The 138,718-nt window shown below is 59.5% G+C and overlaps 2 protein-coding genes and 1 long non-coding RNA gene across 4 annotated transcripts; 2 read left to right on the top strand and 1 right to left on the bottom strand.

The window, feature by feature from the left end:
• Positions 1-2,791: 2,791 nt before the first annotated feature.
• Positions 2,792-3,708, bottom strand: LOC118602881. Its single transcript, XR_004950944.1, has 2 exons — positions 3,300-3,708; positions 2,792-3,138 (listed from the first exon to the last, which is right to left on the bottom strand). It is a non-coding gene; the product is annotated as an uncharacterized LOC118602881 (long non-coding RNA).
• Positions 3,709-3,910: 202 nt separating this feature from the next.
• Positions 3,911-8,697, top strand: RAN (RAN, member RAS oncogene family). Its single transcript, XM_016145990.2, has 7 exons — positions 3,911-4,024; positions 4,576-4,621; positions 5,040-5,124; positions 5,204-5,329; positions 6,420-6,607; positions 6,795-6,965; positions 7,054-8,697. The coding sequence occupies exons 2-7, from the start codon at positions 4,586-4,588 to the stop codon at positions 7,096-7,098; spliced, it is 651 nt and encodes a 216-aa protein (XP_016001476.2). The 5' UTR covers positions 3,911-4,024; positions 4,576-4,585; the 3' UTR covers positions 7,099-8,697.
• A 33,541-nt stretch (positions 8,698-42,238) lies between these two features.
• ADGRD1 (adhesion G protein-coupled receptor D1) lies at positions 42,239-114,642 on the top strand. 2 transcript variants are annotated; one of them, XM_036221172.1, is made up of 27 exons: positions 42,239-42,579; positions 43,109-43,967; positions 44,053-44,089; positions 48,884-48,967; positions 50,716-50,811; positions 52,383-52,505; positions 56,507-56,686; positions 57,645-57,899; positions 59,401-59,465; positions 59,994-60,149; positions 61,439-61,498; positions 63,799-63,916; positions 64,794-64,901; positions 65,249-65,324; positions 69,282-69,423; positions 81,435-81,508; positions 86,797-86,920; positions 94,845-94,948; positions 96,032-96,143; positions 96,815-96,968; positions 101,796-101,862; positions 103,472-103,538; positions 108,132-108,223; positions 109,880-110,006; positions 111,118-111,159; positions 112,044-112,136; positions 113,320-114,642. In XM_036221172.1, the coding sequence occupies exons 2-27, from the start codon at positions 43,902-43,904 to the stop codon at positions 113,413-113,415; spliced, it is 2,718 nt and encodes a 905-aa protein (XP_036077065.1). In that variant the 5' UTR covers positions 42,239-42,579; positions 43,109-43,901; the 3' UTR covers positions 113,416-114,642. The 2 variants fall into 2 exon arrangements, with proteins under 2 accessions (XP_036077065.1, XP_036077066.1); XM_036221173.1 differs by lacking the exon at positions 42,239-42,579 and having other exon boundaries at positions 43,104-43,967.
• Positions 114,643-138,718: the final 24,076 nt, after the last annotated feature.

Below are 138,718 nucleotides of genomic sequence, written 5' to 3'. Positions count from 1 at the left end.
AGTCACACTATCCTCACATACTCCCTCCATTAGGCGTAAGTCACCAAGTCCGGCTCGCACTCCAGGACAGGAAAATTAGGCCCAAATTTAAAGCAGGAAATACCAAAGAATTTGCGGATTTATTTAAAAACCATCACGTTTTACAATGCTGGCAACTAGTTCAGACAGAAAGTACCTTGTGACCTACTGCAGCACACGACAGCAACACACCCAAAGGTGGGATCACCTGCCCCCAGCGTGTCCCGTGCCCTGTTCCGATCTTTTTGTGGGAGAGATCAGATGGCTGTGTGGTGTGGATATACAAGTCTCTGTTTTTCTTGTGAGGAAAATAATTTCCGTGCTAATGCTAAAACGCAGCATGTAATCTGTGCATGAGGTACGCTCCACGCAGGAAACCGACTGTCAGATAAAGAAAATATCTCATTTGATAAGTTTCTGATAGTCACCCACCCCCCCATGAATGAATCGGATGACAAAATCTTTGCGAATAGCTTCCCTGTTATTTTTGGAAACTCAGAAAAGTGGAGGGAAACAGCACGAATAGAAAAGCTTGGAAGCTTGGCTGTATGTTTGGCAAATGTTTGCTATTTTGCTTAATGTTAGTCTTGAACACGAGATCATATTCTTAAAATTCTAATAAGCTTGCACGTTTAAATCACTATTAGTAGTAGTAGAATATAATGCTGCCGTTTCTGGCTCCTCTTTCCGCATTCAGATGGGGGTAAGAATAATTCACTCAAGAATTCGACAGACATTGACTGAGCGCCCATCGCGTGCCAGGCACTGTGCTAGACTCCTTCAACGCCCTGCCAAATGAGGTGCTTAGTTTATTCCTGTGAGGAAAAGAAAGACGCAAAAGCAAGCTGCTGAGTAATTAAGCGAGCAGTAAGCGCTTCGGAGATAATGAAACGGGCGCTGAAATGGGGACTGGCTGGTGTGACAATGCCATGTTATAAAGGGTGGTCAGGCAGGCCTACCTGAGGAGGTGACGGCAGAGCTGCGACCTGAGGGAAAGAAAGCACCTGTCAGGCACAGACATGCAGGGAGTGCATTTTAGGCAGAGGAACCAGTAAGTGCAAAGGCCCTGAGGCAGGAACAACCTTGGCCAAGGGAACGTCCAGAGAGGCTTGTGTAGCTGTGGTAGAATTATGGGGAGAGCAGCCCGAGATGGGGCACAAGCAAATTCACGTAACGTGTGGACTTCATGTACCTAAGTGAGACAGATAGGAAGCCATCGCAGGGTTTAGGAGAGGAGGACAGTCTGAGGTGTTTTAAGATCGTTCTGTGCCTCCCGACGAGACGCTGAGAGGGAAACAGCAGCTCCATGGTGTCCCGACCCAAACTTCATAACCTGACTCCACCTGAGAAAGTACCAGACCAAGCCACACAGAAGAACAGGCTACAAAATAACTGGCCCGCAAAACACTCAGCCCAAGTGTCGAGGTCAGGAGAGACGATGACAGTAGCTGTCCCTGACTGGAAAGGACAGAAAGGCAGGACAGGTAAACGTGGTGCATGAAGCCAGGTGGATCCTGCACCAGACGACGGACAGGAAGAAGATTACTGGCAGTTAAGGTCTGAAGATTAGATACAGACAATGAGGACGCTAACTTCCCGAATTCTGATGACCACACACTGGTCACGGAACAGAACGTGCTTAGTGTTAGGGGTATAACACACATGGAGGGGCGACCTCTGGGCTACTTACTTGCAAACATCTCGGAAGGGGAGATCATATATATGGACACCGTATTAAAAAATCATAACTACACACTGAGAGAGGAGGGAGTGATAAGGATCAAGGACAGAGTAAGCAATGTTAATTTGGGGGCAATCAGCAGAATGGATGCTGAAATTCCTTATGCTCTTTTTTTTTGGTAACTTTTTTGTAATTCTGTATACATCTCTTTTGTGTATTTGGCTGAAGTTTTTTAAACTACAGGTGAAGCATGGGTTTGCAGTCCACATCAGATGGCAAAGACAAGCAAGTACGTCTGTGCACTGCAAAGCTATTGACAATTGGAATAGCTTGGGCGGTTTTCTTGGGGGTTTTCACAGTGGTCCTTAAGATGATGATCCTTAGAAGTTGTGGGGTTGAGCCAGCTAAAGACTCGCAGCTAATGAACAAACCACCCAGAAGACTGGGCATGAGAGCAACTGATACGCTTGGTTTGACATTTTCCCTTGGTTTTTCGGTGGAAATTCTTTTTTTAAATGCCACAGGTATAAACCTGTACAAAAGTTAATATGTTGTCATATTTGCTTTCATGACCTTTTTTTAAAAAAATAATTAGAACATTGGAGATAAAGTCTTTGACCCCTCTGCCCAATTCCATCATACTCCTGTCTCTCAAAGCAACAGCCATCAGAATCATAGGACATTAGCCTATGTCCTTGCAGTGAACTTAAAAATTTTAGACATACATCCAAGAACAGTTTTACGTGTTTGTAAAAAATATACGTAAGTGGCGTTATATGAACTCTATGTAAAATTATATCTGCTGTAGTCAGACTGTGTAACGCTATTATCACATTTCCCTTGCTCTCGTTTTTTTTCTCAACGTTATCCTTTTGAGTCTAACTCTGCTGATATAAATTTCATTCCTTTTCAATGCTTACAGTGATCCACAATATAAATGACGTATCTATATATTCCTCTACTGATGGACATTTGTGTCATTTTTTTTTTTTTACAATAAATTACGTCGCAGTGAATGCTGTGCTACGTGTCTCCTTGCGCATGTGTGAGTTTAACTTGAGAGCGTCTCCCTAGAAATGGAAATGTAGGGACATGAGCTCTGAACATTTATGTTTTATTAGTCTCTGCTCTCCCAAGAGGCTGAACCAATTTACACTCCCACCTGCAGCATGGAGCTCTCCTTGGTGTTTTCCTGAGGGTCCTTTAGGACTCGGACTGGAGTTCCCAGCAGGCAGGTTCTCAGGTGTTGTGCCCAATTTGCGTCACTTGGGTTCCCAACAGACTTGCTTGCAAGTGCGCTCAGGACTATGAGGCTAACTGCTTGGTCATTGGCCTCTCTCCGCTCCGGAAGAGTCCCCGTGGTGGAATCTTTTCTGAGGAACTTGACTACCGGTGAGGCTATGGGCTGCCTGCTCTTGCTGCCAGTTGTGGCTGCTTGCCTGGGGAGGGGGACCAAGATATGAATTAAAGAATTGGGGCTGTGTCTAAAATGCCCAAAACCTTAGACTTAGGACATGAGGTTGGAGGACTCCATTCGGCCCACAACTTCGCTAAAAGTGACTGGGTAGTTGCTGAACTGGTGATTAATCTCTTCTCCTACCCGTGCCGACCCCGAGGTGGGCAACCGCAGGAGCAAGCGACTTCTGACTGCATGGCCCTTGTCTGGAATTGACGTCTTCATCTCAAGAGTCTGGAACCTAAACACTCACGGATTGCACCCATGTTTGTAACTAGGATGAGCTGCCAAGGCTGAAAATGCAGTTTCATCACCCTGTCTGCAGGAAACCGCCACAAAGCCCGCTGACCAATAGACATATTTTACCCCCCAAAAGGTCCCGATTGAGACCAAGGGGCGGGGACGGGGGCCCGCAAGCCTAACATGGCGGCGGCGGGGGGCCGCTGTGCCGGTGTTGGTGCCAGGCGACCACAGGCTTTGTGTGGGCCGCCTCCCCTGGTTTCCCGCCCAAGGGGCCCGGGCTCCTAGCTCCATGACCGCGACTGCAGCAGGGCGCGCCGCCTCGCCGTCAGCGCATGCGCGCACGGGAACCCGCCCTCCGGGTTGGCGCACGTGTCTCCGCGGGCCGGCGTGCGTGCGCGCGCCCGCCACACCGCCGGCCTCTTCCTGCGCTCGGGTCCGACGGGTGAGGCCGCCCAGGCCGGCGGCGTACGTGCGCGTGCGCGCAAGGCCACGTGGGAGCGGCGCGGCGCCGTTGCCCCGCCCCTGTTCGGCGCGCGCCGGCGTCGGCTGCGTCTCCGGGCATTTGAATTGCGCTTCCGCCATCTTTCCAGCTCTCAGTCAGACGGGCCCGGAGACGCTTCTGGAAGGTAGAGGCGGCGGCGCGGCCGGGCCGGGGACCAGGGCGGGGGACCGAGGGCGGAGGCCCGAGGCCCGGGAGGGGGTGGCAGGCGGGCGGCGGCCGTGAGGCGGCGGTTACTCCGGGTTCTGGGCGGCGGGCGCGGGCTCTGCTTCCTCCCGGTCGCGGAGGCCGCGGGCCGCGCCGGGGTCTGAGGACCGTGGGCCCTGAGGGGAGGCCCGGGCGGCGGGGAGGCCGGCGCGGAGGCCGGAGGGAAGAGGGCCCGGCCGCCGCGCGTGAGCAGGCGCTTTCGGCGGCCCGCGCCGACCTCCGGCCGAGCGAGCCTCCCCTCGGGCGGGCGCGCAGCCAGACCCCGGCGCTGAATGGGCTGGGCGGGGACAGCCGCCGCCCGCCGCCATTGCGCGCCCTCGCGGCCCGGCCCGCGTGCGTCCGCGGGCGGCGGGCGCGGGGCGGCGGGGTCCGGCCGGGCTGGGCCGGTCGCGGGCCTTTGTGGGCCGGCACGTGGGCTGGGCCGCCATGTGCTCCGCGCCCGCGGCCGGCCTGACCGCTCTTTCTCCGCAGTAACATCACGATGGCTGCCCAAGGAGAACCCCAAGTGCAGTTCAAAGTAGGTGACGCTCGGGAGTGGGGTGCCGTGGCGGGCGCGAGTGGCTGGAGGGCAGCGCCCTCGGGGACGCGGGGCGGCTCTCGTCCGGGCGGCTCTGGCGGACGTTTCTTTCATGAGCACAGGCGGGCGTGCTTTGTCAGCGGCCAGCGTGCTCGCGCCGCGGTGGCCCTCCAGCGCCCCCGAAGCGGGCTGGCAGCGTCAGCCCCGTCCTCCAGGACGGGGGACAGAAAGTTCGATGGCCTCCAGTCACTAGGCGGGACAGGGCCGCTTACTTGGGCCCTCGAAGTGTGCTTAAGGGGTTATGCAAAGTGGTTCCCCGCGGTGCAGTTGGGTCCAGAAAGTGTCAACGGCTATGTCATTCGGGGATCCTGAAGTGTAACATGTTCGGGGCTTATTTCAGAAATTTGTTTTCTAACAGCTTGTGTTGGTTGGTGATGGTGGGACTGGAAAAACAACATTTGTGAAACGTCATCTGACTGGTGAATTTGAGAAGAAATATGTAGGTATGTGGGGAAAGACGGTGTGGAAATTTGTCATGAGATGCACGAGTTTGTCGACTAACTTGAAACGCTTGTGTTTCAGCTACCTTGGGTGTGGAGGTCCATCCCCTTGTGTTCCACACCAACAGAGGACCTATCAAGTTCAATGTGTGGGACACAGCTGGTCAGGAGAAGTTTGGTGGCCTAAGAGATGGCTATTACATCCAAGGTGAGTATTTGATTTGTAACGAACATCTGAGAGGATTTGTAGTTTAGTTTTCCAGTCGTTCACTGATGATCAGATCTATTCAAGTAAACGCAAGCTGGACACTGACTGTACTGGGAATTGTGTGATTCATATAGAGGAGAAAGAGATGCTGCCTCCGGGGAGTTGGCCTTCATTTGAAGGGGAGATCGTATGAGAGTTGTCTGTGTCGTTTCATAGCATGGTGTGTCATGATAGGCACTTTTGAAAACTATGGTTTGTGCTGAGGCTCTTGATGTAAAAAGAACAGACATGCTGTTGCTGCGGTTCTGTATTTGAAAACTTAGGGTATGTGTTTTGGTGGTTATTTCTTGTCCGCTTCATTAAAAAGATAGTAAACAGTTTGACCAGCTGGTTTCTTTTTAATTTTACAAAAAATTTTGTACATTTTTTCAGTGCTTTATTTAAACACTGTTGTCATACCAAACAAAAAGATGAGTAAAGAATAACTCATTTTCTGGAGTCTCAATAAAAAAAAATGTTGGAAATCCTTCAGTGCCTTTAGCTTTGAGGGTATAAATACAAGGATTCTGCTCCCTTCTCCCCTTCAAAACATTCTTTAGTTAAACTTTTATACCATGCGAATTCTGGCTTGTTCTTTTATTCATTTTGTCGTGGCGGTTTATACAAGTCATATATAGACTCACCTAATTTTTCAAAAAATAACATTCAACCATGTAAGAGCCTTTTAAAAAATAAATTCGTCAACCCCCATAACGCGGGAGATGAATTCTGAAATGCTGCTCTATCATTCATGTACTTTGGATACTTTGGGGGATGAGGCAGAAACAATGATGAAGTAACGGCAGGGAGAGGTTTGATATGGTAAGCTGGTCTTTTACACGCCATGTAAAATAAACAGGGATTTTAAACAGTATTGTTTATGAGCTAACAAGAGACTTGGAATTGGAAGAGATCTTGAAATTGAGTGGAGATATCTAGATGGCCTAGAGTTTGGCCTGAGAGTATGAGTTAGAATTCGTAGTTCTTAGCGTTTCTCATCCCTATAGTGAATTCCTAGGTGTGCACTAATCACTGTAACTCCATCTTTCAGCCCAGTGTGCCATTATAATGTTTGACGTAACTTCGAGAGTCACTTACAAGAATGTGCCTAACTGGCATAGAGATCTGGTACGAGTATGTGAAAACATCCCCATCGTGTTGTGTGGCAACAAAGTGGATATTAAGGACAGGAAAGTTAAGGCAAAATCAATTGTCTTCCACCGAAAGAAGAATCTTCAGGTTTGTTCCTTAAAACTTTTTGACCGAAATACGACCCTTAGGTGAAATTGCAATGTAGGTCCATGAAAGTGACTCATAGATATCTTTGATGTATGAATTGAAAGAGATTTCATTTTTTGTTTAGAAACATTCCCTAGAATAATCATTCAAGTAATGGATTGTTTAAAATTAATTGTCTTTTAAACAGTACTATGACATTTCCGCCAAAAGCAACTACAACTTTGAAAAGCCCTTCCTCTGGCTTGCTAGAAAACTAATCGGAGACCCTAACTTGGAGTTCGTTGCCATGCCTGCTCTCGCCCCACCGGAGGTTGTCATGGACCCAGCGTTGGCAGCACAGTATGAGCACGATCTAGAGGTATGACGTTTTCGCCTGATGGCGTTAGATTTGGCACGTTCGTCACAGCTTGCAGCTGGAGCATTACGGTCTTTTCGTGTCTCTCTAGGTTGCTCAGACAACTGCTCTGCCGGATGAGGATGACGACCTGTGAGAAAGTGAAGCTGGAGCCCAGCGTCAGACGTCTAGTTTTATAGGCAGCTGTCCTGTGATGTCAGTGGTGCAGCGTGTTTGCCACTTTGTTATGTAGCTAAGCAGAACATGTGCTTAATCTGGGATGCTGAAGGAGATGAATGGGCTTCGGAGTGAATGTGGCAGTTAAAAAAACCTTCATTTTTTTGGACCTGCATATTTAGCTGTTTTGGAACGCAGTTGTTTCCTTATTGAGTTTCAAATATAAGATCGCTACGGTCACATCACAATACTCAGTGGTGAAACCTTGTTTGTTATTGTCATTCCCGTTCTTTTCCGTTTAGAATCAGAATAAAGTTGTATTTCAAATATCTAAGCAAGCGAGCTCATCCCTTGTTCAGTAAGCATTTAAAAACCACTAATAGGAAAACTGCTGTTAATTATTTAGATTGTCTTTACTGTTATTTAGTTTGGAGTTAGGTTAAATTCTTGTGTCTTTATTTTTTGTACATTTGAACCATTTCACACAAATGACAGCTCAACAGTATTTTATTTAGTAAGTGGTTAAGTGTAAATATTGTCAATGAAGTTAGTTTGAAATAATACCTCCACTAGCCTTCGGGCTTGGGGTGTCAGGGCAGAGCTTGTCCAGGTTTATGTGGCCCAGGTCTTAGACATTTGAAATAGGCATTTTAAGAATCACAGTTGCTTTTATCCTGTGGCAGAAGTAACTGCTAATGTGGAGCTTTTTAAAGTCTCATGGGCAAAACCATACAGATGATAGCAAGACTGAGAGAAGTCTTACCCATTAAAAATGAATATAAATGATGCATTTATTTGCTTTTGTTTTAGTGTTAACATGTTTAATGTAAAGTTGATGCTACTTTAAAGATGCCAAAAATTAAGGGTTTAAGTTAGATGCAGCACAGCTTTAATGGTTTTTTTCCTGAATGGTGTTTGAGCTGTGCACGTGCACACACAGGAACCGGAATGCTGCAGCAGGAGAGTAGACGTCAGTTGCCTCTCAGCAGTGAGACGGACTGCAGAACTTGATGAGCATTTATCTTTTGTGTGGTTTCCACATTTAAACATGAATTGGGTCTGGCCTGAATTTGACCCAGTGACACTACTGTAGTAATTAGTCTTAAAAATGAGAGCTATTTTGCTCATGTAAGTACTGCTATAGTTTAGTTTACCAAAGTTCTTTAGGTCCAATTTTCCTTAAATGACTTTCTTATCTAAAAAAGGTAGGAAAGGATAACTTCAAGGACAAATAAGACACCAAGGGTAGGATTGAATAAATTTGATGTTAAAATTGGTATGAGTAGATTCACTTACAGATTTAAATTGCTGTATATGCTATGCTATATTCAATTCTGAACCAGATTTTTAAGTCAGATTTGAGACATTTCTTCCCATAATCAAAACCGTTCATTTCAGAGAATTGGGTATAAGGAATATGTTGTCTGTAACATGTAGAATGCAAGTGTGGCAGATATCCTGAATCTTAAATGTAACAGTTGAATTTTGGAAGCTGCTTGTTTAATATGGGGTGGGAGAGAATTTACAAGTCATTGGAAGAATATATTGCTGCAAAATACACTGCTTTACTTTGCTTGGATTTTCTGAATCTGGTATTTGCTCTGTGAAATACTGAATAGCATAGATTATCATCTTGGGGATAGATTTTTATCCAGTTCAGACAAATGGGGAAATTTCCCCCGCGATTTTTCAAATTCGGTATTGGGGAGGCCTTGAATTGAAAGCCATGTAATCTCCGTTGGTTATGCAAACTAGTTAGTAACTGTTAGAGCAAATTAGTTAAGAGTAAGCCTAGCAAATCTGATTTACAGACAGCCTGGAGCCTTGGTTTATTTGGATGGTAGGAGTGTTCCATTTGCTGAAGTATATGGCAAAATTTAAAAACAGTACTGGTAAGGTTTAGTGAGGGTAACATGTTTTTTAAAAGCAGGTTCCTGGCATCCTCTGGCCAGTTTTTTAAAATCCCCTATTCATCTCAAAATAAGGGCAGAGATTTTCAAAAATAACATCAAACTTCCATAAAGGACCAGTTTTGTGGCTGGTCATGGCCACCTGAAGTGAATAGTGAGTTTTTTGGTGAAACGTCACTACTTCCTGGGTTAAATTGGTTAGACTTGCTAGTCGGGCACGCGGGACAAGCCGACCCTGTGTTTTGGTGGCACCTTCAGCCACGTCGGGGCTGCAGGCATCCTGGCTTCCAAGATTACGAGACTTGTTCGAAAGCCGAACGTAGCAGGGGCTGTGCTGGCATCGTTCATCTTCAGTCCTCCCCGGCTCGAAGCCAGATTGGGGAGGTCGAAGGTGCACCACGGCGACCTTGCCGTTGGGGACTTAAGATTACATTTAGAAATGGGTATGCTCACACCCAGGTCCTGCTGCAGGATGCCCACCAGGCTGCGGTGTGGCCCGTCCTTCGCCTGCAGCCTCACGCCTCACGCACTTTGGCCGGAATGCTCCATCTGCAAACCCCGGTTACCTGCTCGGCGCAGGCAGCCCCCACACTGGCTTTTTGATCTGAGTAGAATGCCCCCCACTTTGGACAAGCTGTCGTGGCCCTGGTCAGGCCGCAGTTAAGTCTGGTAACTGTGAGGGCAGGGGCAGAGCCTGCGCCCCGGGTGCCCGGTGTTCTCTCTGGGAGCTCTGAGGAGGAAGGGAACGGGGGTTGGGGAGGATTGGGGTGGGCAGAGTTGACTGCCGCGGCGGCCTGCTCACTTGACGGCGTGTTCTGCTCATGGAGTTTGCAGCTGGCACTGACTGGTCCATCGATTCCAGCCTGTTCCCTGCGTTAAGTAGGGCAAATGCCAGCCGAAGTAGGGCAAGTGCCAGCCAGGAAAGCCGGCAGCTGGGTTAGAGCCGGCCCGCTCCCTGTGCGCCCCGAGAGGGCTTGCCCACAGCGCTCGCGGCTGCAGCCTTCACGCCGAGGTAACTCGGGTCACAGTCCAAACCTCACCCCCAGGTCTGCCACGAAATAGTCGCATGGCTCTGTGTGGATAGTGGAAACAAACGACATCAGTCTGTTTACAGCATTCAGGCTTCAGTAGTGGTGTGCCCATTTACGGAATACAGTAATTTTCAATAGCCGAAAATGTCAAATCCTAGAAAACGTAGTGTCTCTAAGTGATGTTAACATCGTCTCGAACAGTCGTTAGCCAAAGATTCATTTGATGAACCCAATTTGTGTGTACATTTCTGTTACGTTAGGATTAGAGTCGAGTTCTGTTTAAAAATAACTCCGACAGTTTTTATATTTTATTTTCACATTGAAAACCACTCAGATTTGCTTCAGCCTCAAAAGAGCATGTTTATGTAAAAATAACACTGGCTGGGAGCTGCTCTTCTTGTTTCTAAACAGGGAATGGGTTAAAACGATGCCTTGTTTAGCCATCAGCAATGGAAGAGGAACCTTGAACTTAATTGGTTTTCAGTTCCCTCCCTTTACGAAGCAAAATAAAAGCCACTCCAGTGCACACCACGGACAGGTCACTGCATGGACTCTGCGCTGTGCGCTCGCCCGGGGAGACAGGCAGGCAGGCAGAGAGAGCGGTGACAGAGTGAGTGCTACTGTGGAAGCCAGGGGAAGCTCAGAGCAGGCGGCAGCGATCTGAAGGTGTGCGGGGAGGGTTCGGGGCAAGCAGACAACCGGCCGGCAGAGACCCTGCGGGACAACGGCTGAAGCGCAGGCAGGGGAGGCTCGGACAGGGCCGTGTAGTCCGTCCACGGGTTCGGTGCACTGAGCACAGCGGGAGGCCACGGGAGAGGCAGAGGGTGCCCGGGACCGTGACCGTTGACCCTCGCCCCGCTCAAGTCCCTCCTCCACCGCAGGGGACAGACGATGACACAGGGTTATGTCAGAGCCTCTGCTCGTCCAGCAAACGCCTCGGCAGAATCGCAGACGGATGAACGCCTCCGCGAGTGCCAGGTGCCACCAAGCTCTTGGCCCCCGTGACGCGGGCAGCACGCACGTCACCTCCTTTGCTGCTCTGTGTGTGGGGAACGCGTAAGACCACTCTGAGCAAATCCGAGTATAAAAATACACAGCGGTCCCACCTGCGTGAGGTTTCGGCTACCTGCAGTCAATCGTCATGGCTCAGCGGTCCTCCTGACGCCACGTCTCAAAGCCTACGTCGTCCACCTCCTCACGTAGGCATAGTGTCACCCCGCCCCCAGAAGGGTACAGTAAGGTGTCCTGACAGACCGCATCCACAGCTGTTCCGACAGCGAGTTATAGCTGTTGTGTGTTGTTAGCGTTCACCTCTTACTGTGCCCGGTCTATAAATTCAACATCATAGGTCTGATTTCTAGGAAAAATGCACATGTAGGATCTTCTGCTGCCCAGGGTTTCAGGCACTCACCGGGGGGCTCGGAAAGTCCCCCCTGCAGTTAAGGGGAATAACCGAACGCCAACTCCCGTCCCATGCTGCGTCAGCGCCCCAGAAGCCATTTGTCCTGCATGACTGAGACTCTGCGCCCTGGCCCGTCTTCTCCCTCCCCCCACCCACCCCTGACCCCAGCAACTTCCAGTCTCCTTTCTGCTCCTGCAAGTTCAAGTTCTTTAGATCCCACAGGCGCTGTGTCTGGCTTAGCTCACATAATGTCCTTGAGTTTCATTCATGTCGGGAGTCACAGGCTTCCGTTTTTGAGGCTGAATAATATTCCCTTGTGTACATGACACCATCCTACCCGTCCTCCCCTCCGTTGGTGGACACAGGTCATTCTCTATTTTGGCTATTGTAAGTAAGTATGCTGCCTCGACAAGGGGGTGAAATCTCAAGGGGCTTCCCCAAGAAGCAGAGACGAGCCGAACGACCCATACAAAGTCACTGCCACCCGGAGGCAGTGCCACTGCGTCCACAGAACTGTCAGGCACCACGCGGGTGACCCCCTGGGTGTGAAATGCAGGAAACCAGATTGTTCGGGAGAACACCGTTTACTGCAGACACTCAGGCCAGCCCGGCAGAGGGACCCGATGGGCAGTTTGGGGTGAGTAACATTTGCTTTTCGCTTTTTCCGGCATGACGTCCGACGCACTCCCTGGCCTTGTAGGGCCGTCCCTGTGCTCTGCTCCATGTAGCACGTGGCGGCTGGCTGGGGGAGGGGGGGGCACCCCCAAAGGGCACAGCTTCCCGGTGCACAGACCGGCCGCCCGCTCCACCCCCCACGCCGTCATGGTCTGAAATTCCAGCCTCTGGAGATGTGCCCTGGTTTGTCAGATCCTGATAGGAAACCAGCACGACTTCTTAAGCATGTCGTGTGCACGCGTGTGCCGTCTTCACCTCCACGCCCGGCGTCCGACAGGGTGCCGGTCGCAAAGGCACTAATACGTGCTGAACTGAGCACATTTGAATAATTAGTCCCCTTGCCGCCACGTAGCCCGTAAGTTCAAGCCTCTGTGCTGTGTTCCGCTCCAGCGTGGGGCCCAGGAACATGGGCGTCGGCGAGGGGTTTATGGGGAGAAATCTGGGGGAGAAGTAAGGCTGACCAAAGAAAGCTCCGAAGAGAGGAAAGTGAAAGCTTAAATCGCAGACGAGAGCGCGTGAGGGCCCGGACGCCCGCAGGTCTGCACGCCCCAGAGGCTCCTTCGCACCGGGAGTGACGGTCCCCGTGGCCGGCGATCTTGCCTTCTGTTCTCTGAGTCGCTGCCAGCGGCCGAGTCAGCAGTGGCTCTAGGGTTGCCTGGCCCTTCCGAGATGAGTCAGGCTCAGTGTGGGTCCTGCTGCCCGAGCTGCCATCGCGGGGACCCTGTCCTCACTGGGCAGGGTCAGTTCCCGGGGCACCTCTTCCAGGCCTGCTGTGGGCCCTTTGTCCTCACGTACGTGGCCTTTCCTCTGAGCCCACTCCTCCAGGGGGACAGCCCTCTTAGAAGGTCACCAGATCTCCATGATTGAGGCCCCACCCTCACCACCTCATTTAACCCCAATCGCCACCTAAATGCTCCCTGTGCCACAACAGCCACCCTGGGGCGTAGGGCCCCGCATGCTGAGGGGCAGGACACCTAGTCGCACAGCTTAGTAGCCTTGGGTCACTGAGGTGCTGACGCTCGGGCCCCTGCAGGACACTCCCACGCTCCACTGCGTCCCCAGACCGGTGGCTTCAGGTCCCCGGCGAAGGGCGTGCTGGCAGGCTCGAGATTCTGCTCTCGGGTCCGGCCGGTCGCCCCTTCTCTCTCCTTTCCCCACAAAGGTGCTGCCACTCCACGGGCCTGTTAGGTCTCGTGGTTTGTTCCCGTGTTTCTTTCTTTTTTTTTTTTTTTAGATGTTGTCCTTTTATGTTTTCGCTACCCTAGTTCCCTTGTCTGTCTTTACAGCTGGAGGCGGAGTTAAATTTATGCCACCACGGCTGCCACCATCACCCAGAGTCCCACCTATAAAATACTATTGCCACAAAGCTGTACCTGAATCAAAGCAAGCCTTCAAGCTCAACCACTGATTGTAGACATGTGAGATCAGAAGTTACACTGTTCAGATAAAGTCAGCAAAATCCAGAATGTGGGAAACCCAACCCAACGACTTCCTTTTAGGAGAAACAAGCCACACACACACACACACACACACACAGGAAATTGTAGCTGCAAAGAGACTTAACTGGAATGAGAAGCAACCTGTGGACCTTGCTGGGACCTTGATTTTGACAAAGTCTGAGGAAACATTTATTTGCTAGACAATCCAAGAAATTTAGCACCAATTATATATTTGATGACACTAAAAACATATTGTTCATTGTTTTGCTGTGATATAAGTTTTTTAAGTCTGCTTTGGTATACGTATGAACGTTTCTGTAGTGACAAACTGATTTGTGAGGGTGCCGCCTTGATTCCTCCTCCGATGGCTTTGCCGTTGTCCGTGCGTGTCGGAGCCGTCATTTCCTTAGGGACTGCAGCGACAACTTCCTAATTCCGTCACTCCTGCATGTGCCAGTGGTGACTCTTTCATGAAGAATTTCTTCATCCACCATTTGTTTGCCTAAAATACGGCCCACGTGGGACGGGCAGGATAAATACTTGATTCTTTTCCTTTATCAGCTTTATGAGTAATGATCCGATGACCTCGTAACCTCCGGAAGTGACCGGTGAGCTCCTCATGTACACCCGTGGTTTTATGTGTGTGCGGGGCTTCGGTGGCTTACACTCATTTTCTTTGTTTTCCCTGTAGTCAAATTGTGCCATCTTTGGCCAGTGGGGACACCATCAAGTTTGTTCTGTGTCATTTTGATAGGACCCTTTTCTCTTTTCATAACACTTTTGCTCTCAGGGGTGACAAAATATCTCCTAGGGTCACCTGTCCCTATCCTGCTCCGGACCTAGCATCGAAGATTTCTGGAGAAATGCTATTTAGAGACCTGATCCTGAAGTCTGTTACTTATTTGGCGTTGCTTCTAGTCTTTTGGTTGACAGAGATAGGAAATGTTTTTTTCTCAAAGGAAAAAATAATTATCAATCCATACTGTTGTTTTCAATGAAAAATTAAGAATACAGTTTTTACTTCTTTAATTTTATATTTACATCTTTTTATGCTAAAATCTTGGTTTTTAACAGTGACTATAATGACTTAATTGCTTTGTCATGCAATATAACAACTCTAGAATAACGGTATCAATATTACCAATTATAACAGTAATGCTGAATGTAATTCAAGATTTCTCTCTCTCTCTTTCTCTCTCTCTCTCCCCTTTCCCACTAACGGTCAACATGTAGTGTTTTAAAATCACTCGACATAATTCTTCTCTGTGTAGTTATACCGTCCATTTGGCATATATAGTTAGGTTAATTTTCTTTTTTAAGGATGTTGGATCTTTAACTTTTTTAAAAAGGGGGAGAAACATGAATGTTCAAAAGCCGAAACCAGAAAACAAGTTATATTAGCGACCTCAAGATTTTATTTCTGTTGCTTCTGCTTCCTGATAGTTTTATTAGTTTTGGGTTCACCTTCCACTGTTCCTTTTGGAAAATAAGGCAAAATTTTATGTATTTTGAAAACATAAGCACGTGTGTGCGGGTGTGGTTGACTTTGTGTGTGACATATATACATATTGTTCCTCACACAACAAAAGTTATATATACTGTTCTGAACTTGAAATAATATGCCCCGGACACACTCCAGAGCCATATAAGAAGTTTGCATTTATTTTTACAGCTGCATAGTATGTGTCACGTGACACTCTAGAACTATTCAACCAGCTGGACACCAGGGTTATTCCCGGTCTTCTGAAATGAAAGTCTGCTGCAGACGCGACCCCACAGTGTCCTGTTCAGGGCCCTTGCAGTCGATAACCTGGGGTCAAAGGGTAAAGGCACATTCAATTTCACTAGATAGTGCCAGATTCTTCCCGGTAGGGGTCATGTCGATTTTCATTCCCAATAGCGACGTATTCTGTTTTGGCCGCGTTTTTTTTGTTTTTTTTTTTTTAATTATTCATCTTAAAAATGCTCACATAAAACTCTAGATCTCCATTTGGTCTTGTGACAGACGACGCTTCCGTTCTGATAGTACTTCCCTTTGGGAGTGTGTAGACGCGTGTGTGTGTGTGATACGCGTGTGCGTAATCCTTTCTCCTGTTTTTGTTTTTGTTTTTTTAATGTTATTTTCACTGCATAGAAAGTGGGTGGGGCCCGGGCCCAGCCTTGACGGCTGAGATCGGGGTCTTTATGTCGAGCACTGTCCTCGGAGACTGGAGAGGGCTGTGCGTCTTCAGTGGCAATGTTGTTGCCGAGACGTCGAGATGCAGATTCCGCTGGTCAGTGACCTTTTAAGATTCAATCACCAATTATTTAGTAATATTAAATTCTTACAACACTCTAGTTTAATAAAACTCTTTGATATATATCCTTGTTATCTGAGAGTAATTGGTATGAAAAGTAGTCACTTGAAATAAGTCTGTTTGAACAAGGATTGAAATTTGAGCGTGAAGAGGGAAAAGTGATTAGGACTTTGCTTTGAAAAATGAGACTAAAAATGGAAAATGACATGTTTAGAGTGAATGCCATTGAACTAATAATTGGAATTATATGCTAATTCTTACAGCAAACCAAAAATGAATTGCATTAATTTGGGAAAAAGATCATTTGTGCGGTAGAATCATAGTATATTCTTCAATTCGCACTTGATTTTCACGGTGTAATCATAATATTTTTTTTCCTGGAAATATATGAAGCTTTCTTTAGTTTCCTGGAGAGCTGCTTTAGTTTTTAGTATTTAAATCATTCCTTTTTGAATGCTCATCATTCTTCTTCAATTTAACCTCTCTAATTCTGTCAGATTCAGGGAGAGATTCGAGGAGTGATTTCACAGAGGGTCGTTAGTGATGGCCCTGCTGGCAGCCTCATTTAGGAATGCTGGGTGCCGAGAGCACCCCACATTTCATTCAATACTCCCGCCAACCCCGTCACCCAGCCAAGGCCTCCCACTCGGGACGCGGTCGCACCGCTGATCCTGGCAGCGTGGGAACTCTGGGAGGACGGGTGTTTATAGGTCCATCAACAGCGTTGACACATGCACACCTTGAAAGAGCCTTAAATGTGAGTTTTATTTCCAGGAGCTCCTTGGGGTCTGAGAGCCTATTGCCTTACGGGAGGGTTTTCTTTTTCCTTTGTTTCTCCAAACCCAAGCAAATACGGGGGGGGGGGGGGGGAAGTACCTCACAGAGGACCTGAGTGTGCAGTGCGTTTGAACATGTCAAATATAGCAAAGTGATCCTCTTTGTCACTAGGTGGACTTGTCTTTTAAAAGATCGTAACTGTGATACACCAGTGTTAATATTAAGCTCGACTTCTTCAGGGAAGGTGTTCCTTATCCTTAGGCATTGGCGGTGACACTAATAACGTCATGTGTACACACACACACACACACACACACACGAATATGTAGTAAAAACAAGTTTCTACCAGAAGCAAGCTTCCAACGTGAAGTATCTTACTGACAAGTCGTTTCACCCGTTCAGCGTTCCTGTTGGATGTGCTCTCATTTTCCTTCTTGGAGAGATGGAACGGGTGTTGGGAAGGCGGATGGTTTCGGCTCAGGCCTCTGCTGGGTTTTAAGCCACGATCCGCGGCGAGCGTTGCCGATTCGCGTTTACCGGTTCCGTGCGCGTTCACACACTGCACATCCTTTTGTGCAGAAGGCGATGTGGGGACGCAGAAAAAAGTAAGTGCTTGGATCGGGAAAGACGTGGGTTCAAGCCACGTGGAATGTACGAGCAGCAATTCTTCTCTGCATCGCGTGGCTGTCTGCCTGGGTCTCCACGCGGCGGCCGGGTTGCCGTGGTCACTGTGCGCGTGGGTGTGGCCGGCTTGACCGAGGGGTCCCGATTCCCCGATTATTCTTAGAGAAGATAACGGAAGTGCTGCGTGTCTTTTAGGTGTCGGGGGACCCGCCAGAAGCGCTGTGGGAGAGAACACGGGGCGACGAGGGGGCGACGAGGGGGCAACGAGGGGGTGATGAGGGGGCGCTCGGCCGCGCGCCGCACCCCGCGATCCTGGCGCCGTTTACACCCGCTCACCCACGCTCTGCTGTGAGTTTACACCCGAGAACAACCCCCTCGGCTGCTGAGTGCGGTCCGCACCCGGGTCTGCAGTGGCGCCCCAGGCGCGGGGTGCCACCCCGGCTCCCCGGGCTCCGCGGCCCTGTCCTGGGGCTCGCCTGAGGCACCACGCCTCGGGTATCCTTCGTTTCTAGGTGGAGACAGCCTGGCCTTGGCCCCTGTGCTCTGCCCTGCGAGGGCGCCACCAGGGTTGACCGCCTGCCGGGATAGGGGATGTCCCCAGTGGCCCCGCCACACCTGGACCCGCCTCACCTGGACCACCCTGGACCATGCCTCACCTGGTCGCCTCACCTGGACCGCTCCTGGGCGGTGGGAGGGCCACCCTTCCCTCGTCTTAGAGATAGGTCCCAGCTTCTGTTAGATGGCTGAGCAGTTCATAAGGGTCCCTGGGCCACACCCAAATTCTCCCCAGGATGCAATTTCTCGTTTCTTTCTTTTATTTATTTTTATTTATTCTTTTTTTTTTTTTTTTTTTTTTTTTTTTTTTTTTTTTTTAAGAGAGACAACCTTTGGTTGGCCTCACAGATTGCAAGGACCTTTTGGCTTACAATCCCTTATTTTTTAATTTTTTACGCCCACAGCACCTGGTCTTCCTAGGCCGTCTCCCATCCAAGTGCTCACCAGGCCCGAGCCTGCTTAGCTTTCGAGGTCAGACGGGACTGGCGAGTTCAGGGTGGCATGGCCGTGGACTTCTTGTTTCTTTCAATGTGGGTCGGGGGCGAATTTTCCAGATGTCAAAGTTCTGCGACCCTTTTGGGGAGCCGTGCCCCTCTACACGGCCTCCTGGCGCTGTGCTGCGAGTACCCTGTGGCCGCCCCTTCCACGTTTTCCTGGGACGTCCCCGTGGCCCGCTACCCCACTTGGGGCCCCGAGATCCACCTTCCTTCCGCAAAGGCGGTATGGCGACAGGCCTGCACTCCGGGGCTCCGGTCTCCCCCGGATCGGCCTCGGGGACGCTCAGCAACAGGCCCAGCGGCGGGGCGGGCGAACCTGGCCGGCTGGGCGAGGGGCTGCGGCTCAGGCATCCTATGGCAGCCCCTCTGCCAAGGCCGTGCAGCGAGATGGGGGGCCAGCGGGTGTCGCCTTGTGGGAAAGCGCCCTGCCGTCCTCAGAAGAGGCCGCGCCACTCTGCACCCCCACCTGCAAGCGGCCAGGGTTCCTATGAAACCATGTTCACCTGAGCATTTTTAGGGGGCTTTTCCTATTATTTCTTTGTATGTTGAATTACATTTTCTTTTTTGATTACAGTTGGCACTCAATATTATATTCGCTTCAGGTGTGCGGCATCCTGGCTAGACATTTGTGTAACTTACTGAGCCATCCAGGGATAAGTCTAGCACCCACCTGGCACCTCGCTCGGCTCTTACACTATCGTCCACCGTAGTCCCTCTGCTGTACTTCGCATCCCCGGGACTATGATTTTCTAAGCCAATATATCAACTTTTATGAAAGCAGTTTTGTTAAGTTATAACTTCCTTGAAAAATAAATATTTTATTTCTAATTTATAGACTGGGGAAAATTGTTCCCTCCAGTTTTCTCTAATTTTCTTTTTCTGAAATTAATTCTCCTTTATCATTTCTTGTTTTCCATTAGAATAGTGTCTTATTTTTCTCATGTTATCTAAAACATAAGTTCTTGGATTTGCATGCTAGGTTTTACATTTTTATGTTTCTTGAATAATTAATTTCCTTTTTAGTAATTCCTTTCTTTCTTGGAATTTTTCTGGTCTTTTCTAATTAATTTCAACCTTTAAAAAATTGATTCTTATTTGTTAACAATTATGTTAAACTAAATATTTTAATCTAATTCATGCTTTAGTTGATTTCTCTTGCTTCTTATGTTTCAAAGTTGTCATTTTCTATATAATGTGCAAATTTAGTTTGTATTAACTTTTTAACTAAATATATATGACATATTTTTAAACAGTTCCCAAATGGGAGCATTTTATTTTTTATTTTTATTTTTTTCAGCTTGGAGATATAGCTGATAAAACATGGTAACTTAAAGGTATACAGTGTGGTGGTTTGGGACACACATAAATTGTGAAACATTTAACACGGCAAGGTCAGTTAGTGCATTCTTCACCTCACGTAATTACTGTTTTTGTTGTTGTTATGGTGACCAATGTGTCTCCATTACCCCTTCCTCACCCCCTGGCAGCCACCAGTCTACTCTGTTTCTCTGAGTTTCACAGAGTATTTTTCTATTTGCAAAGATGTTATTAACAAGATACTGCATTTTAAAGTACATCTTATCTCAACCTTATTTTTTAATTTGTGTCACTTTAGACAAATGGAATATTTTTCTCCAGTTTTTAAGTTTTAGCTAGCTACTGTTCATATACAGAAAAAAATTTTAATTGTATTTATCTTCAATTCAACTGCCTTGACACACTCCTTTATTTAATTTATTTTGCAAGTCTGGCTTTTTCTGGGTATTCAATTATATTTAGCAAGATGAGACTTATGATGTTTCTAATATTTATCATGGTTTTTTACTCTGCTGAAACCAATGATTAATTTGAATAATAATGGCAATTATGGGTATCAATGTCTTATTTCTGAGTTTAAGGGGAAAAGCATTAGTATTGACTGATTTACATGATTTTTATTCTTGTTCTCTGGCAAATAATTTTTAACATATTTAAGAATTCCATTTGTAGAGATTTTATTAGAAGTGATTACTAAATTTTATCAATTGCCTCTTCAGCATCTAATTTATTTTGTTTTTTTTCTCCTTTACTTGTCCGATGTAACTTCCTGGCATTGATAGAAGTCATAATATCGATAATTCTTGAGTTTCTGGACTATACCTTCCTTGGCCATAATATTTATCGGATGCATTTTTACTTCCTCTTTGTTAATTTTTTGTGTCTAGATTCACAAGAGAGATCAAATGATGGTTTTCTAGTTTCATTTTATTTTTTTGTATATACGTTTTTTGGTTTTCTAGTTTTATATGCCATTTTCAGTTTTTGTGGCAGACTTTGGGATGAATGCCTGCGTTCTAAGTGACATCAGATGTTGTCCCCATGTCCGGGCTGTGGCCCACGGACAACTTCCTCACTTCCTTTGAGTCACTCCTTCCGTGCGAGGAGAATCTGGGTGCCCCTCGTGGGCTTGCTGGAGGGTTCGTGGGGTTCACGCATGGAAGCGCTGAGGGCGGCTGACGGCCAGGGCACGCCGAGCTGTCAGAAGAAGTCGCACCGTCTTCTTAAGATGAGGACCTTTCTAGGTTTTCCGTAGCCCCGGCTTACACAAGGCATCTGTCCACAGCCTGTGACCTTGGACCCGAGGCACAGAATGTGTGCATTCTGCAGTCGCAAGAGGATGAGGCACCTGAGGACAAACCCCACAGTCGAGGGCGTGGGCACGGCAGCGAGGTCCACGTGCGTGTAGCACAGCCGCCCGCCCTTCTCCAAAACGCTCACGTGTGCAAAGGCGTTTGACACGTTCTCCCACCTTGTGAGAATCCACTGGTCGGGACGGGCCTCTTTCTGGCGGGTTGTTAAATAGCACATTTCAAGATGACAGAGGTGACCCTTCTGCCACTTAAACCCAGAGACTTACACCTCTCCCTGGGGCAGCTGTGGTTTCTGGAAGGCGGTGTCCTGCCCAGAGGGCTTTAAACATAAGGGCGTGTGTGGCAAGTGGGCCTGAGAAGGTCTTGTAATGAGGGAGACCACGCCAGGGCCCTTGACCACTCCAAGGACGTCTGACGTCACTTAGAATAAGATACTTCAGTTCGCTCTTGTCCGAAATGACTGTCCAGTGGCTCCTGCTGCTTGCTGGTCAGGCCTGTCCCGCGGGGAGGCCACCTCTTACCCTCCCGGCCCCGCCCCTTTTGCATCCCGTTTGCAGGTGAGGGATTTTGAAAGGCGGCTCCCCCTCTGTTCGTCCGGCACTAAGGTTCCTCCTGGACAATCTCTGTCACCATCGCCTCGTGCTCCGTGACCACGCCTCTGTCTTCTCCTTGTCCCCAGTGTCAGGACGGTGGTGAGTCGCCGAGAAACCGCCCACCCGGGAGCGAGGCGTCCTCGCGGACGGTTTGCATCCGACCCGCGGGCTGGCAGCCCCCGGCAGCCCCCGCCCCTGGAGCCTGCTCCCTGCGCCCCCTGCCCTTTAAACACGGACCGACATCCTCACCCAGAACAAAGCTCCTTCCTCTCCCCACCAGGCCAGGCCAAAGCGAAGTGGGCTCCATCTCCTCTCCGAACTTCGACCTTTCCTTCTCTTCCCCCACCTAACTTTCCATTGTCAGTCAGGATGGGACTCGACGGGCATCAACATGTGAAAGTGGCTATCCCCCCCCTCCCCCCGCGGAAGGGCTGGCCTTTGAAAAGGGCTCCCGGTGACCAGAGAATCTGCACTCGACGTAATTTAAGACACTTCAGTGAAATTGAAATGGAACAGTTCATTGTTGCTGGCTGTTTCTGTCAGGGTTGTTTTTTTTTTTTTTTTTTTCTGTTCACAATGACAAACTCTCCATTAAAGTGGCTTTGACTCCGACCCCCTCATGAGGACCCTGGGATGACGCTGGGTCGTTGGGTGACCCGATCCTGTCCCGTCCCAAGCCCTCCCCTCAGTCCCACCCGTACAGCCCGCCCGCCCCCCACCTGAGAACCAGCCCTCCCTCAGCATCTGCACAGCCTTGGGGGCCGGGGTTTGGCTGGCCACAGCAGGGCACCGCCACCGACATCCTTTTGTGCCTGGCTAGTGCCGTCCCCACCCCCGAGACCCTCCCCGGCCCCTCCTCCCCGTGGCCAGCTCCTCCTGACCCAGGCCTCACATCACACTGTGCCGGGGCAGCCGTGGACGACGGTTTGGCCTTCCCTCCCACCCTTCCGGTCTCCGTTTATCCCTTTAACGCAGGGTACCGAGCCCCGCTCCAGGGGCTCAGCGACCGTCGGCAAGTGAAGACGGTCCCTATCTGGGGGACTTGTCCGCCAAGCGTGCGTTCTGTTCATCACACATACGTACTACGCACCAGGATGTACGCTTGGTGGCCGCAGGGACCCGACCTGTCCACTCTACCAGTGACTGGTGAGCAGAGAGGGGCCGCCGGGGGCCTCCCACCTGCTGGGTGAATCCCGCCACCGGCCACATGGGGGCACTCGTGCTCCATGCTGTGGCCACACGTGCTGGTGAGACTGAGAACAGCAGCCTGCGGTCGTCACCCCTCCGGTGTGGCCTCTGGAGAAGGGAGCACGGTGGGCCCCGGTCCCTTACCGCTGAGGACCACAGGACGGATCCGTACATCGCAGAGGAAGAAGAGCCGCTCCAGGCATGTGTCAGGCAGGGCGAGCGAGGCTCGGTGGCCCTGCCTGCTCCACGGGCCGCCGTTCCTCTCTGTGTCCGACCGCAGTCCCCACAGGGTGGCTCCATGGTCCTCGCCATGGAGATGCCCGGGCACTCAGATTGTGACAGCTTGGGGACAGAGACAGGTGTGACCGAAATGCCACGGGCTGCACGCGGGCTACACGTGTCCATGCTTGGCCTCAGGCTGCCAGTCTTTAGGAGGGACATATGTGGCCCCAGCTGGCAAAGCCATCGAGGGAGTGGCCGGGGCCTGGAGGCCACAGCGCGGCCGCAGCACGGCGCGGCCTCTGGGTGCGGAGGGTTTGAGACGGCCACGCACGCCTGGCCTGTGCCCTGAGGTGACGTCGCGTTCCAGGCCCGAATGAGGCTACGTCTCAGGCAGACCAGTGGCTGGACACACAAACTCAGGAGAGCCAGCCAGGCTCGGTGCTGGCTCTCAGAGCGATGGCCCCTGACCGGGCGATGGTGGCCCATCGTCTGCCTGAGCGCCGGGTAAGTCCCGGGAGCCGGAAGTGCTTTGTGGTACCGAGGAGGTTCGTGGGACAGCCCCGCCGCGTCCTGTGCTGCGGCCTGGGGGCCGCTGGGTCCCAGGAGGGCGTAGGGCACGCCCTCGGCGGAAGGCCGCAGACGCGGGCCAGGGCGGGGGGCGGTGGGGGGGGACTGGCCGTGGCAGCTGTCCTCCGGCGTGGCGGGCAGCGCCGCCCGGGCCGGCCACGCAGGGCGGCTGAGGCGAGGCCCAAGACTCTGCCCTGGCTAGTTCTGCGGCTGCTGGTCCTCGGACCGCACTCGACGCCGAGGCCTGGCCTTGTGCAGTTCGCCAGGTGCCACTGTGGGCGGGAGGCCCGGCCGTGCCGCTGGCTGGAGAGCGACAGTGAGTAAGACAGCTCGGGCCCTGTCCTCGCGAGGCTGCAGTCTCGCTCTGGAGAGCCACGCCGCGGGGACCGCTGGCTCCTGCCCGCGGCGGCAACACACTCTGCGGAGGGCTGGGAACACGGGCCGGGCATGGGCGGCTTCGGGGCCGCGAGGATGTGGGGCCCAGGGTTGCTGGGTGCACGGGGCCGGCTGGCCGAGGGGGTGCGGGGACAGGGATTCCGGGGAGGTCCACGGCGGGGACACGGCGAGGGTGGGGGTGGTCTGGAGCCGAGGCTGGAGAGAGGGCACATGGAACTGGCCAGGCGTTGGGGTCCCCTGGAACACCGGGTCATCCTGCCCCGTGGGAAATCGCAAGGACACTGCGCACTGAGGGGCCGTGGGGACGGGGGGCCCCTCTCTGCTCAGGAGGCGGAGCTCGGCCACATTTGACAGACTTACCCCTGCCCAGGGCGAGCCCAGGTCAGTGGCCAGGCCCTGGCCCCAAAACCAGACGGCACCGGAACCCCCACCAGGGGGCAGCAGACTGGAGGCCGCGGGGCTCAGGGACTGAACCGGTGTGTGTGTGTGTGAGTGTGTGAGAATGCGCGTGTGTGTGAGTGTGTGTGAGTGTGAGTGTGTGAGTGTGAGTGGGCGAGGGGGGGCCACCGCCACAGAGTTCCGGGGCCGGTGCCCCAGGCGCCCGCGGAGCCCCCGCCTGCCCGCCGGTTCCGGTTCCCGTCCCCCGTTTGCCTCCTTCGGCCGCGCTGTGTCCCTGCTTAGCTGCTCTTCCGTTTGTTGGTTCAGGTGGCGACATCAAAGGCCCAGACGTCCCCCTAATCTGAGAGCTTTGGGGGTCAGCCCTCTCCCCATTGCACCCCGTTGTTCTTTCTCGTCCGTTTCCTGTGCTGAAGCAGGGGCGGCCGGTCCCTCCTCCGTCATCTGCCCCGGGAGTGGACAGGTGGCCGCCGAGAAGCCAGTGCCGCCGGATCCCGTGTTCGCGGGCCACAGACGCGTGTGGACGGGATCCTCGCGGGGCGCGGCACCCCAGCCGGGGTCTCCGTGGGGCCACAGCCGCTGCCGGCCACAGCGCTCCTTCCTGGGGACACCGCGTCTCGTGCCCCGGCCGCCGCGAGCCGTCGGTGCGGCCGACGGGACGTGAGCGGAGGCGACGTGGGGCATGTGGGACACATCGTGCCCTGACCGGTCCGGGTCCCCACGCGGGCCGGCCGTCTCCTGGCCAGCGGCCGGGGCTGCGGGGCCCTGGACCGCCTGCCGAGGGGCCCATGAATGAGAAACAGACCCGGGGCGGGCGTGAGAGCCGGGGCCCCAGACACGCCTGTCGCAGCAGCCGGCGTCACGTGCCACGCGGGGAACGTTTCGTTTCTTAAGTTCATGTTTCAGTGCGGGTGACGTGCAGCGCTGTGTCAGCCTCCTGAGTCCAGCATGGTGCGGAGACATTTGCACACTTACGAAGCCGCCCTCCCGGTGCCGCCCACGCGTACGACAGAGCGACCGGCTGAGTTTCCCGCGCGGGACTTGCACCCCGCGCTGCCCCTCCTCCTGGCGGTTTGTGGAGTGAGTTTTCTGTTCGGATTAGGGGAGAGCAGGGGGAGCAGCGTCCACCCGCGGGGACTTGTCCGGGGTGCTTGGCGGCCTGGCAGAGGCGACGCCAGGCCAGGGCCGTCCCCTGAGGTCCCCTCTGCTGAGGCGCCATGTCCGGGCTGGAGGCCTGTGCTGCGTGCAGCCCCCGCCCGAGGCCTGGCCCTGGCTTTGCCGCCGAGGAGTCAGCTTGTGCTCAGAAGGCCAGCTCGCCCCCGGCACTCGGCCCCCCTTCCCGGGTCCGTCTCTGCCCGCATGTGCTTTACGGCCAAGCGATGGCCAGGCCCGGCCGTTTGGACTGTTGTGAGTTCACGAGCCACATCGTGGAGGCCCTGCCAAGGGCGTGCCGCCCAGCGGTGCGGGCGGAGCGGCCGGCCGGGGACAGAGTGTACGCAAACACTCCCCGCGGATGGCGAGAGTGCGAGGCAGGGGCCCGGGTGCGGGCCGCAGACCAGCTCGGCCGTGCTTGTGCAAGAAGGAGATTTCTGGAAGGGTGTTGGCGGTTCACAGAACCACCCGGGGGCCAGAGGGTCAGACTTGGAAAAGAGAACAGGCCGCGGGGGCCGGGAACCCCAGCCCTGGCTGGGGCGTGACGTGGGTCGTCTGTCACGCGCTCAGTGCCAAAGCCAGGTGAGGCCCGTGTCACAAGGGCACGTCCCGGCTCCCCCAGACCATGCTGGGGTGGGAGGGGGGTCTCGTCCCCTTCAGCTTCCAGACCAGGTAGCAATGTGGCCATCTGCTGCCGGGCCCATGTGCGATGACAAACCCCTCCCAAAAAATGAAAAACGAAAGCTTCTTTCTTTCGGCGTCAGAGTCCAGGGCAGGGGTCCCGTGCAGGTGACGCCCGCCATGTTCCCGAGAGACAGGCCCTTCCAGCTGAGGCTCCAGCGTGCCTCAGGGTCCCCTGCATCCTGGAGGTGCCCCCAGTGCATCTTAAAGGCCTGGCCCGAGGGGAGCAGGAGGGGACGGTGACCAGTGTCACATGGGCTCACGGTCCCAGAACTAGTGACGAGGCTAACGGAACCTCGGGGGATCCAGGTCGTGGGCACAGAGGCTGCAGGGAGCCTGCCAGGCCTGCCGGGCGCTCCCGGGCGCAGCGGGTGGTCGGCTGTGCACTGACAGTGGCCCCTGTGAGCTCCGGGGCTGGACCTGTGTGTGGGGTCCTGGGAACAGGGTCCTTCCTTAAGCTTCGGGGAGACGAGGTGGGTGCCGGTGCCTGAGGAGCAGCCACGAGCCTCAGGCGCTTTGCCAGCGTGAGCTGACTCGATCATTAGCACGGCCCTTTGGAGTAGATAACAACGCTTTCTGTTTCAAAGCCATTGGTCACGGGGGGCTTATTTAGTGGGCTCTATTCCAGCAAGTGCCCCACGGAGGGTCCCTGGGCCCCACCCTGACCCAAAACAGATTCCCCTTCTCCCCAGGAGGGTTTGGCCATCTCCAGTTTGGATCAAGATAACCCGCATGCAGTACGAGTCAGCGGCGGGGGTCAGGAGTTTGAGTTTCCCCACGGGGAGGGGATTTTTGGGAAAAGCTGGAAGCCCGGGAGGGAGGGGGAATAACCCGGCTCAGATGTGAGCAGCTGCCCTCGCCAAATATTTCCCTAATTGCAGAAAAGAACAGAACCGGGCCTGAGGGAATGCCAAGAGAACACGCATGATTATACTAGGCGTCGGCCCTTTTGGCAAAGCGAATTTGTCTGTAATCACTTTCTAAAAGATAAGAACGGAGCCGCCTTGCACAGCGAGCCTCGCGATCCTCACGGCTGGCTTCCTCTCCGTTTCTTCAGACGCTGCCTTTTAAAGGGAGCCACCGTAGCCGAAGGTGCTGGATGTGCCCGCTAATTGCCTTCCATCATGAGTCCAGGCAGCACGTAACACCTCGAGGAGATGCTAAGCCGTGGAGGAGGCTGAAAGTAGAAATCGTCTCCCCCCCACCCCCTTCCCCCGAGCTTGGGAATGAACCGTTTGGGGTTCACAGAGCACCATTTGGATCCCAGTGACTAGAGCGCGCCAAGGACCCTGCTGGTTCGTGGGTCCAGCGAGATGCCCCTGAGGCACATTGCTCTAGTCCAAGCGGTCAGGTCAGGAGCTGGGATGGGGACAGGGTGGTGTCCTGTGCCGGCCGCCCCTTCAGGCATGTGAACACCTGCGACCTTCTTCGCTCCAGGTGCCATTAGTATTTACTTGGGAAACCGAGTCCCCGTTTCTGCCAGCAGAAGGGACTGTACCCCTAGATGCGCACGCAAACCCGCTCGGCCTCCAGGGCAGGTGGCGACGACTTCCTGGACTTCCTGGCTGCCAGCGGCTGCCCCCCGTCTCCCTCGTCACTCTGCGGAAGCCAGTCAGCCCGGTCGGCGCTCAGGCTGGGCCTCACGGCAGCCTTTTGCTCACGGTCCCACGCGAGTGAGCATTCACTCTGCCGGCATCTGGGGTCGTCGGGCTTGGTCATTCCAGCTGCACCGGGGTGTGCATCCAGGAAAATCGTTGTAGCTTTGATTTGCATCTTCCTAATGACTAATGATGCTGAGCCATCGGTCATGTGCTTATTGGCCATTTACAAGGCTTCTATTTGAAACGTCGGTGTCCCAAAAAATGGCTTTGAGCCCTGGCCGGGCCAGCTTCCTCCTGCCTCCCAGACCCAGCCTCCTCCCTGCCCTCTGGGACACCAGCCTCAGAGGACACAGGGTACCCTGTGGGCGCCGTCTCCTCAGGGGGGCTTCCTTTTGCACAGAGCGCAGGGAAAAACACAACGTCGTCGAGTGTTTGAGCCTTCTTTTGGTTTTCCATCAGGTGACTTGAAGCTTTGTGCCTGTCCTGGGACAGAGTAAGGTAGAGACCTCAGGTGCACAAACAGATGGGGGAAGATGAGGGGGGCCTGGGAACGACATAGCAACGCACCCCGCAGCTGTCAGCCCACCGGGCACTGGGCTTGTTAGTGACCGAGCCCGTCCACGAACCGCACGCCCACCGCCCACCCACGCATCGCGGGCCCCTTCCTCCCGCGGACAGTTTACGATGGCGCTGGGACCCCCTGGGGCTCACGCCGTTTGCCGGTCCACGCGCCTTCTGGGGTCCGCGCTCCTGGCGCCCATGGGTCCATCCTCTTTCCAGCGAGACCATGGCCGGCAGCTCGGGCGTCACCGACGTATCACTCTGTGTTTTTTCCAGGTCCCAGCTTTGTACCATTCGCGAGTGACAACGAGCTCCAGCCAGTGCCCACCCCCCGCAGCCGGAGGGAGGGGCTTGAGCATTACCAAACTCAGACTCGTTTCTCACTAAGGGCGGCCGCCCCAGCGGGGCTGCTGACGTCCCCCAAACAAGCAGTTATTCATCCGAAGGCGCTCGGGCTAAATATAGAAGTAAGTAGGGGTCAGGAGCCTGTGAAGGCACAGCCGCCTCCCATCGGCGACTTGGAAGGCCTCAGGCTGGCAAAGAATAGTCTTTGTTTTCCACTTCTGAGTGAAAGTAGTGGGTTCAGCTGGTTTGTGTGGTTTGGGAGGAGAAAATGGGTCTTTGCCATTGACCTGACTCAGATTCTTGAACGCCATGAGGGTAGATTCTGTATATTTGGAAAAACAAAAGAGAGTAAAGAACTGAACACACAGCGGTGAACTGTGCGACAAGCCGCCTTCTCCGAAGCCCTGACGTGCGCCCCAAACATTTGGGAAACAGGGTTTTAACGAAGCTGCGTGGGGTCAGGCCGCGTGGAGGGCCGCGTGGAGGGCCCGCCGTGATTCCGGCCTGTCCCTCCGTCCTCCAGAGGTCCCTTATCTTCTCACCTCCTCCTCTCCTTTCGGGGTTTTCCCTTGGCCTCTGCGCACGTTTACAGGTCCCCGGAGGAAGCACGTGTGCGCGCATCACTTCCGCCGGTGGCTCTGCGCCGCGTCTCGGGGACCCGCCTCCCCGCTGAGTGCCCGTCGGTCCCGGTCGGGTCTTTAGCTGCCGCCTGGCCCAGCAAAGCGGGCACACACGTCTCCTGCCACTTCCAAAGCACCTGGGGGCCTCCGGCGTCCTCATGGCCTGGCCACTTGCTTCCAAGGCCAGGAATGAGTAATCTCGGATTTCTACCTTAAGCCTCCTAAAACCCCTATCATTTTGAGGATTTTCACATAAGTATCTGTAGCAAGTCTGCGTCCCTTTTGGGAAGAAATGGCGGTATCGCCGCAGCCCCGCTCCGGGAGGCCCCTTGTTCTCCTGTGTGCTCATTTCCCTAATTTAATTCGTTGCTATTCTGTCTCCCATTCTTTGATGACTGAAATTAAAACAATCACCATTTCTCTGTGATGCTGATCAGAGATGGGTCTGAAGACTCGTCACCCTGGGTCAGAGGGGCCGGGGGCCTGGAGCTGCTGGCTCCCACGGCTCCCCACGGGGAAGGTCTCGGTGCAGACGACGCTAGGGGAGGCGGCGGGGCCGTGAGACCCCGGATCTGGCTGTGCCTGTGACCGGAACTCACTGTGCGCCTTCTCCCTGGGGGCCCAGAGCATTGTCCGTCTGTCTCCGTCACACGGGGCGGCAGGGGTGGCCGTGGGGATGGCCCTCACCTGTGAGCGTCGGCGTCGGATCTGCCCCCTCTCGACACGTTCCTTTCTGACCTCGGCATCTTCCGCCAGCCTGCCTTCCTCCTCGCTGCCACGCCTGTCTCCCTACTTATTTTAACCTCGCCAAAGACCACAGAAGTGACAGCCTGGACACAGCTGGAGTCAGTAGTGGCCTGACCGCGTGTCGGCCGCTACGTGCATTAGTGCGGATTTGACTTTGGTGACATGGCTCCCTCCCCCCCGCCCCCCAAATCTAGAGTAAATTATCTTCCATGCAGCTCTAGTATAACCTGTTTGGCGAGAAACTTCAGCCACCTCAACTCCAGCATTCTGGGACAGCAAAGTCTGGAGAAGCTTCGCCGGCTTCTCGGTGCACGTACGTGTCCCTGCGTCCGTCACTCTGGCGTCCCTGTCAAAAGTTTACATCTAACTGACTCTACGTCATATGTTTCCCCTTCAATAAATTTTTGAAAATGCCCGCCATAAATGGTTATGAACAATTTCGCCAGGCATCAATTTTGTTTTCTTGTTCTACATGGACCCGCAAATGTAAAATTCTTCGTTAAGGCGCCTCAGACGTTCTTTGGGGCGAAGCGAAGCGTGAGTGGCATGGCCCCTCTCGACGAGCGTGCCGCCAGGCGCACCGGCTGGCTGTTCGTTTCCACGCTCTACTCTTGTGGCGAACGAGAGCGGTCTGCTGCTGAAAGGCTCATGCAGAGATGGAGCAGGAGGGTTGTTTTTAGATAGGTTAAAGAAAGAAACGTTCTGAAACATTCTCTTGAGAGGAAGACGCTGCGAGACCGGGAAGGCTTCCAAAGCCTTTGGATTGTCGCACGGGAGATCACAACGACCCTTAATCCCTTCAGTGGTGCGTGTGACTACGAGGCAGTGTGTGTGCGTGTCCGAGATTATTGGATGAAAAAGAATGAGGTAAAGGTGACCACGAGTTTGCGATGACTCCGTATTTTTGTGCACGAGTGGAATATAATATTGAGGTAGTGGTCACCTTGAAAAATGTACATTTCTTATTCATAAAATATCTTTCTTTTGGGATATTTAGGGCATGGAGGGGTCGCACAGTGGTTGAGGACATGATGCTGGAGTAGGTTCGAATCTTTACTCCCCTGCTCAGAAAATGTTTGGGGAACTTATGTTAACTCCTTGGGCTTCCGTTTGCTTGTCTGCAGAGCAGGGGTTCGAAATAGCATAGATCTCACCAGGGGTACGTAAAGGTTCAGTGAAACACTGCAGGTGGGCAGTTAGCACAGGATCTACACACGGGTACTGTCCTGCAAGTGTCTGCTTCGAGGATGATGGCGAAGGTGATGGTGATGATGGTGATAATGATGGTGATGATGATCATGATGGTGGTGATGATGATGGTGGTGATGATGATGGTGGTGATGGTGGTGATGGTGGTGATGATGGTGGTGATGATGGTGATGGTGATGATGGTGATGATGCTGATGATGGTGATGATGGTGATGGTGGTGATGATGGTGATGGTGGTGATGGTGATGATGGCAACAAAGGGTAACAATCTACCCCGCCAAGACTTCGCACTGTCTGGTAGAGCTGGCTGATCAAGGAGGTCCTTGTTACGAGTACAGAGACAAAAAGTCTAAGAGCAAATAAAAAATACGCTTATTCTTAGAAGTCGCACAGTTGTCATTTTCCAGAGCGAGTGACGACTTCACCACTCCGCCGCCTCTTCTGTGGCACCAGAGGTCTTGGATTCCCGTCGCCTCTGCCGTTCACTCTGGCAGCGCTGCGGCCTCAAGGTTATTCTCCTCCTCAAGGAAGACAGGCGCGCTGCAGACACAGTGATGTTTCTGGAGCAGGGCTCCCCGCGAGGTACCCCTCCCCGCGTAAGTCATGGCCATTCTCGTCGGTCTGAATGAGATGTGTGACAGTCAGTAAATGTCATTTTGCTTTACTTGTTTAGAATCAGTGGTTTCTTTTTCCCACACAATATCCTTCCCAGTGCTTTGTCCTCAGAAGTACTTTATTGTGATCTTGATTTTGGAAATTTTTTTCTGAAATTGTCAGTGTATAGACTGGGAGACGTTTGCCCTGGGACATACCCCAGACTTTGGCCAGTCTGCTGTCCCTCAGTACAGGATATGGTTTGGAACCTAAACCCAATGCCCTCAGAAGAATATACTGCTCAGTAATTTAATACCATGAATTTAAATAGATTAGAAATGGTATTATTTTCTACACTTATAATTATTACTTGGCATCCTCTTTTCTGATAACCTCTGAATACATGTGCAAGGGACATTTTTAAATGAGGATCGTTCCTGCCGTTCTAGGGATCATTTGCCCAAGGACTAGAAAACAGCGAGGCAAACGCTGACACCCACGCAGCCGACAACTCGCAATCGTTACGCGTGAGACAAAAAGATGAGTTCAGGGCACGAAAACTGTCCTTGCAGACATTCTTAAGTGGGTTTCATGTACATCCGAAATGCAGGGTCGAGGAAATAAAGTAATCCAGATCGAGACAGCAACTCCGGGCGTCTGACTCCTGCGACACAGATTATCCAACTCCGGGGCAACCGAACAGATCCCATAACCAGCCTCGTTCGTCACTTGTCTTGTGTCCTACTGTGCCTTTTGCGCCCGGGCACTATTTCAGATGTACGATCTGAGCATCTGCCTCACACGCCCCACCTCCCTGACACCCCAACCCCCCCCCCACACACACACAAGGTGGGGCCTTCGGTCCTCTAAGCCACCTCCCCAAACCCTCGTCAGCGAAACCGTGCCAGTTACACCATCGTTTCGTGCCCCTGACGGTGAGGGGCGCGTCAGACCCTCCGAGGAGCCGACGGCGGCGTTCACCGCTTCCTTTCAGAAACAGCGTGAGGGGACCCGCCTCGCGCTCTCTGGAATTTTCAGTGGCTCTAACTCTTTACGGGAAACGAGGCCACCAGGAGTGAAGTGTGACAGCCGGTTCGGTAATACTTCCTCCCAGGATCTCCCAAGGGTTTCCAGGCCGGTGAGACACGGGGATCCCTTAGCTCTATTATCAAGTCGATTCCAGGAGAAATGGTCTTTTCTGCTGTTTTAAAAATGAAAGGGTTATCTGTAGGATAAAGTGAGAGAGAAGAGCCGCCCTGATGAAACTTCCAGCAGCCGGAGAGGGCGTCCCTGCCCCTCCCCCTCGTCACACCTCCTGGCTGAAGCAGTGTCTAATGTGCCGAATTCTGGGTGAGGTCACTGAAAAGCAGAGTCTGGTTGGGATTCGAAGACTCTAAGATCCGTATCGGGACTCAGAAGAAAAGATAAAAGAAAGGCACCTTGTCATCCTGGCCGGATTCCCGGTAGCGGGAGCGGGAGACACAGGGGGCGCTTCCTCCTGCTCGTTGTCGTTGAAGTTTCTTCCGAGGAGTCGGCCGCGGGGTCAGCCGCCTCCTCTCCTCTCCTGCTGCAGCTCAGCTGGCAAGAGGGGCGCATTCCATGGACACTTAGCAAAAACAGCACGTGGAAAACAAACAAGCACGGTGAGCCCCGCGGGAGGACGCCGGGGCCGCGGAGGGCGGTCAACGGTCCTTCTGTGGCGACTCCCGCCGGGGCCCGGGCAGCATGCGGGGGGCCACCCGGGCTCGCTCAGGGAGGCGGCGGAGACGCGGGCCCTTCCGTCCCCTTCCACCGCAGACCAGAAAGACAAGGCCGTTCCGAGTTGTGCGAACGGTTTCCGAAGTGGTCCTTGTGGGCGAGGCGTGACTTCCCAGCACATGTTGGCGGCCCATGAGGTGGGGTCGCCCAGGGAGGGGGCCGCGATGGGATCCGAGCGGAGACGGGGGCGCTCCGGGGGGTCCCCGCTCCGCCTCGGAGCTGCTCCCGGATCCCGGGGTCCCGTCCACGCCCTTCTGATGTCCTCGTGGGGTGCAGCGGGCCTCCCCGGTGCCATGAGGGCGCCCGCCGTGGCGGCGGGGGTGGGACGCGGGTGTACGCGGTCCCCGTTGGGGCCCACGCGGGCCCTGGGATCGCGGACTCACCGTGGGACGCAGGCGTCTACCAGCTCTGCCGCCAGCCCGGCCGCCGTCGGCCCTCTTCCTTCCCGCTTCGTTCCTCCCATTAAACCGCGCCGTCTAATATACTTGGGCGGTGCGACCGGGCGCCGGGCCATCGCGCTGGCTTCCGTGGGTCTCCGCGCCCAGGGCCGTCCGCCGCCAAGGGCCAGCGTTCCGGCCAAAAGTGTCTCTCGACTCTGACCTACTTCTCTCCACTCCCACGGCCACCGCCCCGTCGAAGCCACCGTGACCTCTCGGTTGGGTATCCCCAAATGCTTCCAAACTAGATTTCCTGCCTCCCGGGGCCGCGCCCTCCAATCATCTGTTATCTCGTAGGGCAACTGGAGCAACTTTTAACGACTTAGGATGGCTCACGGACTCGCCCCTTCGAAGCCCTGTCGCGGCCCCCAGTGCCCCCGGTGCCCAGAGCACTCGGGGTCCCACCTGGAACGCCCCTGTCCCCGGCGCGTTCGGGCCTCGCCGGTTCCTCTGCCCCTCACCTTAGGGAACCTGACGCCCTCCTCCGCGGGCTCGGTCTCCCCCAGAGCCTCGCACGGCCACTTCCATTGAACCACGTGGGCTCAGCTCACATGTCACCGGCGCAGCAGGAGACCTTCCCTCCCCCAGACCCAGACGCAGCGTTTCGTGTTAATGGCTCACCACACTTATCCATCTCCTGAGTGTTGTGTACTTATGTCGAGTGCGCCTCCTCCCCCTCGTTGAGGGAAGAGCACCTGGGTGCAGGGGACCCCCGGGGAAGGTGGGGGGGGGGCACTGCAGCCGACGCAGTGTTGGGCGCCGGCTCTGCTAAGTTGATGGATTTATGGGGTGTGGGTAGGTTGTCCACGGGTCACTGTTGCCACCCAACTCTCTCTCTCTCTTCCTCTCTCTCTCTCTCATCCATCTATCATCTACCTACCTGCCATCTATCGGTCGATCAGCTTCTGGTTCCCTGGGGGACACTAACTAATACACTTTCCCTCCCTCCCTCTATCCCGCAAATATATATTAAGCCAGAACTTGAGTCCATCAGAAGTTGGTATAAGCTGCCCTTTCTACTCTGGGAGCTAGAAATCTAGTAAGAATGTTAAGATAAAGACGCAGAACTCAAACTTCAAGGCATAGCTTAGAGAGAGAGGCGCAGGCGTGATCCTGGTCATTCGGAGGCAGGAGGCAGGCTGTCTGGGTTCGACGAGCTCTTCTCCTTTTTACTACTCTTGTCATCATCGGTGAGTTATTGAATGGTCTGCGCCTGTTTCCTGTTTTGAAATATGGACATGCTTAGTGTCCACCCCACAGAATAGTCAGAAATATTAGACAAAATAACGCACACAAGACGCTTAACACGGCGTCTTAATGTTGATATGTAGGGTTGAGGTGGAGGCATCTTATCCTGACGTCGGGTAGAATTTGCTTTGGGATGAAGACGGGCAAGGAAATTGCAAGCGGAGGCGTGAAGACGGGGAGCAGGCAGGGGCAAGGGCGAGCAGCTGGCAGTAGCTGGAACACTCAGTTTGGGAAAACAGCAAGATGATAATGTTGAGAAGCTATGTGGGGCCGTAACGGGGAGGGAGGTGTTAGTAACCCAATTTTCTTGGGTGAGTCATCCTATGGCGCTGAAGATGTCTAAGCCGAGAAGTTGCTGACACACCTTAATTTCTGCCACAGTTTACTTGCTCAGAAATCTTTAGTGACACATAATGGCTTAGTAAAATGCATTTATTTCTTTCTGCTTGATTTGGGTTTATTTTGCTCTTTCTTTTACATGGATGTTCAGGTTATTGATTTGAGACCATTTCTTCTTTTGCTCTAAACATTCAATGCTATAAATTCCCCTCTAAGCACTGCGTTAGCTGCATCTCACACATTTCGATACGTTGTAGTTTCGTTTTCACTCTTGTTCCAAATATTTCCTCATTTACCTTGATTGTTCCTCTTTTACCTATGGATCAGGTTGAATTATGTTGTTTAATTTCCAAGTGATTGGAAATTCACTCGACATTTTTCTGTTATTGATTTCTAGTTTAATCTTGCGATTTTCAGAGAGCATGCTTTGTGTGCTTTGACTTATCTAAGTTTCTAGGATTTGTTTTAGGGATGGGGACGCGATCTGTCTTGGTGAGTGTTTCATGTGCACTTGTGTATTCTGCTGCCGTTGGGCGGAGTGCTCCATAAATGCCAATTAGATCCAGATGTTCGATCATGTTGTTCATTTCTTCTAAATCCCTTGCTGATTTTCTGTCTCCTAAATCTATCTGGTGCTGAGAAAGGAGTGTTGAAGTCTCCATTTCTGTGGATTTGTCTATTTCTCCTTCTAATTCTGTCAGCATTTTCTCCGTGTGTTTTGAAGCTCTGTAGTTAGGTGCAGATACATTGAATGTTGTTACGTTTTCTTGACTCTTTTATATATGTATTATCCCTCTTTATCTTTGGAAGTTTTCTTTATTCTGAGGTCTATCTTGTCTGACATTACTGTAAAACCAATCCAGATTTTTTTTGATTAGTGTTTGCCTGGTATATCTTTTTCCATTCTCTGACTTATACCTATATTGTTATGTTTGAAGTCAGTTTCATGTAGACAGCATATACTTACGTCATTATATAAAATCTAATCTGACAATTTCTGTCTTCTAATCGGGGTGTTGTATCTAACTTAATTATTGCTAAGTTTGGATTTAGGTCTATCATATTATTTTTTTGTCTGTGTGTTTCATTTTTTGTTCCTCCGTTTCCTCTTTCCTGACTTTTTTGGTTTACTGGAGTGGACTTTAGCATTTCATTTTGTTTATTACTCTGGTTTTGACTATATCTCTGCATACTTTTTTAGCGATTGCCATAGGGATGACCAAATACATTCTCAGCTTTTCAGTCTGTTTAGAATGGATGCTTTACTGCTTCGGTTTGAATGTAGAAATCTTGTCCCCCTGTAGGTCCCTTTATCCTCCTCTCTTATGCGTAGTCATCCGACACATCAAGTTAAAGACTCCATCGGTCAGTGTTATCTATTTTTTTATTTCAACCGTCAAACATGTTTAAAAAATCTTCAAAGGGGAAGAGTGGCATATTTGCCCTTCTGCCTACACTTTCTGTGCTCTTTCTCTAATCTTCAGGATTGGAGCCGACAGAAAGTACGTGGAGACTGAGAGATGAAAACCTAACTGTCGATGACTTCGAGTGTTGGATACGGCCATACTGTCCTCTGCACTGTTCGCACCTTGAGTGAATACCTTTTGTTTAAGCCTGTTTTGAGTTGGACTTTGTTTTTGTTTTTGTTTTTTGTTAGAAAGCACCTTGATTGACACAGTCTTAAAGGAGGTAGTTCTGGGGAAAGGTATTGTGATAACTTCGTAGCTATGGTTTAACCTATAATAGGCTAATACATGACAAAACCGTGGTGACATTCAATTGAAGTTCAAATCCAAATATCTTTATTTTTTCAATTTCTAGTTCAATCACATTTGCAGTGTCTTTAGGAAATTTGGGACTAGAATACGCATTGGTATAGACTCTCCCAAGGGTAAACGCCTTGAAGGGCAACTCCAGTTTGAAGGTTTTCATGGAGCTTGGCGTTGTTATTCCCAGAAACGATGGGTACAGCGTGAATTAACTGCTGGTTTTGCTGCAGTCGTCAGCACGATTCTCTAAAAGGTGTGAGATAATTGATTGTCTTTTTTTCTGCAGCTGATTTTACTTCTAAACGACAAAGCACACTGTTTGCTGGATGGCACGTTAATTGCAGCATGATAATGGTGGCGGTAATGACTGATGGTAGTCACTTAGTGCCTCGCCATCTGTAAGATCCCAGCTGCTAATGGCTAGCGTTGTTCATTCTTCAGCAGCAGGTAGATGACAGTAAAAGCAGACTTCTAGGTAGGTACCCGCGGACTCTTTATGTGGCTGAGTTCAGAGACAACATGGGAGACCCTGGATTGAGACATTGTCTAAGACAGCGGTCCCCAGCCTTTGTGGCACCAGGGACCATTGCTCCTCTGAGCATCTGATGCCTGATGATCCGAGGTGGAGCTGAGGCGGCGATGCTGGCGCTGGGAGCCGCTGCGAATACAGATGAAGCTTCGCTCACCCGCCGCTCACCTCTTGCTGTGCGGCCCAGTTCTCAGCAGGCCAGGGACTGGTACTGGTCTGTGTCCTGGAGGTTGGGGACCTCTGTGCTAGACAATAATCTCCAACAAACGCTGTATGACATGCTGACTCGGGCCTCACCTTAATACACATCTTAGATCAGGGGCACATGTAACTGAAACTAGACTCCAGTGGCTTAGCCAAATCAAGGGACAGATTTGGCAGCTCCACGATGTCGCTGGGGGACCAAGCTCCTTCTGACCTTTGGCCCAGTCATTCTTAGCCTACAGGGCTCTGGGGGCAGGCTTATTTAGATGTAACTCAGAGGTAGAAAAGCAATCACCCTCTCAGAGTACGATTCTATGAATTTTGACAAACACATGGAGTCACCACCACCACAGGAAGATAGAGAGGAGGCTCACCGCCCCCCGAAATTTCCCTGGGCCCCTCTGGATGTGACGTCTCGCTTCGCTTGCGCCCCGATGTCCTCCGATCCATCCTCGCCTCTGCCGTCTGGTCTCTCCGAGAACACCCTGCGAATGACCGGCGAGCCGGCTTCTGCGCTTGGCTTCTTTCGCTCGGGGTGACACATTTGACGTTTATGCTATTGCGTGGGCCAATATTTTTTCCTGTTTGGAAAAACCGCGTAGCACTCTATTTTATGGATATGCCGAGTGTGTTGATGCATTTACCAGTTGAAGGGCAGGCGGGGTGCTTCTGGTCCTAGGAGATCATGACTCGAGCTGCTCCACGGTCTTTCATGGGAACTCGTTTCGTGTCTCCTGGGTAAGGACCTGGGAGCGGAGTTGCCAGGTCATGTGCGAGTATGGGTTTAGATTGATAAGAAACTGCAAAATTGTATTTCAAGCGGCCGAACTGTTCTTTTTGGTAAGGTTCACATGAGGTCAGGGCGTTTTCTGTCCTCACCATAGGGACCCTGACCTAACAGGGCTGAGATGATGTTGATGGAGTCCCTCCGTGTTGCCTCTGGTCTGAATTTGCATTTCCATAACGGCTAAAGTGGGGCATCTTTTCAGGTGTTGATTTTCAGTGAGGTGTCTTTTTTGGTGAAATTTCTCCTGGAGATCCTTTGCCTGGTTTGTTACTGGGTTGATTCCTTTGATTGTAGTCTTAGAGTCGTCTCAAGATCCACGTTTTGCGAAAATTTTCTTTCAGTCTTTTGTCTTGTCATTTTTTTAACACTGTCCTTTGAAGAGCTTAAGTTTTAAATTTTGGTGAAATCCAATTTCTCATTTTTTTTCTTCTTTTATGGTTTGTACCTTTTGTGTCTTTTTAAATGAGCCTTTGCCTTACTCAAGGTTACAAAGATTTTCCCCTGTGTTTTCTTCTAGGAGTTTTATAGTTTTAGGTTTTATGTCTTGGACTATGATTTCATTTGAGTTAGTTTTTGTGATGGTGTGAGGTACGGGTCAAGAGTGTTTTGTTTTGTTTTTTCTGCATGTGGATGTCTAACTGTTCATATATGGACAAGATGACCACTTCTATGGGTCTATTTCTGCATTTTCTCTTCTGTTTTTTCTGTATATGTGTATAACTTTTTGCCAATAACACACTCTGTAGATAACTTTAGCTTTATAGTAAGTCTTGAAATCAATTATTATTATGCTCTAACTTTGTACGTAATTTTCAAAATAGTTTTGGCTGTTCCAGTTTTTTGCCTTTCCATGTACATTTTAAAATCACCAAGTAAATACCTACCAAAAGTCCTGGTGGGAGTTTGATTGGATTGCACAGCCGGGATTTGAGTGGTGTTGTTTGGGGGCAAATGGACATCTTAACAACATTCCGTCATTCACCCAAAGAACACGGCGCGCCTTTCCATCTGAGTGCTCTTCACACATTTCATTAGATTGGTGCTTATTTTATTTTTTGGTGCTATTGTAAATGATGCTTTATATGTATTTTAATTTCTGATGTTCATTGCAAACACATCAAAATGCAATAATTTTTTATGTTGACCTTGTTTCTTGTGATCTTACAAACTCACTTATTAGTTCTAGTAATTTCCTGTGCTATAAAGTTCGTCCATTTAAAGTGCTCAACTCAGTGTGTTTGAGTGTACTCACAGAGTTATGTAAGCATAAACCGCAGTCTCATTCTAGGACATTTTCATTATCTCAAGTCCAGATAGCTTTCTTTCATTTGGATTTCCGGTGTAATTCCATTGTGATGAGAGAACATCTTTCACATGATTTCGGTAGTTCTTATTTGTTGAGTTTTTTTCATGGGTCTATTTCGGTGAATGGTTTTTGTGCTCTTAAGAAGGTGGCATTTTTCTGTATCTGAGCGAAACGCTTTATAACTGTCATCACTGCAGGTAGGTCCACTGTGTCGGTCAGGTCTTCCATATCCTTGGTGATTCTACTTGTTCTCTAGGGAGCCATGTCCAGACCCGGCTGTGCTCTGCCTACTTCTCCTTTCGGTTACGGTGCCTGGAAACCATGCATATCGTGGTCCTTTTGTTGGAGATGCAAACATTTGGGGTTGTCCTGTGTCACGGAATTCATCCCATGATCTGTATGCAATGACCCTTTCTATGTGACCACATGCCTGTTCTGAGGTCTGCTTTGTCGTACCGCGAAGCCCCTGCAGGTTTCTGTTGTGTGGTGTGGACACGATCAGTCTTTTCTGACTAGTTACCCTTTTAATCTAGCTGCGTATGTACATTTAAAATGTGTTTCTCGTGGACCGTGGATGGTTGTGTCTTCCTATTTTGTCTAAGTCTGGGAAACTCTGTGTTTTATTTGGCCTGTTCAGGTTGTCTGAATTCAGTGCAATGACTGACGTGGTTGGAATTAAATCAACATTCTTGCCAATTATTTCCTATTTGTTCCCTGGTTCCTTTGTTCTTCTTTATCCTTCTCTTCGCCGCTTCTGGATTAATTCGGGATTTGCCATGATTCGGTCTCACGTCTTGTTATTAGCTTGTCGCTTATACCTCTGTGCCGTTTTTCCCCACCAGTTCTCCTAAGGTTTACTACACGCTTTTCCCCTGGCAGTTATAAGAAGGCGCATCTCTTCAATTAATCGCGAACTGCCTTCCAATCACACGATACCACTTCGGGTGCAGACACACCCACGGCACCCTCCCGCCCTCCCTCCCCGCCAGCTTCCTGATGTTTTTCGTACACTTCGCTTTCACAAACATACGCTATCGACCCACGGCGCCGTCTCCTCTGCTGATTAGATGGTGTTATTTTTACAGCGAGTACAAATAGGAGAAAACATCTTTCCTACTTACTTCGTCCGTAGCCGTTTCCGGATTTCTTCGTTTCTTCGTGCAGACTCGTTTCCCTCGTGCCTCACAGGCGGTGCTGGTCACGGACTCTTCCCATGAGCGTTTGTCTGAAATAGTGTCTGTCTCTCAATTTGTATTGCAAGAGAGTTCATATGCCGTAAAATTCACTTTTTGGAAGTGTAAAGCCCAGTGATTTTTAAACCATCACCACCTAACACCGCCGTCACCCCGCGGGCCGGCCCCCCCACTCCACTGCCGGCTAGCCCGGCCTCCGTGAGAGAGTGCCAGCGGACGTGGAGCCCTGGGGTGCCAGCCAGCCCGCTGCCCCCGGAGCGTGTCCGCCACCGGGTCTGCCACCGGGTGTCCTCCGGCCTGCCCGGCTCCTCGCCCCTGTGGCGTGCGCCTTTGCTGCTCCGTGTGCGGCGTGCATTTTCCTCCCGCTGCCTCGTGATTTCTCCGTCTGCTCTTTAGCAGTTTGGGGATCATCGGTCCCGGCGTGTGCGTACGTGTGTGTGTGCGTGTGGGGTGCGCGTGGTCTGTGATGCGTGTTGGTGCGTGTGCTGCGTCCGGTATGCACCTCGCTCGGGGTTGTCTGAGCCTTTTGGGCCTGAGGTTGAACTTACTCCACTGTTTTTGAACATTCTTGGCTGTTATCTCTCCGCACATTCTTTCTGCCTCGTTTTCTCACTTCTATCTCTGGAATTCCAATCCCACCCGTGTCAGAGGGCTTGACATCGTGACATGGCTTCCTCCTGCTGTCCCGGGGCCGGCCCAGGTAATCTGCAGCTCCTTCTCCGCCCTCCACCTCCCCCCCAGGTAAAAGTCCACAGAGCTGTAGCCCGGTGGGAGGTTGCGGTCTGGGTCCTGGTGGGTCCCAGGCTGCAGGCGTATTAAAAGAAGGCCTCGCCCTGCAACACCCTTGTATCCTCCCTGCGGAGGAGCCAGAGCCCAGAGGTCGTTTTTCAATCCCCTTTAAGAAGGAACCTTGGATTCGGGACTTGATTCCACTTTTATTTAAAGTCGGGACAAGGAGATCGGTCAGCTTGCGGGGTGTTGTTACCTTCTGCTTTATAAGGAGCCCGGAGCCAACACCACAGAGCGACGCCCCGAGCACAGCCAGCCTGTACGGGGTGCTGCGTTTTCCCCTGAGGGGCCTTGCGTCACCCCGTGCCACTGCGACCCTGTGGCGGAGAGACTTCATTCCACAGACACGTTTTGGAACAGAGACACGGTGACTTGCCTAAGTGCGCACAGCCGGTTAGTGTGGCAGGCGGTTCAGAGAAGGGCATTTGCTTAAATCACAGAGCAAATGACGGCTGTGACTATAACGGTGTGTGCATGCATGTGCGTACGTGCGCGTATGTGCATGTGCGTGCGTGTGCATGTGTGTCCATACGTGTGTGCGTGTGTGCGTGCATGTGTGTTCGTGTGTGCATGCATGTGTGTGTGCGTGTGTGCCCGCACGTGTGTGTGTGCGTGTGCACATGTGTGCGTGTGTGTACTTGCATTTGGAATGGATCGCATAAGCTTTCCGCCTTGGGTACACTGAGGCGCAGGCTGGCTAAGGATCTGACTGTCGTCGCCTCAAGGGACTGTCCCGCGTGCCGTGGGGTGACCGTGGGTCGGGTGCCATTCCACAGTGTACCTCATAAACAGTTTTGCAGCTGCCACCCACCCCGAAAGGGTTAAAGAGGAGGGCGTGGGCCGCATACGGGAGGGGAGCCCGTGGGTGGGGTCCGCCTCCCTCCGGGCCACACAGCACCTTCTCTCTGTGTCCCGCGAGCAGGGCTCTGCTGCCACCGAGTTCACCGTCTGTCGTGCTTGTCATTCGTCAACGTTTGCGCTGCCTTGGGGGGTGCTGACCAGCAGGCACCCCCATGTCCATTTGCTCTGCTCTGAGCCCGGGATCCTGCAAACGTCCCCCACTGCTCAGACAGACTGCATTAGGACCCAGGAACGTCGCGGCCATGGGATGCGGGATATAAATAGCGGACAGGACAGCACAGAGAAGTTCGAGGAGAGGAGGGAGCCCCATCCTCTCTCTCTCCTCCCAGGGAGCGGACTGAGGCGTGAGCCCCAGTCAGGCCAGCAGCACTCGGCCGGCCACCCGCCCAGGAGCGAGCAGGGGCTCGGGGACAAAGTTCCTTTGGAAGTCCTCCTCTCTGCCAACTGCCGGGAAAAGGAGCCGTCCAGGTCGGGACTGGGCTGGAGGCGAGCGGAGGGGGCTCTCCGATAAGGAGAGGCAAGGATAGCCGGCGGCCGGCCGGTCTCTGTCCCTTCCCCCGCCCTGGCCTGGCTGCCTTAGCCCTGCGGCTGCTTCTCCCGCATCCACCACTCGCTGGCTGTCACTGATCGCCGAGGACTCCCGAGTCTGGGGACGAGGAAGGAGCACGCACTGACTCTCCGAGACGCTGCCTCTCACAAACTTCAGAAAAACAGATTTTTTCTTTCTGGAACTGTGAGAATGTCCGTCTCCCGAGGAAGTGAAAGTTAAGGAGAGCGCGCTGCGGCCGACCCCGGGAGCTTCCCGAGGCTCGCCCCCGACCTCCGGCCCCGGCCCCGGCCCCGGCCCCGACGCCATGAGGAAGCCGCCGCCGCCCTGCCGCTGGCACCCCTGGCTGCTGCTGCTTTACTGCAGTTTTCAGGTAACGTCCCCAGCGGCGGCCACCGCGGCCGGCGGGTCCTGCAGGGAGGCCGCCCGTGTCTGACCCTGTGGTGTTTTGTGTGCAGGTGCATCGAGCCCGCTCCCGGTCGCAGGCCCACCCAGGTAAGGGGCTCCCTCCCCGTGAGGTGTGTGGCGGGGGTCCTGCCTCGCGGGCGGCGGACGCGGTTCGCTGGCGTCGGAGGCGGCCGGGCCGGCCCGCGGTGGCCTCCTCGGGCCCCGCCAGCCGCCTGCAGCGCTTCGCCCCCCATCCCCGCCCCGGCCGCCCTGCCCGGCTGCGGCGCCTGACCGCGGCGTCCCCGAGCTGTGGCTGCAGGCGCAGCTGTCTGCGCCCAGAGCCCCTTCCTGCGGGTCGCTGGAAACCCCGCGCCGAAGGGAAGGGTCTGTCCTCAGGCTCACGGTGTCCGTCCGCTTGTCCGTCCGTGCGTCCGTCACATGTGCTCAGCGCGGGCCCACCGGGCCGACTTAGAGTTTCAGTCCTTCGGCCTCACAGCACGGTCACCCTCTGTCACTGTCCTGTGTAGGGACCATCGACTCTCGCGGCCACACTGAGGTCACAGGCCCCCTTTCCTTCGCGGTGCGAGTCCTTGGTCTAGAAGCATTGCGGCCAGGCCTTCCCGGGGCGGACAGAGGGTCATACAAGCAGTCACTGGGAGCGCGGGGACCGCCGTGCGGGGGGGCACAGGCGTGTGGAAGGGATGGGGCGCCTGCGAGCGGCGGGGCTGTGCCTGGCTGGCGGCTGCACCCCGTTTTCTTCCTGGCCGGCGTGTGTGTGATGAACAAGAGCCCACACGAGTGTCCCCACACCCTTGCTCGGAAGCTATAAGAGCAACCCCGAGCCCTTGGTGACCCAGAGCTGTGGGGCACTGGGGAATGCCCCCAGTTACCCCGAGAGCAGCCCCGCCCCCTCCAGGGACTAGCCTCTAACGACCCAGCAAAAACCACGGGCATGGCAGGTAGGACGCAGGTCCTGGGACAGAGCCCGTGTGAGGGACGGCCCCACAGGACCGAGGACGGCGAGGCCAGGCCTGGGTGGGCCCTCCGCTGTGACGGGCACGGAGCCGGGGCGCATGCCCGCCAGGCTGCCGCGTCATGGTGGAGTGCTGTGTGGTGGGGTGCCGTGGCGTGGTGGGGTGCCGTGGTGGGGTGCAGCGTGGTGGGGTGTCACTGGCTGCCTTCCACCCTCACGCGCTGGTTCAGTCTTTCACTGACCCATGAGGGTGGAAATGTCCACACGCTCCCCGGTCCTCAGCCCTCACACCAGCGGGTCTCTGTGCGTGGAGCCGAGCACGTCGCCAGGCACCGCGTGAGCGAGGGCGTGCGTGCGGGACGAGCCCTTCACGAATGCCAGCCTCACGCGGGGTGACATGTCGGGGGGCGTCTCTGCCACCAGCTGCACCAGGCCGAGCGCAGGGGGTGAAGCCGGGAGGCAGTTCCCACGTGTGACCAGGCCGCGGCGTGTCCACACGCATCCACGGGGGCAGCACACGTGCTGGACCCTCAGCCCAGCGAGCGGCCTGGGCCCTGTCTTCGTTCCACATGGGAACTTGGCTCCTGCACAGACTTTGGGCGGGAAGAGCCGTTTCTGGGTCCACAGCTCCCCTAGGGAAATCACCGCAGTACTGGGGTTAACAGAACTGTTACCGAAAGGAGCCGTGAGCGGGGCCCCTCGGAAACCTCAGCGCAGGCGGCCTGCGTCTCAACCTCCGTGTCCCCGCTGTGGGGTCCCCCGCCGGCCCGGCTCCCTCATCCGCTCCCCATTCCTGGCACCCTCTCTCCCTCCTTAGTCTCTCTCTCCCCCCACTTTTCAAACCTTTTATTTCCTCCTTCCCTCCCTCCCTCCCTCCCTCCCTCCTCCTTCCTTCCTTCCTTCCTTCCTTCCTTCCTCCCTCCCTCCCTTCCCGGTCCGCTGGGCTCACTTGTGTGGCCAGTCACAGATGCCCGGGGTCCTCAGGGGGTGTGTTACCCGGGTCTAAGGTGCAGCGACCTGGTGAGCAGGCGCTCGGGCGATCTCAGCCACCCTCTCAGCCACCCTCCGATGGGCACTGGCCAGCTCGGGCCCGAGCCTTCCTGTGTGGACGAGGTCCCCTCCCTTTGCTCTCTCGGCCCTGCAGATGAAACCCTGACACTTAGACGGGGTGGACATCACCTGTGGGTTTTTCTAATCGCGAACGAGTCCCCCAATACTTTTAAAGTCAGCACAGGTGCAGGCGATCAAAGGCACAGACGCAATGACGTGACGGCTCCTTCTGACCTCGCACGCCCAGCTCCTCCTCCTCCTCAGCCCCCAACGCTGCCGCCCGTCTGGGGCGTCCACGCGAACACCCCTCTCTCTCTTCCTTTCTTTTCTTTGCCCCCACCCCTCAAACGGCTGTATTTTCCACAAAGAGCTCATGGGGCCTTTTTCCTCACCTTGGCTTTTTTAAGCGTCACAGTCTCGCCCGAAGCCCGCTGTGTGCCGGCCGCGTGCGTGGGCCGCGCTGTGCGTGCTGCAGGTGCCCGGACGTGCCCACCCAGCCTCCTGCCAGCGGGCGTTCACGCTGTCGGCAGGCTCTCCATGCTACAGATAAAAACAGCCTTCCTCGTCCGAAGGTCTTGACCATGTGCGCGCGCGTATCTCTAGAACAAATTCCTGGGACTGGAGTTACGCCATCGCAGGGAATGCACGCCTAAAGTTTGGGTAGAAGTTGCCGTACTGCTCCCCAGAAAGGCTGTCCCGATCTAACTGCCACCAAAAAACGTGGAGAATTTGCCAGCTTGTGTATCTAACGTTTCGTTCGCGGGTCTGACAGGCAGACCGCGATAGGCTAGCTTGTTGTAGTTTTAACACACTTTTTAAAATGACGAGGAAAGTCAAACATCTTTCAGGTGTTTAGAAAGTAATTCGCATTTCTTTTTCTCTGAACTGTCTGTTGACGCCTTTTGCCCTGGTGTTCTGTTGGTTTAAATTTCCTTAATAGTAGTTTTATTAGTCTAATAAATGTAACATCTCTAAAGAGGGATCAGTACATTTCCATCCTACATGTTACATAAACATCATTCCCCAGTTCGATTTAGCTTGCTTTGTTTTTCTGCACAGACGTTTAAAAAATTCATATAGTCAGATTTACAGCCTGTTTTCCTCAGAAGCTTTTCCGCCTTGTTGCGTTTAATTTTCTCTCCATGAGAGGTTGTTCTCGATTAAAGGGGTAGGGGTCTTATTATTTTTTGAGGTCGCTAACTGCTTCAAATAACTTTTGCTGAGTAATATTTTCTCTCTGGTTTGAAATGCCAGCTTTTTCGTAGCCCACGTTTTCCGGCGTGCTCAGGGGTGTTTGTGGGTATTGTCGCACTGACCTGTCCGTCTGCGAGGGTCGCCAACCCTTCCTCATCGTTGCGACTTTCCGCCTGCCTGCCGGTCGGACCCCTCCTCGTCCTCTGCTGTCCTCGCCAGATTTCCCTCACTCCTTATTCTTCCTTATTTACTTTTCTATAGATGCTCCACAGTCAGCTTGCGCCCTCACAATAAACTCGGCATTTTTACAACAAATTTCCTAATATTTACGTATAAATTAAAGGATAGTTAATATTTCACGTTTTTGAGTTTCTTTTCCAAGAATAGGTTAAGTCCTTCATTTCCTCAAGGGTTCTTTTATATTTCTCAGTATTATCTTATTGTTTTCTTCTTAAGAATTTTGTACAGTTCTTATTCTTTTGTTCTCGAGTGTTCTTTCTTTATTAGATAAATTTATAAAAGAGAAATTTTATTGGGTTTTTTTGAGCATTACCATTTGAATGCAGTGAAGCAGTTGACATTTGCATATTCAATCCGTATAAGCCTCCTTACTAAATTCTTTCATCGTCTGTAACAGTTTTTTCACTTACCAAATTCTTTTCTTATTTGTAATGGTTTTTTATTTTCATTACCAAGCACACATCATTTGAAAATAATGATCATATTATCTTCTCTTTAAAAATTTTTATTACGATGAATAGCACAAAGATTTCTTTATCAGTGCTTAGTGTTCTGTGATCTGGCAGACATTTAGGGTAGTTGATTATTGTTTAGTCATCTGGACCTTCATGTGTGTTCTGGGAGCTCGTCACAGAGAACTAACTCGGAGGAGGTAGAGGGGGGCTGAGCAGGGGACGCTGCGGCCCCTCAGGGGACCATTACCCAAACCCGTGAGGAAGGCTGGATGGCAGTAAACAAATGAGGTAACACACACGGCATCCGGTGAGAAGAATGCACTGGAAAGAAACGTATCTGCACAAAATTATGTCTGCTCAAGGCGCAAGGATCCTGAAGGAGATTGCGAAAGGATTACTGTTTAGCGTGCAGGAAACGGAGCGGGAACAGGCCACGCTGAGAGAAGCTGGGTGGGAACGTCGCTTCTGAAACGAGCCGCCGGTGATCCCTGAGGAAGCTGCCGATTCCTCGTCCCTCCAAGGCGGCGAGGGACAGCTGTCCTACAGGCCGCGTTCGGGCGACCCGCGGTCTGCCCCGCACAGGACCGGTGCTGGCTGCCTGCTCTGTCTTTCAACCTTCTTCCTTTCCCTCGTCTGATGGCATCAGGCATTTCTTCCAAACGATATTAAAGTGATGTGACGATGGACATTCATGTCCCTTTCCCGACGCTAATGGGTACAATTCCAGCGTTGCTCCATTAAGCGTGGTGGCTTTATTTTCTTTGGTTAAGAGGTATCTGTCTGTCCCTATTTATCACGTTTTGTTCTATTAAGGAAATAGTCATTGATTTTTAATTTATTAAGATGTAAAAAAAAAAAAAAAAAAAAAAAACCCGGGAGAGTGCACTGAAGTGATTTAGATGCTCTTCTGGCATGTTCTGTGGTCAGCTCGCGAGGCGGGCGGTGCGCGTCCGCTGTGCCTGGTGACTTAACGGCCTTACTCTCCCCCAGGCTTTGAGGTCTTGGCCTCTGCTTCCCATTACTGGCCGCTGGAGCACGTGGACGGGATCCATGAACTACAGGAAACAGCTGGAGGTGAGCGCCCCCGAAGCCACAGGGGTGGGGGGCTCGGGGGTCAGGGCCACCGGGAGAGACAGCAAACAGCATCTGCCTTGAAGGCAGGACGGTGGAGGTTAACACACGGCTCCCGACCATTGCCATGCCAAGGTATCTTGCTAGAACTTCTACACGTTTTTATGATTGAAGGACAGAACTCAAGGTTCAAAACATTATTGAAACGTGCGCTTCCCCCAACAACCTTAAAACGGAAGCTGCTGTCTTAAGCACCGTGCTCTAGATGAGGGACCCGTCCACGCGTGGGCCCGGAGGTGGGCGAGTTCCCTGGGGAGGCAGCTCTGGCACAGGCTGCGTGCCTGTCCCGCACGGCGGCCCGTCTGACCCCGGCGCCGAAGGTCGGGCCAACTCAGACGAACCCGCCTGTGTGTGGGTCATGGTCTCACCGAACAAAGGTGCCCCAATTGTGTCTACACTGGCCTTTTATTTTTGTAAACCCCATACACCGCTAATTACGAGGCTTTCCACCCCAGCACGTTGGTATTCGACGTACTCCTGTGACTTCAGGTGCTGCCATAAATTGCTGCTGGAAGTTCTAAAACATTTCCCTTAAAAATCTGCAAATCGAAAAGTGTCACAGAGGAGGGCCACACTCCCGGCGTCCTTGGAGCAGAGGCGGGGAAGGCACGAGGCAGTGAGGGCGGCAGGGGCAGCGGCAGCGAGACGCCGACCCGCGGCTCCCCCCAGGCCGTAGGCCTGCGCTTCGTCCCCATGACATTTACTGCGTGACTCGCTTGGGTTAAGAGACGCTGCTCCCCTTGCCACAATCTCACTTTCTCTTCCCCGGGCCTTTATTTCAAAGCCTTCGAAAGGAGAGCCTTCTCCAAGCGGAAATCCGTCACCGAAGCGGCTTACTGTTTAGGACGCAGAAACTGACACGTTAGGGGTCATTTCACAGAGGAGCTCGAACAGCCACCGGTCTGTTTCTCTACCCACCTCCCCAGCGCGGCTCCTTGCCGTGGTCCAGTCGGTAACTCGTGGTGTTTGGAAAGCGCTTCCCTGTGAAAGATCCTTCCAACAACGTGATGCGATTACTCAGACACAGTTACACTGTGCTTAAATTTCGTCAAATTTATGGGAAATTAATCTTCCCTAAAAGTCTTAAGTGTACCGGTGCCCGCCCCGAAGCCCTCACACGGTCGGGGGTCCGCGCTATGCGGCCGATTCCGATTCGATTACGGGCTCGAAAAAAAAAAAAAAACCCACAATAAAAAACAGGGTGCGTGAGCACGCTTCGCTTCTGGGGACGGCCGAGTGGCTTTGGGACGCGTCTCACGGACACGCGGCCGTTACGTGTGGCTGGGTCCTGTCGTTTGTCCATTTGTCGCAACATCGCGTAGCTGTTTCCACGCTGTGCTTCTGACGCGGCTTCACCACCGTCCGTTAATCCATCCGTCATGCGTGTCCGACGGCCGAGCTCCGTTTCGTCTCTCTCAGCCGAGTGTCCGAGCGGGAGGCGGAGCCAGCGAATCGGAACCGAAGTTCGCGGCCCGGCCCAGCGGCCACCGCGCGAAGCCCTGGGTGCCCGCGGGGAGCCGGCGCCGGCCGCGCCGCCGGCGGAGGAATCGGGGGCGGGGCGGGGAGGGGCGGGGCCTCGCCAACGGGACGCGCATGCGCAGCCCGCGGCCCGCTGGGACACGTGCCGGCCGCGCTCGTTTCCGTGTCACTCATTTGTTGTGCTTTTTTTTTTCTGTCGTTGTCTCTCCCAGCGTTGCGAACCCACAACCTCACTGTGCTCCCTTCCCATAACTCTGCCTCTGTGCCCGCCAATGACTCTGCCTACTCAAATCTGTCTGCGACCGTAGGTGAGCACGTGCCTGTCCCCCACCCGCCTGCTGCGCGTCGGGGTCCGCGGAGCCGGCCAAGGCCGGTTCCATCCGGTTCTGTGTGAGTCCACTACGTCTCGGCTGCAAACGCACACTTCCCCGAGGCAAGAGCGGCGGCGGGCCCGCTGTCGGACGGCGCTGCCCGGAGCGAGGTCTGAAGGGGGCCGCGGAGGCGGCTTCGCGATCCCACGTGACCGGGCTCTTGCAAACCAGCTGCTTGTTTTCAGAACAAAACTGACCTAAGATGAGAGATTGTCTAATAATAGAAATTGTTTGGATTTTAAATGGATTCTATTCTTTGGGGGAGGAATAGCATGCCCTCTTAATGGAAAGTTAGAGTTGATTTTAAAATACCTCGTAAAAGAGTTGGTCTCTTACGGGCATTCACATCAGCATTCTTCTGTAGCTAGAATATTTTTTTTTTAATCATTAGAAGCTGTTTCATAAAACACACACCCACAAGAGTCATGGTTAAATTATTATCTTATTTAATAACCTCCAGAGCCCATATGTTTTACATTTTTCCTGCATAGCTCAGAGCAAAATCACGACGGCGATTGTGGCATCTGTCTGACCGGGACACAAAGTCGGTCCAGATAGTTTAGGTGTCAACTCGGGATCTTTTTTCAACATATAACTGATTGTTCTTTCAGCTGTGAGGTGTCCGGCTTCCAAAATTAATTTTGCCAATCAGGCTGGTTTAGGAGGTTGTACAGCCCAATCCAATTATGTAAGTCTAGTCGTCCATCTTGGCAAATGCCCGTGGGGCAAAGCAGGTATCGAGGTGACTTTGACCCCATTACCGAGAAACGCCTGACGGCTCTCGGTTTTATTGTCTTTCCTTATCGATTCTGTAAACCATTTACGACAGCCTCACACCGTCAGGGACGGCTGCAGTGGGAAAGGGACGGAACGAGGTGATAACAGAGAGGTGTCGGGACTCGGGGCCGCGGGGTCCTGCAGGTGGCAGGCTCTTCTGTGACTCCAGGTTTCCCTCCTGGAGTTTGAAAATGGGTTCTTTTAGAACCATGGATCCCCACGTTTAGGGTCAGGGGCTCTCAGTGAGAACTCGGAAGGAGAGAGGGGGTTCAGGTGTGGTTTTGTGGTCACACTCACGTCTGAGAGTTTCACCCAGCGAGTTTAGTGTGCAGGTAGCCATGGGACACTGTGGGTGGAATTAAAGCTTAGAACATTAAATATTACAATCCTATCGTTCCTGGTAACTCAGTCATTGGCAAATATAATCATTATAACGTCATTATAGTGTCATAAGCATCATGTACCAATATAATTATAGTAAATATGATAAACATGAATAGACCTTAATTGGTTCTGTAATACTCATGTCAACTTAAAAATTACTTATAATTTACTTATTAATGAGTATATATAAGGAAGGCCGATCGCCATGTTGCGTCACACACGCCATCAGGGACCTTCGGTCGTGTGTGCGGGCGGCACGGTGTCCTTAATGGGTCAGGTGCACGTCTGCCCCTTTACGCTCCTGATGCCACGAGACTAACAGACGGCGCTGCTGACCTTCTCCGCAGATCTCGTGGAGGGCAAGGTCAACAAGGGCATCTACCTCAAGGAGGAGAAGGACGTCGTGCTCCTCTACTACGGCAGGTACCAGACATCCTGCATCAACAACCCGGCGCGGTGCGGCCCCGAAGGTGAGCGCGTGGCCCCGCAGCAGCCTCTGTACGCTTTGCCGGTTGTCGGGTCGCGTCTGCTCCTCTGGGCGGTGGCAGATGTGGCCGTGCATCCTCATCCGTGGCAGACTTTGTGAGAAGCGTCACGTACGGGCTAGGGGGCGGGTGGAGGACGGGGCGTGGGCGCCTGGAATTCTAACATGTTCGTCTTAGAGTAAAATTCATCTTACAGTGAGATCAAAGCATTTAATTGTGTAGAGAGATAGAAAAAAAGCCCTCCATAAAAAACGGATGGCAGTGGTGTGTCTGGGCGTCTGGGGGTGAGCTGGCTCCTGGGGTGTCGACGGTGGGCCTGGCCCGGGTGGGCGGAGAGAGCCGGCCGGGCTGCGGGTGCTGGCCCTCCCTCCCCCCGTGAGGAGCTGCACCTCAGCCCGAGACGGGGCGTCCGGGCGACGCGTCCCCACCTCCGGGAAGCTGTTCTCTGCCGCCAGCGCGCGGCGAGCCCTCGAGCCCGTTACTCGAGGCAGAAGGAAAACCTGTCCCCAGGGAGGAGTGGAGCGCTGGCCTCCCTGGAAGCCCTTGCGCTGTGGGGACATCCAAGGGCCTCGCCGAGACTGTCGCGTGCACGACTCCGGAACGCACAGATGGACACACGGAGGACGCACGGACGGTTCTCCAGCAAAGATAAGAAAAGCTCAACAGGGCGAAAACGCGTGGAGGATGCGCTTCGGGCTCTGCAGAACCCCGAGTCTGAGGAATGGTTCTGAGGGCCGTGTTTGAGAGAAAAAGGCCGTCGATGCCTGGCCGTTCTAGAAGGTTAACCCAAGGACACACGGGCCGTGTTCCTCAAATCCCAAGGGCCGTGTCCTGCAACCCCCAGGGCCAGCGAGCACACAGAGCAGCAAGGGCCCTCCCCGGAACGTTCTAGCACCTTGTTCCACCCAGTACCTGCACACCTGGAGGGCTCGGCTCCATGTGACTGTGGCAGGTGGGGCTCCAGAGCAGGAGGCTTCCTGCACCTGTGGCTGTCCCCAGGCTGCGGTGGGTGGCGGCCCGCTGGCCATCTGCGTTCCCCCCGGGCCGTCGTGTGGGCGAGGGCGGGACCGCTCCCCAGGCGGGTCGTAAAGAAGGGGCGTGGAGAGAAGTGGGGGGCGCGGAGGGGCCTGGCCGGAGATCCCCCCGACGCCGCCCGGCAACTTGTCACTGATGCTGTCAGAGAACACTTGTGCTGTCCTGTGGCGACGGGTCACAGCGGCCACGGGACGTGCGCACTCCCTCCCGACTGGGTCAGCGGCCCGCCCGCCCCGCTCCCGGCCACCGCTGCCTCACCTGCCCACACTCCACCTCTCTGTCCCCGTCCGCGCCGTGTCCTGCCCCAAAACCAACGTCGGGTCGGCTCCTTACACGGGCCTGCCCCTGAGTGCCACCGTCCCCTCCGGCCCCCGGTCCCAGGGGGACTCGCTCCAGGAGCCTCCCTCAGCCTTCAGGTTAGACGGGGCCCTGTAAGGCTCCTTGTTAGCGGCCGGCACTAACAGCAGATGGCATGAGCCGGGGTCTGCAGACGGAAAGGCTGACAGACCCCCGGGGTCCCTGGGCCGCTGGGACTCAGTCTGTGCAGGGCTCGGGGGATGGGGGGACGGGCACCGGACAGTCGCACGCGAGTGCCTGCAGGGACAACCACAGTGAGCATCGAGGAGACACAGGCCCCAGCGTCTCCCCAGAAACCCCTCCGCATCGCTCCGGCCCTGGCCCCCCGCCCTCCAGGTGGGGTACAGGGTCGTCGGACTGGCTGCCTGGCCACCCCGGCACCGGGCGCCGTGTGTGGCCAGCCCCCACACGGGAGGACATGCCAGTGAGAAGGAAGCTTCTCCCATGGAGCAGGGCAGTGCTGCCCCCAGGCGGGGCCGCTGGGTGCCAGGCCGGGGCACCCCTGCAGAGCGCCTGGCCCCCCGCCCGCACCCCCGTCCCGCCCACCGCAGAGACACGGCCAGGCGGTCCGGGCGGCAGGACGTGCTCGCCAGGCCGGGCCCGCGGTGGGTGACCCGCCTGGGGTTCCTGGCGCTCTTCTCTGTCTAATTCAGTGAGTGGACCCCCAAATCCCGGTCTCCCAGGAAGGGGCACAGCACCGCAGGCACGGCGCAGCCTCCAGGGCCAGCTGCCTGGCCGCCCGAGCTCCCGCGCTCTGCCCTGAAACGTGGGGACCGCTGCGGGCCTCATTCGCTGGGCTGTCGGGAGGGTGGAGAGTTAACACACCCAAAATGCTTACGCCGGCTCATCGTGCGTCTCATGAGACGCCACCCGTCCGACTTCTTAAAACCGGACTGCGCTCTGCTCGTCTGTTAAACGCATCACAAGTACCACCCCCCCCCCGCCACCCCCCGCGGACTGCCGTGTGTCTTTTGACTTTGCCATGGTAAATTCTTTGCCTTGCGGGATTTTATAACATTGATGCACTCAAATTTATGCATCTTTTCTTGTGACATCTGGATGGTTGCTTTTTCTTTTCTTTTCCTTCCTTTTTTCGCTTTGTTGAGAAAGACCTTCCCTCCCCACACTTTTTGGGTGGGTTGGGATCGTGTGCTCAGAAGAAGAGAAAAGCATCGAGTCACCTCGTCACGACCGCACTGACGCGTTTTCCTTCAGATCTTCCCTTTTCGTGGGGCCGATGCCCCGTGCGTGAAGCCAGCTCCCCGAAAACGCTGACCCAGGAAGCTCGGTCCACCTGTCGCGCTCCCTGAAGACGGGCGGTGGCGGTTCAGTACCCACCGTGCCCCCGGGAGACGCGGCGACCCGTGGGGGGCGGGGGACCGGCGACAGGAAGCACCGTCTCCTCTGCCTTCACTCGCCCACCCCGGACTCCTAGCCAGATGCTTTGTTTTTATTTTTCTTCCTGGACAGAAAGACATTTGGCCAAGACAAGATTGAATGAAAGGAATTTTTAAAAGCAGCAAAGTGTTTGGAAAAAAAAAAAAATCCAGCCGGGAATTCGTTTCATAACAAAAATTTCACAATGTGCTATGTTCATTTTCCTGTGAGATGGTTGGTTCTGGGGGAGGAGAGGCTCGGCGGGGGGCGGGCGGAGGTGCTGGGGACTCAGCACGCGGCCAACAGAAGTGGTCGGGGACCCCGCCTCTGAGTCCCCAGCAGCCAGCTTTGCAGGGACAGCGCAGCCGCCCTTCGAGTGACCTTCTGAAGTCTCACCCTCCCAAGTGGTGACCCATATCAAGGGCCCTGGTGAGAAACGCTTGCTCCCAAGCAGCCCTCGTGACTCGGGGTTCTCCTCCGAGCCTTTCTGAGGTCAAGAAAAGGCCAGACCCCTTCCTTTTTTATTGTAATTTTTTAAGGTTCCTTTTATGTCCAAAAAAAGAAAAAGGAGAAATTCTCAACCAGAGGTAGAAGATTATGTATATTTTATGTGCCTCCATGAATCACATTAGGGCTTTGAATCCCCCAAAGTATAATACAATATAATCGTCACAATTAATATTATCCCAAGACCTTCGAACAACTCATAACAAATATGTTGATTCATCAGGCATGACAAGATGGTTGGTAGGCACCCAAGTTTATAATGGATGACAAATGTCTTTTAATTCGGCGATTTTCTAAAGCTGTATCCATCCTCTCATTCGAAGACGAGGTCCAAGGTCTAAATTTGGTGCCATTTATATGAATCAGGTGCTGGGCAAATCGCCCTCACCTCTCTGCCCCTGCCTGGTCCCGGGCCTGTGCCGACCGGCTCTGTCCCTCGGCCGGCAGTGACCAGTTGCAGCTGTGAACGCCTTAGACTGGGACCCGTCCCAGGGGCATGTGATCTGAGATGCAGAAAAGGCCAGGGCGAGACCGGGGCTTGCGCGCTCTCTGAGGAGATGATTCATTTCATAGACGCTGTCTCTAGAATGAGGAAAAAAATGCTGTTTTCAGCGAAATTTAAAATGGAAATGAAAGAGCAGAGCGAGGGCCCCACGTGCGGCACCTGAGGCCCCGCCCTCCGGTGACAGCCAGCACCTTGCCTTCCCCAGGGGTCACCTTCTCCTTCTTCTGGAAGACGCAAGGCGAGCAGGCCAGGCCCAGCCCCTCTGCCTACGGCGGACAAGTCATTTCCGACGGGTTCAAGGTCTGCTCCAGCGGCGGCAAGGGCTCGGTGGAGCTGTACACGCGGGACAACTCCATGACGTGGGCGGCCACCTTCAGCCCACCAGGTGAGGGCCCCGAGGCAGGAGTCGGGGCCGGGGTCCCTGGGAGAGGCGCGGTCGAGAGGAGGGCGGCTGGCGGGCCTGACAGCAGGAGCCCATGGTCCTGCGGCCTCCTGGCTTTGAGCCCCATTCCTGGAAGGGCAGCTCAGGAAGGCTTCCTGGAGGCGGCAAGGAGGCGGCCCCCACGGGGTTCCCTGACCGCGAGCGGACTGCGTGGCTGCGTGAGGCCACTCCACGCATGGGCCTGGGTTTCTGCGTCTGCAGCGAGGACAGGCACAGTGTCACTGCACAGTCGAGGGTCACGGGCACGCTGCCTGGGGCCTCTGCACAGCGGCTCCTCCGGCACCACCCCCACCGGTCCAGCAGTGACAGTGATTGCGGTGCCTGTGGCAGCGGGAGAGCTTGGGGACGGAGAGGCTGAGGATGGCGGGAGCTGGGAGGCTGCGACCTGCAGGAAGGCGGAGAAGAGGCAGGGACGGGGGCCTCAGAGGCGGGGCAGGTGGCGGGGCGAGCACCCGGGGGTGCTTTCCTCCGGCGGGACGTGACGGAGTTCAGGGATTCCCGCGTCAGGGCCGTGTCGGTCACTGCCACACGTCCGTCCCGCGTTAGGGCCGCAGTCGGTACCGACTGGCTCTGGGCTGGACAAGTTCCATAGCCCCGCACTGCGATGGCCGAGGCAGGACAGGAAAATTGTGGAGTAAGTCATGACCATTAGTTACTTCATTTTAGCTTAAAACAGCAAAGGGCCTCTCAGAACCACTTCTGGAGTTCGGGGGATGCAGGGGCGTCTCCTCCCTGTGCTCTGAGGTCCTAAAGAAAGCTAGGTCCGTGTTACGACCCATCTTAGGGCTCACGACAGGTGCTGGGGGCCCAGGGACTTAGGACAGAGGGCGCGTGTGCAGGAGCTGGGGACACAGTGCGCGCCTCCCCCCTCGCTCAGGGCGCCCGTCTCCACACTCTGCAGGTCCCTACTGGACTCATGTCCTGTTCACGTGGAAGTCCAAGGAGGGCCTGAAAGTCTACGTGAACGGCACCCTCAGCACCGCGGACCCCAGTGGCAAAGTGTCTCATGCCTACGGGGAGCCCGAGGCCAGCATCGTGCTCGGGCCTGAGCAGGGCCAGGCTGGGCGCTACGAGAACAGGGCCTTCGATGAGTTCATCATCTGGGAGCGAGCTCTGACTCCGGACGAGGTCGCCATGTACTTCACGGCGGCCGTCGGTCAGTGCGGGGCGAGGGCAGAGGCCGGCGCCTGTTCCCGGGGGCACCTGAGCCTCCAGCCCCCTCCATGCACCGCCCCCCCAACTCCCCTGGGGCGGCGGCCAGCACCGCGGGTGTGAGGTGTGGCAGGCAACCTGCTGCACCTGTAAACACGGTGGTTTTCCCAGAACACCTGTCCCCTGGGGTAGAGGTCCACCTGGTGGACGATTATAGAGAGCTCTGGGGGCAAACGTCGGGGGCCGTCAGTGTATTCGATTGACAAGCGATGCCAGGCTCACCAGTGGGCCTTCGGGGGGCCCCCGGCGTGGCCCCTGCCTGCTCAGCACAGGACGAGTGCCTGGATCAGGGACCTGAGGGCCCGGTGGGCCCGGGTTCAAGGCTTCACTCAGCCGCGGTGTTCCGCGGCACCTGGAAGTCACGTGTGCTTTCACGGAGGCAGATGCATGTGATGTCACCCCCGCCCTGCGAAGCGTGCTGGCCACCAGCGCCTATGACGCCCACGCCCTTGTGCCACCGTCCCCATCACGTCCCAGAGGGCGGCCCCGCCCCGAGTCCCCGCCCCGAGCCAGTGTTCACCTTCCGTGTCCGCGGGCTCCTGGTTCTGGGAACACCACGCAGACAGGACCGCGGGGAACGAGGCCTTCTGCGTCTCGATCCCTCTGAATGGGTTTTCTCCTCCACAAAGTGATGGAGACAAAGCCACCGCACTGCGGGGGGCGGGGGCGGGGTGGGGGAGCAGTCGGTTCCTCCTGGAGCTGATTAGGGGTGATGAGGTCATTTCCTCGGTGACCGCGGCAGCCCCCAGGGACGGCCCAGGACGAGGGGGAGAACTGGTTAGGTCCGCGTTCGCATCCGGGAACACCACGGAGCAGTGGGCGGCCAACGGGCCGGGAGCCGCCAGTCATGGCTTCATCTCGAGTTTCAGACGTCTTCACTGTTTGTGATTATTTATAATTAACTAAATTATCCATAATTAACAGTTTGTAAATATCCGTAATTAACCAAGCAGAGTCTCGAAGAAGAGAGCTGGATCCGCAGGGGGAGGGGCTCGGGCGGGGCCCGGGCGGGGCCGGGAGGGCTGCCCCCACCTTACTGGGGCCTGCGTTGCCGCCTTGGGGGGAGGGTCTGATGCATGAGCTGCTCGCCCCGTGATTAGCAGCTTTTTGCCTGTTCCGATCTCTCGCCAGTCCAGACGCAACCGAAGTCTGTTGCTTTTGGGTCTTTATTCACGCGAGATCCGTGAAAGCGTGGGTACACCGTCTTTTTGCATGGCGTCGCGCGCAAAGGGCGTTCAGAAGCCGGGGAGGACGCAAAGGGAAGGAGGATTGGACCCGGGTCCCTTACGTGATCCGCTAGCCCAACACCTTTCCAGAGCCGCTCCTGCTCAGAATGCCTCAGGCTCCGACTGCCATCTGGAGCCCGCGGGGCTCCGAGCGCGGACAGGCGTCCCTCGGGTGACGGGCGCCGCGTCTCTTCCCTGAGCGTTGTCGATTTCTTCCAGGAAAGCACGTCCCGCTGTCGTCCCCGCCCGCGAGCCTCTCCGTGACGCCCCCGGCCGGCACCCCGGTGAGCAGACGCACGTGGCTTCTGCCCCTGCATGTCGATGGCTTTGTGCCTGGGCGCGAAGCCCAGCCCGTCGCCGTCCCGGCCCACGGTCTGGCTGTCCCGTGGGCGCCTGGGGCCGGCAGGCGGGGGGCGCGCCGGGCGGGGGGTGTTCTCTGTGCCCCCTGCTCGGACGTCGGAGGACAGCGTCCCGTCCCAGAGGAAACGCCCGCTTGGGGACCCGTGTGTGCGACCGGACAGCGTTCCTTCCCCGGGCCCGCTCGTGGCCAGTCCTAGCTCTGCGTCCGCTTCCGCGCACGAGTCCCCGGGCCCAGCTCCTCCCGCCGGCCGGGCGCGCGGCCCCTGAGGTCGGCAGGAGGACGAAACGCTGACATGTGTAGAACACTCGCTGAAGGGCCGGGCTCGTCGTGGGCGCCGCGACCGGCATTATTCGGGGACGTGGGGCCCGCGACCCCGGGGACACGTCCCAGTCTCATCGCGTGTCTCGACTAGTCCTCAGTGGGAAGTCACGCCTCTGGGCTTTTCTTCCAGACGCCCACCGATGCCTACTCTCCCGTCATCAGCAGCCTGGCGGAGGAGCGGAAGCGCTTCCGGAGCCCCGGGCCCGCCCTCACGTACCTTCACGACGTGTCCCTGAGCCTGCCCAGCGAGTCCCTGTCCCAGGGGACGGCCCTGAACCTCACCGAGGTAACTTGGTTTTCGTGCCCGGGGGACCGGGCACGGCAGACGCGGCCGACAGACCTGCTACCTTTGACCTTCGCAGAGTTAAAAAAAATTAGGAACTTCTTCACGGAGGTCCAGATTTTGGGCTTGTCAGGAACGACCGGCGGCGCGTGGGCTCAGCCACCCCGACAGCTGGGTGGGGTCCCTGCAGGGGACGCGCGGGTCCTGTGTTGGTTTCCCCGCGCCCGGCCAGCCCGCCCGGCCCCTTGGGCGTTTGGTTGCCGCTCCTGGCGTCCACCCCGCGGCCCTCGGCACTGGGTGAGAGGGCACCAGGCCTCGGGCCGGCGCAGCGCGGGGCCCTCGGCCGCGGTCCGCACCGTGTGGCCCAGCGCTGCGGTCTGCATCTCAGCGGGAATCCCCAGCTGTCCACAGCCCTGCGCGCAGGCACCGTGCACACATTGTCATCGGGCGCCCGCTCTCCGTTGTCCTCCAAGCGCTGCCCCTGTCCAGGAGGGGGCGGCCCTGGGCTCCTGTGGACTTGCTGCCCTCCCTCTCAGCAGTGGGCCTCTCGGCCGACGTGGGGAGCGAGGGGCCATCGGTGAGGACAGGGTCCGGAGCAGGCTGCCCCGGGTCCGATGGCCGGTGCTGCCCCCAGGCCTTTGCCTCGTGCCCGCGGCCACCTCACTGAATGCTGCCCCGCCTCACACCTCACACCTTCCTGCGAGACGAAGAGGGGTCGGCGACCACCCTGGTGTCTCGGGGGGGGGGTGGCGGGGGGGAGGCGGGTCCCGTGCATGGAGCACCGAGGGCCCCTCCGAGCTCTTCCCCATTCCCAGTGCTTTCCGGCTCCCTCGCTGAGGACAGGCCCAAGGAGGCTCGTGGAAAACCGCGGTGCGGCAAGTCAGGACACCGCGGGGACAGGGGTCCCGCGAGCCTTCCTGCCCAGCTGGCAGGAGTGAGGGTCTCTCAGCTGTCACTCGCCCATCTGCAGACCACACTGGGCCCCGGGACACGGGAGGACCGAGGGCCACTTCCTGTCCAGAGGGCCGAGGGCCACTTCCTGTCCCGGAGGCTCAGGGTCGGAGGACCGACGACGGACCCACTGGGGCACAAAGTGCTCTGAACTGGGGGGACCCCCGCCCTGCACCCTTGGCAGGGTCGTCCAGCCCCTGTGAGCCCCACTTTCCCCATCTGTGACTCGGGGGTGCCTTGGTCTCCCAGGTTCCTCTGAGGGCATGGCTGGTACATGGGCCACCGCAGGTGTCCTGAGCTCGAGGCCACATGCTAAGCCGTGTCCCTCTGTCTGCCCCCAGACCTTCCTAAGAACCGTGGGAGAGCTGCTTCTGCTGCCCAGCTGGACCTCTGCGTCGGAGGTGAGAGAAAGTGCCCCTGAGCTTCAGAGCGAACGCACCTGGGGACCGTTTGTCGCCCCGGCCGCGGCGTTGGGGCGGCCCGGCTCACACCCATGACCGGTGCGTCTCTCGCCCGACACCCAGGCGTCGGATCGGGTTCGAGCGTCCCGTCCCCCAGCGGCTCGAGCGCCGTGTGGGCGGCAGGGCGCGTCACCGTCCTCCGCACGGGGCAGGGAGACGGTCACCTCGCTCGCGGGGACGCCCGCGCACTGACCTCCGTCCGCCATCCTAACGGCCTGTTCTTTTTGCCACCGCGTTGAAAGACCGCAAGGCTGAGCAGGAAAAGTGGGCTCGGGCGACACGTGCTTCGCGGCCACAGGCGCAGAGGACAGAAGAGGCCCCGTCTCCCTCTGCACTCGGAGGACTTTTTTTTTTTAAAGTAGCTCTATTGATTGTACGACTTAAAAAATAACGCCCGCGAATGAGCTGTGAGGCTGGAAAGCGCAGGTCCCAGAGGCACGCAGAGCGCCTGGAATCGTGAGACCGAGCGATCCGGCTTCCAAGTCCCTGCCACGCAGACTCGTTCCGCGCACGGACTTCTCACCAGTGGGCCCTGTGTCTCCTTAGTTAGGTCAGGAGCACTTCCTGGGCCTGCCACGGCGGCCAGGCTGGGGGACACGCGGGCCCTGCCCACCAGCGGCTCAGCCCAGTGGGAACTCGCTTCTCGCTCACGCAAAGCCCCGTGGGGGCCAGAGGGGCCTGTTCTCCACCCCGGGACTCGGGGCGCTGGCTCCGCCTGGCTTCCGATGCGTGTGCCTCATCGCCGACTTCCAAGGCTGCCCGGCAGGGCCGGAGAAGGCCGAGGGGGGCCCCTGACCGACTTGCCCAGAAGGGCCGCAGCCGCACCTGCGCCCGTCAAGGTGCTCGCCCTGCTGCCGCCGGGAAGCAGGAGGGCACCCTCGTGCACCCGCAAAAGCCGGTCCAGGGTGAGAACGAGGCTCCGCGTCGGGCCGGCTGGAGGCAGCCAGGGCCCCTCCTTCTCTCGTCGACGAGGTTGCACGAGGGTTTACATTTCATGGATTTTTATTTGCACTGTTTCAAATGCAGTGAGATTGGACTTCACTTTGGCAAAGGGAGAGAAAAGGGGTTAGGAATTTGAGGTCGATATAGTCTTACCTAGAAACAAATCTTTTAAAGGCTCAACGCCCCAGGGGCTGCCGTGTGCCGGGCTGAGGCCTGGGGCAGCCCGGGGTCAGCCGGTGGAGGACCCGCACACACACACTGAATTAACTTTCTCCGAGTGCTCTGCTGCCACGTATAAATAATCATGGAACGATTCAGACTGAGGCAGGCTCCAAAGCACATGAAAGAGAAGGCAGGAGTCAGCGTGACCCGCAGAGCCGCAGGTGCTCGCCTGAGCTCGGCTGACGGCGGTCGGGCCCCGGGCCTGAAGGAATGACTAAAATGGGCCTCTGTGTCCCGTTCCCAGCTTGCCGGGTCCCCATGGAGCCCGTGTTTGTGACAGAGTGCTGGGGACACGTCGCAGCAGGCAGATGCTTTTTCGGGAAGGCGGGGAGGAGAGCAGCCACCGTCCTCTCCCCGATGGACGAGCATCTGACGACGAGGGGCGATCCGCCCAGAGTGGACACGTGGGCACCGAGCTCTGCACGCTAGGCGCTGAGCTGGCTGCAGAGATGGGGTGACCAGGAGGGACCCCTGCCTTCTTGGGGGCAGCGTCCACTGGCATCCTCTCTGCCTTGGGACCCAGAAGGGGTGACGAAGGCCCTCGGAGGGGAGGGGAAGGGCCAGGCGGGTCAAAGAGACCAGAGACGGCTCGGGGTGGTGGCGCCTCTGAAGCATTTTGTCCCCTTAGAGAGTAGGACGGGTCTGCTGCTGTCCTCGGGCCGGAGGTGACTCGAGGCTGACCAGCCCCTCCTCGTGGGCAGGGCGGGGGGGAGGGGGCAGGTCAGAGACCTGCCAAAGTCCCTTGGTGAGTTCAGAGTGGCGCTATGGCCTGGCCTGCCGCCGGTGGCTGGGCAGACACCGGGCTGCCCGGGCCCACCTGCCCAGAGCGCGGCTGGGCCGAGCAGTCTCCCCGCACCTGTGAAGCGGGGTGGGGGCGGCACCGCCTTCCGCCCCTCGTCGCCTGGCCTCAGCGAGGACAGAGCCCGGCCCGCGACGGCTCAGCAGATGCCGGGGTCCGTCCTTCACGCCCGTGCGCGGCGTGTGTGCGAGCTTCAGCGTGTGTGTGCGGCACGTCCGCCCCACGCGGCCGCCGGGCGAGGCCGGTCTCCATCTCGCGCCTGGCGTGTCGTTCTCAGGACTCCGCCGTGGTGCTGGCCTTGATAGAGACCGTGGACACCGTCATGGCCCACGTCGCCGCCCACCTGCACACCAGCGAGCCCCGGGCCTCCATCACTGGCTCCTCCTCCATGGCCGGTAGGTGGCAGGTGGGCGGTGTAGACAGGCGGGGCAGGCGGGGCAGGCGGGGACGCAGAGGGGCGGCTCCCTGTGGACCCTGCCCCCCACCACGCAGGTGCTGCCACACGCACACGAATACACGTGCACGCACACACGCGCGCAGACTCGCGTGCAGCCTCGCACACCAGGGGCACAGACACCCGATCTCTGCTGTCTGGTGTGAAGACAGTGAGGTCGGGGGGGCGTGCTCAGCCGTGGTGGGCTCACGGGACCGCGTCAGCATTTGACGGTGACTCGGGGGCCAGATTCAGGCTGTGGGACGACTGTCTCAGCTCAGAAAGGTGTAGAATGGCAGCGGCTCCTTCAGGTGTCTGGGGGAGGAAGGGGGCAGAGCCAGGTCCCCCAGAGCCACCTGGGGGCTCGGCTTGAGCCCGCATGGCCGAGGTCACTGCCACGCAGCCCCAGGCCCTGCCGTGTGGGTGTCCGGGGAGCACGGAGCTGCTGCTGCCTTTCCACAGCAGCCGACCCCGGAAATAAGCCGAGCGACCCACGTGGGTCATGTCACTGGAGCCTGTCGGCCGGGGTCGCTGCCTCCATGCAGTGACGCTGGCCTGATGCCTGAAAGATGTCCCCCCTCAGGTGTCCCCACTCCTGTGTCTCACGGGGTCCCCCAGAGCTCGGCTAGGGGGAGCCCCCCACATGACTGCACACGGTCGGGGATGAGGAGGAAGGAGGGGGCCTCAGGCGGAGAGCCCCCTGGGGCATGGCCAGATGGCCATGAGGTCACAGAGTCGCAGTCCCCGGGCTCGTCGTTCTGGGCCCCCATCCGCTAAGGCTGCGGTGGCCCCAGGCCACTGGCCGCCCGCGTGCTGACCGCGCCCCTCTCGTGCCGCAGAGTTCTCGGTGGCCCGGCTCCTGCCCAGTGCCGTGGACGCCTCCCACCGCTTCCCTGCTCAGGGCCGCAGCTACGTCGAGGTCCCGCACGAGGCCTTCCGCAGCCAAGGTGAGTGCGCCCGCCGCGGGGGGGCACGGCCTCCGCTCCCCGCAGCCCTCAGCCCGCGCAGGGTCGTGCGCTGGCACTGGGCAGAGGCACCGCCCACGGGCCTCGCCTGCCCCTGCACTGTGCCCACAGTCTCGCCCTCCCCGCAGCTGCAGCATCTGTGTCTGTAGCTGGCTCGGGAGGAGCAGGAGTCATTGTCACAGCCGGAATCCCCAGTCGGAGAGTCACAGAGTCTCTGTTCAGACTACTCACGAGTGGCCCTCCCCTTCTCCCCCGGTCCGTGGGCATGGGCGTCTGCATGGCTGGGGGCTTTGCTTTTCCTGCATCTCTGCCGCTCTGCTCTTCCCCAGGCTGGACCACCATCGTGGGCCTTCTCTACCACACGATGCACCATTACTTGAGCCATATCCGGCCAGACAACACCAGGTGGGTCTCTCAGAGGGAGTGTGCGTGTGCTTGTGTACAGGGTGGCTCACCACTGCGACACCCCCACCTCCCACCTTCACACGCATGCACAGCGTGTGTCAGAGAACTCCCGGGGCCTCACTACTGGAGTCAGGGGACGCCATCGCCCTTGGAACTCCTACACCAGGGAGGGTGCAATGCTCAGGAACACAGCCCGGGTCACCGTGCCAACCTGCCTGGATGGAGCCGTGTGAGCCTGGACACACGACCTGTCTGAGCCTCGGTTCCCACTTCTGTGGGTGGGAAGAGAGCAGAGCGTGCCCACGCCTGTCAGGACCGTGCTGGCTGCGTCGGCTTCCGCAGAAGGCTGGGAGAGGAGGGCTCATGGGGCCGGGAGGCAGGAGCAGGCTGGCTTCAGGCACGGCTGGACGCAGGGACTCGAGGTGCCGTCTAGACCTGGTATCTCTGCCTCTGGCCTCTGTGCTCCTGTGTCGGCTCATGTCCAGGAAGGCGCTCCACGGAGGCACGGTCGGCTCCTGTAGCGTCACACCCACGTGGGTTTAGGTCCTGACGTCTCAGAAAGACAGGACACTCTTTCCTGAATGCTCCTGGGGAAACCCAGGGAGGTCTATGATTGGCTCGTTTGGGTCATGTGCCCATTCTGCCCACCAATCATTGTGGCAGAGGATCCTGCTCTCTCATTGGCTTGCTCTACTCCCATGACCCCCTGTGAAGACCCAAGCAGAACTGTGATTGGTCCTTTTGGGTCATGTGCCCATCCTGACCCCCATGACTGTGGTTTAGAGGACCCTGCCCTCTCATTGGCCAGGCTTACTCACATCACCTCCTGTGGAGATCCAAGGAGAACTGCGATTGGTCCATTTGGGTCATGTGCCCAATTCTGGCCCCACCCCCCTCATAGGGGCCAGAGATTCCTGCTCTCTCATTGGCCAGGTCTGCTCATATGACCCCCTGGGGCTTGGGGGTGGGTTAACCCGACTCAGACCTCAGAGAGGGGCTGGTTGTCCCCGGGGGACATTAGAAAGGCCAGGATATCATCAGAGAGGGGTCCACTCTGCCCCTTTTATGGGGTCCCTGTGAGGGTCGGGGGACAGAGCCCAAGACTTGGGCAGAGAAAGTGCCAGCAAGTTGTGTGCTGAGAGACATATTTTTGCACTCAGTGTTTGGAGGGTGAAGCCATTTCTGAGGGACTCTGTGGAGGGCGGCTGAAGCTCCTCTCCACCCCGGTCCTGGGCACCTGTCCCTACCTGGCCCAGAGTAGATGCCGAGAAAGAGAGAGGCATGAGCCTCACGGCACCTTCTGCTGCGGGACAGGGCCTGGGGAGCCGGCGGCTGAGGGAGGGCGTTCCTGCGTGGTCCCTGCCTCCCGCCTGTCCGCCCCCGGAAGACCCTGTGGATGAGTCACAGACGCTGACGCGGCAGCCGGGTGTTCAAGCTCATGACGAGAGCGGGCGGCACTTTCACCGCCGACAGATAAACGATAACCGATGCACAGCGCACATGCCTGAGCGCTGAGGTCATACGCCTGCCCGCCATGGTCCTCCCTCTCCTGGAAGTGGGGGACAGCTCATCCTGCGAAACCACGGGGGAGCGGGCGCGGTCAGGAAAGCAACAGTCATGACTGTGCCACAGACGTGGCCGAGAAGCCGCCTTCTGGGTCTGATTGCCTGGGAAGGCCCGCACCCTGATGAACTTCCTTATCACCGAAGGAGGGGACCTGTCACTCCCTGCGTGTGACTTCCAGAATTCTTCAGGAAAACCGCCAAAGGACGACGTAACCCACTTTCCTCCGAAATGTGCTTTCTCAACTATTTGGGGAAAATTTCTCCAAACCCAAGACTATAGATGGCAAGTGGACCTGGCTTTGGCCCCTCTTGATTTTTTAATAGCTCTCCCTTCTTAAGTTGAGCCCCTCTGAGGGCCAAGGCCAAGGACGTGCAGGAGGCGTGGCATTTTCTGTCACCAAGAAGAACTGTCGCTCTAGCTGGGTGTCGGCTGGTTTTTTCATAAAGGGCCAGATATCAATATTTTGGGCTTTACAAGCCTGATATCTCTGCCTCAGCTACTCAGCTCTGTCCTGGAGATGCGAAAGCAGCCCCGGACCACATGTAAGGGAAGGGAAGCGGCTGTGGGCCAATAAAACTTTATTTACAAAACCAGGCGGCTCCCAGGCCCACACAAGACACACTGCTGTATCAGGGCAACGGCCGCGGATGAGGGCGAGGCCAGGCTGTGCTTGAAGCTCGGCAGATGGATGCCAGTCCCTCTGTCCCTCTGCCGTCCTCACTCCGGAAGCCTCAGGACCCAAGCTTCCATGACCTGGGTCACAGAGACCAACTCTACCTGCTCCCTGCTGCACGTGGGCAAATGCTCCCCGTCCCCCGCCCTCTGCCACGAGCACCAACGCCCCGTTGCCAAATAAACCCCGCCAGGAGCTGGTCCAGGTCCTCAACTGTTTTCCCGAAGTCCAAACAGACTTATTTTTCCATGACGAGAACATGATCTTATGTGTTGACTCTTCAGCTCGGGTGGCGTTCTGAAGTCAATGTTTAATGCAAAGGTGTCTTATTGCCACATGAACCTTGAAAAGCATCACCCGAGCAGCTCATGAGTGTGGCTTCTGCTGGGTCCCCTCCTGTAGGTGGGGGAGGACAAGAGGAGCAGGCGCAGATGCGGGGGCCAGTCCCCTGACTCCTCTCTCCCAGACGGTGCCCCGAGGGGCTGCGGAACTCGGGCAGACGCCTGTGTTCTCACCCCTGCGGTAACAGTGACAGGACGGATTTCCGAGGGCCACTGTGAGCTCCGAGTGAATTCATCGTTTAGACAAAGCAGGGTGCCCTTGACTGTGGTACATAAGCACCCGCTCTTATCTGGGACGTGACTGGCTGTCCTCGGCATTCGCCTTTAGGAGAGCTTCCCAACTCCACGCGTGCCTGGGAGTAGCTAAGCGGAGTCACGGGGTGGCGTTCTGGGGCCCAGCTGCCTGCATGGTGATGTCTTCCCCCGCCGTGCACTAGTCTTCGCACGTTTATGGGTTTGTTTGTTTTTTTACGAGAATGAAAGGACGCAGTGGAATCGCAATGTCCTTTGAACCCCCCCGGGGATGGAGTTGGGATCTAAGGGCACGTGAGTTTAACGCACGAACAACGGGGCAGGGCTGGATGACCTGCCCATCTCCACGGCCAACCCCAGGGAGACTGTTGCTGGGGACACATCTGCCCGTCCGCACGTCTGCGTGGTGGCGGCTTAGCACACTCCCGCAGGGCCGCCTGGAGCGTCCTTCAAGGTGTGCGGTTCCCTGGCCCCACGGCGATGGGGACTGTGTGGCTCCTCCTGAGGCTCACGCGGTATCAAGTTCAAACTGGTCAAGAAGGAAGCAGGTGACTGGGCGACTGTGTGGGACCCCGTGAAGTCACGTCTCAAGCATTCTAGCACGGCCGTCCAAGACTCACATGCTTGCAACAGCCATTTGCTGATAGCGTACTGCGTGCCGGCGGGGCTAGGGCCAGGCAGACGGGCAGAGGCACTTCGGGCACTCAATCCAGAGCGCTACCCACCTGCGGAGATTAAGGTGCAGACACAACAGGTCACTTGCCCAGGGTCATGCGGCAGGCGACGTGGATCGCTGACCTTCAAACCCGTTGTTCGACCTTGTGTTCTCCATGCCTCCTGGGCCCGTCCCCTGTGAGGTGGTGACTGTGAGGCCAGGGCCCGGCTCACTGTGGTGCCACCGCCACACCTTCCAGGCGACCAAACCCAAGCTGCGGGTTAGAACACCGAACCGCAGGACGGTGGCAGCCCCGCCTGGAAGGGAGCAGCGGGCACCGCCTGGTGGAAAGCCGCCGCCTGCCCAGGGACCTCGGTCTCCAACGCCTCAGGCTTCTCGCCCGCTCCAGCCCCGGTCTCGTCCTGTGCCCCTTCCTCCGGGTGGGTGACAATTCCTCGTCTCTTTCGCAGGATTGCCGAGGCCGCGAGCTACCAGGGCTGCCCGCTGTCCGCCGCCAGCCCCCTCATCTCCCTGGAGGTGTCCCCGCTGCCCGCCCTGTCCCAGAACCTGTCGGGCGCCCCGCTCGTCACCATCCGGCTACAGCACACACTGGTGAGTCCAGCACGTCCGTCTCATGCGCGGCTTCGACTCGGGTTCACATTGAGCGATGTCTGGGGTCCGTGTGATCTTCAGGGTGTTGGTGCCCACATGGCTGTTTTTCTGTCACCGGAACTCCTTTTTGGGGACCGTGTCTGAAGTGCAGCGGGAAGTTGGGGATCAAGGGGCCAGCTCTCACTCACCTCGCCGGCCGCTAGCAGGCCGAGGAACGCGGTTCGTCGTTCCCACGCACTTTGTCCTGGGTGGATGGGGACATGGCGTGCCAGCGTCCTTTAGAAAAGGTGCCGCTTCCCTCGAGCCGCAGTTCGTCCTGAGACACAGTGTTGCTTCAGCTCCCAGGGGCAGCGGGTCTTGGGGGGTCTGTGGCTGCCAGATGGCAGACTGAGCGTGACCGGCCCCCCGCCCGGGGTTTTCTGTTCCCGCCCATCCCCCGGCATTAACCGGGGACCTGCCGTGTGCCGGGCACCTGTGTCTTCCCGCCCCCTCTGTGGGGCGCCCACTGCTGAGCGAGGCTGTTCCTGCCCCGGCCTGCGCCCCGTCCCTGTCCCCCGAGGAGCCAGCTCCGCCGCCGTCCAGCCGTCCAGTGTGGCCAGCGTCCGCGCTTGTGCTTCCCCGGGCTGGGGGGCCCCCGCCCTCAGCCCTCACCCGCACACTCACTCGGGGCCCTTCTCCCTCGCCGTCCTCTCCTTTCTCAGGGGAGACGTCGCCTCCTCTGTCCCGAGCGAACCATTCTTCAAGGACCCGCGCCCCACCCCGCACCTCTGTGCGGCGCTGAGCCCCCCCACGGACCTTCCGTCCACCAGCCAGCAGCCACCCCCCCTTCGAAAATTACAAAACACTGAAAATGTTTTCCTTGTGGTACAACATTTATAACACGTTTACCACTTCGACCATTGTCAAGTGCACGGCTCGGTGGCACTGGGCTCGTTCGGTGTCGTGGAGCCATCACCGCCTGCTCATCTTCCCAGACGGACACCGTCCCCGTTAAACGCTGACCCCTGCTCCACCCCAGCACCTGGCACCGCCGCCAGCTCTGTCCCCGTGAAGTCCGCGCGTATGGGGGCCACATGTACGCGGAGTCGCGGACTTGCCCCGGCGTGGCCGGCGCCTCGCGGGGCGGCGCGTCCTCAGGGCCCATCCGCGCCGTCGCCGCTGTCGGGAGCCGCCCGCTCCCAGGCGCCGTCGCGGTGGCCACGGGGGCCTCTGGCACTGAGTGGAGGCTCGGCCACGCCGAGGGGGCGGCCTGTCCTGCAGCTGTGTCGTCTCGTGTGCATTCACGTGCCCCCGCTTTCCATGGGGACACCGTCCCCCACGGGGGCAGGATGCGCCCCCGTCGCCCGTGTGAGAATAACGCGCACCCGGCAGGGCCCGCCGGCCTCGCCGCACGCTTGGCCCCGGCCGGGGGCGGGGGCGGCTCGGTGCTTCTGCTGTCAGGGCGCTGCGAAGCGGCCGCGAGAGGCTGCGGTCCCCGGTCGGGCGTGTTCGGCAGCAGCAAAGGCTCCTCCAAAAGCCCCAGAACCGCGTGTCTGAGGTCGGGTCGCCTGGCGAAGGGGCTGGCGGGCCGTGGCGCAGGGAGCTGGCGGGAGGCTGAGGTGACGGGGCGGACGAGCGGCCTGGGGAGGTGCCGAGGGGAGAGGACGGGTCACCTAGATGCCAGGGCTTCGTGGCGTCCAAACACCAGGCGAGTTCACACGTGCTCGTATGCGCCCACAGGCACACACACATATGCACGCACACACGTGCGCACATGCATGCAGCACACACGCACACGCACACCATCCTTGTCAGATCAGGCTGGCGTGCGCCCTGCAGTTTGTCACGGTTTCTTTTCCTCCCCCTCCCTGTCCGAGTGGGGCTGTCCCCGGGGTTCCAGGCCGAGGCCCTCACACCTGTCTGCCCCCCACCACGCAGCCCGCATCCCCCCCCTCAGAACGGCCGCCCTGTGCTCCGACCCCGCAGAGCCTCCCGTCACCAGCTCCCAGCGGGCGGCGAGCTGAGTCACCACACCGCAAGACTGTGGTGCTGGCCTCTGCCTTGGCCTGGCCTGACCCTTCACCCCAGTGTCCCCGTGACTGTGGAGTTCTGGGTGCCGCAGAGGGCGTGGGAACCCTGGTTCCAGTTACATCCCGCCAGGCCCCGGGGCGGACAGCTCCTGCGGTGCAGCTGACAGACTGTCCCTCTGTGGGGGGACCCTTCGCCAGCCCCCCGGAGACTGGGCGTGCCGGGGAGCCACGGATGAACCGGGGCGCGGCCAGCCAGCCCTGCCGTCCGGCGTTCCGGCCCCGCCAGCTTCCTCTGCGGTGTTCTGCCACCAAGGTCCCCACTTTTAAAAAACAATAATAACCTCACTATTTTCTTAGAAAACCAACTCCGGTCAGCCACCGGCCCCAAAGCCCAGAGCCGCTCCCCGGTGTCTGTCGAGGGCTGTGCTCTGAGACCCCACGCGCATTGCGGCTCCGTGTGGGCCCGCGGGCAGGACGGGTCAGACAGGCAACGGCCAGTGTGGCCGGGCCCCTGCCACGTGTCCGCTCCAGAGTCGCCACGACGGGCCGAGCCTGCCCCCGAGCACCGAGCTGGAGCCCGGTGTGCGAAGCCCACTGTGGGATCCGCCCCCGTCACGTTCTTTGCCCCCAAAGCACCCGACAGTCCAGGTCTGACCCCGGCCTTCGCCCGACGCCGGCTGTGCCGATGTGCCAGTGCCGGCGGCCTCCGCCCAGGGGCTCCTCCAGCCACCGCCCCGGTGTCCCGCTCCGGCTCCAGCAAGCCCGCTGGGCTGTGACCTCTCAGAGCTCGGGCCTCGTGGCCGGCGTCTGACAGTCCAGTGGGGGGAGCGGGCGCCCACTGCCCTGGAAAGTTCCTGAGCGCTCCAGCCCGCATCCTGGCAGCTCCCGCCGTGGTCAGTGCCCAGAGCGACTGCCACGTCCCCCACTTAAGGACGGCAGGGGCGCGGCGCTCTGCTCACAGCAGGTTTTCAGACCCCTAACTTGTGCATCAAGATCTCGGTGCCGCCTTCGGTCAGCGACGATGAAACCTTCACTGCCCGTCAGCTCCGACGCGGGCGGCTAAAACTCACCCCCCACGCGGGCTTCCTCTCCGTCCGCCCATCGGTCCCAAAGCAGGCCGCCCGCCCGCACCGCCATCAACGTTGGAGTCGGTCTGACGGCGGTCCCCGGCAATGTCCCAGCAGCCAGGCTCTGACGGAAGTCCCCGTGCACGTTCTGCCGTTGCGCCCCTGAGGACCCAGCCGGCTGACTGCAGCCCGGCCAGGCGGGCCGTGCTGACCGCAGAGACGCTGTGAGCCGCTGGCAGTGAGTCGGTGGCAGCTGCTGAGGCCGCGACGATGCAGGCGGAGCTGCCTGTGGGGACCGCGGTGACCGGCCCCGGCTCCCAGTGCAGTGGCTGCCGTCCCAAGACGGAGGGGGCTGGATTCACCCTCCTCAGGAGATGGCACAGTCCAGGCGGTAAAAACCTCTGCGTCACGAGTGTCACAGCCCAACGCGAGGACCGTTGTCCTCCCGACGCTTGCTCGTTGGGTCACACACCTGGTCACTCGCTCATTTAGCGAACACCAGCTCTGTCGGCCTCTGATTTGTCGTGTGCAGATGGGGTGACGGCACCCAGCCCACAGGGGTAGTTGTCCAGACCCGGTCTCCCCGCAGGTGCCGGGGCAGCCCCCAGGGGGTCTTCCAGAGGGGACCTGGTGGCTCAGCCCAGGTGGCACTTCCGCGTTCTGGCCATGTCCCTGCTCCAGACCCACAGCTGAAGGATGGTGGGGCCAGTGTCAGCGGGCAGTGTGGCCATGTGGCCATGTGGCCGTGTGGCTGCATGTGCGTGTGGCTGTGTGGCCGTGCGTGCGTGTGGCCGTGTGGCTGCGTGTGGCATGTGGCCATGTGGCCATGTGGCCATGTGGCTGTGTGGCTGCATGTACATGTGGCTGTGTGTGCGTGTAGCCATGTGCATGTGGCCGTGTGCGTGTGGCCGTGTGCCTCCCAGGCTGCAGGTGGCAGAGGAGGCAGCACAGTGACCCGGGGTCACTCGCACGGGGCTCGCTCACGAGGGAGGTCGCACGCGGAGCTCAGGCACCTTGACACCTGCTGCGTCGAAGGTGTCACGCAGCTCCCAGCAGGGGACTGCACGTGCCAGAGGCAGGGCCACGTCCTAGAACCGTCCAGGACGTGGACAGTGCTGTGGACGGAGGTCCCAGGGCAGCCTGGGCCTCTGGCCACGTGCCCCGAGTCTGCCGCCCCCGCCCTGGGCGGGGCTCAGCGGGCGGCCGCGGGCGTGGGAACGTGCGGGGGACACGGAGCCCGTCGCGCACCCCCCCCCCCCCCCCCCGCGCAGGGTGTGGGGCCCTCGGGCAGTGCCGCCGCTTCTGATGTTGGGATGAAGCTGTAAATCTGGGTCTCGAATTGCGGCTCTGGCTTCGCGTCGCTGGCAGCTAATTCAGATTTGCTTCCAACATTGTCGACCAAAATAAACCTGTGGTTGGAGTCGGCCAGGACGGTCGCCAGCGGGCAACCTGCGTGCGCTTTTTCAGCTCTCTATCTGAAATGACTTTAAACTTTGAGAAAAATTTCGGGACAGGGCCGAGCGCCCACCTGCCCTCCGCCCGCCTGTCTTCTGTCGTCAGTGTTTGGAAGCACGATCGTGACCGGTCAGCCTTCTGCCCAGGTGTCCGCTGGCACCTGGTGGTCGTGTCTGTCCGGCTGTGCCGGTCCTTCGGCTTCCCTGTCCTCATGGCCCGACGCCACCGGGGGTCCGGGCCAGTTGCCGTGGAGAACACACTCAACCTGGGATTCAGATGCTTCCTCACAGCCTGGCTGAGGCCCCACGAGTGCATGTGCGTGAGTGTGAGTGTGAGTGAGAGGGAGACTCATTTCTGGAGCTACAACACTTGAGCTGTTGGCCACAGGTCACACGGAACGGATCTTACAGATTAAACGACCTTGCTGCGGTTGGCATGACCCCATGGACGGAGGTTTGGGGAGCGACCAAGCCAAGTGACGGCAGGTCCCTGCCCCGCACAAGGCCCAGGAGGAGCAGGTGCAGGAGCAGGGGCGGATGGCCACGGGGCCGCGGGGCCGGGGCCCGGGCAGAGGGTGGAGGGCGGCCCAGGCTGGGCTCCGGGGGGGCATCCACAAAGCACAGTGTCCGCGCCCGTCAAAGTCTCAGCCTTTTCCCTGATGGGCGCCCCTGCCCGCCTCCCGGACGCAGAGACTGTGGGCGGCATCCGCGTCCAGGACGGCCCTGGGCAGGGGCTCTGTGACGTTGCCGCCGCTGCTCCCCAGTGCTTTCTTGTCACCGGAGCGTCGTGCGGGCTCCAGAAGCGGTGTGAGCATGTGGAGGGCAAGCGCTTCTGCCCCGCCCCACCCGACTCAGGGTGCAGGCCTGGCTGGCACGGCAGGGCCTTCGCGGAGGCCCGCGTCCGCGCCGCCGTGAGGTCACAAAGGTGCCTGTTTGGAAGCCAGAGGGAAGGAAAGGGTGGGGCGCAGTGCGCCCCGGCTTAATGGTTGGGTGTGCAGTTATTTTTGAAGAGGACGGTTTCTGAGTACAGACTTGTGTCCTGCAGGGAGCCGGAGGGCTGTTTATCATACCAGAGGGGACGTAATTGCTGGCCCCGCGGCCAGGCGTTCCCCCGGGTTTTGGGGTTTTCCTTTGAAGGCTGCTTTTACATTTCTGAGGGCGTTTTTGGAGGCCTGCCTTTTTAAGTTGAAACAATTTGTCCGATGGGAAACGTTTGTCCGAGGGGGACTTGGAGGGCAGAGTGGGGGCGAGCGGGGGCTCGGGACGAACGTGGAGCGAGCACGCTTGTCCCCGTCCTTGTGCGGGGGAGCCTGGCACAGGGTCACAGCGGGAGCGAGGCGCCTGGCTTTCCTGGCACAGGGTGGGGTGCAGGCTCCGCGGGGTCCCCGGGCCTGTCCCGGACGTCCCTTCCAGGCACCGGGCGGCACCCCTGTGAAGCACGGCCCGCTGCCCTGTCCCAGGAAGCCCAGTGGGGGCGCCGCCTGCGATTCCGGGGCGCGTGACCATGTCCGTCCCTGCCCGGCCGTGCAGTCCTGTCGCTGTGGATGGGCAGGCAGCAGTGGGACGTTCGCGACCCTTGGCCTCGAGGTGCGCACTGCGATGGGGCGGCGGGCCATGCTGAGGGGGCCGGCGGGCTTGCCAGCCTTCCCCTTCGGAGCTGACGGAGCCCTTCTCCTCCCGAAGTGCCTGCTTCAGGGTCTCGGGGACACTCCGGTCGCGGAGGGCCGCCACACGCACGTCTCGGCAGCCGGGGCGCTGACCTCTCGGCTGCAGCGGCTCCAGCTCCTCCCCCTCACCGCCGTGCTGGTGACACTGACCCCGTCAGGCGTCCCCACGCGGCAGTTGCTGTGGGCCGTCCTGTGTGTCTGGGTGTTGAGCGGACATCCGGGCCTCTACCCACTTGGTGCCAAGGCCGTCCCCAAGCTGTGACAACCAAGTATGTCCCCAGGTGGTGCCAGAGCCGCTGGTGACTCCCGTTGAGAATCAGGGTGCAGGTTACTGTGTGGTGACAGCCAGGTCCTTGTCACCACTGTGTAATAGTCACCCGCATGAATTTCCCACAGCTGATCAACCATAATGTGAGCCATGACAAACCCTCACTTTCCTGTGCTCCTTAAATTATAACATTCGGAGCCAGACTGAAGAGCCATGCAGCCTGGCACTGGTTCTGCTGGAAGGCGGGGCCCCTCCCGCAGGGCTGTGGCCAGCGTGTGCTGTTTCTCCAGGACGCATGAACGAGACAGTGTTTTCTCATGGCCATTCTCGGTGCATGGGAATGTCCTACTCTTAGGCCGTTATGCAAACCACGATGCCTACATGTGGCTGTTGAAAACATATGCATACACGTACATTCACATGCACACACACACACTCACGGGCCCCCCACACACATACAGGCACACACACACACACACACAAACACACATGCAAACATGCACATCCACAGACTCACACGCACATGCACACACACACTCACAGGTCCGCACGCATGCACACACATGCAAACGCGCATGAGAGCACACGTACACTCACAGGCGCGTACATGTAAACACACACAAACACACATGCACATGCATGCACACTCGCTGGCTGACCCACATGCATGCACACTCGCACCCATTGTAACTCAGCGTCGTTCGGAGTCCCGCCTCCAGAGATAACGGACACCGACACTCCGCCCTCCCCGGGGACTTTCTGCAGGACACGCGTGTGCGGTGCACGCGGCATCGCGCAGGTGGGGCCGCGCCGGGCTCTGTTTCGTTCGCGGCTCCCGCTCTCGCCTCGCCTGCCTGCATTTCCACGTCGGGGGCCGCAGGCCGTGTCCTGGTTCTCACGGCCGCTCGCGGGCTTCCTCCCCCTCCTGCCAGTCACCTTTAGCTTCACCGTGACGAGCCGTCTGTGTTCTCGTGACTTCTATAGGGTCCCTTAGAAGCGGGACCGCCTGGTTCTTCTTGATTTTAAATGTGTTGTGAACATTTAAGCCGGACTCACCGTTGCTTCCCGAGGGAGCGTCACACTTGGAAGTGTCAGCGAGGCGTCCCGCTCATCCCGACCGGCCCCCGCCTCCCCGCGCTTTGCGAACAGGCTTGTTCTTAGAGCAAACACACTTGCGGGAGAGCATGCACCTGCGTGTGCAGCATGACGTTGTCACAAGCGAACACGCCCAGAAAATCAGCCCCCAGACGGGAAACAGGACCCAGCCGGCCCCCAGAGCACCCAGCCAGACGCTGCCGGCCGGTGAGGCGGGAACCACCGGCAGTCTGCCGGACACGTATGTGTCACGTGCTGACGGACACATGCATCGCGGCTCGGTGTCCAGCTCGGATGGCGTTGCTGGGCCGGAGGACACGCGTGTGCTCCGCCTGCATCGGCAACACCGAGGGCCCCGGAGAGGACATCTCCGTGCGCCTGTCGGAGGGGCGGGCGGGCCCCCCACAGCGCTCCGTCCCTCTGTCTGTGCCCAGCCGGCTCTGTGGTGGGGGTGGGGGGATGTCCGAGGGACGGCAGTGTCCCTGCTCCTAAAGGCGAGGTCAGCCAGCAGAGGCCACGAGGTGGGACGGGAACAGGGCAGGAGGATGCAGGGGGGCCCCGGACGCTGGGTCACCTCCCTCGGGCCGGAGGGCGTCTGACTTGCGCATGCGCGGGGAGAGGGGGGGGGGGTGCGGGGAGGCGGGGAGGCCTCGGGTGGGGGCGGGGCCTGAGCGGGGGCGGGGGCAGCGACGTGCTGGACCTGTGGACAGGTGAGCGGTGACGCAGGGCCGCACAGGCCCGGGGCGCCCCGGGGTGGCCTGGAGCACGCGCTCCTCCAGAGACCGCCCACACCGGGCGCCGCTGGGCCGATTGCTAGTTGGTTGGTTGGTTTGGTCGGGCCGGGCTCAGGGCCACGAGCCTCGCAGCAGGTCCGCGAGGCGCCGTGATTCTGCAGGCGGCCGGCCGCCCCCTCCCGCCCTCCAGGCGGCCCGGCCGGTGCTACTTCCCTGCTCCGCTCACGCGCGGTCTGAACACCGGGTTCCCGTGCAAGTCCGATCCGCGTCCCCCGAGGCAGCAAGGGCCCCCGTCCCTCCCCGCTGTGGCAGACACAGTAACTGTTCCTCACTGAGTGGGGGAAAGGAGGGAAGGAAGGAGGGAGGGAAGGAGGGAGGGAGGGAGGGGGAGGGAGGGCTGGTTAAAGAAAAAGTCCACGTGGTTTATGCCTCCACCTGTTCTCCATTTGAAAAACAACTTCGTGGCTGATACTTCACATGCCGAAGACGACTTGATTTTAACCCCCCCCCCACTCCCCGCCCCACATGCCAGTCACCGGGGGACGCCCCACACGCCACGCCGTCCTCTGGGCAGCTTGGGGGTGTCTCTGTGTCAGTGGCCGGGGCAGCAGAGGGCGTGGGGCACAGGCCGCTGCCAGCTGGGCGCAAACGGTGTTCGAACCAGGTCAGGCAGCTTTGGGCCAGATCGATAATCTGCTTTACTGGCGGCCGTTAAAGGCTGGTCAGCGTCACAGGGCCCAGACCCGGGTGTGTTCGGGAAACGGCGAGGCCTGTGGGGTGGCCGCATTCCTTGCTGATAATGACCGTCTGCAGCCGCGCAGCGGCTGGCCCCCCGCCCCGCACCCGTGAGAAGCGGGGCCTGCCCTTCCGGTTCCAGGGGAGCCCCGTCCTCGGGAGCCAACTCGCAGCCAAGCCAAGTGTGAAGAAGGCGGGGTGGGGCCTGGGCCAGGCTCCGCGAGGAGGGGCCGCGAGGCCCGGCCGGCCTGTCAGGGCGGTGCCAGTTCCCATGTCCTCACTGAGGTCCCCCGCCCAGCTCCGGGAAGGAGCCGGGGCCGCCTCGCTGGCCCGAGCGGTGGCACGGGTCGTGCTGGGGAGTGTGCGCGGCTCTGCCCGCCGTGGTCCCCAGTGGTGGAGGCCACGCGGGCGGCTCTGCCCCCGAGAGCCAGGTGCACACCCAGGGTGCGTGAGGGTGTGGCCGCGCGCAGGCTGTGGGGACGGCTGGCCGCTGGCCGCAGGCCGCACGGCAGCAGGCCGGTTTGTCAGTCGTGGCTCGCACAGCCGGGGGGTGGGACACACGCGTCTCGGGGAACAGCAGCGACGGCGACTGGCAGCCGCTTCTGCGCCCCGGGGGGCGAAGGTGACCGGCCCTCGGTCAGGAGGCGCGCGGTGCCGGCGACCCGCCCAGCTCCGACGTGCCCTGCGCCAGCGACGCTGGACGGCAGGGCGTCCAGGAACCCTCTGTCCCCGATGGACCCCCTGGCCTTCAGGGCGGCGGCTCCGACGGCCGGCTCTGCCGCGGCGCTGACGGGGGGTGGCCGCGGACCGGCCTGCCTTCTCCAGGAGGTGTGGACGTGGCGGGCACCACCCGCCAGACCCGCCGAGCGGCGCGGGGTCCCGCCCCAGGCCGCAGCCCTCCCGGACAGGAGGTCGCCTGCGGAGACGCCGTCGCGCCCGCCCCGCTGCTGCGTGGGGGTCTGGAGTCACGCGAAACACATCGTCGTCATCGTCAACGCTCCAGGTGGCCTAACAGGGGCCCGTGTTTCTGTCCGAGGTGATAGGCTGGGGCGTTGCCGGGTGTGGCCCCGGGGCCCAGGATGGGAGCCTGCCCTCCAAGCCCGATGGCCCGCACGTCACCTCCATGTCACTCATCATGGGGACGGAGGAGCTGCAGGGCCTGTCATCCCCCTGAAGGGCGGCGCCCGACACCTCCCAGCTGCTCCGGAACGTGGGCTGTGACGGGGTGACTCACCTCCCGCCCACCGTCCCCCCACGGCACGTTAACCACACGCCCCCCTCCCTGGGGACACGCAGCCTTCCCTCCAGGTCGGCTGCAAACTGAATGCACAGGAGGCGACCCGCTTTCCCACGGGGATGGGGGGGCAGGGATTCCGTCCTGGTGTGACCTCGGCCTGGGACGAGCCCGCCGCCTGCGACCACACACTGCCTCAGAGCTGCGTCCTCCGGTCGCCTGCAGGGCAGTCAGGGTGGGGGTCAGGGTGGAGGCGGGAGCAGCCGGCTCGGCCCTCGGGGCCACCCACGGATGGGGGCCTGGCGCTGGCTCCCTGCCTCCGGCTCACACCAGCATGCCTCTCACGGGACATGGGCAAGACGCAGACGCAGCTCCCCGCTGCAGATGGCGCGCACGGCCTCCCGAGGGTGCGGGTCCAGGGCCGCAGAGCTGAGGAGACCTCAGGGTGCCTAGTTGTCGTTCTGATTCTGTGGGTTCCTCGTGTCGCGGTCTCCCCCACCGGTGACTCTCCGCGGTGCCAAGTGGCCGCAGACACGGCCGTCTGGGCACGAAGGCGCGCAGGCCGAGGCGTCACGCCGGCCCGGGGCGCGCGTCAGGGCCGGCCGCCGCCCCCTGCTCTGCGGCCCTCAGACCGGCCGTTCGGGTCCCGCGTGAGTGCCACGCGTGGGCCCTGGGCACAGCGGCATCAAGGCGGAGAGGTCCCAGCCCGGGACCCGCTGCCCTAGCCGGGGACGCGGGCGGGACCGGCGAGCAGGGCCCGGGCGTGCCAGACGCTGCCCGGTGCTATGGAGACAGACGAAGGGAGCGAGCTGGGGGGCGGCCGCGGGAAAGGCCTCCCCGAGGAGGGGGTGGCGTGGCCAACACAGCAGGTGGCCACGGCCGCGGGGACGTTCTGGCCGGGGCCCGCGGGGTCCCCAGGCACCGGCGGCTTCCAGCACCTGCGATGTGTTAAGACAGCCGCGTGTGGGAGGGAGAGCCCGTCCGGCCCACACGGCAGGCGTGAGCAGCACCGGCACGATCGTCCGCGCCCCTGGGGACGTCATGGAACAGTCGGGAATGCGGGGTGCCGAGGGCCCTCTGGTTTAGGGGTCGTTGTGTTGCCGCAGCTCCTGGGCCGCAGCATGGCTGGAGTGTGCGTCCATCAGGAGCAGACGAGACGCCGTCTGTCCTGCGAGCGGCCCAGGTGTCCTGCGGGGCTGCCGGCCCGAGCTTACTGGTGACAGTCCCTGGAACTGTCCTGTTTAGGGCAGAGTAGCTGCGGCCGGGGGCCCTGAGCGGGCGTCCAAGAGAGTCCAGGACGTCTCTGGGGAGAGACGACTGTCCTGGGAACAGGACGACGTGGCCGCTGGCCCGCCCCTCTGTCCCTGCGTTAGGCAGACGCTGAGTGTCACCTGCTGTGCGCCGGGCCCTGGGGCTGTGCGTGATGATGATGTACTAGACGGGGACCCGGTAGGCGAGTCGGCCAGCGAGGACACCACGGGCCCCTGCGTGGTGGCGATGGGGCCACGGGCCCCTGCTCAGTGCGGCTGGGGGCGGCCGGGGGCGGGCAGGTTCTGGACAGCGGGGGGCGGGGCCTGCTTCTGAGGGGCCAAGGGCGCAGAGGCCTGAGGGAGCCGGGGGGGTCTTGGGGGACAAGCATTCTCCAGGGAGGGCGGGGCACTGCAAAGGCCTGAGGGCCGGCCAGGGTGCGCACGGTCCCGAGGCCGGCCCCTCCCGCTGCCTCACGAAGCTGTCGCGTCTCGTTGCAGACTGGCAGGCAGTACGGCGAGGCCGCCAACGAGAGCAACCGCGTCTTCCTGTACTGCGCCTTCCTGGACTTCAGGTACGGCTGGAGGGGGGGACGGGAGGATGGAGGGGCACGTGGTACCGGCGTCTGGCCGCACGCTCGGCTCAGGCCGGGTCCTGGCCCCGCTCCTGGAGGCCACACGGTTCGTCCTCTGTGGCTTTGGGCAGGGCGAGAGTGGGTGCTGGGGTGGCTTCTCTCTAGGCCACGTGAGGACATCTGTCGGGATGGCCTCCGAAGCCCAGGGTGACTTTGACCACAGTACCCAGCTCGGCAGAGGCGCCGAGGCCTCAGGGCGGTGAGGCTGTTCGGGCGGGCCCGGTCCCCGCAGAAACCCCGTGAGCCCTCGGCCTCTGCCACTCGGCCCAGGGCCCAGGGGCAGCCTTCTTCCCAGCGCCCCCATGCCTCCCTCCCGGACCCCATCCAGCTCACCGGCGTGGGCTCGCCTGCCCGCTGTGTGGGGCTTCTGCTGGCATGGTTCTGATCACAGTGCCCTCTGGATGCGAGCCCACTGCAAATGCTCCTCCCCCAGCAGGGAGGGCAGGGGGTCCCCGTGGCCAGGGAGGGGCTGTCGGTGACTGAGAGGGGGGGCAGGGGAGGGCGGAGGTCACGGACCCTCCCAGCCCCTCATTCTGGCCCTGTGGCTTGTGCCAGACTGTCTGACTGTTCAACGCTGGGTTTTTATGTAAAGCTTAAAACTCCCCAGAGGCAGACAGGGCACACCCAGGGCCTCCGGCCCACACCCGATGGCCGGCCACCCCCCTCGTCCTGGATTCTGCGCCGAGCCCCACGCCCAGGCCCTTCTCCCACAGCCGCTCACGGCCCCGCAGCCCAGGGAGCCCAGGGCGCCGCTGCCGTCTCTGGCCAGGCCCCGCGGGCAGAGAAGGCCCGCGGCCATCAGAGCACCAGACACTCGATCGAGGTCCTGGGCTGGGGGGCTGCGGCGGGTCTGCTCGGCCCCCCTTTACCTCCGCTCCCCCAGTGGTGGGGAGAGAGCAGCCCATCCTGTGTAATGGCCGGCAAACGCCTTTATCTTTGGTCCCTTTCTCTGACTGCGACTTTTAACCCCTCACTCCGGCTGCTGCTGCGACCTGACAGCCCTGTGAAGTCAGGGGTTTTGCCTCGGCCACACCCAGCCGGGTAGAGCCCTTTCATTGGTCTCTTTGTAAATTATGGAAATTCTGAAGCCCGTCCTCGCAGAACAAGTCATCCTGCTCTTTGGGGCACTGCTTACAGAGAAAAAAATGTTATGGACAGAAAAGGGGAGACAGGGTTTGGAAAGACCCACATGGCCTGTTGGTTTTACTTCTGAAGACGTTTTGAGAACAGAGACGAGTGTGAATGCGGGCAGCCGGCGCCCCGGATCTGTAACTATTGGTGTGTTCGTAGTTTTAAGAATGAAACAACTGACACGTCGCAGACAACGTTCAAGGTCATCGCCACCTCAGCCTGCCCCTCTCAGCCCCCGGAGGCGGCCGCCGCCGAGACCGTGGTGCCCGCGGCCCCCGTCCACTTGCCCAGCTCTTACTTACTAGTGTGCGGTCGGCGTTCAGAGAGCCCACACTCTGTTACACAGCTCCGTGCGTTTTCACAGCCGGCGCGACCGAGGCACGCTGCCTCGGCGTCCGCGGGGTCTGTGGCGACGTCCTGCCCTCGTTGGCCATGGCACGATCTGCGTCTTCTCTTCTTCTCCTTAGTCACGCTCACGAGAAGTTCATCAATTTTATTGTTTTTCTCCCCCCAAAGGAACAACTTTTGATTTCATTGCTTTTTCTTTATTGCATTTTTATTCTCAATTTCATTGATTTACTCTTTTACCTTGGTCATTTCCTTCTTCCTACTTCTTTTGGGTTTAATTTGCTCTCTATTTTTAAATTTCTTGAAGTGTAGACTTAGTTATTAACATAAAACCTTTATTCTTTACTTAAATAAGCACTTAACATTATCAATTTTCCTGTAAGCTCTGATTTAGCTGTATCCCACAAATATTGTTAGGTTGTTTTCATTTACATTAAATTCAAAATATTTTCTGATTTTCCTTACGACATCCTCTTCAACCCATGTACTGTTTTGAAGTGTGTTGTGTAATTCAAACATTTGGGGGGTTTTCCAGAGATCTTTCTGCTACTGATTTTATTTACTATTTCTGTGATCTGAAACCATTCCTTAGATGACTTCTGCTCTTATACATTTGTTAAAAGTTGTTTCATGACTCAGGATATGTTCAGCCTTGGGAGGTGTCCCACGTACGCTTAAAAAATGGATTCTTAATGGAGTATTCTGTCATGTCAGAAGCAATGTGGTTCAGATTTCCTGTGACTTCGTTGCTTTTCTCATTCTGTCAATTAATGAGAGGAGTGAGTGTGAATTCTCAAACTGCAACATGCATGTATTTCTTCTTTCAGTTTTTTCAGTTCTTTTAAAAAATGTATCTTGAAATTTTATCGTTAGGTGCATATATCATTAGAATTGTTACATCTTCGTGGAAAATTGGCTACTCTGTCATTCCAATGCCCCCCTTTATCCAGGGACATATTTGTTCCAAAGTTTATGTAATCTGATACCAACATAGCCGTTCTGGCTTTCTTAATTCGTGTTCGTATGTTAATGTTTTCCTCATCCTTTTATTTTAATCTAGTTAAATCTTTATATCCGAAGTGGGATCTTTTTAGAGGGCGTATGACTAATCTTGCATTTTTATACAATCTGGAATTTTCTCTTTTCCATCAGTATGCTTAGATAATTTAAACTTAATGTAATTATTGGTATAGTTGGATTACGATCTGCCTTCTTGCTCACTGTTTTGTAATTTTCTATCTTGGTTTCTCATGTTATCTTTTCTTACTTCATTTGGACTTGGGGGTATATTTTATGATGCCATTTATGTTCACCATTGACTGCTAATGATACCTTTTTTTAAATTAGAGGGATAGAATGTCTGTCTGTAATTCATCGGTGTCTACCTTCGAGTAACATTGTATCACTTTGCGTATATTCTAAGACGCTGCAATAATCTTTTCACAGTTCCTTTCGCCCATCCCTCGTGCCATGTGTTATACCTTTACAGATACTATAAATGCACAGTACAATGCTAGTAATTTTGCTTTAGATAATTAAAGCAGTTATCTCCTAGAGCAATTGAAATGAAGAAAACAGTAATCGCATATTTACCTTTATTCTTTTCCCTTTGCAGCTCTTTCACTTCTTGGTCCAGATCCAGGTTTCCGTCTGGTACCCCACGCCTGTAACTCTTCTCGTAGCGCGAGTCTGCCGGCGACAGGACACACTCGTGCGCGTTTGTCTGATGACGCGTTCTCTTTTATAGTTGAAGGATATTCTCACTCGGCGCTTTTTCTAGATATGCACTTTACGAACTAACACAAGCAATCTATCAACACATTGTTCTTTCAAAAAGTAAAACGTTATAAAAAAAAAAAAAAGCAGCTCCCCCTGGACCTCGCGCGGTCCCCAGCAGTAACCACGGGGGCGGGGGGAGGGGCAGGGCAGGAATTTTTAGTGTGCTCCCCCCAAAATTCAGCTACGAGTCATACCTGCACTCGAGGGAAATGCGAGGCTCCGCGTAATCTCGTGTTTCCTGCACCGTCCGCCACGCTTCGTTCTGCCCTCACTGCTTTCAACCGATGTTAGTGTTTCCGTCACGTTTATATGCACGCGCGCCCTATTTAAGCATATGCGTGTTTCTGCTGAAACACGGACGTCCCTGGTCTCAGGTCACACGTGTTTCCCCCGTACCTGACATCGCGTGGCTGATCTCTTTCCGCACGAGCGGGGAGCCCGCCTCCTGGTTTTCACTGGCTCGTCACACCCACGCAGAGGTGATGCCCCTTGGGGCGCATAAGGCATTGCCACGCCTTCGTGGCTTCATTTGAGGACATGCGACTGTCATGGTCTTCGAGTCCCAGCCACCCTTGCATAGCAGAAGGCACCTTTTCCATCCCCAAGGGCGTGTTCACCCCATTTGACACCTGTTAAGTTTTCGGGTCTCCTCTAGGTGGTATCCACGCCATCGACAGACGGACAGAGGTGCTACAGACAGCATGGCAGCTGGCCGGCTGACGGTGCCCCAGGTCCTGGGGATGCTGGACCAAGAGGGGGACAGGGGACGGGGGAGGAGGACACGACCCCGTCTTCCAGTCCCTTTGATCCAGCATGATTCGTGGGGTTTTGCCCCTCAGACGGGCAGGGTCAAGTGGCCCAGGCTGTGCTCTCTGCAAAGTGTCCCCACCTCCCATTCATCATGGGACCGAAGCTGCTGTCCGGAGGCCCAGCGTCAGGCTCAACGCCCACTGCCCGGTCCCCTCCAGACGACCCTTCCCAAGGCCCGCCCTTCATTACGGCCACACGGCATTCTCCCGGGGACGCGCTGCCTCTGGCAGGGCCACGGGCAGCAGAGGAGCAGGACTGAGGGCCGGCCACCGAGCTGGACAGCCACATTCCGCCCCGGCGCACTCGGGGCTGACGCCGCAGTCAGAACTGAACAGAGGACAGAGAAACCGGAGCCTGTAGCTTCTTCAGCGTCATAAGCATTTTCTCCCGAGGCCCCCGCCGAAGACGAGCCTTTGCCAGTAACACCAAGTGGCGATTTCTGGGAAGAACCACTGGAAGGTCTTCGTTCAAATTTGAAAGTACAGAGAGCACAGAGGAGGCAGTGGTCACTCCCGCATCCTCGCGGAGGGCGAAGCGCACGCCACGCCTATTTGCTTGGGGTCCTCTTCGTCTCGGTTTATGCCGTGAGAAGCGGTACAAGTAAAACATCGATAAGTTGTTCTGTAGAGAAGTGGAACATTATAAAAACGCAAATCTGTCCCATGTGTCCTGGCCTCTCCCCCGTCTCTGGAGACGAGCACCCCGGGGAGTCTTCTCAGTAATTTGCGTATGAGTTACGGTTATGTTCACAGGAAGTATGAGCTTTTGTTCGTATGATCTTTCGTTCCATGCATTTAACATGATACGTTATGTTTGGGGTTTCGCCCTTGTTGGTACACGTTTGGCCTTCTTGGTGTTTCCCGCCTTTTCTCGATCCAGTCCCCAAGGTGGACGTCGGGTCACTTTATGTCTCCGGCGACACAAGGCTCGGACGTGTCCCTGTGCGTGGCCCCCGAGCTGCTCTGGCAGGGCCGCCGGGCCGTCGGAGGACGTGCGCGTTTCCTTGTTTACCGGGTTTGGGCCAGGTGCCGTCCACGTGGCCGTGGCAGGGTGGTCACGGCGCCTTCGCCTCCCGCGGGAGGGGCTCCTAGGTGGCTGCGGCCTGGCCGTCAGGTCGAGGACACTGCCGCCTTCTCTGATCTTTTCTCCCGTGTCCGCAGCTCCGGAGAGGGCGTCTGGTCGAACCAGGGCTGTGTCCTCGCCGAGGGGAGCCTGGCCCACTCCGTCTGCCGCTGCTCACACCTCACCAACTTCGCCATCCTCATGCAGGTGGTCCCGCTGGAGGTAAGGGCCGGGCACGGGGGGCCTGGACCCCAGGGAGGTGCCCTCACACCAGGGCCAGGTGGCATGTCCCCGGGGCACTGTCACCCTTGGGGGCCGATGGGAGGCTGCTGGCCCGGGAGACTCCGTGATCGGGGACATCGTGAGGCTCGGCTTCTTCGTCAAAACAAATCTTCGCTCCGCATGTCCCCGGGCGGCCCCCGGGGAGCCCTGGTCTCGCTCGTTGCGCGTGCAGACTGGAAGGCAGCCCACCAGCGTCGTCTGCCGCAGGCCACTGCGAAGCCCTGCCCGGGCTGTGGGGACATGGGACACGTCCGGTCCAGCAGAGAGCTGTCCTCGGCTGTCGCTGGTCACATGAATGTCCAGAGAGGTTGTCACCCGTGTGACACAGGCGTCGACACTGCCTCCCCCGAGCACCTCTGCCCTGAGACGCGAGGCTGGGTGCAGACGGGGCCTCCCGAGGGGCCCGATTCCAGCTTGGGGTTGAGCCCATGGCGGGGGAGGGGCCGTGCAGTGGCCTTCTGGGGCCCTCTCTCAGTGGGGCCCTGACATCTACCCCGGAGCCTCAGGCCAGGATGGCGAGGCCCTTCCTGGGTGGGCTTCTTGGTCAGAGCCTTTCGCCCATGTCCCCTGCCGGGCTCCTCATCAGCCCGTGGGCCAGAGACGCGTTTCCTGGGAGAAGGGCCAGCGCCCAGCTTGTCAGAGAAACAAGCAAATGCGCTTTAAACACGAGACGCCCCTGGTGACCTTCTGAACTGTCACCAGACCCGGACCCCTGTGTGTGACTGAGTGGCTTCTAGGCCGCCAGAGGACGCTGGACGTGGGAGGCGGGGTGTGAGAGCAGGGAGGGGGCCTGGCCCGGGGCCCCCCGGCCGTGGAAGGCCCGCGCCTGGCACTCTGCTCCATCCTAAGCTGCGTCCTAGAGATCGAGCACTTTCATTCACGACTCAGCTTCCTGGCGGCTCCCGAAGATTCAGGGTCAGTGAGGCTGAGCCGAGCAGGGGCGTCCTCGTCAGCGGGGGTGCCCTGCGCCCAGCCAGGCCGCCTCCCCCGCCGCTGTCAGAGCCGCGTGAGGACCGGGAGGCGCTCGCGGAAGCGAGCCGCGCCAGAGATACCGCCGGCGGAGTCGGCCGTGCCTCCAGGTGGCTCTCCAGGCCCCTGGCGAAGGCCCCGCCCCGTGGCACGCGTGGCCAGTGCGTGAGCGGGCTCCGCGCTCCTGGGCTCCGCGCTCCTGGGCTCCGCGCTCCTGTGTGGTCCCTGCAGCGACGCCGGGATGTCCCGGCAGGCGCCTAAGGGCCCGTCCTCACCCGTCACCATCCGACAAACACTCGCCAGCCCCCGGCCAGGCCCCAGGGTGCGGTCGCCGAGGAGAACAACGCATTTCTGCTTTTGAGTTTACCGTCAGCGGGAGAGACGGACCGTGAGCGAACGGCCGTGGACAGTGTCAAGCTGGAGACGAAGGGCCGAAGGGAAGGGCGCGAAGCGATCATTTTAGAGCAAAGAAAAGCCGCTGGGGAAGCTCTGATCCAGGCGGAAACCCGAAGCGTTGGATGAGACAGCCGTGGTGGAGTTCACAGGGTCAGAGGGGACGGGAGGGGCCGCGGCTCCGGAACGGAAAGGGGCGTCGCAGGGCGCGGAGGGCAGGGCGTTTCCAGGCCCGCCTCCGAGGCAGGGCGCCTGCTCTCCCGTTCGCTTCGGGCACAGTTGTTCGGGGCGCAGGGTTGGCTTGGCCCCGTGTCAGCGTCCCGGAGCGAGCCGGGCAGGCGGCTCCTCGGGGCGGTGCCGACGCCGCTGCGAAATGGCTCCGTTTGTGTTGTTGCTCACGGAAGTGGCTTCGAGCAGCGGTAGGTGCAGGACGACAATCGAGTGGGGGTAGAGAAGATGCAGGCGGGCGAGCCCCGTTTGGCCGGTGGGCAGCGGGGAAGCGCCGCGCGGATGACCAGAAGGCCCGGGAGGACATTCCAGGCTCAGAGAGGGCACCGGGTTTCACACCCAGATTGTGAACTGGTCATGGCGACTCTGGACAGGGGGTCCCAGGCTGTCCCCTAAGAGGACGTGGGAGCATCACGGCCCCGTGACAGACACCGCACACGTCGCGCTGGGACAGGGACCCACTTCCCCACCTGTGATGAAGCGTCGGCGGAGAGCCAGACGTGCAGGCTTCTCCCCCACCCCGCAGCCGGAGCCGCCAGGGGCCAGCGGGCGCGCCTGGAAGTCCCTTCGGGGCCCGAGATGGAACCCAGGCACAGACGCAGTGGGTGTCCCTCAGGCCGCGAGCTTCGAGCTTGGGGAGGGCTGTGCCCGCCTGTCGTACCGCACTCTCAGCGGTAAGGCCCGGCTCAGGCAGCTGGGAGCCCCGGACAGCCCCAGCAGGCTCGTCCTCTTTAAGGGGTGACGCCTCGAGAGCAGCTGCTCCCACATGAGTGAGGGGCTGCCATCCTCAGCATCACAGATGGGGGGCAGAGGTCACCTAGGCAGCAGAGCCCTGCCTTGAACGCTGGTCTCCAAACCCCAACGCTTCCTCCGGATCCTACGCGCTGAGAGCTGAAGCCAGCCGTCTCCCCCGGGACGTGGGTGGGTTTCCTGGGCAGAGGAGGATGGGGGGGGGGTGCTGGCCACCCAGCAGGAAGCTGTGTTTGGGAGAGCTGGGGCCGAGGGAGGCGGGGAGGCAGCTCGGTCCAACAAGCTGAAGTGTTTATGGCTGCAATTCCACCAGCACTCCCGGAGGCGGCCAGATTTAGACAGTCTGTGGGCGTCTTCGTGGAAGCAAACCACACACACTCATCACCAGGAAAGGTCGATTCGAAAGTGGTTTAAAATTATCCATGCTAAAATGAACATTAAGGAAGATTAAGGCGGTTATCGCAGCGGACAGCAGACCTGCGGCAGCTCTGGAGTTACGAAGGCGGCAGGGATGGCGGACTCCCGGGGACAGAGGGTGGATCCCTGCGGCAGACAGAAGTCACCGGGACCCCTGCAGGCCCGGGAGGCTGCGGCAGGGAGCCGGAGGCGGCAGACAGCGGGACGGCCTGCGTTAGAGCACAGAGCCGAGTCAGGCCTGGCGCGCTGGGCCTCGTGGGAAGCGGCAGAGCGTGCGTTGGTGAGCCCAGCACGAGGGTGGTGTACGGCCCGGTACATCCACGCGGGAAGTCTGCGTGGCTCCGCGTCCACGGGGGTCATCAACCAAGAAATAACATGCGCTAATTAAAGGACGCATCGTGCTTAGGCCAACTGATTCAAGGCATCGCTGAGTGAGGAGGGCGAAGTGGGGGTCAGCCCAGCAAGCCCGCTGAGTGAGGAGGGCGAAGTGGGGGTCAGCCCAGCAAGCCTGCACCGTGGGAACTGACAGCGCCCTGAGGAAGGTGGTGGCGGGCACCCTGCGCAGGCCCCGCCCCCGCAAGGCCCCGCCCTGCCTCACGCAGGCCATGCCCTCCCCCCACCCGCAAAGCCCCGCCCCACCCCATGCAGGCCACGCCCTGCCCTGCGCAGGCCACGCCCCCGCCCCACGCAGGCCACACCCTTGCCCTTGGCTCCGTGGTGGGCTGGGTGAGAGCCACAGTGCTCAGGAGCCCGGGAGTGAGGTGCGTGGCAGCCCCGGGGAAGGAGCCACTCAGTGAGACAGCCCCAAGCCATGGTCTGGAGGCCGACCTCAGCCAGTGGACATCTTTCACGTAGCCCACAGAGGTTTAAAAAGTAGTTGCCATTATTTTAAAACTCAGATATATTATCTAAAATTTTGCATTTCTGGTTGTCTTTTAAAAAAAAAACATCCTGGTGGCCGAGGAGCCATGGCAGGTGCAGTGGACAGTGGCGGTGGGGGTCAGGCCTGGCGGCCAGTCTGACCGTGTGTCTGAGGACCGCGGGCCTTCCTCACACACTCGGACGTTGGCATTCGTGGTCGGGGCGCGGGGGGCGGGGGGGGACGTGGCCAGACATCTCCGCCCCCTTTACTCATTCTCCTGAAAGGTGGCAGAGCCGGTGCCAGTGGGCGCCAGGGTGGCCGGCCTCTGCTGCACAGAACAGGGTCCCACTCCCCCGCGTCCCCGCCCCAGAGGAGCCAGGGTCCCTCGGGTGAGCCTGGCTCTTCCCCCAGACCTGGGGGACTCGGTGTGTGTTTCCAGGAGGGGCCCGCCCCGAATGCCTTCCTCATGCAGACCGAGGCCTCAGGCCACTGGCCCGCAGGGCCACCCAGGAAAGGGGCTGCCACCTGCTGGGCTCCGCCTTCCCCGGCGGCTCCTCCCTCTCCCACCAGCCTGCCTTGTAGGAGCGGGCTTGGCGCTTCCTGCTCCTGCCGCCTGCTGCCTTTTCCCCGGCCCTGCACTGGCCATGGTGCTGACAGCCGGGAGCTGGGGGGACACAGATGGGCCTGCCGCCTGCCCCTCCCCTCCCTTCCCCTGGGACCCGCCTTGCCACTCTGACAGGGTGGGGCTGGGCTGGCTAGCCGAGCTCCAGGAGGGTGCGGGACTGAGATGCAGCCAGGGCGTTGGGGACACTGTGACAGGCAGCCCCCAGATTCCTCAGGCCGCGTTTCCTGTGAAGGCGACCGCGGTGTGTGGGGAGACAGCAGGGAGGGCAGGCCATGATGAACACGCTCGCCCCGCCTCCGCCATCCCGCGTCCCCGAACACGCCCGCCCCCCCCCCAACACGCTCGCCCCGCCTCCGTCGTCCCGCGTCCCCGAACACGCCCCCCCCAACATGCCCGCCCCGCCTCCGCCGTCCCGCGTCCGGGGTCCCCCGTCCCTTGCCCTAGCATTGCTGTCTGTCCCTCGGAGACGGCCTCTGAGCTTGCGGCCCTCTCTGCTCTCTGAACGAAGCCAGGCACGGAGTCCCGGCCGGTCTGCACTCGGTCAGGACGATTGATCAGCGTGTCTCCGAGGTCACCCCAGCTCGGCCCGCACGGACCTGCCTCGGCATCGAGCCACAGGGGCAGTCCCTCCAGGGGGCCCTGGGTCAAGCGGTGCGCGGCCTTAAATGTTCGCAGATGCCGACGCTGCCGCCGGGGCTCTGCTCCAGCCCCATGTCTGTGCCGGGCGGCTTGTGGGTCCGTGGTCTCCCCCTCGCCCGCACGCCTCCCCGACAGGGTACACTCCCGCTTTGCCATCACAGCATTTGGGCAGCCTCTGCCCGCCTCACCTCTGTGTGAACCTCCAGCTTCCAAGCAGCATCCAGCCCCCCACCGGCCTCAGGGGCCAGGCATCGGCTCCCCGCCTCCCAGGGCCGGGCCCTGGGGGGACCCTTCCCAAGGAGCCAGGTGGCGTGGGGTCCTGGCCTTCGCCCTCGGGTCCGCCTTTCCCCGGGGGGCTCTGCATCTCTGTGCTGACCGCTGCTGGCCCCTTCCCCGGGTCGCTGTCAGGGGCTCTAGGGGAGGATGGGGGTGGGGAGCAGGAGTGAGACGGGGCCCCCTTCTCCCTGCAGCCTGCACAGCTCCCCTTCACCACCCGGGGCGCCTCAGTTCTCCCCGCAGCAAATGCTCCCGCATTCGATTCTCTGCTGTTGGGGTGGGCTCTGTTTTCCCAGCGGCCCGGACCAGTCCGCTCGCTGTGTGGCTGGGGGAGGTGAGCAGGGGCCGGTTCCCGGTCTGGGTGACACGGGGGTGAGATGTCTTTGCAGGTCCAGGGGAAGCCACCGACGCGCCCCTGCCCCAGTGCCCGCCCGTCCCAGGCCGTCGGTGGCCCCCACCCCGGGAACGCAGCGGGCACCCATGGCTGGACCCAGCGGAGCAGGGCCAGCTGGGGGACTGGCTGGAGCCGGTCAAGCCTGGAGCCTGTCACCAGCCCCGGGCTGCCCGGAGCCACACGCTCCTGCTGCCCAGGGGACAGGAAGGCAGGAAGCGCGTGGCTCGGCCGCAGTCAGAGCAGCTCCTGAGCCGGCGGGCCTGGAGGCGGCAGCCGGGGGCTGGGGGTCGGGGGCCGGGGGCCGGGGGTGGGGGGCCGGGGGCGGGGGGCCGGCTCGCTCCTGTCCTCGCACACGTGTCCCCATCTGTCCTCTGCGCCGTCTTGGGCTCCCTCGACAACTGGCTTCCGGCCGAGCCAATGCGCATCAGGCACTGAAGTGGCCCCCGCGCCTCTGCTTCCATCTGCCCCCTCCTGCCCCAGCCGCCCAGGCCTGGTCCTGTCCTCCGCCCTGCGAGCACAGAGGCCGCGGCTGGCCTCCGGCGCCAGGCCATCCCCTCGGCTCTGCTCTGCGGGGGTTCCCGCCCACGCTAACGCCCCTCTCCTGAGTGGTGGCGGGGCCCTGCTCTGCTGTCTGGCCCCTCCTGGCAGTGACTGCAGGGGGCGGGGGGGGGGGGAAGGTGGCAGAAACCTGGGTGGGGCGGGTCATGCGGGATCTCGGCGGGGAGCAAGGGCACCCCCGGGGGGTGCTCCGGAAACAAGGCCTGCTGAGTGCCCGGGATGCACCGGGGCAGGGAGGGGAGGGTGCGGGGGGGGGGGGCTGGGGGCGTGGACCTGGGAGGAGCAAGGGGTGTGTGTACACGTGTTGGCAGAGGAGCCCGGCTCGGCGACAGGCGGACTGAGGGGGAGAGGGAAGGGCCCGGGACGACCGTGGGGAGGAGAACTCAGGTACGGCGTGGGGACGCGGCCCTGGCGACAGTCCCCGCGCCAGCAGGGGCAGGCGACAGGTGAGGCCTCCCTGCGCCTGCCTGTCTGCGTGTGAGAAGGTCGGGGCCCAGAAGCCAGCCCCTGCTGAGAAGGTTGCTATAGGAACACAGCGGTGGCCCCCGCGTGCTTAGGGAACTTTTTATTAGACAGCCGGTCGCAGGAGGTGACAGGGCTTCGGCCCCCGCCTCCTGCCGCCTCCTTCAGTCGGGGGCGCTAAGTGCTCTGTGCCCCGTGGGATGAGTTAACCGATGGCCACGGCTCAGGAAGGCAGTGAAGGCCGCTAGGCGGTCAGTCCTGGGCAGGGCCCCGCCGCCCTGCTCTCCATGCCTGGGTGGCCTCCGCCATCCACAGTCGCCTCCTCTTGTTTCTGGCCCTGAGCGTCCCCAGGACAAAGGTCGGAGGGACCTTGCCTGCAGCAACGAGTCGATGCAGACCAAGCCACAGGCATGGGAAGCGCAGAGCGGCCCCGCAGGGGCGGCCAGGCAGGCTGCGCAGCTGGCCTTCCGGGCAGAGCCTCGGGAGCAAGGGGCTCGTGGGGCCCAGGGCCGGTGTGTCTGACCTGAGACCCCAGCTCCCGCAGGCAGAGCGGGTGCTTTGGGTTGCGTGGTTACATGAGCGGTGACTTTTGTTACCGTCCTCTGCGCCTTCTCATCCATTTAGCTGACCGTGTTCGACTGGGGTCTGATCAGCAGCAACGGGGGTATGAGCAAACTCCTGCCTAGGCCCCCGCCCGGCACGCCTTGTGGCCCTGCACACGCACGCGCATGCGTGGGGTCCTCACACGTGTCCAGGTCGTCAGCGGGGACGAGGTCGTGCCGGGGCTCGAGCCTGGCCTATGGCTCCTGGGTCTGGCTTCTGAGCAAACTCGGGGCCTCCTCTGCAGCGCGGATGCGCAGGTGCTGTGGACGAGGAGGCCGGAGTGGCGGGGTGCGGGAGCGGGGTGGGCGGCGGGGCGGGCCGCGTGCGAGGGGAGGCTCCGGCAGCAGTAGGGTGGCGACTGGGTGGGCGGGAGAATCTGGGGACTGTCGGAGCTGTTTGGAGCCCTCGAAGTGTGCAAACCCAGGGCCAATACGTCCACCACTGGCAGCTACAGGGCGTCTGGGGGAGAGGCAGGACTTGGTGGTCGCTGTGCATTCACGGCAGGACAGTGGCTGCCTCATGTCCGGCTGTCACTAGCCCTGGAGTCCTTCCAGCCTGGACCGTCCATCAGGCTCGGGCCACACTAACCGGAGGGCCAGTCCCCGTCCAGCCTGGCCGTTCCGCTGGCCCCTCCGCTGACCCCTCCGCTGGCCCCGTCTCTGACCCCTCCGCTCCGCCTCCCGCACAGCTCACGCGCGGACACCAGGTGGCGCTGTCGTCCATCAGCTACGTCGGCTGCTCGCTGTCGGTGCTCTGCCTGGCCGTCACGCTGGCCACCTTCGCCATGCTCTCGTGAGTCACCTCCCACTCGTCCCATGTCCCCGGACGTGTGGCGGCCTCACCACCCCAGCCCCTGCCCCCCCTCCCGGGGCCCCCGTCAGATTCCGCGTGTCCCGTGTCACCGCTGGGCAGCTGCTTCCGCGGCTTTTCATTTCGAGGCCTGGGTTGCAGGCAGGGGCTTCGCTGGCCCGTGAGAGCAGGAACTGAGGACCCGTGGGCTGGGCAGTGGGTGCCTGGCGTGAGGGTGCTGCAGGGGGACGCTCTCCCACGGGCCCCCATCCCTCCCCACCAAAGCCACTGGTCTGCTCCGAGCCCCAGGAGCCGCCCCTCGGGAGGGCGGCAGCCGGGTCCCTCTGCAGCCCTTTCTTAACTGGGAGACGTGCATCCGGACAGACAGCTGTGCAGCCGCACGGCCCCCGGGGCCATCGTGTCACTCAGGCCTGGGCGGCCTCCCCTCCGGGGTTCCCCAGGGTCCCTCCTGGGGTCCTGCACCCTCTCACCCCTGCTGCTGTGTGGTTCCGTGACTGTGGGGGTCCCTGGCTCCATCAGTCGGGGCGGCCAAGTCAGCATCTGGGGCCTCCGCCTCTGCTGCCGTAATGGGGACCCAGGACCCTTGGGCAGAGCAGGTGCACACGGGGACACATGAGGAGGTTCTGGGGGGCCCAAGCCAGGTGGGGGGGGCCAGCATGGGGCTCCTGCTGGGACATTCGATCTCTGACCCCTGGAGCCTCCACTGTTTGCTCAGCATGCTCCCCACCCAGGTGGGGTCAGCTCCCAGCTGGGGCTCCTTGGAGGTCAGGCCGTTTGTGCAGCCCTGCGGCAGCCTGGCCGGAGCAGGCTGGGGGTGTCCGGGATCTCGAAAGGGCGTCATGAGCAGGACGGGAGAGCGCTGTGTCCCGGTGGTGGGCAGGGCTCGGGCGGGGCGGGGCCAGGTGGCTGCGAGGAGCTGGGTCAGAGCGGGGTGGTTTCCGAGTGCAGCCTGGAGCTCCTGAGGGCCATCTGGGCGCTTCGTCAAGGCCTCTGGGAGGAGCGCGTGGGGGGCCACGGCCAGGCCCGCCCTGAGCCCGGGGTTCAGCCCTGCTTCTCTGCCCGCAGCTCGGTCAGCACCATCCGCAACCAGCGCTACCACATCCACGCCAACCTGTCCTTCGCCGTCCTGGTGGCCCAGGCCCTGCTGCTCATCAGCTTCCACTGCCGGCCGGGCACCGTGAGTGTCCCCTCTGCCCACCGCCCCACGACGCCGGGCCGGCACCCTCTCCTGCCGCTAGAACCCCCGGGACGCCCCGGAGAGCCCGGCCGAGGTTCCTCCCGGGACACAGACGGCACACGGGTCTCGTTTCTCTGCTCGACACCCAGGCAGCTAACAAACACCGCGAAGTGGGCGGACTGGGAATTCCAGAATCCAGGGGTGCCAGCCGCGTCCCAGGGCTGCTTCCCCCGCCTTGCAACTCCCTCCCTGCAGGCCGCCCGTCCCAAGCTCCAGGCTTGGTCAAGGTGTCTGCAGGGAGGAGGGGCACCTTGCTCCCTGGGGGCCCCGCCCACCCCGGCACCCACCCCGGCACCCACCCCATGGACCAGCCGGGTCCTGCGCCCACCCCTGTTGAAGAGAATGAGGAGGCTTGTGCTGATTGGCCCGCCTCAACCCACACCTTCCCGAACCAGTCCCTGTGCCTGGGAGGGGGCGCGGGCAGTGACTGGTCACTCCTGAGTCACGTGCCCAAGTCCCTCGGACTAGGAAGTGGAGCCATGCCTCCCAGGAAGAGCATGAGGCGACATGACCAGCAGACGCCCCCAGCAAAGGATGCCAGGGGCGAGAGACGCGGAAACGCCCTGCGCACACCCAGAGCTCTGACCCCGGCCCGTGTGCTTCGCTGCCAGGTCCCCTGCCAGGTGCTGGCCATGCTCCTCCACTACTTCTTCCTGAGCACCTTCGCGTGGATGCTGGTGGAGGGGCTGCATCTCTACAGCATGGTGATCAAGGTCTTCGGCTCGGAGGACAGCAAGCACCTCTACTACTACGGGATAGGATGGGGTAGGTGGGGGTGGGGCGCGGGGGGGGGGCGCGGGGCGGGGCAGGCGGGGCGGGATGCGACTTTCTCTTCATATCGTCCTTCTTCACACCTTGAAGAAACCAAGGCAAGAGAACCGTGTTGGCTTATCGAAAGCAAAAGTCTAATATCAGTGGGAAACACTTCTGACTGACTTTGGTAATTTGGGTATTTTTACAAAGATTGATTTTATTGGTCTTATTGATTTTCTCTATCGTTTTATATCATCTAGTTCATTAATTTCTGCCATAATGTTCATTATCTCTTGCCTTCTGCTCGCTTTTGGTTTGGTATGTTCTTTTTCCAGCACATTAGGGTAAAAGTTTGGGTTATTCATCTGAGATCTATGCTTTTTTAAAAGCGGACGTTTATAGCTACATAAACGTCTCAGAGCATTGCTTCGGCTGCGTCCCGTGGGCTTGGAGTGTGTGGCTTCATTTTCATTCGTCTGAAAGGATTTTCTGACTTGCTTTCTGACTCCTCCTTTGACCCATCTATCATTTAGGGTGTGTTGTTTAATTTCCACACATCTCTGAATTTCTCAGTTTTTTTCCCTATTTTTAATATCTAATTTCATCAAATTGTGGACAGGCAACATATTTTGTACAATTTCAGTCTTTTGGGATGTATTAAAATTTGCTTTATGGCCTAACAAATGGCCAATCCTGGAGAATGTCCCACATGACCTTGAGAAGACGATCCATTCCGTGGCCATTGGGCGGGGTGTCCAGCAGGTGTCTGTGAGGCGGTTTCCGTGTCGTGCAAGTATTGTCTCCTCGTCGCTCTGTCTAGGTTGTTCTGCTCATTACTGACGGCGAGGTGCTGCAGTCACCAACTACTATTGTTCGATGTCTCTCTCCCTCTTTGGCTCTGTCGATTTGGGTTCACGTCTTCGTGGCTCGACTGTTAGGTGTGCCTCTCTTTACAGGCGGGTCTTCCTGCTGGATTGACGCCTTTTACCATTATAAAGGACCCTTCTTTCTCGCCAGTAACCTTTTTGTTTGTTTGTTTCGTAGCCTGTTTTGTCTGATTTCAGTATCGACATTCTAGTTTTCTTCTGGTCACGGCTTGCGTGGTGTATCTTTTTCCATCCATTCGCTTTCCACCTATTTGTAGCTTTGCATCTGAAGTGTGTCTCCTATACGCAGGACCTAGTTACATCCCAGTTTTGACCGAATCCAATCCGGCAGTCTCTGCCTTTTGGTCGGATTGTTTACTACTTTCACACTTGACACTGCGGTTTACACAGCTGGATTTATACCTGCCACTTTACTTCTTGTTTCCTATGTGTCCCATGCCTGTCTGGCTTCTCTGCTCCTCCTTCTGCTTCTTTTTGCATGGTTTTACCACACTGTTAAAGGCATTTTCTTAGTGGTTGCTATGGCGTGTATTACCATATTTATCTTAGTTTATTAGACCCTCTTTCAGATCTAAGATAAATCGCAGCGGGACATAGAAACGCCACCCCTACGTAGCCCTGTTCTCTCTTCCTTCCGACTGTGTCATGACTGTTATGTAGGCTGTATCTGTACATGGTACAGCTCAACAAGACATCGTTATAATTATCGCTTTCTTTAATCTCATGTCCTTTAAAGAAGCTGGGAGAAGAAACACACGTGAATTTTCACAAAGTTTGTCATCTTATCCTTCTTATCTGCCGTTTCCGATGCTCTTCATTCATTTCCACGGGTTCGAGCGACCCTCTGGTATTGTCTGTTAACTCAGAACAGCCTTGCTCCCTGTACTGTCATGGGCGAGCACACACCACATTTCGCTGTTATCGGTCCAACAATACATTATGTAATTGCATTTTATACCATTGTTGTTTAAATCAGTTATGAGATAAAAGGGAGAAGAAATATGCATCTATGTTATATTTTGTAGCTACACAATTTCTTTTACTAGTGTCGTGTGAGTGAGTGTGTGTGTGAGTGTGTGTGTGTGTTCACATTGCCTGGGGTTCTTTCAGCCCGAAGATCTTTATCTAGTATTTGACGTAGGGCAAGTCTGATAGCAACAAATCTTTCACTTGTTTATTTGGAAATATCTATTTCATCTTCGGTTTTAAAAGCTTGTTTCGCTAGATGGAGACTCTTGGTTGGCAGGGTTTCTTCCTTCGATTATGTCATCTGCCTGGCTGCAGAGACTCCCGTTTCTCACGATAATTAATCTCTTGATCGTATTGGAGTCCCTTGTGCACAAAAAGTTGTTTTTCACTTGATTCTTTTGAGGTTTTCTTTTTGCCTTTGTCTTGCAGCGTTTTTATCCTGATGAGTCTGGGTATACATCTCTTTGTGGGCATCTTTGCTGGGGTTTGTCGAGATTCACTCTATCTTCAAGTTTGCCGAGTCTTTCTTCTGCCATTTCAGATTTGCTCTTAACCTTCTCTACTGAATTTCTTTCATTTTAGTTATCGAACTTTTCATTTCAGTTATTTGGGAGGGCGGATGGAGGAAGTGGGCTCTTACCTGGAATACAGGTTCGGGAACACGGAGCTGAGGAGCTGAGACCTGCCTGCAGCCTGCCCGCAGGGAGATGCTGGGAGGAGAAGGAGCCCTGCCTCCTGGTTGCACCTGTCGGAGCGATGCTTCCCTCGTGCTGAGCTGGGCGAGGAAGCGGGCTGCGTCTCAAGCATCTCAGACTCTTTGTTCTTACCAAGACTTTCTAGGATTTCTTGAACATTTTTCTTAATTTGCCATATGCCCTTAGAAAAATTTACAGAGACTTTAAATGGTCGCGCTGTTAAAAGCTACGTCTCACTGAAGAGGGGTCTGTGGAGGGACTCATGCCATCATTCTCCTCCCCATGGATGTGGCTTGGTTGTTTCACTTCCTTCCGGCCCGGCCCGGCGAGGACAGGAAGCCCCATTTCCCGCCAGAGTGGGCTGTGGCAGCGGACTTCGTTATGAAGCATCCACCTGGCATTAGAGACCTGCTACTTGTTTCCGGTTTTCCTCAAATCGATTTAATTTCCACAGTCCCCACTGTGCAAGGAGCAGTAAACATGTTTGTTTTGTGCTTTGAGACGCTAATATAATTTACCTGAGGGTCAAGTGGGGGTAAGTGATGCGCCCCTCCTGGCTTCACCTGGGCGACATGCAGAGAGGAGGCTCGGCATCCACGTCCAAGGGCCAGAGGCCCTGCGGGGGGCGCCCGTGGTCGCACTGGGGCCCTGGACCCCGCCCGTGAGTGGGCTTGCTGTCCGCGCCGTGCTCCCCACGCCCGGGTGCCTGCGCCCTCCACGGGCTGAGCCCAAATCAAGCATGACCTGCTCTTCCAATGTCCCCGTGACTCCCGCGGAGAGGAGGGCTGCTCCTGCTGTGATTTCCGACTCCATCGACAGTGAGGGCTGATAAGACGGCATGTGACCAGCCTCCTATAGCTGCTAGCTTCTTTATGGCTGTGGTCATATGATTTAGGGACATGCGTGCACACACCCACAAGCCACAGCAAAGGTGATGGAAACGAATTACAGTGTTTATGCAACTCATCTGCACAGTGAGAGGGGCCCAGTGCATGGAGCTGTGCGGTGGCTGTAAGACGGTGTGTGTGTGTGTGTGTGTGTGTGTGTGTGTGTGTGCGTGCGCGCGTGCACATGTGCATGCATGTATCTGCATGTGTCTTTGTGTGCGCATGTGTGCACATATGTCTGCGTGTGTGCGTGTGTGCATGTATGTCTGTGCATGCATGTGTGTGCGTGTGAGTGTGTTTCTGTGTGCGTGTGTGCGTGTGTGCCCCAGTCCAGTATGGTCTTGAAGGACGTCTTCTTTTGTCTGCACAGTGTTGCAGAACAAGTAAATTGTTTGCCAATATTTTTAAATGGAGAGATTTTACATAAAATTACTGAGTTCTTTTGAAAAGTGAGGTGATCTGGGGACCCTCCTTGGGGACCCTAGCTGGAACCGCGTGGCTCCTGATGCCGACAGGACCGCTACAGGCCCGGCTGCGCCACCCCCCGTGTAAGCCGTCAGCAGGCGGAGGGCGGGCTGGGTGCGGACCTCAACCCCCTCCCCTCCGCATTCCCTTAATCAGCTTCTTCAAGGCGTCCTGCGTTCTGATTAGGCCAGATTTAGCTTCAACCCTAAATAGAGACGGTCTGCAGACAGCTGTACTCTCTTGACCTTTAGTTAGTGATTGAGGAGCTGGAGGCTGAGCCAGGCGCCGGGAGCCACTTCGCTCCCAAGACCCTAGGGCTGGTCCCCAGTGCTGGGGATGATTGGGGAGCAGGCGTCACGCAGCCGGTGCCTCGTGCCTCACACCCGGCCACCTCTGCCACCCTCACGATGGCCTGAGAGGCGGGTGCTGTTACCCCCACTCTACAGCGGGGGCGGTGGCCAGGGAGGTCCAGCCAGAACCTTGAGGCGGCTCTGTGGGTCGGGTGGCCCTGGGAGGGAACCGGTGTGGCGAGGCCCAAAGCCCGGCTTCCCCAGTCCCCATTCCCCACCTCGAGGGTCCCGGCTGACAGCACGCACCCACCCAGGGCCTGTGGCCCTGCTCAGAGGAAGCGGTGGGCCCACCCTCCTCTCAGACACCGCGGTCACTGCCCCATGGCACGGCCCCTGCTGGACACGGGTGACACGGGGAGGAATGACAAAGGCGCTCCCAGGGTAGGTTGGGGGACAGCTGAAAGCAGAGGAATCTTGGCTCTCCATTCACCTCTGGGCAGCAAAGAGGGGCCGACGCCGGACCCGGGCCCCTCGTGGTGGCCGGGCCCAGGGGGAGGAGGGGGCGAGCGCTGGCTCCACGCGAAGGCGCGGCCGCCCGTCCTCCGGCGCCCATGGGGACCTGACGCTCATGCCCTCCCTCCCGCAGGTTTGCCCCTTCTGATCTGCGCCGTGTCCATATCGTCAGCCACGGACAGCTACGGGACCACTAACAAGTAAGTGGGGTGTGCCCGAGGCCCCTCGTGTGTGGGGCGCCCCCTGGGAGGGGCTCGGTGAGGGACCCAGGGCGCAGTTCTGTCTCCCACGTCCTTCATGGGGAGGTTCTGCCTGAGGCTGGTCCCCTGCCCTGGCCTTAGGAAAGGCCACTGTGCCCTGGACGCGCTCCCACCTGGGACCAGTGCCCGGGTGTCAGAGGGCCCCGGGGTGGCGAGGGGGCCGGAACCCGCCCCCAGTCATGGCTGTGTGATGGGGCGTCCACTGTGCCAGGCGTGGGGTCCGTTGCTCGCGTGTGGCAGGTGGGACTCCACAGGGTTCAGGACCCCGGGCCACGGTCCGTAGTGGGGTCACGAAGCAGATGGGGTGGTGCCGCGGGCCACGCCAGGGTCTGAGTCCCAGGAGTGCGACTTCCTCTCCGTGCAAGAGAAAATGGCTCCATCGCCAGCATCTTTGGGGAGCCGTCCCCCATCGTCGGCCACGCCGAGGAACCACGGTGCGAAACGGGAAAGGAAAACGCCATCGAGGGCCTTCCAGAAGGGACAGGAGACGAACGCCCTCAGGACCAGATGGTGTTTCAGCAGCGCGGCCACCGGGGAGGACCTGGCCTCTCTGCTTCAGGCAACAACTTACTGGAGTCGAGGCGCGTGAGGAAGGCGGGCAGGCACTGAAACGCGTGACTGAACCGGCCGTCCTTCTGGCCCTTTCCTTCCCGTCCTGGAAGGCGCTGGAAGCCAGCACCCACAAAAGGAAGCTGCTTCTCAGACACGTGTGCACGCGCCGTTCCGCTCCACGCCAGCCGGAGCGCGCGGATGCCGTGCGCGCCTGCCGTGTGCGCCTGCCGTGTGGCCCCATCTGCGTCCAGAGCGAGCCTGTCACCTGCCAGGCTCCCGGGAGCGAGGACTGCCCCGCGCACGTGGCCAGCCCCGGGTGGCTGTGCCCAGGTGCAGGGAGAAGAGATGCCCCAGGCCCGCGGGCTGTTGGCTGGGCCGACGTTCTGAAAAGAGATGAAGTTGGCGGGGAGCGGGCGTTGGACCCGTGTCAGAGCCAGAGGACTGGGGACGGGACCCCACGCCCCAGAGGGCGCTTCTCCACAAGTCAGAGCCGTCGCTGGGAGCCACCGGGACCTCTTCTCTGGGCTGGGGACGCTGTCGGGAGCGTAACTGACCGTCGGCTCAGGAGCAGATGGGAATGGCCGGCGCCCTGCCACGTGATGACTTGTCCACCCTCTAGTCCCCCGCAGAAGGCACCAGCCAGGTCAGGGGTGCAGCGCTCGGGAGGAAAGCCAGCCCCCCGCGAATTCCATTTATATTCATGATAAGGTTGAAACCTCCCTTGCCTTTGGGCGGCGCTCCGCAGACGGGAGCTCTTCCTCTAACGAAGGGCCCGTAAAAGCCTTTCCGTGAGCCAGTCCGCAGCCCTGGAAAAGTCTCCGCGAACGGGACACGCGAGACCGTCGTGGACGCGGCAGACGCCGCCGCTGGGGCTGCCGGTGCCCTGCGCCCGTGCCCGGTCCACCCCGTGCTGCCCCAGCGGGCCCTGCGCGAGGGCGCCCCGCGCCGGGGCAGGTGGCACAGGGAGCCGAAGTGACGCGCCCGCTTCCCTCCGCAGTTGCTGGCTGTCCCTCCAGAGCGGCGCCATCTGGGCGTTCGTGGCCCCCGCCCTGCTGGTCATCGTGGTACGTTCCTGCTTCCTGCTGAGGTGGGGGGGAAGTGGGGGTGCTGGGGAGGCCTGGGGCGCGGGGTACAGACGGGGTGGGGTGGGGACTGCCTGGGCACAGATGGTAGGGGGGTGCAGGGGGAAGGGTGAGGAGGAGGGGGGTGGGAGCAGGGGGAAAGGAGGGGGCCTGGAGCTGGGCCTGGGAGCAGATGGCAGATGGGGCGTGGCCTGGGCCGGATGGGGCGGGGCCTGGGGTAGATGGGCGGGGCCTGGGCCGGACGGGGCGGGGCCTGGGGTAGATGGGCGGGGCCTGGGGGCAGTCTGGCTCTTTTCCTTCCGTAGTTTCATCCTCACTCCCTCTTGGTCGAGGAGCTCCTGGTCTCCAGGGCCGGGAATACTCGCCCCCTGACCTCCATGCAAGGGTCGGAATTCTGGGGTCCCAGGGACGGGAAACCCGACGATACTGGCAGGTGGACAGGCCTAGGGCTTCTAGGCCTGGGTTCCCTGCCAGTCCGCCCCCCTCTGACAGGCTAAACCTCTCAGGGTCCCCCGAAATTCCCGGAACAGCTGTCGCGGGGGAGGGGAAACACCTCTGCTGCCCACCATGACCCAACCCCACCTCTGGGGCCCGGGGCACTCGCCTCGCCCTCCAGGCCAGGCCCCAGGCCGTGGTCACTGCCCCGAGCCTCTGCTCTCCAAGGGCGTGGGGTCCTCCCTGGGGCCCGGGGACACTCGTGCCTTCAGGGTCCTCATTCCCCCCTCCCCACTGGCTGTCCCGGCCTGCCGTCACGGCCACCATGACCGGAAACTGTCCTCTCTGTCCTGTGACAGGTCCCCTTCCATGTCACTGGTGAGGGCAGTCAACGGGGACTTGGGGAGAGGGTCTGTGGGTGGCACTGAGGTCCCCCCACGGAAACATCAAGGCATCCTGCACCCTTGCCCCCCCTCCCCTCCTTCATTCCGCGTTTGGCGCCACCGAGTGCGCGAGCGAGGCAGGTGGCCAATTAGAAATGCGTCCGAGGGAAGATGCGGAAGACCTGGCTCGGTCCTTCCTCATTGAAACTCCGCTCAGGCACCGCCGTGCCCCATAGAGGTGCAGCAGCGACTCCCGGGTACAGAGTGTCCAGAGGACAGGGAGGGGACACGTGTCATCCTCGCCTGCTTGGGATGGGGGTGCCAGGCCCACACCCCTGTCTGGAGATGTGATCTAGGGTGTCACAGGCGATGGGTGATTTCCTTGGGGACGTGCCGCCTGTGGGCGTCCTGGGTGCCCCGTGGCCCAGTGCCCGTGCCCCTGGGCTGGAGGACGGCGGCTCTGCGCCCAGCTCACGGGCCCCCAGAGGGAGAGCAGACAGCAGGTGATGGGCTGAGTGGACGCCGGCCATCGCCCCTCCCATGCCACCCCTCCTGCCCTTGCAGCAGCCCGGGGCTGGGCTGCGGGGAGTGGACCAGGACGCCTGCCCTCTGGTCGCCAGGAGGTCTGGTCCCTGGAGGCTCGGCAGGAGGTCAGGGGCCCACGGAGGTGAGGCCAGGTCCATCCCAGGCTCCCCCATGCAGCTGCGGGCACAGGGGCTGCCCGGTCCTCGGTCCTCGATGCTGTCCCTCTGCCCTCAGCTCCCCCCGTCTCATGGGACCCCGAGTCCCAGGCACCTTGCAGCCCTGCCTGGCCGTCTCTCTGGGTGCTGGCTTCACGGGGTGCCTGTGTGTTCTTTCTCTGTTTCCAATGGTCAGAACCACATCCCTGTGTCACCTGTGCATGTGGAGGGGGCACGGCGTCTCTGCAGGTCCAGGGGCTCACGCCCCTGCTGTGCAAAGGGAGCTCCTTCCAGGGGGCACAGCTGGGGGCAGGGGCATCCTTCACATCAGGCGGGGACAGGGACGTCCTTCGCGTCAGCAAAGAGCACAGTGTCCTTCAGTTAGTCACGTCAGCTGCGGGAGACAGCACATTGTCGTGGTGATGTGTTGTTGAGCTTGCAAATCCAGGGCTGTCCCTTGTCCCCAGGGCCGCGGGAGGCTCATCTGCAGACACTTTGTCCCCAGCCTCTTAGCGGATCACAGAGGCTTCAGTTAGAGACCCGCGTGCTCCCCCCCTCCCCGCCCGCTCTGGGGTCCTGGGGTCGGGTGGGAACGGCCGGCGTCTCCCACTAAAACAGAGAACAGTTCTCCAGCAGACTTCAGTCACGCCAGTAACCCCGCGCTTGGCCCCTCGGAATCAGGGGCATCTTAGCCTGAGTCCCACAGGAGCTGGTTCTGTGCCGGCCCCGCAGGAAGGAGTCGGAGTTTCACGATCTTCCTGTCCCCAGCAGACGCAGGGCGCTGGGTCTGTGTGGATGACAGTCGTGCCGATACACGCGCGTCCGTCACAGCTGCAGACAGGGAGGTAGACGCGGACGCGCGTGCAGACGCAGGCGGAGCGGGTGTGCTCGCACACCGCGGTGATGGCTGTAGGTGTGCACGTGTGCGTGTGCGTGCGTGTGCGGCCCTTTTGCTGTGAAATACCGCTCTACACCCTGCGGCTGTCACAAATAGATACCACGTAGCCTTGACCAGGTCAAGAAACGGGACGCGGCCTGAACCCCTCGTCGCTCCCGCCTCCCCCGCAAGGTCCCCACGATCTGAGTGCGTCTCCTCCCCGGGTGCTTTTTTTGTTTGTTTTACTGAAATGCAGCCCGAGAATTATTCCCTCGACATGTGTCCCAGGCTGCTGGCCGGCGGTGCTGATGGGCTGCCTGGCGCTCACGTGCCACCTGCCTCGCCCCGGGGCCTTTTCCGATTTCCAGCCAGGTGGAAGCCGGGGCGCGGCGAGGGCCGGCCTGCCTCTGGGGCGTTTTATGGACTTCCAGCCAGTTGCACACGAAGCTGCCGTCTCCCTGTAATTGTGCACTGATGCGGGGTCGGTTAGCTGTGCCCCTCCGGGCCGGGCAGAGTTCATCCCAGGCAGCCGAAGTGTGTGTGCAAATGAAATCAGACGGGGCCAGGCCGAGGGAGGGGATGAACCAACAAGCCCCGGCAGTGACGGATGGGGCAGCCGATAACCGAGCAGCTTACCCACCACTCAGACACTTCCTCCCGTCTTAAACAGAGAGGTCAGGAAAACAGGAACCTGGAATCCGGGTAATCAATCACCTGAAGCAGAATCTTCCATCTCCATCCAGTGTCTGTGTGTCCACGGCTTCTCGCCCGACAGGCCGGGGGCAGAGTATTTTTGCGTCGTGTAGCGCAGACAGGGGTTGCGATGGGACCGTGGGCTCACGTGGGGTGTTGTAGCTTCTCTCCAGAGGCCGCCGGGCATCCCTCTCCCAGGCCCCAGGCTTCACGCCGTCCCCACCCTCTTCCCTGAGTCACTGGGACCCTTCACATTTCCTCCTGAGCCTGAGGACACTGCCGAGATGTTCATAGGAAGAGGTTTATATCATTTCCCTCTTAATTTATAATTGTTCACCACTGAAATTTCGTAAAGTCGTTTGACATTTGAACTCTAACGCACGTGCTTAAACATTTGACATAAAAGGCCGGTCATGAATACGCGCTGTCTCTGTCCGTCTCTCTGCTCCTGGTCTCCGCCTGCCCCCCAAACGGACACCGCGTGCTCCCGGGGGCTCTGTGCGGAATCCGAGGGTATGGCTACCCGGCGGCCACTCTGGGCCTGAGCGACCTTGGAAAGGCCGTGGGCCTGCATTCCGCGTGGGGCAGGTGCCTCGGCCGTGCCCACACCTCTGCCTGTGTTCACAGCCTGTGGCTAAAACAAGACCTCGGCTTCCGCCACCCCGTGAGGATGCAGGACACAGGTCCCCAAGGTGGCCGACAGAGGACCAAGCAAACGTTCTCCCTGCCCCTGCAAATACAAGGGCGCCGTGGGGTGAATCGTGCATGGAAAACACCAAACAGTTCAGAACTAGAAATTACCCAAAGGCATAAAAGCTGAAAGCATCTATTCAAGAAAAAAGCAGCCACATTGTGAGCGCAGCAGGGGCCTGGCATTCTGAGGTCCTCCCCCACCCCCCGCACACGCACGCACAGTGGGACCCGATTCTAGACAAAGCTGTTCTCAGACGATCGCCTGACTGTCTGGAACCGAGGGTCCCAGCCCTCAGAGCAGTGACTCACACCTGCCGGGCCTCTGCCAGGACCTCCCAGCCCCCCACCCAGCAGCACGGACCCCAGTGGGAACAGGTCCCCAGCAAGGAGGGGACATGGGGCAGAAGGGGAAGTCCGCTGTGCTGTGGCCTCCGCCGGTCCCCAGGTCTGCGAGCGGCAGGAGCTGAGAGCCGGGCGGCGTGCGCCTCGGGCACTGCCGCCCCTTCGCCTCGATGGGGGTCCGGGTCCAGAGCACGCATGCGCGCCGCCCCCCAGGATGCCACCGCGAGCGGTGCTCTGGGACTGCGCCCCAGGGAGCCGCGCCCCAGGGGGCCGCGGCCACGTGCTGCGCTCTTTCCTTGGAAGCACAGACGCAGCCCAGAGCAGCCTCAGGGCCGCGGGCAAAGGCTCCAGGACGCGGCTGACGCTTGTCCGGAGAGGCCACTGGGTGTCGCGGCGCTGGGGGTGCGGCCGGGGCCAGGCGGGGCCCGGGGCTCGGCAGGGGTGGCCCGGCCTCATCTTCTCTCCCACGCAGGTCAACGTCGGCATCCTCGTCGCCGTGACCAGGGTCATTTCTCAGATCAGCGCCGACAGCTACAAGGTCCATGGGGACCCCAGCGCCTTCAAGTAAGCGGGCCCCTGGGCCCTCGGCGGCAGCCCGCGCGGGGGTGGGGGCGGCAGGGAGGGCGGGGCGCTGCGCAGCGTCCTCGGCTTCCTGTCCGCCCTCTTACCAGCCCAGTGCCCCACCTGTGGGAGACGGGGTCTCCCAGGCGTCACCTGAGGGTGAGGCGGCTCGCGGCGGGGTAGAGAGGAAGCTTCTGGCCCCTCCTGGTGGGTCCACCTCAGTCCTGCCTCAGCCGGTGCCTCCGCCGGGGCCTCGTGACTCGCGGGCCGTCCAGGCCTCGCTTTCTGCGTCTGAGAGGGGAGTGGCGCAGACGTCTCCGGAGTGTCACGCGGCCCCAGCGCCGCAGGCGCGTCCAGGCTGCCACGCAGAGGGCGGCCCTGGGAGCTCCCTCCACCCCCGGCCGGCCCTCTGCAGAAGGCGCGGTGTCTGTGGAGGGACCCGCCCACACCTGAGCTGACCAGTGTCAGGGCTCTGTCAACTGCAGGTGACAGAAAACCCAGCTCAAACTGGCTAAAGAAAAGGGGGGCTTAGGAACCCCAGTAATGGTGAGGTCCCGGGTGCACCCAGCTGGCGTGACACACGGGGTCACTCCAAGGCCCTGCCCCAGTCCCCTGCAGCGCTCGGGCCCAGGGCCTCTGGGCAGCTTCACGCTGAGATGGCCCGGCCTCCTGGTGACAAGCGGCTGCAGTGGGGGCCTCACGTCCATGGGAAGCTGCGTCTCTCTCCCCAGGGGTCAGACAGAGGCCCTGAGGCAGCAGCTCAGACGAGCCACCCCTGGACCTGTCACCGAGGAAGGGAAGTCCCCAGGTGACCTGGATCTCAATCCCACAGCCCGCCCGGGCCCCGGGGTGCAGTCAGCACCCCTAGACCACAGGCTGGGAAGTGAGCTCCTCGTGGGGCATTTGGGGGCCAACACTGTGAGTCTCCTGTCCTCGACCTGAACAGGAAGACAGTAAGGACGTCACCAGCAAATCGATAAGGCAGTTATTCCGTAATGAATTCCAAGCCTGCGAATTAAAGTGACAGGCAGCTCTGCCCCCTGGGCTGCTTCAGCTGCTGGGAGCCTTGGAGGGGGCGTCCTGTGGGAGAAAGGGCGGCCCTGGGTCGGGGGTCACGTCCCGTGCTCTTCCGTGAGGAGACGAGGCAGCACTGCCCTGCGAGGCTGGCCCGGCCCCCAGCTGTCCCCCCAGCCTGGCGGCAGCCTGGCCAGGAAGGAGCTGTCCCTCCGCCACTCCGGCCTCGCTCCCCAGGCCTCACCTACGCACCCTCTCTTCACCTGTCACGGCCCCCAGGAGGCAGCCTTCCTCCACGGCTGTCCCCGCCCCAGTGGGAGTCCCCAGTGGAGGACAAACACAGGCGAGCCCGCGAGGCCGACGGTGCAGGCATGCTGGTGCCGGCACGCCCCCGCCCTCCGCTGTCCTCGTCGGTGCCCGAGGTCAGCCTTCCCCGCAGCACCAGCACTGCGGGATTGGGAGGTCACCCGCGTGGCCCCAGCCCGGCCCCCATCTCCTCCTTCCAGGGGGCCAGCTCCTCGGAGGCCGCAGCAGGGAGGGGCCTGCCCTGCTCCCCACGGGGTAGGGGGCATCTGCCCCGCCCGGAGGCGGCCCCCTGGCCTGCCGAGCCCCGCCCCCCAGAGCGGCCTGTCCTTTCCCTTTCAGGCTGACGGCCAAGGCCGTGGCCGTGCTGCTGCCCATCCTGGGGACCTCTTGGGTCTTCGGCATGCTGGCCGTCAACAGGCAGGCGGTGGTCTTCCAGTACGTGTTCGCCCTGCTCAACTCCCTGCAGGTGGGCGCGCCAGGGCACCCCAGGTGGGCGTGGGAGGGGCTGGAGGACTCCCTCTCTCTGTTCCCTGCACACGCCTGTGAGCCCATAGCCTGGAGGTGCCCGAGGCCCGAGGCTTCGATGGGGCACCCCAGGGTCCCTGTGCAAATGGGGCCTGCAGGGTCGCGGCCCCGTCCACGTGGCAGTCCCTGTGGGATGAACGACATCCAGGCCTAGGGGGGGACGGTCAGCACGTGGGGGCTTCTGAGAGCAAGGGGGGCCTGGAGAGGCGGGGACAGGGGTACCTCGGTGTGAGTTCTGTGCCCCCCGCATGGAGAGGCAGGGGAGGGTCACCAGCCTGGAAAGCAAAGGCTTGGGGTTCCAGAGTCTGGACCCTGGACCCTGAAGCCCAAGAGGAAGCGCAGACGGACCCGCCCCAGCCCCGCCCTGGGCCCGGCGAGCACGGCGCTGGCTGTCCCGCGTCCCACAGTGGCCCGGCTGTCCCGCGGTGGCCCGGCTGTCCCGCGGTGGCCTGTCGGGCTCCAGCCACCACGCGGAGTTCCCCGCGGGCTGCTCGTCATGACATGTGACAGGCGGTCCCGGCAGGTCCTGGGATTCCTCCCTGTCCCGTGTCCAGTGTCCTCCCCACAATGGGGACCAGGGACAGGACGCGCCTTGCGGGGCTCCTGCTACCACGAGTGGCCTGAGTCACGTGACGTGCTCGCCGGACGCAGGCGTTGGGGACCCGCTTGGTCTCGTGCCTGCTGCGGTTACCGCCACCCTCGGTCCGCAGCGGGCACGCCGCGGCTCGGCTTAGGTGGCAGCCCGACGTCCGCCCCTCTCCGCCTCCCCTGCGTGTGGCTGCTTCCCCAGGTTAAGCCTGTGGGCCCCCCCGACCCCCGCCCGCGAGTCTGCTGGAGCAGCAGCACCGCCACCTCCGGCCCTGGGCCTGGCGGCTGCCTGCCTCTCGGTCAGGTTACAGATGGCGGGTGGCGTCCGGGTCGACGCTCCACCCACACGGGCTCAGCCGGTCGCAGCGCCCCCCCCAGGCTGCCCGGGAGGGAGCGGCGCGTGCGTGGGGGGCGTCCGTGCCGCGGCGCGGGGGCCCTGACCCGTTGCCTCCCCTCCTCCCCAGGGCTTTTTCATCTTCCTGTTCCACTGTCTCCTGAACTCAGAGGTACGTCCGCTCCGCTCCGACACCACGAAGCGTGGGTTTCGTTTCTGAAAAGGCACAGAGCACGGGACAGTGCAGCCCTGTGGGCTGGCGTCCGGGAGAGTGACCCCGAATGAGCCTCGGTGACAGCGACAAGCTGTGCACGGCGGGGCGGCCTCCTGTCACCCCCAAGCCAAGACACGTCCGGGCCGCCCGCCTCGGCGCTGCTGTCCAGCAGCCTCTGCCGGCCACGCAGAGGGCGGGGCCATGGACACTCGGGCCCTCGCTGGTGTCCGGCACGGCGGGGGGAGTGGGACCCCGATGTGGGACGCTGCCCGGGGTGCGAGGGGTGGCCCGTGACAGCTGTCGAGGGTGCCCCTGGGACGGGGGCCGGGAAGGGGGCAGTGACCCCTAGAGGGTCTGACTGCGCAGGGAGGCCAGGCAGGGCCGGGAGAGGCCGTGGGTGGTGCTGGCCCCTGGAGGAGGGTCCCGGGACACTGAAGGCTAGGATCCGGCCCAGGGGTCCGCGAGGCAGGCGGGATGGAGGCGCGCCCCGCAGGGGCCCCTGCGCATTCGTTTCCCCGTGGCTTCCGCCCCCCGCCACGCACACTGCCCTCTGTGCCGCCCGCTGCCGAGTGTGTCCCCTCCCCTCGGCCAGAGTGCGAGGGGCCGGCAGAGACCCTGCTGGACCCAGCCCCTCCCCCGTGCAGCCCTGTGCGTGCTGGGGACGCAGCGTGGGGCTGCCAAGGGGGCCCTCACGGTGACCGGTCCCCGTTTCCAGACCCCGCCCTCCCCCCTCCCCGCTCTTCGGGGGGCCGTGTGTCAGCAGATGCCCAAGCCCTTCGGGGGGACGGACCTCCGTTCAGCCTCTGACCCCGATTCTAACGCGCCCTCTTCCCCCCTCGAAGGTGAGAGCCGCCTTCAAGCACAAAACCAAGGTCTGGTCCCTGAGCAGCAGCTCCAGCCGCCACGGCCACGCGAAACCCTCCAGCTCCGACGCGGTGAGTGCGCGGCGGCCTCCCGCCCTCGCCCTGCCCACGCGTGCCACCTCGCCAGCCCCGCGCCCAGGCGCTGCTCTGTCACTGTCACCTGGAGGGCCACCGCCAGCCGGCCGCGAGTCGCTCTGCGGCTTTGCCGGCCGCACACAGCCGCCGCCGCACCAGGGCCCCGGTGGCTCCGAGGCCGCAGCCCAGCTCCACCGTGGGGCCGGCAGCGCCATGCGGGCCAGGCTCGCGCTTCCTGTCCAGCCCGGCGTGGGCCTGCCGGCCGTGGCACCCAGGGCCGGTGGTGCACCCCAGCCAGCCCCCCCAGCCCCGCCCTGGAGGAGCACGTGCTCCTCGCTCCTGCCCTTGCCCAGGCGCAGCACTTCGTGCGCTGACTTGGGGACGGAACGACACACTGAGCCATTGACAGAGAAGCAGACGCCGCCCGCACGATGGTGGCCCAGGCTCAGAGGCCGACAGTGCAGCAGGCCGTCCGCAGCCGGTCCTCGGAGCCCAGTCTGCGCCCTGCAGACGCCTGAGAATGGGGGCTTGACGCCCAGGGGCCACGCGGGCCTCCCCTTCCGGCCCCGGCCTGGCTCGCCCACCTCCTGCGGGAGGCGGTGCTCGCCCCCCGGCCTCCAGCTCCCCGGGCAGGGCCCCCCGTCCTCTAGCTCCCCGGGCAGGGCCCCCAGGCACCGCTGAGGGTGCTCCCGCCCGTTTCGGTGTCACGGACCCCCACGCTCTGCGATCGGCTCACGCGTACGCTTGTTGCCACTGCCTCCCCTCCCCCCCAGGAACGGCGACCCACGGGGCAGGGCCTGCTGGGCGTGGTCGCCACCACGACCCCGTAGCCTCCGTCAGAACCCAGTCACGGTGTGGAATGAGCAGACGGAGGGGAGTGAACCAGCAGACGGGAGATGAATGAATGAATGAATGAATGAATGAATGAATGGGTGGGTGCGGGGTGAGCACGTGGCCGTGAGTGAATGAATGGTAGATGAATGAGTGATGCACGAGTGAATGAATGCGCACTGGACCCAGAAATCAGTGCAGAACGGGTGGGAGAAGGGTGCTCTGGGGTTCAGGAGCCTCGTTTCTGGGGCGCAGTGGGGCCTTGATGGAGGACCCTCCCCGACTTCCTGGCCTGAGGCTCCGCCCTCTCAACTTGGGGAGTCCTCACCCCACCCTGCGTGGTTTGCAGATGAATGGGACCCGGCCGGGCACAGTCTCCACGAAGCTCGGCCCCTGGGACAAGAGCAGCCAGTCTGCCCACCGCGTGGACCTGTCCCCCGTGTGAGCAGAGGGGCCGAGGACCCGCCGGCAGCACCGCCTCCCAGACAGGACGCAAGACACGCCGCCTCCGCCGGCGGGACCCTCTCCTCGCTGTCCGGTCGTGGGATCGCAGCCGGTGACAGCCGTCCCCGCCCCTTCCTGTGAGACAGAGCCCACCCCTCAGCCCCCCGAGGCTCGGGTCCTGCCCTGGGCTCAAGGCCGCCCTGGGCTCCCCCGGAAGGCCCAGCGGCCGGCTGTGGGTCGGGCCTCCCCGTCACTGCAGGGGCCCTGCCCCGGCCCCCACGCGAGCTCACGGGACCAGGGCCTCTGCGCCAGGTCGTGGGGCCGGCTGGATCGTGGGTTCCCGAGGCCTGACGTCCATCTGAGAGCGGCTTCTTCGTCCTTCCACATGCTTTCCCGTGTCCCCGACGAGCAGCTCCAGCCGTGGGCCGCACAGCAGAGGCCGCCGCTGCCCGCGGGGTGACAGCCCTGAGGGCGGGTCTGGCAGGTGACAGTAGCTGCGTCTTCTGGGTTGAGGTTGATTGTGGGCTCAGCCCTGCAGGCCACGCGGAGTCACTGTCACAGCTCCGTGCAGGCAGGATCCCCTGGGACACCAGGGTCTGTGACGAGGCCGCTGAGGTATTTGCAACAGGCTGCAAACGGTCGTCTGTGAGATGTGCGTGTTGGGGACTCAGCCCTGTCGTGGGTGCTGCGTGACGCCCTCCGACCCCGAGCACGAAGCGCCCAGTGCCTTCCCCCGCCACGCGCCTGCCGGCTCCGCTGCTCTCACGCACCTTCCAAATGCCCCTCGCCCTGGTCACGTGGCTGTGGCATCCCCACGGGCCTCCCGCTGTGGGAGGGGACAGGACACAGAGCAGCAGGCGGAGCAGGTGAAGTGCTGTTTGTCCCTCGTGCGAGGTCCCTGGGGCCCCAGCGGCGCGGCCTGGTGTGAGGTGCCATGCGCTTGCGCGCAGCCCCCGTGGACAGGCGGGGGCCCCTGGACGGTGCAGGCGGAGACCCCGCGGAGCCCCGCGTCTGGAGAGTGCTGGCCGGCTTCTGCTCACGTCCCCGCGTCCCCGCCTGCCCGCGAGCCCGCGCCCGGGAGCGGGGACGCGGGACCCCTGAGCTCAGACTCGGACTCGCTCCTGGCGTAGTTCCCGGCGAAGCGAGTGATGTAGACGCGGCCCTCCTCGCAGCCGGGAGTCGCGACTGTCACCTGCCTGCGTGCGCGCCCCCCGCAGCCGGGAGTCGCAGGGGCAAGGCCCGCGCCCCCGCGAGTGCTGTCCGCGCAGGGCGCCGCCCACACGGAGTCGCCGGAGCCACGAAGCCGGAGAGGGTCGCGCGTGCGAAGCGGCCGCAGCACCCGGACGCTGCCCAGTGCCGCGCGGCAGTGACGCTGCGCGGTGGTTATCGTGAAATAAAATCTCGACGTCCTTGGAACAGGTGTGGTCTGTCGAGTCTGGTGCTTGTGCGAGGTGGAAGGGCCGAGTCTCTCCGCAGAAGGACACACGTGGGTAAAATCCCTCCCTGGGACGCGCACGGCCGGGTCGACCCCGTGACTGCCCGGTCCCCGGCCCAGCCTAGCTCAGGACGCCCTGTCGGCCCACGGCCCTCGCCTGCTCCCTCGGGGACCTGGGGGTCAGCGGGCAGGGGAGGAAGGGTGGGGGCGTGGCGCGTGCCCCGCGTGTCCGCAGGTCGGGGTGCACTGGTGGCTTCCTCGCAGGAGTTCAGGGTTCGGTGGCACGCTGCCCGCACACCTCGTGACCCGCTCGGCCCGACAGCACCTCCGCTGTGACGGTGACCCCCCAACCCTCTTCCATATCCCTGGGTGTTGTCCGTGATTGTAAGGGGAACATTCACGCATAAAACATCCCGCCATCTGTTAAACTTGGCGGAAACCACGCACCGTTGTACGAGATGTCGCACGCACGTGTGCAATGTGCTGTCCGGCGTCCTTCAGCTGCGCGCAGTGGGTGGGGCGGGGGTGGGGCCCCCCGCGCCACCGCGAGCTCGATCCCCCGTCGCCCTCGCCCCTGCCGCCTTCGGCCGGAGCCCCCAGCCCCCGCCTGCCTCGCTCGGCCATCTCCTGTGCCACCTTCGGCGAGTCCTCGGAAGCTCGAGTCCACACGTGAGGGCTTGAAGAGCCTTCGGGACTTTTTTCCGGCGTGTTTAGAGAGTTGGGGCGCGTGCGCCGGGGCTGCGGGGGACAGGGGCGCTCCGCTCACGACACCAGCCCATGCCCTGCGTCCTCTGTTATTTCATTCACTCTTTATTGAGGTGTAACGGACCTACAACACCATGATGATTTTGGGGGTGCAACAGCGATTCGGCACTTGTATGTGATGCGAAACGACACCCACAGCACGTCACGTTAACATCCGTCACCACGGCGACAGATGTTCGCGCTCATGATGAGAACTTTTAAGACCCGCTCTCTTAGCGACTCTCAAACACGCAACCCCGTCTTACCCGCAGTCGCCGCGCCGTCCCTGACCCCCGTGGCCGCCTGCACCCGCCCCGCCTCGGTCCCGCCAAGCTGCTATCTCAGCGAGTCCAGCTTTTCCAGCGGAACTGTCATAGGGGAATCGTCAGCATTTGTCTTTCTCGATCTGACTTATTTCACCCAGCACAATGCCCTTAAAATCCGTCCGCGTCATCACGGTGGCCGGACCCCCCTGGGCTGCTGGTGACGTCCGCCGCACGCTACACGAATACCCCTGTGACCACGCGGCCCATTTCCTGCATCTCGCCGTCGATGTTGAGCGTGTGTCCCGCATCCTCCGTGAAAGCCTTTACCCCGGCGGTTTCCACGTTTGGAAGCTTGAGGGTGCTGTCTGTGTGAGGTCGCACAGTCCGCAAGCAGAGACAGTCCCGCTGCCGCTGCCTCCCTCACGATCCGGACGCCTTCTCTCTCTCTCTCTCTCTCTGCTCTCTGGCTCTGTCTCTGTCTCTCTCTGCCTCTCTCTGTCTCTCTCTCTCTCACTCTGGCGGGGTCTCCTGGTGCCGCTCCCGGGTCTCCTGGTGCCGCGCCATGTGGGAGGGCTCGCTCGCCATGCACCTGATCTCGCCTGATCTCGGGAGCAGCTTCCGCAGCCCCGCCCCCCCCCCCCCCCCCCCCCGTGGAATGTGGTGCCTGCGGGCCCATTGCATTGTAAGTCGAGAGGCCATCATCATGAATGAATACTGGATTTCGTGATGCGTTTTCTGCATCAGTCGAGATGAGCGTCCGGCTTTTCTTTCATTCTGCCGGTGTGGCGTGTCGGTTTGTGCAATGTGTGTGCGTCGAGCCGTCCCTGCACCCCCCTCGGTCCTGGTGCATGACCCCGTTAGTGCGCGGGGCCTTCCGTCTGCTCGTGCTCTGCTGAGGGCTTTCGCCCCGTCTGCGTGAGCGCTGGGGGTCTGCGGTTTTGTTTTCCTGCAGAGTCTCTGTCTGGCTTCGGTATCGGGGCGACACTGGCCTCGTTCGGGGTATGGGCATGCTCCCTCCTTTCCGATTTTTTGGAAGAGTTTAAGGCTTGGTGTTAATTTTCTTTGCATTTTTGGTAAGACTCGCTGGTGAACCGCGCAGTCCTAGGCTTTTCTTTTCGGGGTGGTTTCTGGTTAATGATTCAGTCTCCTCACGACACGCTGGTCTGTTCAGATGTTGCTTTCCTTCGCGACTTAGCCTCTGCAGGCAGTGTGTCTCTGGGAATTTATCCATTTCTCCCCTGTTTTCCGACTTGCTGTTCCCTGGAGTGTCCCCGTGGTATCGGCTGTCACGTCTCTTCTCTCATTGCTGGTTTTATTTATTTCCGTCTTCTGTCTTTTGCGGGGAATGCTGCGTAATCGGGCCTTTTCGACGGGCCTGCTGCACACTCGTTCCCGCCCGTGGCAGGATTCTTGAGCTCGTGAGCCTTCTGCGCACCCTGCGAAGCGCCGGGCCGGGCGCGTCCCCTGGGGTGGTGCTGATGGCTCAGACCCGCGGGGTTCCGCCCAGGCAGACCCAGTGCTCGGCGCTTCGTGTGTGTGCCCAGCAGCCGGCTCTCAGGGGCCCCCTCCTGCCACCGTGGGGAGTGGACAGGCCGTGCCTCGGGCAGCTCTGCGGGTGGGGGAGACACACAGAGCATCGGGGGTCCCTCTGAGCCAGTTTGGGGGACCGTGGGCAGCTCCCTGAAGGCATCTGCAGGATCTTTGTCCCGCGCTGTCCCCGCCCCCAGCGGCCCCGCCTGGGTCACGCAGCGCACCTGGGTCACACAGCACACCCCCCGTTCTGGGCGGGTGGGAGAGAGCGGGTCTCTGGCAGCGTCCCCTCACGGAGGAGTCAGAGACTGAGCCGCTCAGGGCCACCTGGAGACGGGCGGCGTGGGTAAGCGAAACCGCCCCCTCACCCTCCCGGAGCGTCCGGCCCCAGCCGGTGTCGCCGTGGACCGCGCTTCCCCACACTCAGCTTTTGCAAGAGAGAAATGCATTCTGTCTCGGCTAAGCTCCGGTGCGTGGTGGTTGGGAGTCACTCAGCCGCCTCTCACGCTATAGCCGTGGCCACGACAGGCATGAATCCCCCACCCCACCCCCAGCCAGGTGGGTGTGCTGATGGGAGAGCAGCTGCCCGCCACTGGGGCTCAGCACCAGCTCCTCACGGGTCCCCGGGGCTGCTGACATTGCATCTGCCGATCCCAGGCCTGAGGTTCTGCATTGCACACAGCTGCCAGGGGCTGCGGGGCTGCAGGTCCCTGAGCACACCTGGGCTGCAGTGCGTAGAATGCACCTGCCTGCGGGGGTGCTACCCAGGTGATCTCCCCACCCAGGAAAGCCCCGCCTGCCGGAGCCACTGCCAGGACTGGGTCCTGGAGGAACAGGAGACGGCCGATCCCGCTCACCTGGCCACCCCGCCAGCATTGTCCGCAGCGGGGTGTACCAGGCTCTGGGACAGGTTGGTAGACCTGTTCCCGCCTGTTTATGTGGGAAGCAGTTTCGCCAGCGTGGGCTGGTTTACCACTCCCTTCCACAGCGCAGGCGCCCTGGAGGCTGCGGCCCAGGAGCCCTGAGCGGCCGCCCCAGCTGGGACGCGGGTCAGCCTCGTCCACTGCCCCGCCCCCACCCAGTTCACGCTTCGGCTCCCGCACAGATCTTGCTGACGGGGGGCAGGGCCTGGTCCGGAGGCCCGGGCTGCAGGCACTGTCACCATGACCTCTCTGGGCCCATGGTCCTCTCCTTGCCACCCCACTGCCCTGCAGGGGCCTGGCCGTCCTGCCTGGCCTGCACGTGAACCCTCTGGCCTCCCCGCCCAGGCAGCCCTCCCGGTCGAGGCTCTGCTGCTCCGGGGAGGAAACGTCACACGTCACGTGTCACGCGAGCGGCTTTTATCTCGGAACCTAAACGGAGTGCGAGGGGCCGTCCTCACTCACGCACGCATTTATTCATCATCCAACAGCTGTTCCTTGAGCTACTTCAGGGGGGAAGAATTAGCCGGTGACAACTAGACCCCAGGTATGCAAATGTATGTAAATTAATCTCCAGCTCTTAGAGATTTCCACAGCTATAATCGGTGTTTAAATTGCCCTTCTGGTTTAAATTCTGTGGTTTCCTACTTTGTGATATTTTTATTATCATCATCTACATCCATCCCAACACCCACATGTTTGGAAGATTAGAAGCATTTTTTAAAACGTTATCTTTTGTTATTATAAAAATACGTCTTTATTGTAGAAAATGTGTTAATTATTGATAAACAAAAAGAAGGAAGAAAATGACGTGCCGGAGCCCTCCGAGACCCCAAAGGCTGCCCCAGGGCAGGGCAGGGGGGACCACTGGGGGGCAGGGGGGACCACTAGGGGTCAGAGCAGGCCACTGGAGGGGCAGGCCAGGCCACGGGGGGGGGGGGGCAGGGGGGACCACTGGGGGGGCGCATCTCGTCTTGAAGCTGATCTCCTCCCCGAGTAATGGGGCTGGACAGAGGCCTCAGGAGTCTCACGCGACAGCCGGTGACGTCGCTGTCCGGCACCCCCTCTGGCACAGCGACTGGCAGCAGCGGCCCGGGTCCCGGTGAGATCGTGGGAGCCCACGGCCACCATGAGCCCGGAAATGGAGTGGGCGTTGTCCCCGCCCCTGAGGTGCGGGGCTGGCCTGCGACCGCAGCACCCAGCCCTCGAGCGTGCGCTAGCCAGACGCAGCCCTGGTGACAGAGAGGAGCCAGGCAGCAGCTGGGTCCGCGGCGGGCAGGCTGAGCCATCGCGGTGGCCACGCGCTGGGGCCGGGGCGCCTGCGCACCCCAGGCGCGTGCCGGGGCTCGGGGCGCACGCGCACCCCAGGCGCGTGCCGGGGCACAGGGCGCACGCGCACACCAGGCTCGTGCCAGAGCTGAGGGCGCACGCGCACCCCAGACACGCCCCGAGGTGGGGGTCGGACAGTAACCAAGCGGCCAAACCGTGGACACAGACCCCAGGTGGTGACTGTGTTCCTAGGACAGTGAAGCAGGGCAGCGTGACGGGGTGCGCGCGCAAACGTGGGGTGTGTGGCAGGGTGCGTGCGCGTGTCAGGCACAGGTCTGTGTGTCGGTGTGTGTGCACGCTTGCTACTTTAGAACAGGGCCAGGAACAGCGTCCGAGGGCTGGCCACTGAGTCGAAGGGGCGGGGAAGAGGGGACCACGAGCCCGGGGCCCAGGCTGGCGCTGGCCCCCCGCGGGGGAGGAAGGCCGCAGGAGGCCCGGGCCGGGCGAGCACCGGGAGCTGCCGCTGGGCTCGGGGCTGGGAGTTTCGTTCTAATTCCCGTGAGAAGCTCGGGGGGGTTCGAGAGCAGCTGTGCCGAGGCGCAGTCGCCGCGTGGCGAGCCACGCGCAGGGAGCGTGCGAGGCAGACGTGCACCGCGCGCACACCTGAGCAGCATCGCTGACGGGCCGCCCCCGCCTGGCCCCTGCAGCTGGGCGGACACCGGCTCTCAGTCCCTGGGGAAAGAAGCAGAGGCTGCGGCCAGGGTGGACGCCCTGCTGCTGCCAAGGGGGCGCCCGCACTGAAGGGCGCGCGTGGGGTCAGCGGCTGCAGACACAAGGCCTGCCTGAGCCTCGGACGCCCCCTCTCTGCGTCTCAGGCCCCTTCCCACAGCCAAGGCCTCTGAGGACCCCAGGAGAGGACCCAGAGGGGCGGCCTCGGGGTCCAGGCCCAGGACTGAACGCGCGGGCCGCCTGGGCAGGGGCCAGCTGGGAGAGAGGCCGCTGTCCCCTGGTCCCCGCCTCACACCGTGTACCTGCCCTCGGGATGGAACCGCACGTGTGCCCAGAGAGCAGGGCTGGGAGCTGGTCCTGCACCCACCTTGGAGGATGTCTGGACCCGCCCACGACTCCCTCCTTGCCCCGGTGAGCTCAGGGCTGGCTGTGGGGCTGTAAGCACTTCCGTCCATCGCTCACACCTGCACGAGACTCCAGGTGAGCGGCTTTGTGGTGCACGCGGCCCCGCGGAAGACGTTAACCAGCCCTGGGTCCCCGAGGGTCCATGTGTGAATGGCTCCTGGAGCCGTGATGGATCAGGTGGTGGGCCCTGCTCAGGAAGCTGTCTCTGTGCTGGCCGGGGACAGGCCAAGACTGGTGGGTGGGTCCAGTCCCCTGGGGGCCCTCACCTGGTCCCCAGGGACCCCCCATCCATGGGGGTGGGGGCGCTGTGCTGGAGGCCAGCAAGGAGGGACCCCCAGATCCCCCCAGGAAGGGATGCAGAACTCATTGCCCGCAGGTCACGGTGACATCAGCGTGGGCATAGAAGTCGGGGTGCCCCAGGCGGGATTTTCTTCTATGATGAATCCTGCCAGGGTGGGAGAGGTGTTCCACGGAGGTGATGCCCCCAAAGCAGCCCAGGCGTCTGAGGAGCCCAAGGCAGGCAGTGACCTGGGACCCAGAGGTGCCCTGGAGCTGTTCTCCCTGGGGACAAGCGCGTCCCACCTGCCTCGCCTAGCACTGGCGGGAGCCTTGGCCTGGGGGGCCGGCTAGGGCTGTGCCTACAGTTTGCAGCAGGGCCCCAGGGTGGCTGTTGGACCCAGAAGGACTCCAAAGTTCAGCCCCAAAGACCCCCTTATGGGTCATTGAAACGCTCAGGTTTATTCCAGGGCTGAAATTCACGGAGACCCCCACCACTCCCTGCGGGGCCCCCAGGCCGGTCCCCCAGGGCCCTGGGCTTTGATTCTGCTGAGTCATCAAGCGTACTTAAAGTTTCATCTTCGTACAGTTCACTGAACTTTCTGCAGAACGTTAAATTCATGTGTTTTATATGAATTTGAATACAAAGGAAGCTGCGATTGTTAAAATTAAGAAAATTTCCTAACTTAGTGCAGCTGAGTTAAATAATTCATTAGGAAGCCTGGAGCTCGAGCTGGAGCTATTTCTGTGTAAAGAGCACATTAAAGAGTTATGGATTATTTATCCCTTTAATTTCCGCTTGGATGCAATCATCAATCCATATTATTAGATTTAAAACGAGTGCTAATTTCTAAGAGGGGAGAGGCAGGCCTGACCCCCTAACGAGGGGCTGGGGGCTCTAAGGCCTTGACGCATGGGGACAGGTCCCAGAGGCTGAGTCCTGGGCCGGGGGGCCCTGCGGTGTCAGCGGCGTGGTGGTGGGTGCGGTGGGGGCAGGGAAGGTGGGCGGCCCAGCCCCCGGCCCCCAGCCACTGGGCTGGGAGATGCAGCGTCTCTTGTGGCCCAGCTGTTCCCTGACCCCCAGCACAGCACTTACTGGGGCGCGTCTCCCGCCACCTGGCCTGGGGAGGGGGGCCCCCCCTCATTGTTAGCCTCTGAGAACCGCAGCCAGGCAGGACCTGCACGCCTCCCTCCTGCGAGCAGGGCCTGGGCTGCAGAACCCCCAGAAGGGCCTAATCTGATCCCCCAGGAGAGGCGGCTTGGGCAGTGACCGAGCCCCCTGGCCTCCGGGACACGGTCGAGGGCTCCAGGTGGCTCCAGCCCTGAGATGGAGAAACAGGCAGGGTGCGCCCAGCACAGGGACCTTGTCCTCTGCCGCTGGCTGCACCGGGGCTGGCTGCTGAGGGCAGTGGGTCAGGGCCACCAGCTCGGGCCAGGCCGCCCGGGCTCGGCCCCAGCGCTGCCACCCTGGAGAGGTGTGACTGGCTGTGTTCTCAAGCCTGTCTGCACCTCGGGGTCCCCACCTCGGGGTGGTGATGACCCCCTGAGGCAAGACCGCACAGGTGCTTTGGGCCTGGCCTGGTGTGGGGGAGCTCGCTCGGACGTGGCCTGGCCGCGGGGGGCTGTGGGCGTCCACTCCGGGCTGCCTGTCACGTAACCATCTACTTCCTGCGGGCTGGAGCCAGGCACCGTCCACTCCGATGGGACGTGGGTGTGGTCAGCTCGGGGGTTTCGGGGTCGATCGAGGAAGACAGGACTCTCATGGCCGCAGTGTGCAGGGAGCCCTGCCTGCAGGGGCGTCGCCCGCCGCCAGCCAGAGGGGGCAGGGCCAGGACACCGCGGGGCAGCCAGGGCCACGTGTGAGGTGGCCTCGCTCGGCGGCACGGAGGGGACTCGGGGTCACGGGGCCACAGGGCCAGCATGGTCAGGGGCCTTCATGCCCCAGGCTGGTCCTGCCTGGTAGGCAGAGGTGGGGGCAGCTTCACGGGGGCGGGGAGGGCAGCAGTCCGAGTGGCTGCAAATGGCTCGTTTGTATCCAAAGCAACTGGAGGTGGAGACACCGGCGTTGGCAGGGTGGGCGGACTAAAGGTCACCGCCTGCTGTGAAGACGGTGGGGTGGCCACCGTCACCGGTCACGTGACAGGCCTGGAGGCCAGGCAGAGTCGAGCGTGGACCTGATCGGTCACTTCAGGGACAGCAGTGCAGAGGCACCTACAGGACCCCTGCTGGGCGGGTTGTGACGTCCCTGGGCCCAGGTGACACAGGCATGGCAGAGTCACCCTCCCAGAGCTGGGGGGTCCTGGGAGCCGGGGGCCGCTCACTGTGCTGACCCCATCAGTGGAGACAGCAGTGGCCTTACGGGGACAGAGGTGACACGTCTCACAACACCCCGGTAACTGAGAGTCTTCTACATCTGCCGTGACCCTTCCAGGGTCAGGGAGGGAGGGAGGTGGTCAGCGCAGGGTCCAGGTGACGGGGGTGCAGGGGACGGAGACAGGGGACGCAGCACAGGGGACGGGGGCACAGGGGACGGGCACAGGGGACGAGGGCATTCACCGGGGGCAGAAATAGCCATTTTAACTGGCCGTGGCTTTGTAAGGCCACGTGGTCACAGTGCGAGCGGCCCCTTTGGGGAGGGGCCTCGAAAGGGACACTCCAGCCGTGCCACGGCAGACCTGCCTCTGGACGTGGCGGCTCCTGTCCTCTTTTGTCACTGCTCTCCGGACCCCAGCCCCGTGGCCTCGAGGACGTGCCTGCCCACTGCTCACGGGAAGGGGCTTCAGTCCCCAGCGCCCGATGAGGCTGGAAGGGGCGCGCATTTTACGATTTAAAATTCTTAAAAATACTTTTTCCATCGCAGCTGACAGTCGGTGTTAGTGTCAGGGTGCGGCGCGGTCCTCGGCGGCCTCACCAGGGACCACGCGGTCGGCATAGCACTGCCGACTGCGCCCCCCGCCTGCACTCCACACCCGCGACTGTGACCGACCCCCAGCGGCCGGGTCCTGCTGCTTCCCCCCGCCCCGCCACCCCCCGCTTCCTCCCAGCCCCCCACACCCCCGCTCGGCTCTCTGTGTGAGTCCGTTTTCGTCTTCCCGTCATCTGAGATTCCACGTGTAAGCGAACCCGTACGGGATTTGTCCTTCTGTCTGTGACTTGTCTCAGCCCAACACCCCCAGGTCCATCCGTGTCGGTGCGAATCGTAGTTGTTCATTCTTTTTTCACGACTAGTGTCCCATCGTGCATAGGCACCAAGCTCCTTTACCGCGACCCCGTCCACACTGGGCGTCCACAGCACGGCCATGTGCGTAGCGCTGCCGTGAACAGGGCGGTGCACGGACCCTTACAAATCGGAGTTGTTTTTTCAGATAATGCTCAGAAGTGCGATGGCCGGGTCGTAAGGTAGCTCTAGTTTTAACGTTTGGGAACCTCAGACTGTTTTCCGTAGCGGCCACACCCATTTGCAGTCCCTCCGGCAGTGCGGGAGGGGGCCGTGCGGGAGGGGGCCCCCTCCCACATCCTCACGCACACTTGTTTGTGACTCATCGATGATGCCATTGACAGGTGTGGGGCGGTAGCTCACCGCAGCTTTAATTTGCATTTCTGTGATGACTGGTGATGTCGAGCATCCTTTCATGTGTGTCTGGGCCATCTGCATGTCGTCGTTGGAGAAATACCTATTCAGGTCCTCTGCCCATTTTTTAATTGGACTGTTTTCACTACAGGGTTCAGTTGTGAGTTCTTTATGTGTTTTGGACATTAACTCCCTATCAGATGTGTCCGCAATAACCTGGGCTGCCTCCCTATGCGTCCAGGTTTGCCTCCTCTCACCTGGATTCCCTGCGAACCCAGGTGTATCTTTCTAGCTGGGATGTCTGACTTCCCGGGCGTCTCTCTGGACCTGGGATGTCGCCTTCAGGAGTGTATGTCCTGGCTTCACACATCTCCGCAAATTCCCAGGTGCATTTTTCTGTCCTGGGGTGGCTCTCTCACTGCCCAGGTGTGTGAGTCTGACCTGGGGTGTTTCCTTAGTTCTCCAGGTGTGTGTACCTTGCTGGTTGAATGACAACTGGTTGGGACCCCGAACTGCCCCAGAGGCCATGAGAACTGCCATTCCTACTACCGCAAAGACACACCCCCTGTACCAGGGGACCCGGGACACACAGCCCTGTCCCCAGATGAGAAACCCACCCAAGACGGGGGCTGCCGAGGGGTTCTGGACAAAGGTGGACCCGGCCGGGCTGGGAATCCCAGGACGTGAGCCACGGACGGGCTGCGTTTAGCTTAAGTGCTGCACGTTGCCATGGAAATGACAAAAATCTGACTGCGGAGATGAAAGCCGAATGTAAAGTATTTGTTCAAATTTAATGTGAGATTTCAAGCTGTTTACTCCCAATGCTATTTAAGTGTTCTCATGGCGACAGTGCGTGCCCGCCACCGCCCTGGGTTTTTAATTGTTTTTTCTGGTGGACTGATTGCTGTGAACGCGGGGGGGACGCGGCACAGTGTACACAGCCTGCCTGCCACCGCGGAGGCGCGCGGGGACGGGCACGGGGACGGGCGCGGGGACAGGCTGGTCCTCCTCCTCCAGGGCCAGTCCCGGTGACGAGGGCCCCCCATTTCCAGCCCGTCACTTTGAATTACAGCTCAGACCCATTTAACCCTGACTGCCCTGGTGACGGTTGCCACCTGCTGCATTTCAGGGACGAGCGAGTCCGAAGCGGGGGGCGGAGGGGGCGTCCGGCTCTGATGTCAGGGCTGCGTCCCCGGCTGATTGCAAGTTGGCCAGATGCGCTCACATTGCGGCGACCTACTGGCTCACAGTCAAGACGCGTGAATCAAACTTCAGAAAAAGGGAGGACACAGGTCATTCCCTGTTCTCTCTCCCCCCTCCCCCCCCACCACGTCCCTTTCTCTGTCCGTGTCTCTCTGTCCTCCTGTCTCCTCCCCCCTTGCCGCCCCTTTGGCTGGTGGTGCCCTGTATTTGTGCCCCTGGAGGGCGTCCCGTGGGCACAGGCTTCAGGGGAGAGACCATAGCGGTGCGCATATTAAACGGAGCCCGGGCTGCTGGGGCCAGGGCGCGGGAGGCGGGGCAGGGTGCTGAGGCGATGGGCTAACTAGAGATGTGCTGACCACGTGGACATGGCCCACACACGCGACGAGGCCCCCTCCCCCCAGGCCGAGGGTCCCGGGGCAGGTGGGACGCGCTTGTCCCCGGGGGGAAGGGGAGAACAGCTCCAGGGCACCTCCGGGTCCCAGGTCACTGCCTGCCTTGGGCTCCTCAGACGCCTGGGCTGCTTTGGGGGCGTCACCTCCGCAGAACCCCTCTCCCACCTCGCCAGGACGCACCACAGCAGAAAACCCCGCTTGTGGCACCCCAAATTCTGTGCCCACGCTGATGTCACCGTGACCTGCAGGCAGTGAGTTCCGCATCCCTTCCTGGGGGGATCCGGGGTTCCCTCCTTGAGTGGTCTCCAGCACAGCGCCCCCACCCCCATGGATGGGTGGTCCCTGGGGGCCAGGTTGGGGCCCCCAGGGGACTAGACCCACCCACCCATCTCGGCCTGTCCCCCGCCAGAACAGAGACAGCTTCCTGAGCAGGGCTCAGCTCCAACCTACATCTGTCCCCCAAAACCACCCCCAAGCCCCCGCCCTGACGGAGGGTGTGGTGAGGGGAGGCTGCCTCTCCCTGCCCCCATGTGCACACAGAGGGACTCGGGGCTCGGGGTTCACAGGGGGACCCAAGCCGGAAAAATCTCTGCCTACCGTCAGGACGTCAATCCCGGCCCCGATGCTGATGGCTGCTCCTAACTCAAGGTAGATTCCAAACCCCTGCCACTGGCCACCTGCCCAGGGAGCAGGTGACTCGGTCAGCCTGTCCTTAGCCGTCACAGCAGGAAGACCCCTCCGAGGAGCAGCGCGTGGGCCGGGCTTCTCTGAACACCACCTCCCCCAGGGCTTTCTGCGCTGGGCGGCCCCGTCCAGGGCTCACGTCCACAGCTGGACCTTCAAGCCCCCAGGATTCGGGCCCCAGACTCGGAGCCCTGACCACCCTGTCTGTCCGAAGGTCACGCACCGCGGGGGAGTCAGCCTGGCACCGCAGCCGTTCCAGCCGCAGCCCTCCTGGAGCCCTGCCTGATGGAGCAGGGTCCCAGGCTGGGCCAGGCTTGCAGACCTGGGTGCAGCTGCAGAGGCCAGGGGTCCTCGGACCCGCCCGGACTGCGAGTCAGACTCTCATGGGGCCCGACACCTGATCTGTCGCGGTTCTAGGCACCATTCACACATGGACCCTCAGGGACCTGGAGGAAGACCCTGGGCTGGTCCTCGTCTCCCCACAGGGCCGCATGCACCACAAAGCTGCTCACCTGGAGTCTCGTGCAGGTGTGAGCGATGGACGGAAGTACTTCCTGCCCCACAGCCAGCCCTGAGCTCACCGGGGCAGGGAGGGAGTCATGGGCGGGGACAGGCGTCCTCCAAGGTGGGTGCAGGACCAGCTCCCAGCCCTGCTCTCTGGGCACACGTGCGGTTCCATCCCGAGGGCACGGTGTGAGGGGGGGACCAGGGGACAGCGGCCTCTCTCCCAGCGGGGCAGGTGTCCCCAGGCGGCCCGCGCATTCAGTCCTGGGCCCGGACCCCAGGCCACCCCTCTGGGTCCTCTCCTGGGGTCCTCAGAGGCCTTGGCTGTGGGAAGGGGCCTGAGACGCAGAGAGGGGGCGTCCGAGGCTCAGGCAGGCCTGTGTCTGCGGCCGCTGACCCCACGCGCGCCCTTCGGTGTGGGCGCCGGGTCCCCGCGGAGTGAAGGCCGACCCCGCGGCAGCAGCAGGGTGTCCACCCCGGCTGCGGCCTCTGCTTCGTTCCCCAGGGACTGAGCCGGCGTCCACCCAGCTGCAGGGACTGGGTGCGGGTACGGGCGCGGGCGGGGGTGCGGGCGGGGGCAGCCCATCAGCGATGCTGCTCAGGTATGTGCGCGGTGCACGCCCGCCTCGCACGCGCCCCACACGTGGCTCGCCACGCGGCGACTGCGCCTCGGCACAGCTGCTCTCGAAACCCCCCGAGCTTCTCACGGGAATTAGAATGAAACTCCCAGCCCCGAGCCCAGCAGCAGCTCCCTCTGCCCGGCCCCAGGCCTCCTGTGGGTGAGGAGCGGCGCTCGCGGGGGCGGGGGAGGAATCGGACCCCCATGCGGCCTCCCCGACTTCTCGGCTGAGACCCCTGTGATGAAAGACAGATTAGCAGGAGGAAAACAAACAGCGGTCTGTGAACTGTCTAGCTCTAGTCTGGCAGTCGAGGGAGAGTGGGGAATGAGGGCAGCTGGGAATTCAGACTTGAAGGCCGTGGGGGGGGCTCTCGGGGAGAGGGGTGGTTTTTAGGAAGATGACGAGGCTCTTGGAAAAACACACGAGGTGCGGTATTTCGCGACCAGCTCCATCCGGGCGTGGTGTCGACTTCTAGTTCCCCCTCCTGTGGCAGGAGTGACTCCTGGTGGATGGCACTTCAGTGGGAGGGTGTGACGACCGAGCTCCCCTGGAGGGCCTTCTTCCGGTCAGAGAAGCCTCTCCCTGCATTGGCTGTTTTTCAAGTAACTTTGACCCAAATAATCAATAGGCCAAACCTCCGGGGTGGCCTTCGCCGGGAGACCTGTCTGCACTGGGCTCCCAGGCACGAAAGGGCCCTGGACTGTGGCCGAAATGCTGCGTCTGAGCCTGTGCCCAGCATCTGGGCCCGCGGGAGAACGCAGGTCAGACGGTCGGGGGTACCTGGCATTTTCGGGTGGTGAGGGGACACCTGCCCCGCTCTGTCCCAGGAGGAGAAAGAGGCACTGGCTGGAGAACCTTCCAGCAGCTCCGGTTGGACGCGGTCCTGGAGGATTCCTGCTCAGCGGGCAGAGGCCACGAGCCCCTGTGAGGGCCGGGACCCTGGACCCGCCGTTGGCCGGGGGCATTGTCTCTCACCCGGCGCCGCCCCTACCCTCGCCGGCTCCGGGGCGGGCGCCCCCCTCTTCCAGCATCTGGCCACGTGGATTCCTGCGCCAGGTCCCGGGTGACCTTTCTGTCCACGAGTTTACAGGAACTCCCTGCAGTATGACGGCCTCCTTGCCAGTGCTGCTGTCTCAGGGCCCCGAGCTGGCTGCCAGGCCCTGTGAGGGAGAGCTAAGGGCGCGCATGCTGGCTTCATCGGTGGCTCGTGTGCCACTGCGACTCCAAAGCAGTCTTGTGGCAAGGATGCTGTCCTCCCTGACCACGGCTGTGACCGTGACCAGGCTAATGACGGCACGAGGAAAATCCCTGTCACCTTGGCTGTCCTGCCACCTACAAAGGGCCACCGTACAACGCAGGTGCCCCGGCCGCTCGGCACACAGGTGTGTAAGCGCCGTGCACATGCGAGGCAGTGGGTCCACGCACTCACAGTCCGTCAAAGTTCTACAGAAATTGTCTGAGATGGGGCGGCATCCGGGATGTCCATTTGTCAAATGACAAATACGAACGAATTTATTAAGAAGTCCGATGTCCTTTATCTGCGGATCACGGGGTGCCGTGGAGCCTCTCCCTCGGGGCTTGGGGTGAGAACGGGTTTCACAGAGCGTTAGGAGCGGCTAGCTGGAGGAAGGCGCACATCTGACCTTGTTCAGAAAGGTCGGGGCAGAGGCCTGGAGCCCAGAGCTGGCGTGGCGCCGGGCTGGCTGGCCGCCCGGGCTGCGTTTCTGGCCCACGGTGCTTTTATCGGAACTGGAGGCTGCGTTTGCTGCCATGGCTCCCAGGCAGCGGGGCCTCTGTCTCGGGCCTAGAAATTGATTTCAGCGCCTTCAAGGACAGGGACAGAGAAACGGTCCATGGCCACTGGGCACCGAGATGGGTGTTGTCTGCACAACGACTCTGCCTTGTCCTCAGAGCTGCTACTGACTGCAAGGGACGCTGCCTCCTCCAAACGACCTCGGTGACTAAGGGCTCTTTCCAGAGCACCTGACATGCCTGTCCTGAAGGCCTTCCCCCACCCTGGAGGAGGAGGCAGAGAGGTCGTCTGGGTGGGACACCCCGTGTACCTTCTTGATCTGCCCCCAGGCATGTCCCGGACGTGTATTCAAGGTCAGGTCCGTGCATCCCAGTTGTCCGCATCCACACACCCGCCAGCCGCCTGCAGTGGGTGGTCTTCGCCTGCAGCCCGCATGGCAGCACCTAGCGGCTTTGGGAGCATGGCCAGGTGGGCCACGTATCCTCACAGGGAGCTGCCCAGCGCTCAGCCGCCCTGGGAATCGGAACCAAGCCCAGCCCAGCTTTGGGTTCTGGGATGAGCTCAAACATCTTGCTTCACGCACAAAAGGCTGAGGGTGCCCAGCAGGTTCCCGCTGAGATGCACTGGGGCCAAATCGTGTCGATTTCTCTGCAGGAAAAGTGTGCCTGACGCAAAGAGCTTGGGACACAGGGAACCGGCAGACAGCGTTGCTGGCCCTGCTCGGGTGTGCGAGGCAGGGCTGCAGTGTGCGGGCGCGCAGACTTCCACAGCAAACGCATCGCTGTCAGGGGAACTGCCTGGAGGGCTGGCAGGCGGTCCGGACACCCCGACTGGCTGGGACTTAATCTGAGAATCACCAGTGCTCCCTTCACGACAGAGCTGTCATCCCCCCCACCCCCCACCCCTGGAATCCGGCGCCTGGCGTTCCTCCCACGTCAAATGTTCCCTGAAATGGCCAGTCTGGCCTCGGCTGGCTCCCAGCAGGCACCAGGCGCTGTGGCATGAGGAGCAGAACGGCCAGGCCGGGCCTGTGTGCAAAGACCTGTCCACTATTCAGACAGGCGACTGATGTCCAGGGTCCGAGGTTGGCTCATCCCTAGAAATCGCATGTGGTTAGTGATGGGGTAGGATCATGGAACGAGGTGCCACAGTGTCATGATGCCCTTCCAAAGCCCTAGTTCGGACATTAATTCTGCAGGAGCGGCACACGGCTTCCCACGGACACGGAAGCATCACTCATGCCCTTTTATTCTTTCATTTAAAATATTAACCGAAGCTAAGGGCCCAGCACTCTATAAGAGTGCCTCCCAACCTCCTCCTGCTCCATTACAGCAAAACATGGAAACGCCCAAAAGATGCTTTTCTCACCTGAGAACTGGGTAGCAGCGGCGCAGCCAGGGTGGGGTTATCAGTTGGGGCAGCACCATTCTATAGCATCTACAAGGATGCTGTAGATTTTATCGTCTGCACTGGATTTTATTGTCCATCCCAACCAGTCACTCAGTAAATGTGGTTGAGCACCTACTGCGTGCCAGGCCCCAGGCCTGTACTCGTGTCTGCAGCAGAAACATTCACACCCATTCAGAAAGATGCAGCAGGTGCCTGAGTGCTGGAAACACGTTATTGCATTCCTAGACTGTATCTGCCAGACAATTCTGTCTTTATCTCGGACTCGGGGGACCATTGTTCCTAGAAGTGAAAGGCAAGTGAGAGGCTATTGTGCAGGAAAAATCGCTTCCAACTAGACAGAGAAAGCTTGGTCCTCCCACAGCCAACACTGCTGACTTCTGTGAGTGCAGAGACACAGAATGTTCGTTTTTAAACGTCTTGGCAGAACAAGAGTGAAACTAGATTTGCATTCCAATTCTCCCTTCAGACAATAGTTCTCCTGCGTGGAGTCGGGGTCTGCTGTGCACATGGAGAAGGGGTGTGTTGCAGATTGGATCTCTGTGGGTCGATGGACCGAGCATCCTGTCCACCCATGGCGGGCCTCACCAGGCAGCATCGGAGATCATGGGAGGGAAGGGCTGTTTGAGGGAACAGTGTGTTTGGACTGACATGGCAGAGAGACAACAGTCGCTACGTGGCTCCTTTGAAGTGCATTAAAGGTTGTCATCCTGCCAGAGAATAAAGGCGATGACTGTTGAAGAGAACCCAGCAGCACGAACGCTGCTCAGAAGCATCATCAGGCTTTCTTGGTGGGCCTTTCTGGCTGCTGCGGCATAAGTGTTTTAAGAAGCAATTTCATCTCCCTTTGAGTTGGAGATGGCTGTTTTTTCGTTTTTAAATTTTATATTTGCATCATCCAATTACTTACGGATCTCGTAGACCTAAAATTCCAGTTTGTTTGAAATCACCCGAGTTCTCTTCCTGATCTGTCAATGACCACCTGGACCCAGCTGAAATCACGCTCTCCAGTTCTGCCTCCTTTATCTCGAATTACTTAGTTATAAGTGGAACCGGCCCTCATGGCTTAGACACATCCGGTGGGCCCGCCGTGGAGGCACGGCTCTGTCCCCCAAACTCCATTCTTCCGCCTTGTGCTGTAGCAGTAGAGCCCCATGGTTTAGCTGAAAGTCTACTTGTTTTTCTCCAGAAAGATTACAATTCCCAGCCTCCCGTGCAGTGAGGTGTGGTCACGTGACCAAGTCCTGGCCAGTAGGAGAGAGGCGGCGAGGCGTGCTTCCGGTTCTGCCCTGTGGCCACGCCCCTCCGTTCCGCCCGCGGCACCGCCTTGGGTCGCATCAGCCCACGCGGGACCGTTCAGGCCGGGCAGCCGGGGCCTGGACTGAGAAGGACGGGGAGTTCCCCGCTTTGTTTAAGCCACTGTTGTTCGGGTCCCTGTCGCCGCAGCTGAATGAGGCGCCTGAGGAATGCGCCGCTCGCGCGGAAGCTGGCGACTTCCGGCCGCGGAGGACAGCGGGACGGGCTGGCGCGCGGCCGGCGGAGGCCTGGCCCTGGAGTCACCCTGAGCCCTCCGCCCCTTCTCTTCCGTCTGCGCTCGTCCTTGTGACGCAAGAGCTTCGGATGATGACGTCGGACATTAATGGAGCGCGGGCTGTGGCCCAGGCATCCACTCCCGGGTCACGCCAAGGGCCTCACGGACTTGGCGACAGCCCTGAGAGGGGGCCTTGCGCCCGACATCCTTCCTCAAAGTCAGCCCTGGCATGCAGCAAGACAGGCGCCTGACGAGCGTGGGGTCTGGGCTTCCTTACTACCTGGAATTCTAGAGCGCATCACAGGGGACCCCACACAGCCAGAATGAGGGCAGCTGGGGAGGAGCCGCCGGGGGACCCAGGACGGACCCTTTGGATTCTCGCTCCTGATGTGTGTGGGGAGGGGTGTGGTACGCCCCGGGTCCCAGAGAGGACAAAACTGTACCCCGAAGGGAGGGCCGGACACCGGGAGGTGGTGCTGTGGGGGGACATGACTCCAGGCATGCCCAGCACTGCGGGACAGGGACGGTGTGCAGGGTCAGCAGATGTCAGCACAGGAGGTGACAGCCAAGGGTGCCACCTCACCTCCGGTGAACCGGCAACTCAGGCTCCTAAGAGGAGAAGGAGAAAAATCCTCAATTGCCCAGAAAAAGCATCTACTGCCCTGGATTTACGCCATTCACCTGGAAGCGAATCTATTTTTTCTACCATTAGGCAGAGTGAGGGCTCCAGAGGGAAACTATATTTAGCTTTAACAGAATCAGGCTCTTGCGCACCTGGGCTGATGGCTGGGCATCTGTGCACGGCGCCTGCCGAATGCTCTGGGGAGGACGACCGCAGCGTAACCAACGTCACATGTGCTTCGGCCCAGGAGTTCACAGATGAGACTGAAACTAAGAAAGATTGTGACTTAAGGCCGGGGCCAGAGCAGGTGGGACAGGGCGCCAGCCCGCTGAATCCAGGCTCTGCACGCTCACCGTGAGGTCGTGATCCCTGCCAGGGACCTGCAAGGCCATTCGAAGGGGACACCGGGCGGGCTCATGTGGATGCTCACTGAGAATGTGGAAGTCACGAAGACGTGGAACCCACGATGGGCTGAAACAAGAGAACGGAGAAAATCATGTCCTCCAGTCTTGACAAGGGTAAAGGACAACTGACCGGTGATGTTTTTCCATGTCCACCTCCCTTGAAAGAGGAAATGTCTATATTTAAAAAGAATATAATATAATAATAAGATCAAAAAACAAATTGAAGGCGAGGCCTCATTTGGACATTTCTCAAGAAACAAGCTATGTGAGGCCGGCTCTGCAGTGAGGTTTTAAGACTGTGCACACGGACAGGGTACGAATGCCTGCTGCTGTCTGCACCCTCCAGAACGTCACGCTTCAGTTCAGTGACGACTGGGGCCAGTTACGCGTGCAGTGGACCTGGGGCTGGGGCCCGGAGGGAGCTGCTAAGGACGGGACATGGGGCTGACGCGGTCTCGCCTTGACTGGCTCCCTTTGCGATTCTGCTCTTGACCTGCTGGCAAGTGTGACTCAGTGTGGGGTCACGGCACATCCAGGGTCTCGTGTCCCCACAGCTCTCCTGAGGGCTTGGAGCTGAGCTGGGGGCCGAGGGCCAAGTGTGTTGTTTTGACGGGCAGCGTGAGGTGCCAGGGGTGGGACTCGGACCCCTTCAGTGAGGCCAAGAAATTAATTTCAGTGTCTCACCAGACGCATTAAAGCTCAGTGGGAATCAGGTGGCCTTCCAGGAAGGGAACAAAGGATGGACGGAAAGACCGGGGTCGCCTGCCTGACAAAAGCGGAATTTTTAAGCTAAAGTCATTGGGAGCAGTCTGGGCCCAGGGACAAATGGCCAGCCACAGGGAAGCTCATCCCTGCTGATAAATGCCAAGCCTGCCAGCTGTGCCACTGTCCCTGCCTCCGTCACCTCCTGGTGTGTGACGCACAGTCCAAGCATGGATGTCTCAGTCCCCCCAAGGTCAACGACCTCCCACTGAGCGCTTTCAGGCCAGCCGGTGCTTCTCTCTGGGGCCCTGGCTCCTTCAGGTGCGTCCAGCTCTGGCTGGACTGAGCTGGACGATTCTAATGTGTCTTCCACGTTGTTTTCAGCTCCCACTAAAAACAGCCCAAATAATCTACACCGAGGTCTCACAGACCCTATGTGCCAAGCAGAGACCTGGGGAGGACCCAGGCACGAGTGGCCGTAGGCACAGACCCCTCTCTAGGCCAGCCCGTCCGCGGGGCCTGGGGTGGCAGCCAGGCCTCCCGCAATGGATCACTGCCACCTTGAACCTGCGATTTAATTAAAGCTGTCAGAACTCCAGCCCGTGCTCCCTCCCTCCTTCCCTCTCTGGATCTCAGCTGGGAAGAAGAGAGACGAGATGGTTTGAGAAAATGCAGCATTTGATTCGCTAATTCTCAAGAAAAGGGAGCCAGAAAAACGCGCTTGTGGGGAGTTTAGGAAGCTGGGCTGTTGGCTCCACCTAACGCCCGAAGCTGCTTGTGCGGCTGGTGAAGTGATAGGTTTCCCTGACCTCTCCCCCTCCCGCCAAGCAGGGAACCAGCCCCAGGCGGTTCCATGAGATGAAAAACGTCCCTCCCTCGTTCCCCCACCACAGAGACGCTTCAGGAGCGTGCGTGCGGTGGGGCGCTGTTCACCATTATCCCGTGTGTTTTTCCTCCGCGGCCATCTGTCACTCCGCGGCCACCCCACCCAGCGTGGCCCCCTTCATAGGCGTGAGGAGCACCACGCCTGCCATCCTCCCTTTCCGGACCCTTCGTGTTCAGGACACACCTGCGAGGGCGTGCTTACAGCAGAAGTGACTTGGTTTGTCTGAAACTACAGCTGGTGATCACACCTGGAACGACGAGCTGTTCCCATCACACCCCTCCGAGCTCAGCTGTGCCTTTAGATATGCACTGGGTCCCTAACCTGCATATGTGTCGGCGCGGGGGTGGGGGGGGGAGGTCCCCTTAAAGAAAAGGGCTCTGTCACGAGAACTGTTGCTCCTGGCCAGGGACTCCTCTCGGCCCGGGGTCCCTGGTTCACAGGTGTGTGGGTCCCCATGGTCTGTGTGAGGGCAGGAGCTGGGGCACTGGGTGCGCCTGGGGCTGCAGCTCAGCCGGACCCCTGGAAGGTGGAGGCACAGCCCGGTCACTCGTTTCTGACCTGCTCTTGCCCTGCGACCTGATGCCAGCCCCGGGAAGAACGACCCATTACCTGGCTTACAGTCGGGCATGGTGAACACGCCCTCCTGATTGGCTGGGGGTCACTCAAACACGCCGACCCCCAGCCAATCGGGAGGTCTTCGACCAGGTGTGAGGGGCCCCCCAGCTCCCGAGCCAAAGGGCAGAGTCTCCGCTCGGGACAACACTGAGATGTCACGACACCCTGCGCTCCAGTGAGCGGTGCCGACACCACCCACTGAGGACCTCGCGGAGACCACACGTGGCCCGATCCCCTCGGCCCTGGCTCCCTATCCCTCAGTGCCCGGGGGCACCCCTGGCCACCCTACTCTGAGTCCTCATCACATCCAGGCGTGGGCAGCAGGCCTGCTGGACCCCGAGAGCCACACCCTCGCCCGGCAGCAGCCGGAGGGAGATGGGAAAGATGTCCCCATCCCACGTTTGGGTCGTTTTTCCTGGAGGGGCACAGTCAACAAAAACTAGGACACTTCAGCAAAACCAACAAACTGAGTAACTGGTTCACATGGTGGCTGTAGAGGCAGTGACGGAACTGACCCCACGAACAGCTGACAGGACGGGCTGTGTGGGACACGGCGTCGGGCCAACCAGCTGTCTACACAGAGGGAAGACAGACTGACTCCCCGCCTAACACCACAAAGGGTGGGGTCTAGACAGTTAAGAACCTAGCTAGGAAAGGAAATAAAAGGGGAGACCATATCGGACACTTGCGGAATTGTGACCAGGTGTTACTGTAAAAGCAAATTTCAAAAGTATAAGCCAGAGACACAAAAGTGATTAATTGTACTACATTCAACTGAGGGCGTCTGCTAGTGGACGTGATCGTGAGCAAAATTAACAGACAACTCATAGACGGGAGCACACGTTTGTAATGTTTAAAACCGGCAAAAAGTCTATATCTAGAATATACGATGTAATTTTGTGACTCAAGAAGAAAAAGGCAGAATTCTCATAAATGGACAAAGGAATAGTAACAGATAATCTTCAGAAAAGGAAACCTTAAAATACTCCAAAGCGTACGCCATCGTGCTCCAAACAGTTGGTAACGAGAGACGCGCAAATGGAACTGTGTGACACCCTGATAGACTGGCGGTGATGAGGAAGCTGGTTGCTGCTGGTGTTGCCAGGGAGACAGTGACAAGGACACCTGTGCCCTGCAGGTGGGAGGGTGAGCTCCTGGAGAGGAACCTGGCACCACTTAGTCAAATCAAGTGCACACGTGCTCTGTGCACAGGGTCCCACCTGAGTACACACCTAGGGAAATGCCGGTGCAGGTCCCTGAGCGTGTCTGTGGTGGCCGGGAGTTGGAGGTAGCTGGGCGGGTGTCCTGGGAGATTGGAGAGGTACAACGTGAGTGTGGGGCTCGAAGAACGACGCAGAAATGAAAACGCTGAAGATGCTGTACACTTAGCAATATGAGAACATGTTCAAAACAGCTATTCATAAAAATTAAAAATGTCATAAACAGAATGAAATGTGCAACACATGCCTTCTATGTATATTTAAAATCTATGCCCACAGAACAGCAATGGACTTCTGCAAGAACACATTCAAATAAAGTCATTAAACGCAGTTCAAGGACGTCCTAAGAATGAAATCTTAGAATCTCCACTAACACTTCCAAATGAATAAGATAAAAATTCAATAAAGAAAAGATGCTGTTGCACACGGCTTTATGACTTTTAAGAGGAGGAGGGGAGCGGAGTGAGGGCTGGGACGGCAGCGGGGCAAAGAAGTAAGGAAACCAGAAGGTGAACCAGAAGGGACCGCGCCGCCTGCGCGCGGACGGCAGTGCGCGCAGACGGTGACGCGCGCAGACGCAGAGGGTGACGCGCGCAGACGCGCCCTGCGCCGCGGGTTGGCTCTCCCCAGGCTCGAGGTCCGGCACGGAAGACGGTGAGGATGGAGGCCGTGAGCCAAGGGCTGAGGCCCACGGAGACTGGTCCCAGGTGGGCATCACGTCGTCTGTGCTCCCGCCCACGAAAGGACCCTGTGCTCCCCCCCCCCCCCGCCACCCCGGCCACTCCCGGCTCCCCAGCACGGGCACGCTGGTCTGACAAGGGTGCGACGTCCTTCGACCTGCTGGGATGCAGTCCTGGGCTCCCACTCCTCCGGGCCTGCACGGGCCGGCGTGGGGGGCCGAAGCCCCTGCACGGCGCAAACCGGGCCCTGCGGCGGTGGGCGGCGCGCGGCTCTGGAGCGCGCATTTGCTGCCCATCCAGTCCTCCTGTTTGGACCCTGCAGAAAAGCTGCGTCCCCCGTCCCGCTCCTGGGGAGGAGCCCCCCGCGGCCCCCCCGCGCAGCTCTTGGGCAGGCTCTCCTGGACACGGGGATGTTGGCATCCTGCGCTCGAGCTCAGCTCTGGGAAGCAGTAAAGATGACGGATGGCGCTTGAAACCAGGCCGCCGGTGTCAGCAATTTTTCCTGCATTTCTCATTTTTGTTTCAATTTCGCCTCAAACAGGAAGCGTCAAGATAATGAGGCACCATCTGTGGCCGTGGCCTTGGGAGGAGGCTTGAGGGTCAGCAGCTGTGGCCCTGGACAGAGGTGACTCTGTCTCCTCTGCGGTGGGGGGGACACGAGGAGGGGGTGGCTGGGCCTCTCTCGACCTCGCTACCTGCTCTGGGGCGGGCTGGCGGGCGGCCCTCCAGGGCTCTGGGTTCAAGTCCTGACCTTGGTTGAACGTGCCCTATACCCACCTGCCTGCTACCCCGGCCAGGCACAGCTGCCTTCAGGTGGGGGGGCAGTCCCCCCCCCACCCCCACCCCTGTCGCGCTCCATCGCGGCCTAGTCACCTTTTCGAAGCTAAAACCCCCTGCAGTGCGGATCTGGACAGGAAGGGGGGGCCTCGTCACACC

The sequence above is a fragment of the Rousettus aegyptiacus genome, unplaced genomic scaffold (genome assembly GCF_014176215.1).
Source record: "Rousettus aegyptiacus isolate mRouAeg1 unplaced genomic scaffold, mRouAeg1.p scaffold_m13_p_5, whole genome shotgun sequence".
Classification (NCBI taxonomy): domain Eukaryota; kingdom Metazoa; phylum Chordata; class Mammalia; order Chiroptera; family Pteropodidae; genus Rousettus; species Rousettus aegyptiacus.
Note: the sequence above shows the minus strand (reverse complement) of the source record. Positions and strands in the feature narration are given on the sequence as shown.

Excerpts from the sequence above, each read along its gene's own strand:
- RAN (XM_016145990.2), top strand. The coding sequence starts at position 4,586 with ATGGCTGCCCAAGGAGAACCCCAAGTGCAGTTCAAA. Across the intron at positions 4,622-5,039 it reads AACCCCAAGTGCAGTTCAAA|CTTGTGTTGGTTGGTGATGG; the intron begins GTAGGTGACGCT and ends GTTTTCTAACAG. Across the intron at positions 6,966-7,053 it reads AGTATGAGCACGATCTAGAG|GTTGCTCAGACAACTGCTCT; the intron begins GTATGACGTTTT and ends GTGTCTCTCTAG.
- ADGRD1 (XM_036221172.1), top strand. The coding sequence starts at position 43,902 with ATGAGGAAGCCGCCGCCGCCCTGCCGCTGGCACCCCTGGCTGCTGCTG. Across the intron at positions 59,466-59,993 it reads CGCCCCCGGCCGGCACCCCG|ACGCCCACCGATGCCTACTC; the intron begins GTGAGCAGACGC and ends CTTTTCTTCCAG. Across the intron at positions 101,863-103,471 it reads AGCTACGGGACCACTAACAA|TTGCTGGCTGTCCCTCCAGA; the intron begins GTAAGTGGGGTG and ends TTCCCTCCGCAG.